Genomic DNA, 131,024 nt, shown 5'->3' with positions numbered 1-131,024 from the left:
TTACGTATTGCTCCAACCTGTCCTGGCATTATATTCAGCCTAATAACGGTGTCGCACCTCGCCCAATGCATCACGATGACTTTCAACTCTTCAGTACCTATTAGCTTCTGCAACTTTTCTTCCTTGATTCACAAAGTCTTCAGGATGAAGCTGCCAAAGAACACCACACATCTGCTGGATCTTGTTTAAAAGTCCTCCCGCACATGTTTTGCTAAAAATGCCTCGTTCTCTTGACATTCGACACTGCAAGGGATCGGCTTTTCGCCTAACTTTGGCAACAGTATCCCCTTCCATTTTCTGCCAAATTTTACTCCAGGCCTCAGAAATGATTTGTTTTGACGCGCGTAGCTGAAGGCTGTTATCCCATTTTTAAAATTGGTTCACACCCATTTCAATCCGTAGGATTTAATTGGATACGTCTTCAATAGTTGTTCTTTTCCAAGTCATCTAAGAATCCTCTGGAGATGAAGCCAATTGTAACGCTTCTGACAACTGTTTCATTCCAGACCATCCACGACTTTCCTAGAGTATGGGCCTAAAAATCAATACGCGCAACCAAACGTAAACTCGCAAAAATCGCCCCAACCCGCTTGATCCGTACTCTTATGTCGATCTTGGTTCACCATCCGACGCTTACTAACTGCTGAAAAATTTTCGACCTTTCCACCTGCTTCCTCAGCTACCGTAAAGTTGAGGGGTTGTTTGTGTTACATCCAACGATTTGGATGTGACTCGCGTCTAAGCAAATATACTATATTTGGTCTAAGGGCGCCCAAAGATTTTTGTGGTTCAGAGATCGAATGATTTTTCATAGTCAATGAATACCAAGTAGAGACTCTTGGAACTCGCTGACTTGGTCCATAATGATTCGCGAGCAGACAATATGGTGCACACATGATCTTCCGCGGAATCTGCCTGCTGCCGTCGGCGAGTCGAATCTTTTTCTCCTCTATCCGATTTAGAATAACTTACACAGAACTTTGAAAACAATGCACAGTAACATGATGCCCCGCCAATTGTCGCACATAGCCAGATTCCCTGTTTTGGGACCGACTTGCATCCAGTTAACCGGAAAATGCGGTTTCCAGATATGGCACAATAGTTGATGCAACAATCGCGCAAATAGCATGTGATCAGCTTTGAGCATCTCTTCTGGAATGCGATCAACCCCGGAGCTTTGTTGGATTTCATGCTTCGGATACTAAAACATATAATATCAAGATAAGGAACAATTAAAAATTAAAATGATTACAGCAAAAATATTGATTGAAAATACACTGGAGGATCGAACTCAGAACCTCAAGATCTGCTGGCTTCAACGCAGCATTTGTGCCAATTCAGATCCGTGAAGGTTGTGCACTATAAAGCTATGATATGACAAATAAATCACAGGTAACTTGCTCTTCATGCCATAAGTTACCTATTCACTCATTGAGCTTCGACCATCCTTTATGTATCCAGGAGGTCATCTCTGAAAAACATCGTTCTCGCCATCCATGGTAACGAGACGGGTTCATTCAGCGAAGAGTCTTTTCACATGGGCTGAGGTAACCAAACCAGAGACAAACAAATAATATTCCCGTCCTGACAACGCGGATTTGTAATGAAACGAGCCTATTGCGATTGAATGATCCTGCAAGTGAAACGTTGGTCACGGCGTGTGTATGGGGACTTTATGACAAAAAAATGAGCATCGCCAAAACTTCACTACGTGAAAATATAGTCAGGTCACTCGACGGAATCCAGTGTCAAAGTGCTCGGCGTAGACCACTGATACGGAAGAACCCACAACGTCATTTTTGTTGATTTAGTTTTGCTGCGTCGCAGCATGCGTGAAAAATAAAATGACAGTTGTGCGTGGCTTCCGTATCGAGTGACCCTGAAAACGCGAGCACTCTAACTGGATTTCAGAGTGGACCTTAAGCTTTCATTTCGTGACTATTTGAAAAAATCTACCGAGGGGTCTCAAACAACTTTTTCTTCTCCCTGAAACGGATCTTTGTATTTGGAAGACCAACGATTATTATTTATCGCGTCCTATAAAATGAGATTCCTGGATTTTTATTCCAATAATCGTATACAAACTCAGGGTACCGAAATTACCAAGTTATAGTCTAAATTAATAGTTTGTTGGAGCTCAATCGTCAAAGTGCATGAAAAGCCGAACTCGATATATTTATGTTATCCCTGCAAACAGCTAAGAAAGGCTTGGATGGAGATTATGCTCTCATCGTCATCTTATGCACATATACCCAATTCTTTCCAAATATATACCAAAATTGAAACTTTGTGGTAAATTTGATGGTAAAAAATGGTAACTTAGCTTAGAAACCTCGCAGTTAATAACTTGGAAGTGCTGATTGAACACTCAACTGTGAGGCGGCAATGTCTTAGTGGAATGTAATGCCAAAACGAAGAAGGAGTAATGTAGATACACATAATTCACTTTTTACACTTTTTTCTGTCGTATTTTGATTGTGTAATTTCAATTTATCACTAAAAACAAAAGATATTTAGTTAGATAAAGATTGTCGCTGTCATCGCTGTCGGAACATCTTTTGCTGGCGAGGATAGGGAGCTAAATGTCAAAGAAGGAAAATCCATACGATTTGACAGCTTGTACCAACATGTTCCGGACAGCAGAACAAAGGGAACGAAGCGACAATCTTATCTAGTATCAAAATATCTTTCTAAAAATCACAACATGCTCATGAAATCCTTAATACTCATTCAAATAGAAATCAGATTTCAATTGATACCATCGAAATTAGTCTATGAAAAAGTCATTAGAAAATAGGAATCGAATGTGAATAAAATGATTGTCATTGACACAGGCGCATGAAGGTTCTACTTTTGAAATGTTTCACATTTACTCATGAAAACTAAGACAAACATGATAAAAAATGAATCAAATCAACTACTCCTGACTCGAAATCAAACCGTGGACGGATTTCGAGTCAAGATCAAAATCCGTACAGCTATTTCTTAACTAAATATTTAAATTGAAACATCACTGATCTAACACTACCGTAAATAGTTCGATATGCACCTTGAGAAGCGATCCTCTGATTTGTATTCCGCATAAGTAATGATTTACAATAAGCAATTAAAACACAGTTACTTTGGTGCAATTATGCTCGACCCGCAAAAAAATTGCGGCAGGAACTCCGCGTTTGGTGGGTGGAGATTTGTTTTGAATTTTGTGGTTTTAATTTCAAAGCCTTCTTTCAATTCTATGCCCCAAAAGCTTACTGTCAAGTATCTGAACAGGTTAAGATTAATTATTCCTACATTAATTACCTTTAACCTTCTTTAATTTATTGATATCTCGAGGTGGACGGATTTCGGTGCTGTACGGATTTCGGTCCGCACGGTATACGTAAACAGATGAGCAAAATGAGTCACAATAAGGCAAAATGGAAGTAAATATCTAGCTTTTAGTTTAAAATAAAATCTTCTGATTTCAACAAAAGTGACGTGGGTATAAAAAAACTTAAAAATATCTGTATTTTGTGCTAGAGATCATATCGCTGCGATGCATAGTTGATGAGAACGAGTGATTCATCCAGGCAATCAAATTCATTTACTACAAATGTTGTGGCAAACATGCAACTTTCTATGATATTACTGCGTGAGCTTGAAGAAATACTCATTCGAAACGATTATTTTCAATCAAAATTCATTACCAATTTAAAAATTAGTCCACTTTTCATTGTGTTGTCGCATTATTGCTTATTTGCTTTTGGCAATCACTTTCAATAACGTTCAATTATTTGGTCAAGCCGAATACCACCAACATAAAACGCAAACACAAAACCTGGATCGAACCAGGTGGAGTTTTGAAGTTTTGAGAAGAGTTTGAATTTTAGACACAAAAATCGTGCTGAAGGATGACTCTAATAAAATCAATTGCCTAAGAGTTCAGAAAAGTTAACCAGTAAACGAAAATCAATCTCCTGGCCAATGCATCAAATGCATCTTCTTCTAAAAGACACTTATTTTCATGACTCTTGGTACAACCACGACTTTGAAGTAATGATGAGCTACACTTTTATTCATCTATCTAGTGGAAAAATCTAGCTCAACAATGATCAGAAGCGTAATTTAGAAAAGCTACTAATTATTAAGCCCCGTTAATATTTATAAAAACTCCATAGAATAAAATGTATTCCTTACTTTCAAAACAAAAATATCTTTATAAAACCATCCCAATAGAAATGCCGAGAAATGTCCAACCTAAACATTTCCTAGACTTAACCGGGAATACAACTCAGCCACCTGCAGCATGGTCTTGGCATGCTTATCTCGTAGGTTAAAATAGTTTTATATTATCTTGGAAATGTTATAAAAATCATTAGGTTTTCAGAAATCGTTATGTCTTGAATGTCGGAATCCTGTCGTTTTTGAGCTCAAACAATCAATTTGAAATTTCTCAATTATATGGAATAATTTCTACGAATTTCGCTAATTTTCATTTAAATCCAAAAGTATACAATTGAAACTAAACAAACACTGTTAAAAATATTAGTGGGTTCAACCCTTGCGAAGCAGTATGTTTGCTAGCCAAATGCTGAACTTAATAATTTTGGCTCCGTCATGCTTTTCCATATTTGAGCCTAATTAGGTTCAAAATAAAAGAATACAAGAATATTCATTCCTTGCATTTAATTCATGAAAAATAGGGTAGAATAGGCTTTGGAGTGCGAAGTTGTTGACCCTCAACAATATTGCGTTTTCCAGAAACATACACTATTTATTAACATAATTTTGATCCAATCACACAATTTCAAGTCTAAGCTTTCATTTTAAGTTGTTTGTGTAGAAGTAACAAGATTTGATTGTTAATCACCGAAACAAATTTGCACACGAAATCCTTGCCATTATTGTGCATTGAAAGAAAGCAGCGCATGAAAAGAAACTGTTACTTACTTTTTGGATCGCCTGTTTCTTCTCTTTATTCTGTATGACACGACAAATTAGGTACGTAAACTACTTTTTACACTTTATCACCACTTGATTGTCACACAAGAGCAAATTTTGCAATATTTCTATGTTTCACTAAATAAAATCGAGACTGTTCGTTTTTGGCAGCAGCACACTTCGAATAGATCGGGAGAATGTGTTTGAGCAAATCAAACACACGCTAAAAAAATACCACGCACAATTCTTTGTGATTTGATTTTAGGAAAATACGAACAAAAATCCAATGGCATTTATTTAAAAAAAGTGTTCACATACAAATGCTTCTATTCAGATTTTACGCAGACCATGAATTATACAAAAGTGAGAGCAACACCGTAGTATTTTTACCCTTATGTGGCTGACAGGACCGTTTTCCTTTGCAACTTCATACTTTCCAAGCTCATCAAAAATCATAACCATCCCCGTTCCTACATAGCGCATTTCAACCATAAATAATTGCCTACTTTTAGGGTATTATCTATTATTCAACTGTGAAACGTAGTGTAAGAATGGGTGGCTCCAGCGGCTGGATAGGACAGTGCTGCCCATTATTCAACATATGAAGACTCACGAGGTGGAATATATTGTTAATATACTATACTATTAGAACGACGAGTTCGTTTCACCTTCTTCTTCTTCTCTCCTTCTTCGTTGGCATTACATCCCCACTGGGACTGCTGCCTCGCAGCTAGTGTTCATTAAGCACTTCCACAGTTATTAACTGCGAGGTTTCTAAGTTACCATTTCTGCATTCGTATATCAGAGGCTAACACGGATACTTTTATGCCCAGGAAGTCGAGACAATTTCAATCGAAAATTGCCTAGACCGGCACCGGAATCGAACCCAGCCACCTTCAGCATGGTCTTTTGTAGCGCGCGTCTTACCGCACGGCTAAGGAGCCCCACCCCGTTCACCTAAAACTGATTAATTATATATTTGTTACATTATTTAAAGACGTTAAGTATTGAAATTCGCAAATTTGGATTCCATTTTTAGATTAATTTTCGATTAAAGCAGAAATTTGTACTTCATTTGTTGGGAGTCCCCTTCCAGAAGAGTAGGGTCTAATACCATCATAAGAATCTTCATCGTTTCCAAAACCTTTACATACAAATGTTCATGCCGTTTCCTGGTCTATAAGGGCAGACAGACAAAAATCTTCTTATGTGTATAGATTTGGTTTTTGTAGTTATGTCGAGCGGTCGTATCTTGTACACAACCACCATGATTTTTTTATGAAACAAACATATCATGTAAGGACCGCAAAGAGCAAGTTGTTTATTTGAAACTGGTTGATGACTTTAGCATTACAAAACTCTAAGACTCTAAGACTCTAAGGCATTACAAAAGACAAAAAATGTAAATCTTGGCAGCGAACAAAAGCATATAAGTTCTCTTCTCTAAAACAACATTATTCAAATAGGTTGAAAATGGTAAAAGTTATGAAACGGTCAATATCTGGTACACGGGTGCCCTATCTGCCATTCACGTCTGTTTTTGTTGGCCGCATCAGGGTTAAATTTGTTTTGCAATGTGTTTAAATGCTTTTGCCTATCTGTCTACATGACATAAAATTGATGCAAAGGCTAAAAATTCATGTTTTGCTTTAAACCAGTTTTGATAAACAATAAAGTTTGTTTCAAAATTGAGTGAAGAGATGAGCGTGCGCGATTAATATGAATGAATTTTACTACTGAGAATATAAACAACCAGCATTTGGCACCAATACATTACCAGTTTTCTACTTCCATGTCTAGTTGCAAAGGAGCAAACTCATTGCTGATAATAGAAATTGCTATGCCAATAGAAGAAACGTTGACCTGTTACTTATATTAAATTAACTGAGTTTGTGGTAAAAGCTGTTATATTTAGTGAACACCAACCATCAAAGAAAGAGCATACAAATGTATACCAGTTAAACTGGACCTGTGTTTAGTGCAATTATTCATTATTTTTATATTCAATTTGGAATGTCTTAGACTGCCAAGAATAGGTATTTTCCCTAGTTAAAAAATAAATGACGAAACAACTCGTGAGGGACTCGTGACTGGCAGCTGGTATTAGATTAGAATGCAGGTTCCATTTGGAAAGGAAAAAAAGTTGTTCAGGACCCCCGTAGATTTTTTAAAATACCCAGGGAATGGAGGATAAGAAGCTATATTTTCACGTAGTTGAAATTTTAGCATGCTCATTTTTTGTGATATTGTTCTACTGAACACGCGATGGTATTTATTGTTTGACTATGACTATGGAGTGATCAATCACAAGCTCCGTATCGTTGATGAGGCGTTGTTCAACTCTCCCTTCATCGGCCAGGAGTCCACCACGCTCGCTTGTCCGGTTTATGAAGTTTATGCTGATTGGGAACAATACAATTGAATTGGACGAAAGCTAAACATATTTTTCTTTCAGTACATTTAAAAATTCCTGAAATTAGCCCTCTTTTTAATAGTCCAAACCCTTTGTAATACGTAAAGCTAAACTGGATATATATTAATGTCTAAAAGGAGCAAACAGATCATTTGTATTTACGCGTATGTACCTAAACGCATGAACTCCAATTATTGAAATTCTTGGATTACTTGGAATGGAACACATGTTGAACAAGGAATTAAGTGGATATTCAGAAAGTATTCCCGTCGGAATCCAGAAGACATTTTCGTATTTTCTAGTGTACTTGAGAAATCTTTTATATAGATTTTGCAATAATCTAGGAGTATAATTCACAACACTTCTTTCATTTCATTAACACTTTATTCAGAATTCACACACTACGGCTGGCTGAAATCACTTATATCTGTTAAGTGATCTAAAATTTGGAAACCGCTTTATTTATTGTATGTTTGTTTCATTCAAAAATTTTGGAGCTCATGTTTGTTCTATTGTCACTTATTTCTCCTTGTTCACACCTTTCCACGCAGGAATCGCGACAACCATCGATCCAGAAGGTGGGTCGCATTATGCGCAAATCGTCCGTTCCGGCCCGTGTGACAGCCCTCCATCTGGCCAAGTCACATTCACGCTACCAAAATCTTCGCGCCACAAACCACGTCCAGTGGCAGTGGCATCCAGTAGACTCCATCAACCAAGAAGCGCTCAACTCCACGTTTTCATCTTTCCACGACGGAGTTACAATCAACGACACCGGATTGTACTTTATCTACGCCCAACAAGTTTACTAATGACCGTACGTCAATCTCTCCATAAAAGCAAATTTCTTTTCTCGCACCCACCCCGGCACAGGTCACCCTCTGACCAGCATCCGGTTAACGGATTCAGCATCTTGTGAACAACAAACGACACATCCTGCTCCGTCCACGGCCAGCATGGAAAGAAAACAAATACATGCTACACGGCGACGCTGGCAGATTTGGAAAACGGATCCCATATCGAAATACGAGACATGGACCAGGACCATGCATTTGCGTTCAGGAGAAGACCTTTTCGGACTGTACAAACTGGGCAGACGGCCTGTGCTGGCTCACAGTAACACTAAAAGAAAATTCCGGCGAGGAAATTTTTGTTTAGGTCCTTATTGATATCCGCCCTCCTGTGTACATATAGAAAGATTGGAACGTTAAACTCTTAAACTTGTAGATGTAAGGCCCGCACATTTTGTACCGTGATTAATCAATTTGAGAACCCTTCAACATCCTGTACCTTCCTGTTATCAATGTGTATGAAAATGTATTTTTGAATGTATTATTACCCTTCAATGTTGTCGTGATATATTTAAAAACTTAGTAAGATTTTGTGAAACTATTAAACTGAATTACATATGAGAAGTGTAAGCCAAGTATTTGTTTTATTCACATAATAATTCCAAATATACTTTTGTCTTTTAATATCTTCAGTAGCCTTCCTACGACATTTATGAAGGCCATAAAAATCACGGGAAAAGAAAATTCAGCTTTGGGAGATATAACGCCTTCATATCATCTGTTGCTGAGAAGCTACTGGCGAAAATCATCATGATGGTCATACCTACCGTAATGCAGCACCACGAAAATCGCGTCAGATCTTTATTTATTGCTATCCATTTCGTTCTCAAGAATATAGGGGAGCATGATGCAGAACGTACTATTTCATATCTGAATGCAGTGAAGTACAATCCAATTTCATGCCCTTTTTACAAGTGGTACAGAATCCAAGATATCTTAATAAGTGAAACATTTTTTTTTATTTTTGATGCTATGAAACAAATTTCATTTCCAACATAAAGCATAAAACAAAGACAATAATGCGTTCAATTTTATATGTAGCGAATATGGTTAAGTGCCTACACGGAAAAAATAATGAAACATAAACAGCGCGTAGAAACTTGACATGCGGAAATTTAAGCTATTATACGCTGAAATGGCCCTCTTCCTAATAATAATATTGCTTACAACTTTGTGAACTTTTGTTGTGAACTTTTCAAACAGCAGTTATTTGAATTTTTCAGAAGGAAAACTTATATCAACTATCAACCGTCAATTATAGCTATGATGGCTATGTCTAAATATCGGCAACTTATAAGTTTACTATTTTTTTATGTTTCAATTTGAATGTCGTTAAGAAATATATATATATATACTTTATGCAACAACTTCTAATGATATTGATTGGGATATAACTCAAACAAGAATAAGACGTTAAAATACATTTATTGTACATATATTAACAAAGCAACGATATGCTTATTACATTTACAGTGCTGTAAAAATGAATCGTTGAAATTGTCGAATTTGAACAGTCGGGTCCTCCATATTGCTTAGCAATTATTAGATGATGCAGTTTACACCATCCTCTTCTCGGTTGTTTCTTTAATAAATTTTGTCCATTGGTAAAATTCTTCGTGGTATAATGGCGTTTGGTATAAGATATTCTATGACCTTAAAAATTAACTTGATTTCACGGGTGTGTTTAGTAAACGATACTAAAGTGGGGTCACCCCATGGTCGTTTTCACATTACTTTAGGAATCTAGAGGAAAAGGTGACAAAGTGAACACGTTAAAGGCTTCTTGCGTTGAATTCAGTCTTAAAACGAGGATAATTTTTTAGTTTTATCACTTAGTCCAACAATTTAACTCATACAATTTTCTATAGTTTTTCTTTGAAATAAAATACATCCCAAACTTGTAAATTCAAAGATTTGATTTGCAAAGACAGTGGCGTAGCCAGAACACTGCTCCAGGGGAGGTGGTTAAATGAACATCACTTTAATAACCCTTTTGAATCATTCAATTTTCATTTTTTGTTAACTGCAGTACCGTAATTATGATCACTGAAGATTCCGAAAGCATTTAAAAATCCGGTATGGCTTTGTAAGTCCTTGATTATCAAGTTTCAAATAATGTTTTTGTCATATCCGTCTGCAGTGCCTATTCGTTATGGAACTAGGCGTGTGTATTCGAAAGTGATGAAAGAACATGATTGAAAGTTATTACAATAGATTGTGACAAGTATGAAATCAATTTGAAAAGACAGTGGCGTAGCCAGAAAATTGGTCCAGGGGGAGGTGGGTTTTCTGAATTTCGTTAGGTAGAGCAATTTCAATGTTTCATCTGTTGTACTGATTTTAAATTTTATTTAACTTTAATTCTGATGGACCTGAAGTTCAACTAATACATATGATGACAGAATCTTTGTGCTTAGCAAGTAAGTAAGGCTTCTGAGCTCTCTTGCTGAGGCTCCTGAGCCTTCTTGGAAGGAGATTCCGAGCCTCTTGGAAGGAGGCTTCTGAGTCTCTTGGAAGGAGGCCTGAGCCTCTTGGAAGGAGGCTCTTGAGCCTCTTGGAAGGAGGCTTCTGAGCCCTCTTGGAAGGAGGCTTCTGATTTCTTGGAAGGAGGCTTCTGAGCTCTTTTGGAAGGAGGCCTGAGCCTCTTGGAAGGAGGCCTGAGCCTCTTGGAAGGAGGCTTCTGAGCCTCTTGGAAGGAGGCTTGAGCCTCTCTGGAAGGAGGCTTCTGAGCTCTCTTGGAAGGAGGCTTCCTGAGCCTCTTGGAAGGAGGCTTCCTGAGCCTCTTGGAAGGAGGCTCTGAGCCTCTTTGGAAGGAGGCTTCTGAGCCTCTTGGAAGGAGGCCTGAGCCTCTTGGAAGGAGGCTTCCTGAGCCTCTTGGAAGGGAGGCCTGAGCCTCTGGAAGGAGGCTCTGAGCCTCTTGGTGAGACTCTTGAGCCTCTTGGAAGGAGACTTCGAGCCTCTTGGATGGAGGCTCTGAGCCTCTTGAAGGAGACTTCTGAGCCTCTTGGAAGGAGACTTCCGAGCCTCTTGGAAGGAGGCTTCTGAGCCTCTTGAAGGGAGGCTTCTGAGCCTCTTGGAAGGAGGCTCTGAGCCTCTTGGAAGGAGGCTTCTGAGCTTCTTGGGAAGGAGGCTCTGAGTTTCTTGGAAGGAGGCTTGAGCCTCTTGGAAGGGAGGCTCTGAGCCTCTTGGAAGAAGGCTTCTGAGCCTCTTCGAAGGAGGCTTCCTGAGCCTCTTCTGAAGGAGGCTTTTCAAGGATTTGAGCCTCTTGGAAGGAGAGCCCATTTTGAAGATATTTCCTGAGCCTCTTCGGGATGGAGGGGCTTCTGAGCCTCTTGGAAGGAGGCTTCCGAGTCTTCTTGGAAGGAGGGCTTCTGAGCCTCTTGGAAGGAGGCTTCCGAGCCTCTTGGAAGGAGGCTTCCATTCTTGGAAGGAGGCTCTGAGCCTCTTTGAAGGAGGCCTGAGCCTCTTGGAAGGAGGCTTCCCGGCTTCCTGGAAGGAGGCTTCTGGTGCCTCTTGGAAGGAGGCTTCCTGAGCCTGGTTGGAAGGAGGCTTCGAGCCTCTTGGAAGGAGGCTTCGAGCTTCCTGGAAGGAGGCTTCTGAGCCTCTTGCTGGAGGCTTCTGAGCCTTCTTGGAAGCGGAGGCCTGGAGCCTCTTGGGAAGGAGGCTTCTGAGCCTCTTGGAAGGAGGCTTCGAGCCTCTTGGAAGGAGGCTTCCTGAGCCTCTTGGAAGGAGGCCTGGAGCTTCTTGGAAGGAGGTCGAGCCTCTTGAAAGGAGGCTTCCTGAGCCTCTTGGAAGGAGGCTTCTGAGCCTCTTGGAAGGAGGCTTCCGAGCCTCTTGGAAGGAGGCTTCTGAGCCTCTTGAAGGAGGCCTCTGTTTCTCTTGAAGGGAGGCTTCTGAGCCTCTTGAAGGAGGCTTCCGAGCCCTTTTTGAAGGAGGCTTCCGATTCTTCTTCTCTGCCAATACATCTCCACATTGGGATAGAGACGCCTCGCAGCTTAGTGTCTATTAAGCACTTCCACGGTTATTTAATCATGAGGCTTCATTGCCAAGTTACCATTTTTGCATCTGCATATCAAGTGAGGCTAACACGATGATACTTTTATGCCCAGGGGAAGCCGAGACACTCTCTAATCTGAAAATTGCTCTAGACTGGCACTGGGAATCGAACCCAGCCACCCCAGCCAACCCAGCATGGTCTTGCTTTTGTAGCCGCGCGTCTTACCGCGTGATTGGATAAGGGCCAATTTTCACAGGAAACCATGGGAAAGGATTTCGCGTCGAATGCAATCTGTTACGAGAAAATCGGTTAAGAATAAATGCCAAAAAAATGAGTAAGAAGTTTTTACGTTTTTTCGTAGCTCTTTTTTGCATATCTTTTGAATATCTGTCGGATGCTTGATTTGTCCAATCTCAATTGTAATCCAGTTGTAAACCAGTTATGCAGATAAAGGAGCCTTATTTCGAGAAATCAAACCTTAGATGCCTTTCGCCTTATTGATACTAGAGAGTCAACTCTCAGTGTGCCGCTGAAAGCATGCTTAAAGTGGGTGATTCATTGACTGAAGAATTGCGGTTATGTAAAATGACTATATATGAAAATCACAAAGCTCCGTATCGCCACACCCGGAGTGAAAGTTACCCCCACTAACTATGAAGTGAGAAGGTGCTGAAGATTTCTATCATTTCTAGATGCCGCTCGGAAGCCACCGCGTGGACAGAGGGAGGTTACGAGTGTCAAGAACTTCATAAATATAGCGAAGGAATGAACCATTGGAATTCGCCACAAAAGACGAAGATGACGACTCCAGAAACGACGACGATAACGACGTCTTGGTGCGGATTATATCCCTTTGTTTTATATGTGGCACGTTCGATGCCTTCCTGCCCCATTTCGGGGTGTCTCCATCATCATCCGGTTGGTCGGCTGACATGAAAGAGAATGGAAAAGTGTTGAACTTTTCAGCACTTTTTTCCATCGCAGATAGTACATGGTTAGGCAAGTTTCATTGCCCAAGCGGTTCTGGAAGCCAGAACGTCACCGATACGTTGGTTGCTAAGGCTCGTACCCATCATCGATGGGACTTTATTCCGACTCATTTCACATCTCGTCGTGATAATAATGATGATGTAGCATAAATATAGGGAAACATGCGGAGCACCCGACAGGAACCTGACTAAAATGTGGAAGAGCTTATTGGGGATAACGAGCGGGTGAATGTGGGCGGATAAGATCCTCGAGAAATTGATTTTAATTCAGGGATTAATTCAAAGTGGGTTAGCGGTAAAATGATTAGAACATAGTTAGAGCGTTATTTTATAAACTACACAACAATATGAATGTATTATATATTCCGTAGCTCAACGGTCAAACAGAAAACAGCTGACCATGCGTTGAAAAATGTCTACATAGTATTTTATGCATCTTGGGAAATTCATGCGTAGCCAAAAGTAAACCTGTGGCTTTATAACAAGACTCGATGATTTTTCGCAAATTGTTGTTGAGTTTATGATTGGAAACACAATTTTGCTGACATTTGGCAAAAATATGTTTGTTGAAGATGAGTGGATTGCAGAAACAACTTGCACCGTTGTAAAAACTATATAGGTACAAACACTTCTGCGAAAACAGCATCGGGATTTTCGGTACACAACGCTAGATTGCATGAATGATCGAGAACCATGTGAGTGCCAGAAGGTTAACATGAAAATGGCCACTCTAAATGAATATTTTTCCTTGAAGCTATAAACATGATAAAGCAAAATCCTAATGTCTATATACCAACTGTCATTTGTTTTCTAACTTCTGTTTTCTAATTTCTGTCTTCCGTCTATAGTCAATTATACAGCAGATAACTTTTTTTCAACTAGGTTTGTAACAAATTTCGTTTTAACAATTTGTTCGTTCTATTTCATTTATGGCGTTTCAACATTTTCTGTCCATCTTGAGCTTCAATAATGGACGCGTGCAAGTTAGTCCCATCGAAGTCAGCATGACACATTCAACAGGTTCCTTCAATTTTGTTCCGGGTCAGCAAAGTATGCCGGTGCTGGTTGGTTTGTAAGTGGTTTGGGTTGATTGAAATTGTTGCTTTTCTTGGCCTTCGGTGACTGCGGTGTAGGTCTTGTGTTCAAGTCGATTGGTATTATTTTTTCTTAAAGTGGTTACGCTGTGTGAATAGAAGTGTGCTTAAGTGGAGAATAGGAGAGAATTGATTGGAAGCCGGAATGTCAATTCTAATTTTATTTTTATTTGTCTGTGTGGGAAAGGAACTTGAGGACGAATTGACCACCAGCAATCAGACGATAATGGCAGGCATATGTAGTGTGAATTGTGAGTTCATTCTTGAATCAAGTATACGGACTGACATGTCTGGTGGTGTGATATAAGAGTTTAGAATTTTGAATATATATATATTTGTATTGAAAAAATAAAACAAACTCGTTAAAATCCAATCTCATTGGACGGACATAGTGACAATTATACACTTTGTGTCTAGTTACAAAGTCTAGTGTAGTAGATACCATCAGGTCTCGAACATGCGATCGAAACAGTTTTCTCTGGAGTACCAAAGCACGGATTGGGGTAAATGTATTCAAAGTTTTAAACACTGTTAAGAAAATTACTTTACGACTTAAGCTCGAGTCAAGTACGAGACACTGAAAGACGACCTTACTGTTGAGGTCGAAATACGTATCTGTCAATGTACAACTAAGTGGTGGAATTAAATGGGATTGTACAAACTCGTCTTATGACAAGTTTTAAACACTGCTTCTCGAAATGGTGTCTTCGGGATTGTCGCTCCGCATATGTTTAGGCGGTCATACTTGACCATGAAACTGCAGTACGTATATGCGGGTTCAATTCCCGCTCTGGTAAAAAGAAAACTTTTTGTAAAACGAAAGTTCTCCACTGTTCAGCTGGGTACTATGGAAATGTCCTGTTCGTTATCTAATGCTAGGTGTTAAGCCCAAGTGCTCTGTCTGTACGACCTCTGGTAAGGACTGTTCAGTAAAGTTATTCAAATTTTGACTTATTCGCTCATCTATGCTTAAACGATGACATTTGCTGTTTTAGTAATACTCCAAAATTCTTAGCTTATTTGGTTGTAACTGGACTGAGCACGCGCTGTTTGAAGATTGTATGGAAATTACTATACAAATCGCAACTTAAGTGAAAAACTGTTCCGTGTTGCGACCTATTAACAATTCAATTGTAATCGTCACGATGACTTAATTGTATACTTCCTAAGCTAGAGGGCGCACTAGCCTAGACTTTTAACACGAAATAACGGACACTAATAGGAACATGGAACGTTTTAACCCTAGGGGCTGTACACTAATTATGTATGAAAATTTTCAACACCCCCTCCCCCCCATGCAAGATTTTTCCTTACAATTTTATTTATATGGAGCGTAAGAAAATGGCAGACCCCATCCCTCCATAAATGCCTACGTAATTAGTGTACGACCCCCTATCCCAGCAGGATAAAATTGCACAACTTGCCAAGTGAAATCCGTTGGCCAAACTTTGGAGAACACAGAAGGCCGTCGGGACAAATTATGCTACTCTGGTTTATGAGGTGAACACGCTTCCCAGCATCGCGGAGTTGACTTCCTATTAAGCGCCCAGGCACACTCAGCGCTTATGAAGTGGGAACCTATAAGTGAAAGGATAGTCGTTGCCAGATTAAGAAAACGGATCCGAAACCTTACCATAATCCAATGTTATGCACCAACCGATGCTACCGATCTGCAAAACAAAGAGAACTCAATGCCGTTGCAGATAGAATTCCGAAGTGTGATATCAAGATCTGTATGGGTGACTTCAATGCGAAGATCGGATCCGACAACTCGAACTATGAGCGCATTATGGGACGCCATGGTCTTAGAGAAATGAGCGAAAAACGGAGAGCTGTTGGCAGAATTTATGGTAATAATGACATGGTGATCGGGGGATCGCTCTTCCCCATAGATCGGTTCACAAGGTCAAGTCTCCCGTGACGGCTTTACAGGAAATCAAATGGACCACATGCAGTGCCGATATCGCGTCTGATCATCACCTCCTAATCGGCGAAATACCTCCTTCGAACTGAAGACGCGTGCTGCAGATATTCCGGAAGGTGGCAGCGTGGAAGACCAATAAAACGCCATCAAGAATGCCTTCATCTCCACCAGCGAGAATAATCTGGGCGAACTGCGCACCCAGAGAAAACATTGGAACACCGATAAAACCTGGTGGGAGGTAAAGGAGCCAATTGGATGCCAAGCCGCGATAGAGCGATCAAAAACCATACCCGGCTCTGGAAAAGGGAGTGAAACGCTCATGTCGACGGGAAAAGCGAGCGTAGGATGACTCTCTGCCGGACGAAGGAGTGAGCGCCGCAGCAACTGGAGACATTCGTCTCCTCTACGATATCTCACGACGCTTAAGCGGGGCGAAGACGAATGCAACGATGCCTATGAAAGACGGCAAGCCAGGACACCACTACCTCAGCATGATCTGTCAATACCGAAGCTCCATCACTGCTAGAGATTCAAAAAGCAATCCAAAGCATGAAATCGAATAAAACCCCAGCGGACGATCGCATATCAGCCGAGATGCTCAAAGCTAACTTCATGACATCCGCTCAACTACTGCATCGTTTATTTCGTAATATCTGGGACACCGCAACTTTCCCGGTCGACTGGTTGCAAGGTATCTTAGTGAAGGTACCAAAAAAGGGTGACCTGACTGTATGCGATAACTAACGAGGCATTATGTTGCAGTTACCGTTCTCAAAGTTCTAGGCAAAGTTATCCTAGCCCGGATTCAGGAGAAGATCGATGCGACTCTCCGGCGGCAGCAGCCCGGACTCCGTTCCGGAAGATCCTGTGTGGACCATTTGTCACGCTCCGTATCATTCTGGAGAAGGTCAACGAACTCCAAGAGTCCCTTTACTTGGTATTCATCGACTACGAAAAAGCTTTCGACCGTCTCAATCACGAGAATATGTGGGGCGCCCTGAGACGCAAGGGAGTTCCTGAGAAAATCATCGGCCTCATCAAGGCACAGTACGATGCCTTCTAGTGGAGAGTGCTGCACAATGGGGTCTTGTCCGACCCTATCCGGGTCGTAGCTGGTGTGAGGCAAGAATGTATTCTATCACCGTTACTGTTCCTCATTGTAATCGACGAGATTTTGGTAGGTTCGATTGACCGTGAACCAAACCGCAGGCTGCTATGGCAGCCTATAACGGCGCTCTGATATGCAGAGTAAGCTCAACAAACTTGCCGGACGCTCCTCTTCGACAGGCTTAGTCATCAACGTTAGCAAAACCAAATCGTTGGATATAAACACGGCGACCCCTTCTAGTAGCCGAACAATCAGTGGAGAATGTTGAAAGCTTTCAATATCTTGGTAGCCAAATGGCGTCAGACAGCGGTACCAAGATCGACATAGGCTCACGGATCAAGAAAGCAAGGGCTGCCTTTGCGAGTTTAAGAGATATCTGGAAAACAGGCAGATAAGTGAACGCACCAAAATACGAATTTTTAACTCTAACGTGAAATCTGTGCTGTTATACGCTAGCGAAACATAGTGTGCATCAGTGGAGAACACTCAACGACTGCAGGCAGGGCCTGATTTAGGGGGCCGGGGGCCATGGCCCTGGCCCCACAAATCTTATGTACTAAAACCAACCTATTTTGTACATTTTGGGGCCCCACATACTGTCGGCCCTGGGGCCCCTTCCGGCTAAATCCGGCCCTGACTGCAGGTGTTCATCAACAGATGCCTGCGGTATATAATTCGGGTCTGGTCTGGCCTGGTCTCAAACAATGAGCTCTATAGTCGTTGTCAACAGAGGCCGATAGGAACAGAAAGTGGGGATCGGAAGTGGAGCTGAGCCGACCATACTCTACGTAGGAGCGTAAACGAAATCTGTAAACAAGCATTAGACTGGAACCCAGCGGGACATTGCAGCAGAGGCAGACCCAGAGACTCATGGCGGCGAAGCTTCAATAAATATATAAAAGAAGGCGAAATCTAACCTGAATAGCTGGACATTGGTCAGGATGGTGATCTTTTAAGTCGGCCCTTCGCACCACCGGAGGTGTACAGGACCAATAAGTAAGTATGTACAGACGCACCGTACAGAACAATATATCCCGGATCTCGATTCCACGTCCAATACGAAAGATAAACAATCACGGACTTATTAATTTGATCAGGGGACCCAACAAACATTCACTAGTTGAACTAACATCAGTGTGATGATTTATTTCAGCGCTGTGTTGAATTATGTCTGTACTATTTCTTATCACAACTTCTGTTCAAGCTTTGTTCACACAAATTTGGCGAAGTTATACAACGACAACATCTTATTTTGAAAAACAAACTGTTTCGTTAAACCTTTAATAAGCATTTTAATTAAGCCTTAATTTAGCTACATGCGAATTCTTCGAAAATAATAACGCATAGAAGGTAACATCATCAAGATCTCCAATGGACGTATTTTGAAGCAATTGCTATTTTCATTTTAAAATTATCATTTTATAATCATTTTAAAATTTTCCTAAATCGGGTCTCGAACTGTTGTCATTTGATCATCCGCCGGTGCCATCCGCGCCATCCTTGATTTGTTAGATATGGCTCACTCATTGCATAACATATATAATCTTATTGCTGAATATGAATCATACTTGGACTATTATTCAATAAGTCGATCTGTCAAACTACAGTTTGTTAATAACTGTTTTATTTCAACCATTGTTCAGCCAGTCATAACCATCGCACACTAGGAAAAATACGTAAAAATAATGTCGATAAAATAAAATCCGTCCTTAATGCTATTTATGAATTTATGAAAATAAAATCAATGCTTATTCGACCTTCCTCAGAATCTCTTTATAAACGGTTGCGATATGATTGTCAAATGCGATGATTATTCCAATTTCGCCCCAATCAAGATCAACATCCATGCGATAATATTGGGATTCCACACACCAAAGATTTAATAATCTTCCGATGTTATTCAACGGCGTTAAGGCTGCCTTAAAGGTAGCCTCACACCTCGGGAATTTGGTCCGCGGATTTTTTCCCCATGCATTTTTGCATATGCGATGTTTTCGGAATTTGGACACGGAAAATCAAAATCCCGGCCCCATTTAAAATATACGGGGCTCAAAATCCGCTGGAAAATTTTCCCGAGGTGTGAGGCAGCCTTAAGGTAGCCTCACACCTCGGAAAATTTGGTCAGCGGGAATTTTCCCCATGTATTTTTACATATGCGATGTTTTCGGAATTTGGGCACGGAAAATCAAAATCCCGGCCCCATTTAAAATGCACGGGGACCAAAATCCGGCGGAAAATTTTCCCGAGGTGTAAGGTAGCCTTTACACTTCTTCTTCTTCTTATTGGCATTACGTCCCCACACTGGGACAGAGCCGCCTCACAGCTTAGTGTTCATTAAGCACTTTCACAGTTATTAACTGCGAGGTTTCGCCAAGTTACCATTTTTGCATCCGTATATCATGAGGCTAACACGATGGTACTTTTTATGCCCAGGGAAGTCGAGGACAATTTCCAATCCGAAAATTGCCTAGACCGGCACCGGGAATCGAACCCAGCAACCCTCAGCATAGGTTTGCTTTGTAGCCGCGCGTCTTACCGCACGGCTAAGGAGGGTTTTACACCTCGGGAAAATTTTCCGCCGGATTTTTAACCCGTGCATTTTAAATGGGGCCGGATTTTGATTTTCCGTGCCCAAATCCCGAAAACATCGCATATGTAAAAATGCATGGGAAAAAATCCGCAGATCAAATTCCCAAGGTGTGAGGCTACCCAGGTAACCATTAAGCATTTGAATAAGCCCTATCTAAACTTTATAACGGCATTTTAGTGCCTATAAGTTCTATATATGTTCTATGAAGTTAATCGGCACCGGAACGTTATATTTCATATGCTTCATGCTAAAAGTTTCGTGAATAGTTAATTGCGGAATCATGTTTCCCTTTCTATTTGTTTATCATTTGTTGCTCTTGATGTCGATTTAAATGAAATCTTTCTGTTTATCTCAGCAATACAAACACTCAGTTCGGAGATGGATCAAATGGTAAAGTCGAGTCAAGTACGAGACACTGAAGACGGCCTTACTGTTGAGGTCGAAATACGTATCTGTCAGGATACAATTAAGTGGTGGAATTCAATGGGATTGTTTAAACTCGTCTTATGACAGGTGAAACTCCTGCAACCAATATGAACCAAATCCTTCTACCCAACATAAGTTCAAGACCGAGGTTAGGAATAATTATCAAAAAAATCATCGAGTCCCCAACGGAAGAAAAGGAAAGAACGCATCAAAATGTAAATAAATATTTTTCATTTCACTTTTATTTTTTTCGTTTTCCACTCGTCTAAAAATTTTGACATTTCTGACATGGGCGCGGAAAATTGGTAGGGGCATGCAGTATATCAGCCAAATAATTCGCCAAAAGCGGCTTTTGAGCAGCACTAAAGCTTTATTCAGGTCTTAATAGCACTATTTACCATGCTGTAAATGCGACTATAAAACCGAATTGAAGTCGATTTTAACGGCTTAGTTGATACTTGGGTACCTTTAAGCCGGCTTTTAGTAAATTTAGTTCCGCATGAATGCATGATTTTTTTTTTCATTGCTCCAGAAGTTTTGTTCGTTATAATCTCCGACAGCTTAATAAATCACGAATATAAAAAGCATGTCTTGAAAACAAATAATTATTTTCCTATAAATCATATTTTCCAGATCTAGAATCCAGATTTTCTCTCAAACTGAAAAACATAATGTTTTTTCCCACTGTGCGATAGATCAGATAAATGTGAAATCCAATGGTTAAGAAGGACAAAGGTTAAGAAGGATATCTAATGCTTGCTTATTAACTTACTATTCAAACTCAATTCGACCACCCTTTCAGAGCATCACATCATAGTCGAATAGAGAACTTTAAAAATCATTAGTTCAGCACATTGTTAAACTTCCCTGAGCTTCCCCTAATGTGCTGAAATGTAATAGAACGAAAACGTAAGTTCGACTTCAAATAAAGGTAGTAAAACAAATAAATAGGCCATGTCGAATATTAGTTAGATTAAATGCTGAAATGAAATCTGTCTAGCAAATTATTCAGCATCCATTTTATTCAGCTACAAAGATCACAAATAAACAATAATTCAACCTAGATGCTTATTTGTAGCTTGTCGTTGTTTGTTGGGGAACTAGGTTTAAAATGCTAATACGAGCTATTGCATGTTCTGGGTTAATAGGCCCAATTAAGTTTCAAAACCGATGGCAGCTGACGTCTAAACATGTTTTATATCAACAAATTAAAAATATTGGCTAATCTACAAAAAAAAATTAAAAGAAAATTTCCCTTAATTTCCCTTAAAAAAATTTCACTAGATATAAATATGGAAAAACAAATGAGTAAAGTTTGTGCCAAGTTACTAAAAAGTTAACTTTATCACATTTTCATAGAAAACACACATTTTAATAAAAACTTTGCATGCGCCCAATAGATATACTTGACTATACTCTGATGAGGGCGTGTTCCATTAATAACTTATTTTTAAATGATTATAAATTGAAAAGTGAAAAAGTAGGACTTAAAAAGTGAGAAAATAAAAGTGAAAAGTTATGACTCCCATGTAACATTTCAAGTTTTATAACGCTCTTGAAGACCATAATTTACTCTACAAGAGTGTAATAAAACTAGTACACAACTAAAATGTTACTAGGGACTGACGGGAGGTGAGAAGTGAGAAACAACAATTGAGAAGTAGGAATTATGGAGATGCCACTGAAAAGCACCCAATAATTTTAAAATAAATCGGGAATTATAAAATGGGGTTTGGGATATAAGAAGTAAAAAGTGAGATGGGAGAAGCGATTATAAAAAATGAGAATTGATTAGCGCGAAGCGATACGCAAGCAATAAGAAGTGCGAAATGAGATGTGGTCAGTAAAAAGTAAAAGTGGATACTTTGTGTGAGAAATGAGCACCATGGGGAGGTAGGGATAGGAGTTGCTTGGTAAGAAGCTATGAACTGCAAAATGGGGTCTATTTTATTCCTTCTGTTTCGCGAAATATCAATGGTACGCTTTACCCAGCATTTAACACGCGATAATACTATACGAAATAGACAGAGTTTTTGATTATTGATGCATAATATGCTGTTGACTTTACTACGGTCACTTCACCGGGTTGTTGTTCGACGTTATTGTAACATGCTTGTCTACATGCCCGATTTGTAAAGCCAAAATGCGATATTTATTAATTTTGTAAGACGAAGAAAAATTTCGAAAATGTATCTAAGAGAGTTAAGAAGTTCGTTCTATTGTTTATGCATAAATAACATTACATGAGTACCTGTTGGCAAAAAATGGCAAAAGTTAATCATTATTTCCCACATTCCACAGCATAATAAGAAGAGTAGCAGCGATTCTCAACGGACTTGCGCAGTATCGACAATTGATAAACACCATACAGCATACACCTCCGGGCGCATCCAGTTGGAACGGTTTCCAGAAAGACAACCCCGAGAAGTTAAGGATATAATAAAATGCACGCCTCAGCTGGCTCGAAGCCTCAAGAAACCTGTTGCTTATCGAGATAGATTTGTTTGTAAAGGAGGTTTCGAACATTTCTTGCCAGGACTTCCTGAAAATTGTTGAGGAAACGTCCACATGGTATGAACAAAATTGTAGAAGAATAAAACAATGGTTTTAAAAATAATTTACCCAGAAATTCTAGAATCAACATATTACCAACAAATTATTCATTTCTTGGTTTTCTATACAATAAAAATATACATACTCGAAAAAGCCATAGATATTTCGAGTGACTTCACAACGTTTGCTATCAAAATCAAACATCACACCCTCGTTGATAAGCGGTTACTGTTGTAATTTATTTTGAACTTGGACTTGGCGAAACCGAAACGAATGAGGATGAGTAAGGATCCAACAGAGCGCAACGACAGGAGAGAATTTGTCGCCTTTTGTGTCTACTAATCGCAGGCGCCAGTATATCGATTTCCATTCATAACTCACGCACTATGAGTTATGCGAATGAAAAAGTGGACAAAGTGGAGTTGCAACTGGAATAAAATTGTGTAATCAATTTCTAAAGTTTAATTAAAAGGCAACAAAATTAAACTATATCTACAAATGGTTCATGCATATGTTGAAAACTAAAAACTGTATTGGAAAAACAAATTTTAATAAAAAGAAAATAACAAAAACCGAATGAGAGTGAGAGCCAATCTCGCCGAGAAATTTTCCCGACCGACAACTAGTGGAGTCATATAAAAGCTCATCTGCACGAGTTTCCATTCACAATCAGTTGGCAGTTGCTGTTTCGCGAAAAACAGATTGGAGCCCGGATCACATTGGATTCTGAAGGCTAGACAGTGTGGAGGTAGTGGTAATGGCCGTGCCCAGTGCCTAGTTTTTCCTTGCCTTGCATTACTGGGGGAGTGGTGATAAAATCGGAGTGCATTTCACGCGTAGGAGTTTCGGTGGCTAATTTGCTACTGCACCCGAAGATTTTCCTCTAACTTGGGTGGGTATTTCAGTTCGTTCGGGAGTGAGGTCCAAGCTCGAGGAATACGAACGAGCTTAGTGATAGAGTAGTGTTATGTGCAGGTGAAGCTCGCGACAATGATTAATCATTAATAGACTGAAGGAAAAATTCGTCAATCGAGTTTCGGTGAGTCGACGACAAAAAAGCTTCACTTCTCGGTGCCCACGCAGTCAGGAGTGGAGATAGCCACTTAACTAGTTGAGCAAACAACTGAAAAGACGAATCACCATTTCTAGGACCTGCTGTTGTGGAAATAAATTTTACTTACGGTAATTAATTTATTTGTTAAGTACTATCACCATCACTCTGGGGCACAAATTGCAATTTTCCACCATGTTTGATTCGTATGAGCTGTGTTGTGTGCGAAGCGGACATTCTGCTTCCCTTGCTGGAGATTGCCTTAATTTTTGCACATTCGTTGAAGTACCATTCGAGGGCTGCCAGTAAGATGGAAAGAAAAGAAAACATTCAACAGCGTCGAGTTGAGCACAAAGTGCTGAGGCGTAATGAGAAAAGCACGACAACTAAATGGGTTCACATTGCAGAGGAGGACCGTTTTAGATAAGGACTAGTGCGAGGCACATTCATCGCTGGGAAATTGCATTAAGAATTGTTGCAAGGAAAACAACGTTGTTGTAATTAAGGAATAATTGTAACTTTATTGCCTTGGTTCACTGTGCACTGAAAAAGAAGATCGGGGGACTACTACGCGTTAGATTATTTTTTTTTTTTAATTGGAGTGGCTTTTAGCCGATATAGTTTTCCTATGTAATTCCCAACATCAACAGTAAGGAATATTGGCATGTTTTTCTTTTTTCGAAATTAATTTACTATAATACAAAATTTGAAACTTCGTGAATACAGATAATAGAAAAAACCTATTCTTGTTTACTGCAATTATACATTCTAAAATTAATAAGACAGCGCCGTAGCGTGCGGTTGGCCGGGTTGGCCCAAGCCAAGGGCGCTAGCGCAGCCTTTAGGGGGCGTCAAAATCAGGAATTACCGTTTGAGAAATAGAACAATTGTATTAGTTAAGGGGCCGAAAAATAAGAAATCGACTTTAAAGTTCAAAGATCTATAGGAAAAATATTTTAAGAAATGCAGAGCAAACAAAAATATTTCCTTATTTCCATATCAACATGTCAGATAACGAAAATTAACTGGTGGAATTAAATGGACAGTACTTAATTCGTCTTAGACGGTTTAATTACATTCCACTAAACGAGCTTTATATATTTTTCTAAAATGTCATATGGATAGAACTTTGAAGTTTTAACATCTATTCTGGTTTCTCCGTTACAAGGGGAAATTTTGATAAAAAAAAATCCAAAATTTTGACTTCAATTTGTTATTTGAATAACCTGAAGTCTAATATAAGCACTGCGGGCTCAGATTAGTTCCATTTTGCCACTATCATCCAGGGGTCTCCGGAACAGGACAGTGAGGACAGTTTACTCTCAATTTAATTGATTTGAAATAACTAAGCTTTTCTCAGTACATTCCTTCAGAGGCTAACCCAAGATCAGCCGGTTAACCAAATTCTGAAGAACCATTTTGCTCTAAAACTGATACCAGAAAAAAGAAGTACGGGTTTTTGTAGATTTAAGATTATTCTTTTTCTTCATTGACATTACATCCCCCACTGGGACATTGTCGCCTCGCAGCTTAGTGTTCATTAAGCACTTCCACAGTTATTAAATGCAAGGTTTCTAAGTCATGTTACCATTTTTGCATTTGTATATCATGAGGCTGATACGATGATACTTTCATGCCCAGGGAAGTCGAGGTAATTTCCAATCCGAAAATTGTCTAGACCGGCACCGAAAACCGAACCCAACCACCCTCAGCATGGTCTTGCATTGTAGCCTCGCATTTTACCGCACAACTAAAGAGAGATTATTATTATTGTCTTTATTATAAAGACTTGCAGCCTAAGCTGGCTTAGCTCTAATTCGAGATAAATTTACTTGTTTTATTCAGAAAATGTTCATGTGATCCGAAAAAAGATTATTTCGGCCGCATTTGACCTAGTGACTTTTCGGATCCCAGCTAACCAGAAACTTGTACCTACTAACACATTAGTGGAAAAACAAAGCAAAGCCATTGTAGGTATATCAAATAATAAAATTTGACTTCTTCATTGGGACCTATGAAAGCCGAAAAGCTTAAACATATTTTGTAAAATTGTTTGTTGCTGTCCTCAGTGTTCATTACGGATTTTTCTTAAAATTACCAGATGTTGGTCCGGTATCGGGTACCTACATATCAGTCCCATATTGGTTTTTCGCATACTGAGACAAAAGCATACTGTCTTTCGCATACTGAAAATAATAGATTTTCATCCCGGTAATAAAGTTAATCAGTTTAGTGCGTATTTTTTCGGAGTAGCTATCGAGCAAGTATTGAGCAGTGCGTATTTTAGTCGTCGCGAAGAAGTTAAGATATCGAATCAGTCTTAGGGAAAATACGTGAGACATGTTGCTTTTCCGTTTTTGTATCATCATGAATATGGCGTCGTTCAAATGAAATAATTAGTCGCTTACCAATTCGATTTCTAATAAGAAAATTATTTTGAGCTTTTTAGTGGAATGTTTTCACCGGCTCCACCCCAGTTCCCTGAATGACAGTACCCGGAATACCATTACCCAGAAGGCCACTACCCTGAATGGTACAGTGCCCTGAAAGTCATTACCCTGAATGGGACACTACCCCTGAAATCCATTACCCCGAAAGGCAATTACCCTGAAAACATTTAGAATCTATAGTATTCTATTATTATGTTTAACACCAACAGATATCGATGAATCGCAACAGTTTTTAACCAACCAGTTAAACCAACGGTTTTGATTTTTCTTCTAATTAACTTTAACTGTCATTCCTGTCATTATGACCCAGAAAATTACTATACTACGAAATGGAGATTCTTTTTTCCAATAGAACGCGTTTTCCCGGTATAAGGCGAACAGAGGAGATGATGCTTTATTTAAATGAACATGTTTGCCCGGTATAAGGCACACAGAGGAAATATGATCTTTTTTAATAAACGCGTTTGCCCGGTATAAGGCAGAAAGGGGAGATGATGACTTCTTTAAATGGACGTGTTTGCCCGGTAGAAGGCAGACAGATGAGATGATGCGTTCTTTAAATGGATGGGTTTGCCCTGTATAAGGCACAACGAGTAAATAATGCCTAGTTTAAATGAACGCGTTTGCCTGGTATAAGACACACAGAGGAGTTGACGCCTTTTTTTAAATGGACGGGTTTGCCCGGTATAAGGCATACAGAGGAAATTATTCCTCGTTTAAATGAACGCGTTTGCCCGGTATAAAAGACAGAATCACCGTCTTCGACCAGAGGTCACACAGACTGAACACTTAACAACTAACAACTAACATGAGACAACGGACAGGACATTCACACAACACCCAGTCGACCAGTGGAGAACTTTTTGCTTTACGAAAAATTTTCTCCTAACCGAAGCGGGAATCGAACCCACACTCCACAGCACATGCGTCTAGACGATTGACGTCGCTAACCGCACGGCCACGAAGCCCACTATAAGGCAGACAGAGGAGATGATGCCTTCTTTAAATGGACGCGTTTGTCCGGTATAAGGCAGACTGAGGGATGATGCCTTCTTTAAATGGACGCGTTTGCCCGGTATAAGGCACACAGAAGAAATTATGCCTTTGTTTAAATGCATGCGTTTGCCCGGTATAAGGCAGACAGAGATGATACCACCTTTTAATGAACGTGATTATACCTCGATACTGCTTAGGATTTACTGCTTAGGAAATACTGCTTTTTTAAAAGGAACGTCTGCTCGATAGAAGGGAAACGAGATCATGCCTTCTTTAAGTCAACGCAACTTCCTGAAGACGAACAAGATCTCCTCTCTCACTCTCATACACAAACTCTCACTCACTCACTTCCTCTGTCTCACTAATTATTACTCATTCACCCACTCTCATTCATTCACCCACTTTTACTCACTTAACCACTCTTACTCACTCATCCACTTTAATTCATTTATTTACTTTCAATCATTCGCTCTCTTTCTCGCTCACTCTAACTCACTCACTCTTACTCGCTCACTCACACTCACTCTTACTCACTCACTCTTACTCGCTCACCACACACTCACTCTTACTCACCCACTCTTACTCACCCATTCACCCATTCACCCCTCGTCGATTTTGAGATTTAGACCACGCTTCATCCAGAATCCGTTGCTTTTACTACATCGATCAAAGAACAACTTCTACCTTGTTGCCCTAGTAGCCATGCTGACGTGGACCGCAATCGCCTCCAACTCTCTGCATAATCTCCCCCTGCCATTCAGGAATCCGGAAGAGTGCCATACGAAGTGGAACGGGATCTTACGGAGTAAGAATACTGCATTAAAACAGTTTCAGTTCCAATTATTATATTATATGAAATTTGAATAAACTTTTATTGAGTAACATTTTTTTCATTGAAATGAAGTATTAACTTGAAATAATGACTAATTCGGAGTACTGGCTCATTCGGGGTAGTGTCCCATTAGGGGTAATGGCATTCGGGGTAGTGACTCATTCGGGGTTGTGGCGTTCGGGGTAGTGGCCTTCGGGGTAATGGCATTATGGGTAATGGAATTATGGGTAGTGTCGTAGAGTCGTTTTCACCTGTCATAAGACGAGTTTATACAATCCCATTGAATTCCACCACTTAATTGTATCTTGACAGATACGTATTTCGACCTCAACTGTAAGGCCGTCTTCAGTGTCTCGTACTTGACTCGACTAAGTCGACTAAGTCGACTAAGACTAAGTAAGTCGAGTCAAGTACGAGACACTGAAGACGGCCTTACTGTTGAGGTCGAAATACGTATCTGTCAAGATACAATTAAGTGGTGGAATTCAATGGGATTGTATAAACTCGTCTTATGACAGGTCGATTTCCAATATATTTCCTTGCCAAATAACATACTATTCCTTTCCAGTGCAGAGGATTCCTCGGTCTCTTGTAGCAATGAGTGTCGAACTAATTTTCCTCCCCTTATCCTAATTGACTGTGAGGGCGTGGCCGGCATCGTTATTAGTCTTGAATTAAAGAAACTCCGAAGCATGTACAGCGAGAATAGCTAGTCCCGAGAAAACTATTCAATTGGTGAGCTGTGCATTATTTGTTGTTTCTCGGCTAATTCCGACTAGCAACTACGATGGGTACAGTTAACCAAGCTAAGCTAAGCTAAGCTACTGAAAATAATAGATTTTCGCATAATGAAGTTTCAAATCGCATTTTCCATACCGTTTTGACTCAAATTCTGTACATGACTCATATTTCAAACACTCGTTTTTGAAAGGCCATTTTTGCTTTATTCGTGTAATTCTTTCCATAGGATCTTGAATTAGTTTGTAATCCTGTTCCTCAGAACCGAAAACCGATTTTTGGTTTTAGGGTGCCAAAATTCCAGTGTTCGGAATATGAGTCATGTTCGGGATTTGAGCAAAACTTTTGCGATCTTGTTGAAATTTTGCAGAGATGTTCCTCGATCAATGAGCTAACGTAAAACATTTAATATCAATGGAAAAATGATTAAATTTTGAGCAATCAGCTTAAATAAATTCCTATTGGGTCTGGTATGCAGGCAGCAGGGACTATGTCCAAGGGCTTGACGATCCCCCAGGCCATCTGCGAGTTGTGGGGCTTGTTTAGGATGTGGCTCCACCACGGACCAGGTGTTCGCCGATCGTCAAGTACTGCCGAAATGCCGCGAATACAACGTGCCCACACATCATCTATTCATCGACTTCAAAGCCGCATATGATACAATCGATCGGGACCAGCTATGGCAGCTACTGCACGAACACGGATTTCCGGATAAACTGACACGGTTGATCAAAGCGACGATGGATCGGGTGATGTGCGTAATTCGAGTCCCTTCGAAACCCGCAAAGGGTTACGGCAAGGTGATGGTCTTTCGTGTCTGCTATTCAACATCGCTTTGGAAGGGGTAATACGAAGACCAGGGATTAACACGAGTGGTACAATTTTCAATAAGTTGGTCCAGCTTTTTGGCTTCGCCGGCGACATAGATATTATGGCACGTAACTTTGAGAAGATGGAGGAAGCCTACATCAGACTGAAGAGGGAAGCCAAGCGATCGGACTAGTCATCAACACGTCGAAGACGAAGTACATGATAGGAAGAGGTTCAAGAGAAGACAATGTGAGCCACCCACCGCGAGTTTGCATCGGTGGTGACGAAATCGAGGTGGTAGAAGAATTTGTGTACTTGGGCTCACTGGTGACTGCCGAAAATGACACCAGCAGAGAAATTCGGAGACGCATAGTGGCTGGAAATCGTACGTACTTTGGACTCCGCAAGACGCTCCGATCGAATAGAGTTCGCCGCCGTACCAAACTGACAATCTTCAAAACGCTCATTAGACCGGTAGTCCTCTACGGACACGAGACCTGGACGATGCTCGTGGAGGACCAACGCGCACTTGGAGTTTTCGAAAGGAAAGTGCTGCGTACCATCTATGGTGGGGTGCAGATGGCGGACGGTACGTGCAGGAGGCGAATGAACCACGAGTTGCATCAGCTGTTGGGAGAACCATCCATCGTTCATACCGCGAAAATCGGACGACTGTGGTGGGCCGGGCACGTAGCCAGAATGTCGGACAGTAACCCGGTGAAAATGGTTCTCGACAACGATCCGACGGGCACAAGAAGGTGAGGTGCGCAGCGGGCAAGGTGGATCGATCTGGTGGAAGATGACTTGCGGACCCTCCGTAGACTGCGTGGTTGGCGACGTGTACACGCAGAAGAATCTTGCAAGATTGAAACAACTATTTCGATTGTTGCACCAAACTACGTGCATATTGTTGTTTCAATCTTCAACATTGTTGTTTCAACGATGATTCATTGCTTCTTTCAATTGAACATTATTGTTGTTTCAATCCTGCATCGCATGATTGAAACAATAATAATATCGTTGTTCTGGCAACTATTTCGTAATATGAAAAATCTGTAGAAACTGATCAACATAAATCATTCTGTCTACAAGAAGTAAGTATGAAGCAGAGGTAAGGTGGATGACTGTTACTCCCCTTGTAACTAGTTCGATTCTGCTTCTGTCACATTTTCCTATTTTGTTGATGTCATCGTAGTGTCGATAAAGTAGTTTCGTAGCATTTTCGAAAGTGAAAACAACCATAAAAATAGTTGTTTTCTGATGTAATATTTGAAATTGACAGCTGAAAAGCATGGTTGAAACCTCGGTTGAAACAAATATATTCGATAGTTGAATCAATTTATGGTTGTATCAACCAAAAATATTGTTATTCATAATTCAATGCAAAATATTGTTGAATCAGGTTGATTCTACGACATTTTTTTCTCCGTGTAGCCATGGAGCGAGCCGAATGGAGAAGACTCTTATATACCGCACAGGCCACTTCGGCCTTAGTCTGAATAAATGAAAATGAATGGGTCTGGTATGCGGGTACATTCGATATGGGACAAGGTTGTTTTGGTATTTTTTTCACATTTCTCCCCAACAAAGTCTAATTTTTTATCATGTTATGTGAAAGTAAGATAAAATTGAATGCTATTCGCGGAGTTAACTCAAAAGTAACGAAAACCCAAATGGGACTGATATGCGAGTACCGGCAGCACTGCTTACGATAGCGACTCCGACCATCAACAAACTTACTTTGGAATTTTATTGACCCAATAATTTACAGAGTGGGGTCTCCTGTAGCCTTGCGAGCAAAGGCGTGGGATTGCCAATCCGGAGATGGTGAGTTCGATTCTCGGTCCGGTCTAGGATGTTTTCGGGTTGGAAACTTTCTCGACACCCTGGGCATAGTGTATCCATTATACTTGCCACACAAGATACATACTCATACGATAGCGGGCATAGGAAAGCTTTCAATTAATAACTGAGGAAATGCTAATAAAGTACTAAGTTGGAAAGCAGGCCAAGTTCCAGTTGTAATGTAGAATCATTGAAGAAGAAGAAGAATAATTTACAGAGCCTCCTATTGCCTCCAATTTACCGAAGGACTCCATAATTGGATTTTTCGTAATCCGAATAGGGTAGATGTACCAGTCGTGGTTATATCACCAGGTGTCGCACTAGTGCATTATACACCAAGTTGCACATCATATCACCACAAAACATGTTCTGATTAGTGAACCATATTCATATGACACGATAACACTTTTAATCTTCTCCAAAACAAACAAAACACAATTGTAAAAATTGATTTTGCTTAATTTTGGTCGTCCTTTACACCAGTTGTCGGTGAACACATTTTATGATCAATCCCATAAGAAAACAATAATATTTGCCATATTAGGAACCAAAAATAGGAATAATACCACAACTGGTACATTCATTACTATTATAGATTACGCAATTTTTATCGCTAATATATATCACTAATTTTAATGCGGTTTTCATACTTGTTCTAAGGAGCGGTCCCACAGGATTTTAATTTTTTTTAATAGTAATTCTTAAGTAAGGCGACGATTGGTACACCGACCCTAAGTCCGTCGATTTTGGTCACCAACCAATTCACTCAAGCGTTGGATTTTTCTTGATGCGACTAGATCCAATAGCGAATCCGATCATCTTAGCTGATTTTCATTGATCTAACTAGGTCTTTAACTAGGGTTATTAACTAATCCATTCCAGAGACGGGTAAGAAACAGGGTTATGGTGGTTCCTATTATCGTTCTACTTACGTCACTTTTGGGCTTTTTATGCAACTAAGTCCAGTAATATTCCTTCAATTCACCGGCTTTAGATTCTTATTTATCCTAATAAGTCCGATGGTGATTTGGGCCAGACGATTTTTCAGGATCCAACTAGGTCCGACTCTTACCATCGACCGTCTCACTTCAACGACGCTTCAGCTTGTATGCAATCATTCACAAGGACGCAGACCTCATTGTGCTCTTGTACTGTGCGATTGTCTTTTCTCTTTGAGGCTGAGGAAATTTTTAATACTTCCCGAAGCTATTTTAATTTCAACAGTGCTTCTCAGCGCTATTTGTACCCACTGATCCCGTTAAGAACTTTGCTAGGACCCGTGCCTTCATTTAACGTTGGACCCGTTTGCGGAAGTAAAATTCCGACAAGCGGTGCTAATCCTGCAAGGACACCGTTCTGGGAAAAACGTCTTAGAAGGTCACGTCTCCACACTCAACAATGAGCATTAATGAAAACAAGAGGAAGGGGAAATCTCTAAATTCTCCACTTCCTTCAAAGAAACAAAGTTGCAAGACTGTCCGCGGAAAAAAATAGAAGAAAGCTGGAGACTTCAGATATTTCTTCTAACTCTAACATTGAAAATAATTCTTCTCCTTTCGAACTGAGCAATAAGTTCGATTTGATTCTTGACGAAATTAAGAAATCGAATGTACATCTAGCCTGGTGATTCGATTTATGCAAAGAAACAAAAGATTCCGCCAATTGTGGTATCTGTTACCGAGTTTTCTGACTTTTGGAATGAGATTGTGAATAAACTTCATTTCAGATTGCAAAGAAGGGTGACTACCGTGTTTTGCTGGGATCCTTTGACGATCGCAAACGTCTTCTTCAGTATTTAACTGAGAAGCGGCATAAATTTTCCACGTACTACGACAAAACTGAGCGATTGTTCAAAGTCGTCTTGAAAGGTCTCCCAGTGCAGAGTGTATGTAATTTAGAGTGGCGACACTGTCAGAATTGGAACAAAATTCATCTGTCATTCCCATACAAAATCGTGTTCCAAACGAGCAGGAGACCTGTCAAACGCGGCACATGTCGCCACTCTTAATTACATACACTCTGTCCCAGTGATGATAAATCACTGGATGAGATTAAAATTGTCAATGGAAGCAACACTTCGAGACTTTGTTGAACAGTGGAAGTGACGGTGCATCGGTGAACAGAATAAATATTAGCGACGATGGGCAAGCTTTGGAGTCGCCTACATTAGATGAGGTTAAAAAATCTATCAAAGAACTGAAAAAACAATAAGGCTGCGGAGAAGGACCAGCTCCCGGCTGAACTTCTCAAACATAGCAGTGAGCAGCTTTATGATGTTCTGAATCATATTATGTCGAAAATATGGGAAGACGACGAATTGCCTGCCAGCTGGTTGGACGGTCTCATTTGCCCTCTCTCTAAGAAAGGACACAGACTGGAGTGCGTCAATTACCGAGAAATAACCCTCCTTAATTCGGCGTCCAAAATTATGTCCCGTATTCTGTTTAACAGAATGAGATCACTTGAAGAGTCCTTCGTCGGCGAATACCAGGCACGTTTTCGTAAGGGCTGATCAACGAAGGACCCTGTGACAATTCCTTGATTAATTCCGGGAGTACAACTTGCAGAAACATCATCTGTTTATTGATTTCAAGGCGGCGTACGATTAAGTGAAACGAAATGAATTATGCCAATTTAACCTAGAACAAGGTTTTCCGGCGAAACTGATACGGCTGATTCGTAGAACGCTGCCAAAATTTATTCTTTTTGATTATTCGTCTACATATATAGCTATGTAGACAAATAATCGGAAGGAATAAATTTTGGCTGTTACGCCCTTTTTAAATGCTGGTCTAGATTTTTTACCTTAGATGGATTGAAGCAGGGTGATGCACTGTCGAATCTACTGTTCAATATAGCGCTCGAGGGAGCGATTAGGAGAGCTAGTGTGCAAAGAAGCGGTACCATTATCACAAGATCGCATATGATCCTGGGATTTGCGGATGATATCGATAGAGGCTTTGCTCCTTTTAAGAGGGAGACAGCGACTCACGATCAATACCAGCATGGTGCTGGATGGTAGAAAACTTGAAGCGGTAGTAGAATTTGTGTATCTTGGAACATTAGTGACGTGCGATAATGATGTTACCCGCGAGGTAAAAAGGCGTATTGCAGCTGCAAATAAGACTTATTACGGACTTCGTAACCAGCTTAAGTCCCGTAGTCTGCAAACGAAAACAAAATTCGCGCTGTATACTACTCTGATTCTTCCGGTGGCTTTATACGGCCATGAAACATGGACGTTAAAGGAGGCTGACCGGAGAGCTTTCGGAGTGTTTGAGCGTAAAGTGCTGCGGACAATACTCGGCGGTAAACAGGAGAACGGTTTCTGGCAGCGTCGCATGAATCACTTGTTGTATAAAGGGCTGGATATTGTTAAGCTTATACAACACGGCAGACTACGATGGGCTGGACACGTTATTCGTATGTCGATAATATTTAGTAGAGAATCCGGAAGAGGTTGTGAGGCTCGTGAAAGGCCGCGTCACGATGGTTTTTTCCTGTTCAAGAGGACCTAAGGGCGCTCAACGTTCAGGGCGACTGGAAGCGATTGGCCCGGGATCGAGTCCAGTGGAGAAGAGTACTCCATTCAGCGTAGGTTCATCGGAGAGTTGTAGCTCATCAAGAGATTTAAATTGAAATTTCTCAATTACTTGGATTCGAAAATGAAACAGAAATCTCACTCTGGTACTTCACAGAGGATTATTTCTCAAGAATTTTATTTAGTTCACTTCAACAAAAATGAACAAAATAATATAAAAAGTTTGGAAAAGTATTCATTCCAAAGGTTTCCAGCAAGGATGTTAACGATCATTCAGTAATTTGTATTTTTTTTAAATGTTACAAGGCTCTAGTTGTTAATATTGGAATCGAGTTGTAATTAGGTACAAGCTTGAACAATAAATTTACCACTGTGTGGGGAAAAAATAATAAATAAAAGAAAATCTTCAAAGTTATATGTTGTTTAAAATTGGCCCATTCTCACCCCTCACAGGGGGTGACATTGGGCCACATACCTACAATAAAGTTCAGCGGTGACGATGGCACGAATCAATCGTTCATTAAAAATAATTGCCTACATTACGGCTTTTACCAACTATGTATGGCAAATCAAGCAAAGTCTTGGCCCTATCTCACCCCTTTTCAGCGTGCATTGCTCGTTGCTACGAAAAACCAGAACCGCTATATAAATATTCATAAAATTCGATAAAACAACAAACAGATTATTGTAACATGATCACCAGGTATCCATCGATCTAAAATTTAGTTATGTAATAGATTCGTGGGGCATTTCTGACACTATTTTAATACGGGTTCATCCGATCAATAGTTTAACATTCAAATTCCAAGCATTATGGTATGAGCACAATTAATCTTTGGAATTGGTTTTGTGATTTCCTAGACGTGAATTTTAATATAATTTCGAGCCGTTTGAAGTTTTCATCAAAATTCGTAACAGTTTCTGAGATATTAGAAGTTGAAACATTTTTCGTTTTTGGCCTAATCTTACCCCCTAGGCCCAATGTCACCCCGAACGACGGTACTTTGTCAATAACAAATTTCAGAAGCTGAATTCTACTAGTAACGGAGTTATAGCTATAGTTTCAGTAACTTAGATTAAATGATAACAAAATTCCAATCATTTAGTTTAAGTTACTGCAACTAGTGCTCTAACTCCGTTATTAGTTGAATTATAATAACGAACCATTAGGCAAAGTTGTAGAAAAACCTTCGCACTAGAAGTCCACCATACAACATAATTTGAAATTCAGCTTCTGGAATGTGTTATTGACGAACTACTAAATGATCAAACGCAAATTATGAAATTTCCCGGGATTCCCTATTCCCAGGTTATGTGCAGTAGTTTCCCAAATTTCCCGGGAATTGTTATTTAGGGTTTTTTTTTATGCAAATATTAGTCTTTTTATAACTAAGTCTTATATACCGATTAGTTATATTTTACTAATTTTTGCTCCCCATTCTCTTAATAAAGCTTCTAGCTAAAGGCATATAATTGTTTCGTTATCAAGGCAAACAAAAAACTGTTGAAATCTCTAAATTCTATGTTGAACAGAATATTCAACAATTACATGATTACACGAGGCTATATAAACTGAAAGTGAGCACGCTTTTTATTCTCAGCATTTATTTGCTGTATAAGCCGTTTAAGTCTAACTGAATGATTCATGATTTTGTCATAGGATCAATTCTCCGGTTGTTTGATTCATACCTTTCATGTTTATTAGACCAGGACAGGTCAGCTCAAAATCGCTTTTGCATAATGAGATATGATTGCTGCAAAATTTTCAGCTGAATTGGACAAAATTTCAAGTGGCTCAAATAGATTTTGTGTTTCTTTGACTTCTAACAGTTCTATTAAAGGAAAGGAATATTTTTGGAATAAACTTAATGCTTTAACATGAAGATGAGAGCATAAGACATGCTTTAGTAATTTTGTTATGCATCCTTTGAAAAACAAATCAATTTAGCAAAAATTGACAGCTTTCCCCAACCATTGAATGCTGGTAGAGCGCTTATTCAAACAAACATTGTATTTTGAAGCTCAAAAATTAACTTATTCGGGTTTTTCTTTTGTGGTGTTTTTTAGCTATGAGCATGTTAGCAGAAAGAAGTGACAAAACTGTTGGCGAAATAATCTAAGCTCCAAAATATATTTTTGATAATAACTTTGAATAAATTTCTCATGATTGAAGCATTCATATTCACTTCCCGGGAAATCCCGGTAATTTCAATTTTATTTCCCGTTTCCCGGGAAAGTGATTCCCGGGAAAATGGGAAGCCCTACTCAGGATTGGGATCAGAGCGACATTTTGGCACTTATATCTCAATAGAAAAGATAAAAACTAACACAGTGGAGGTGCATGGTGTTTCTTTCGTCTGTCTCAGTAATAACTTTACAGTGCAGTGTCTCGTAATCGAGCTCAGTACGAGACACTGAAAACTATTTGGCTGCTGCGATCAAACTACGTTACTAGAAAATTACAATCATGTAGATAGTAGAAATCAAAATAGAATAGTACTTACTCACCTTATCACAATTGTCAAACCAAGTGTCAGTAAGGATTTGTTAGCTCATTGATCTTTTTATTTATAATAACTGATTCCAATTTCAAAGCTTGCAAGATTTTAGGTCTTATACATTAGACGAGAATCTAGCAACTGATAGAAAAAGTGACATGTGCTGGTTGGATGAACTTTGGCAAAGATGTTCTAAAATAAAATCGGTTACATATCCCTACTCCCAAATAATAGCTGTGGAAGAACAGCAATTTAAGAGTCCTCTATAGGCTAATAACCATAAGCAAGATAGTTGCAAAGATCCTAAAAGACGATGAAAGTTGAGAACAGAAAATACAACTAACTAGCTAAATGCAAAAATAGTTGGCAATACAATAGTGCTGTTTTTTTTTTCATTCCATGTCAAAATATTATGTCGTCATCGTTGAACGGGTTTTTCTGCGATATTGTAAATTTCATACGATTTTTAACGACTATCCTAATTACATGCTTTCTTAAACATTTTCCGTTCAAATGAACCAAGCACACTCATTATTCACTTCGCACTGCTCGAATAACGTTTCTCGGAAAGGCAACATAACACAAAAACATTAAAGGTTCAGTTCGGTCTCAACCTTTATCCTGTATCATCATCCCACAGCATTGTTGTTGTTATTGCTGTATTGCTGAACGTGGCATTTTTTCGCAGAAATGAACTCTCCACCGGCAGGCCGCAAACAGAACAATACCAGCGCAGGAAATTGAAGCATCCTTCCTCATTAACACTGCCTCACACCCACACTGACATTGAGTGGAGCAATGGAGAATGGAGCATCGTCGTCACGTGGGTTCGGCTATATCGTGACACCGCTTCTATGTAGGTGACACAAAGGCGGAGAGGCGAACTGAAGGATGGGACAACGTTCTTCAAGACCCCTACAATCGACGCCCTACCTCCATCCTATTCAGTATCTAACTCGTTGTCTTGTACCGCATCAGCATCGTTATCAAAGTCACATTCATTCACAAGATATGACAGATTCGTGCCAGTATGCGCACCGGAGATAACCACCTCACCCGGGCCGGGCGGTGCCATTCCACGATGGTGATGGGCTGACTCGCTGGAGACGACGTTCTGTCGCGTATGAACATTTATCGTCTTCAGCATGGGTCCTCTATATCTGGATCGGTCATCATGTTTAACTTTTTTCTACAGTTTAGTTGTACTGAAGAGGTACATAATCGTTTTGAAATTGAAAAACAAGAATCGAAAAATAATGCAACTAAGACCAGGTTTTCTGAAGAAAAAAAGATAGTTTCTGCTTTCCAAATATACGGGCAAACTATTACCTCAGCTTAACGAATTTTAAAGTTCATATTTTGATATGTATTCTCTTTAAAGCTCAATTTTAAACTCAACGTTGGGATTAATGTTCAGTAAAGCCACATTCAAATTCTGTTCGAATTTCGATAAATGTAAAGCTTTATGGGACCCATGTATATTTTACTGATATAATCTTACATTTTCGGCTATACTCAGTTTTAAAATTCGCTTAGCTACGACGGTCCCAAATTTTGTCGTACAAAAAGCAATGGAACTTATTGTACCTGGGACATTATACCCCTACCATCATATAGACTGATTGAGTTTATCAGTTTATGTTCAATTATTTAAACAAAAGACCCATCTAGTTTTGGTGAATGACAACATATTTTAAGATGCTTTGAATAAATAATAACCCGGGTATAAACGTTGGTACTCAAACCAATCACATCCTCCATCCTCTATACAATTCAAGTGGACGTCAAGTGGCATCTATAGATACCGCAAAATTTAATTCATTATATCCGGAAGCAAGCCACTTAAGGTCAATCAGACAATCACTCAACGAGCCTCCCAGACCCAGTGAGAATAAACGTCGAATCAACGCCAATTTTCACTCCTGTCCTGGTCTCTATAATATATTCTGAAAGGAACGCTGAAGAGGGCGTTCTGTCGTCATTCTATCCATCAATAACAGTGACGCATGAGAGGCAGCAGCAGGTGAGGAAATTCGAAAAACTCATTGCTTCACGAAACCATTTTCGCTGTTTACTATCCCTCGGGGTCTCTGGAAAGAAGGCTATAGCGGATTCCAGTGCTAGCTGATTGGTGTTAGCACTTATCGGGATTAATCTTATTATTCACTATCCTTCTCCAGGAAGGAAAACAGATGACGGTGCTGTATAATTTATTGGCTTGCAAGCTGAACCCGGAGGCTGATTCGCTATATGTATTAAACTGTGATAATGTCCAAGCTACTTTCCGAGAAAGATAGGTTTAATTAATAAAAAGTTATTATTATTTTGAGATTTGATGTTCAACTCGTTATTTGTATTACTTCCAAAATGACTTAATACATAATTCATCAAATTAATTTGATCGAAGTGACAGCTCATATGTGTATTCAGGATGAATTCCTACTAATATCATTGCTCTTGGTGAAAGTATGAATCAAGTTCGTTATAAGACTAGCAAGATAAGAAATCGTGCTTCAAGTCACAATCTTTCTAATCGAATATAGATCAGGTTCCGCTCAAAGGCAACCATTCCTGCGGAAAATAAATGGAAACTGATTCGTCTCGATATCCTCTCGATAACTTCGAGTGGAAAGAGAAGTAGAGACATTATGCCCCACTTGAAGCAAATGTCGTTATTTAGACGAACGGGTATTCAACATTCGTAATTAAGAACCTATTCGTTAACTATGTTTTTAATGTTAACTATGTTTTCGATATGTTTTTTAATTGATCATCTTTGAATTTGTTTAATATTGGACTTTGTGTTCAAGAATACTATGGCATAAGGGAATCGATGAGAATTAATTTCATAAACATAAATACTTTCGCAGTAATTCGTAATAAATTAGGTCTGAAAGCATGCAATAAGTCGTTTTGGAGCATACTCCCCACTGCTGGAAATACTCTCTATAGTGTGCCAAGAAATCATGACCCAGGAATCGAATGACGATTGTTCTGGTTCGACGTGGTTTATCTGTCGCTGCATTTGACAACAATGTTCCAGCAGCTAAGTGGGAAGTCTGTTATGGAAATATGCGACCGTCGGTGCCATTGGCAAATGGACAGAGTTCAGTCTGGATGGTCCTCTTGTCAATCATCTCAAGTGTCTGAGACGCATAAGAATAGACTAGAGTGCGGAGTGCCGTTTTTTGTTCAAGCCACAATATTATCAAAACTCATTGATAAAATTGTGGTGTAAATTATAGCTTACATTGTTTTGAAAAAAAAAAAATAAATACTTTTCCTTTTTCGAAACAGCTGTAATGCATTAAAATGAATGTAAAGAAGATAATAAGACATATTTCCCAGGAATACTTCTCTACGAAACTGTACTCTAGGGTGGCTCAAATTAGTATGGGAAAAACTTTTTTCAATTTTTTTGATGGGCCGCGCTCTTATTCGCTTTTATTTGATGCCCTGATGCTCTGGACAAAATTTCAGCCTAATCGGTCAACGTTTGGGCGGTGCTAAACTCGTTGGAAGTTTATATGCAAAAATGTATGCAGAAACATCCAAAAACAGTGAATTGCAGTTTGACGGCACAACTTACGATGTAGAACTTTGATACTCATTCAGATCTTGAAGAATTTAATACAGAATGCTATGCAGAAAACCGCGAGAAGATTAGAGTTTGCCCGGCTAAGTTATTAGCATTTCTCTAAAGTGGGGTTTGAGCAAATTTCGTTTCTTTTACCTTTGAAAAAAAATAAATTCACCCTACAACACTCCAGTAAAATGCTAATATCTTTGCCTAATAAACTCTAATCTTCTCACGGTTTTCAGCAGAATATTCTGTATTTAATTCTACAAGAGCTGAATGAGTATCATTGTTCTTGATCGTAAATTGTGCCGTTTAACTGCAAATCACTGTTTTTGGATGTTTCTGCATACATTTTTCCATATAAACTTCCAACGAGTTGACCGATTTGGCTAAAATTTTGTCCAGAGCATCAGGGCATCAAATAGAACCAAATAAGAAGGCGGCCCATCAAAAAATTTGAAGAAGTGTTTTTTGAGCCAACCTACTGTACTCATTACATTTTATAATAAAAAAAAATGCTATCACCGCCAGGTGGATAAATTAGGGAATCCAACCCGAATCCAATCTAAATCCAATCTTAATCTAATCCAAATCAAAATTCTAATCCAAAACCAATCCAAACTTGTCATAAGACAAATTTTTTTTTATGTCTTTATTAAAGACAAAAAAATCGTGTTATGTCGAGTTTGGATTGGATTTGGAATTTGACGACAAATTTGTATTATTCCATTTAATTTCACTACCTTATTGAACGTTTGACAGATACGTATTTCGACCTCAAAAGAGTCTCGTACTTGACAAAGTAAATACATTCCACTTAAAGATTAAAATAATTTTCGTATCCAATCCAAATCCAATCCAAGTCCAATCCGAATCCAATCCAAATACAATCCAAATGCAATCCAAATACAATGCATATCCAATCCAAATCCAATCCAAATCCAATCCAAATCCAATCTTAATCCAATAAAAATCCAAAACTAAATCCAATCCAAATCCCATCCAAATTTAATCCACATCTAATCCAATCCAAATCTAATCCAAGTCCATTCTAAATCCAAATTCAATTTAAATCCAATCCAAATCCAATGCAATCTAAATCCAATACAAGTCCAATCCAAATTCAATCCGAATCCACTCCAAATCGCATCCCAGCCAAATCCAATCCAAACCCACTCCAAATCGAATCCAATCCAAATGCAATCCAAATCCAATCCAAATCCAATCTAAATCTAATCCAAATCCAATCCAAATCCAAATCCAATCCAAATCTAATCCAAACCAATCCAAACCAATCCAAACCAATCCAAACCAATCCAAACCAATCCAAATCAATCCAAACCAATCCAAACCAACCAAACCAATCCAAACCAATCAAAATCCAAACCAATCCAATCCAAACCAATCCAAACCAATTCCAAACCAATTCAAACCAATCCAAGCCCATTCCATATCCAATCCGAATCCAATCAAACCGAATCCAAATCCACCCAAATCCAATCCAATCTAATCCACATCAAACCAAACCAATTCAAACCCAATCCAAACCAATCCAAACCAATCCAAGTCCATTCCAAACCACATCCGATTTAAACCAATCCAAACCAAACCAATCCAAACCAATTCAAACCAAACCAAACCAATCCACATCCAATCCAAACCAATCCAAACCAATCAAAAACCAATCCAAACCCATCCAAACCAATCCAAACCAATCCAAACCAATCCAAACCAATCCAAACACAATCCAAACCAATCCAAAACCAATCCAAACCAACCAATCCAAATCCAATCCAAACCAATCCAAACCAATCCAACCAACCAAACCAATCCAAACCAATCCAAACCAATCCAAACCAATCCAAACCAATCCAAACCAACCAAACCAATCCAAACCAACCAAACCAATCCAAACCAATCCAAACCAATCCAAACCAATCCAAACCAACCAAACCAATCCAAACCAATCCAAACCAATCCAAACCAATCCAAACCAATCCAAACCAATCCAAACCAACCAAACCAACCAAACCAATCCAAACCAATCCAAACCAATCCAAACCAATCCAAACCAATCCAAACCAATCCAAACCAATCCAAACCAATCCAAACCAATCCAAACCAATCCAAACCAATCCAAACCAATCCAAACCAATCCAAACCAACCAAACCAATCCAAACCAATCCAAACCAATCCAAACCAATCCAAACCAACCAAACCAATCCAAACCAACCAAACCAATCCAAACCAATCCAAACCAATCCAAACCAACCAAACCAATCCAAACCAATCCAAACCAATCCAAACCAACCAAACCAATCCAAACCAATCCAAACCAATCCAAACCAATCCAAACCAACCAAACCAATCCAAACCAATCCAAACCAACCAAACCAATCCAAACCAACCAAACCAATCCAAACCAATCCAAACCAACCAAACCAATCCAAACCAACCAAACCAATCCAAACCATCCAAACCAACCAAACCAATCCAAACCAATCCAAACCAATCCAACCAACCAAACCAATCCAAACCAATCCAAACCAATCCAAACCAACCAAACCAATCCAAACCAATCCAAACCAATCCAAACCAATCCAAACCAATCCAAACCAACCAAACCAATCCAAACCAATCCAAACCAATCCAAACCAATCCAAACCAATCCAAACCAATCCAAACCAATCCAAACCAATCCAAACCAATCCAAACCAACCAAACCAATCCAAACCAATCCAAACCAATCCAAACCAATCCAACCCAAACCAACCAAACCAATCCAAACCAATCCAAACCAATCCAAACCAAACCAACCAAACCAATCCAAACCAAACCAATCCAAACCAATCCAAATTTAATCCAAACCAATCCAAACCAATCCAAACCAATCCAAACCAATCCAATCCAAACCAATCCGAATCCAATCCAAACCAATCCAAACCAATCGAACCAACCAAACCAAACCAATCCAAACCAATCCAATCCAAACCAATCCAAACCAATCCAAACCAATCCAAACCAATCCAAACCAATCCAAACCAATCCAAACCAATCCAAACCAATCCAAACCAATCTAAACCAATCCAAACCAATCCAAACCAATCCAAACCAGTCCAAACCAACCAAACCAATCCAAACCAATCCAAACCCATCCAAACCAATCCAAACCAACCAAACCAATCCAAACCAAACCAACCAAACCAATCCAACCAACCAAACCAATCCAAACCAATCCAAACCAACCAAACCAATCCAAACCAATCCAAACCAATCCAAACCAATCCAAACCAATCCAAACCAATCCAAACCAATCCAAACCAATCCAAACCAATCCAAACCAACCAAACCAATCCAAACCAATCCAAACCAACCAAACCAATCCAAACCAATCCAAACCAATCCAAACCAATCCAAACCAATCCAAACCAATCCAAACCAATCCAAACCAATCCAAACCAATCCAAACCAATCCAAACCAATCCAAACCAATCCAAACCAATCTAAACCAACCAAACCAACCAAACCAATCCAAATCCAATCCAAATCCAATTCAAATCCAATCCAAATCCAATCCAAGTCCAATCCAAATTCAATCCGAATCCGCTCCAAATCGCATCCCAGCCAAATCCAATACACACCCATTCCAAATCGCATCCCAGCCAAATCCAATCAAACCCGAATCGAATCCAATCCAAATGCAATGCAAATCCAATTCAAGTCCAATTTAAATCTAATCCAAATCCAATCCAAATCCAATCCAAATCCAATCCAAATCCAATCCAAATCCAATCCAAATCCAATCCAAATCCAATCCAAATCTTATCCAAATCCAATCGAAATCCAATCCAAATCCAATTCGAATCCAATCCAAATCCAAATCTAATCCAATTCAAATTCAATCGAAATCCAATCCAAATCCAATCCAAATTCCATCAAAATCCAATCAAAATCAAATCAAAATCCAATCCAAGCCCAATCCATATCCCATCCGAATCCAAACAAAATCCGAATCCAAATCCACTCCAAACCCCATCCAATCTAATCCACATCAAATCCAAATCCAATCCAAATCCAATCCACATCCAATCCAAATCCAATCCATAGCCATTCCAAATCCAAATCCAATTTATATCCAATCCAAATCCAATGCAATCCAAATCCAATCCGAATCCAATCCAAATCCAATCCAAATCCAATCCATATCCAATCCAAATCAAATCCAATTCCAATCCAAATCCAATCCAAATCCAATCCAAAACCAATACAATAAAAATCTTATTCAAAATGAATCAAAATTCAATCCAAATAAAATCCAAATCTAATCCAAATTCAATCCAAATCCAATCCAAATCCAATCCAAATCCAGTCCAAATCCAATCCAAATGCAATCCAAATCCAATCCAAATCCAATCCAAATCCAATCCAAATCCAATCCAAATTCAATCCAAATCCAATCCAAATCCAATCCAAATCCAATCCAAACCAATCCAAACCAATACAAATCAAATTCAAATCAAATTCAAACCAATCCAAACCAATCCAAACCAACAAAAACCAAATCCAAACCAAACCAATCCAATCCAAATCCAATCCAATCCAAACCCAATCCAAATCCAGTCTAAATCCGAATCAAATCCAATCCAAATCTAGTTCAATCTTAATCCAAATCCAATCCCATCAAAATCCAATCCAATCCAAATCCAAACCAAAACGAATACAATAAAAATCTTATTCAAAATCAATCAAAATTCAATCCAAAACAATCCAAATCTAATCCAAATACAATCCAAATCCAATCCAAATCCAATCCAAATCCAATCCAAATCCAATCCAAATCCAATCCAAATCCAATCCAAATCCAATCCAAATCCAATCCAAATCCAATCCAAATCCAACCAACCCAACCAAACCAATCCAAACCAATCCAAACCAATCCAAACCAATCCAAACCAATCCAAACCAATCCAAACCACATCCAATCCAAACCAATCCAAACCAATCCAAACCAATCCAAACCAATCCAAACCAATCCAAACCAATCCAAACCAATCCAAACCAATCCAAACCAATCCAAACCAATCCAAACCAATCCAAACCAATCCAAACCAATCCAAACCAATCCAAACCAACCAAACCAATCCAAACCAATCCAAACCAATCCAAACCAATCCAAACCAATCCAAACCAATCCAAACCAATCCAAACCAACCAAACCAATCCAAACCAATCCAAACCAACCAAACCAATCCAAACCAATCCAAACCAATCCAAACCAACCAAACCAATCCAAACCAATCCAAACCAATCCAAACCAATCCAAACCAATCCAAACCAATCCAAACCAACCAAACCAATCCAAACCAATCCAAACCAATCCAAACCAATCCAAACCAATCCAAACCAATCCAAACCAATCCAAACCAATCCAAACCAATCCAAACCAATCCAAACCAACCAAACCAACCAAACCAATCCAAACCAATCCAAACCAATCCAAACCAATCCAAACCAATCCAAACCAATCCAAACCAATCCAAACCAATCCAAACCAATCCAAACCAATCCAAACCAACCAAACCAATCCAAACCAATCCAAACCAATCCAAACCAACCAAACCAATCCAAACCAATCCAAACCAATCCAAACCAATCCAAACCAATCCAAATCCAATCCAAATCCAATCCAAATCCAATCCAAATCCAATCCAAATCCAATCCAAAACCAATCCAAATCCAATCCAAATCCAATCCAATCCAAATCCAAACCAAAACGAATACAATAAAAATCTTATTCAAAATCAATCAAAAGTAAATCCAATCCAAATCCAATCCAAATCCAATCCAAATGCAATCCAAATCCAATCCAAATCCAATCCAAATCCAATCCAAATCCAATCCAAATCCAATCCAAATCCAATCCAAATCCAATCCAAATCCAATCCAAATCCAATCCAAATCCAATCCAAATCCAATCCAAATCCAATCCAAATCCAATCCAAATCCAATCCAAATCCAATCCAAAACCAATCCAACTTCTCCTTCGTGCGCACAGTGTCCAGGATCTGGGGATTACCCTCGATGCTGGTCTTACATTCAAGCAGCACTATTCGGACATCATCGCTAGAGCAAATAGGCAGTTGGGATTTATGTTTAAAATTGCCGAAGAATTCCGTGATCCATTGTGTCTGAAAGCATTATATTGCGCGCTCGTTCGATCCATACTAGAATTTGGCATGATTGTATGGTGCCCATTTCATTCTGTTTGGATCACAAGACTGGAATCCGTCCAACGAAAATTCGTACGCTACGCCCTACGGTTTCTCCCATGGAATAACCCGGAAACTCTTCCTCCATATGCCGACCGGTGTCGACTGCTAGGCCTTGATACCCTCGAAAGCAGGCGCGTCATGGCACAGGCGACTTTCCCCGCCAAAGTTTTGATTGGAGATATCGATAGTCCTGCAATACTGGGTCAACTGGGAATCTATGCTCCAGCACGAACTCTGCGCTCTAGAAGCTTCCTTCACCTGGACTTTCGTTCCGTCAACTATGGGATACATGATCCGATCCGATCTATGTCCGCGCGTTTCAACGAATTTTACTCACTCTACGACTTCAATGGCATCACATCATCTACATTCAGGAATCGAATTCAACATGAATTACTGGATCGAGATCAACGACCTTGAATCTCACTGGCTTCCTCTTTGATGCTGTATTATGAATAGTTTTGTATCCAGTTCTAGATTTTACCTTATTCTATAAGTCAATTTGTAAACTTTATATGTCCTGTTATGTTTTTTAAAAGATGTGGGGTTTTTACGCCATCTCGAACTCGATAAAATGTGGCTGGTTCAAGTAGGCTTTTCCCCATCATATATCATATACCATATATTACTTCATTAAGACTATAAAAGTCAGATGAAAAAGATTAATAAATACAAATACAAATACAAATACAAATACGAATCCAATCCAAATCCAATCCAAATCCAATTCAAATCCAATCCAAATCCAATCCAAATCCACTCCAAATCCAATGCAATCCAAATCCAATACAATCCAAATCCAATCCAAGTCCAATCCAAATTCAATCCGAATCCGCTCGAAATCGCATCCCAGCCAAATCCAATCCAAACCCACTCCAAATCGCATCCCAGCCAAATCCAGTCCAAACCGAATCGAATCAAATCCAAATGCAATGCAAATCCAATCCAAATCCAATCTAAATCTAATCCAAATCCAATCCAAATCCAATCCAAATCCAATCCAAATCCAATTCGAATCCAAATCCAATCCAAATCCAATCCAAATCCAATCCAAATCCAATCCAAATCCAATCCAAATCCAATCCAAATCCAATCCAAATCCAATTCGAATCCAATCAAAATCCAAATCCAATCGAATTCAAATTCAATCGAAATCCAATCCAAATCCAATCCAAATTCCATCAAAATCCAATCAAAATCCAATCCAAGCCCATTCCATATCCAATCCGAATCCAATCAAAATCCGAATCCAAATCCACTCCAAATCCCATCCAATCTAATCCACATCAAATCCAAATCCAATCCAAATCCAATCCAAATCCAATCCAAATCCAATCCAAACCCAATCCAAATCCAATCCAAATCCAATCCAAGTCCATTCCAAATCCAAATCCAATTTAAATCAAATCCAAATCCAATGCAATCCAAATCCAATCCAAATCCAATCCAAATCCAATCCAAATCCAATCCAAATCCAATCCAAATCCAATCCAAATCCAATCCAAATCCAATCCAAATCCAATCCAAATCCAATCCAAAACCAATCCAAATCCAATCCAAAACCAATACAATAAAAATCTTATTCAAAATCAATCAAAATTCAATCCAAAAACAATCCAAATCTAATCCAAATTCAATCCAAATCCAATCCAAATCATATCCAAATCCAATCCATATCCAATTAATATCCAATCCAAATCCAAATCGAATCGAAATCCAAACCAAATCCAATTCAAACCCAATCCAAATCCAATCCATATCCAAACCCATTCCAAATCCGAATCAAATCCAATCCAAATCTAGTTCAATCCAAATCCAAATCCAATCCAGTCCAAATCCAATCCAATCCAATCTGAATCCAAACCAAAACGAATACAATAAAAATCTTATTGTGTTAATTATAAATCAATCAAAATTCAATCCAAAACAATTCAAATCTAATCCAAATACAATCCAAATCCAATCCAAATCCAATCCAAATCCAATCCAAATCCAATCCAAATCCAATCCAAATCCAATCCAAATCCAATCCAAATCCAATCCAAATCCAATCCAAATCCAATCCAAATCCAATCTAAATCATATCCACACCCAATCCAAATCCAATCCATATAAAATCCATATCCAATCCAAATCCGAATCCAAATCCGAATCCAAATCCAATCCAAATCCAATTCAAATCCAATCCAAATCCATTCCAAATCCAATCCAAATCCAGTCTAAATCCGATTCAAATCAAATCCAAATCCAGTTCAATCCAAATCCAATCCAAATCCAATCCAATCCAATCCAAACCAAAACCAATTCAATAAAAATCTTATTCAAAATCCATCAAAATTCAATCCAAAAACAATCCAAATCTAATCCAAATACAATCCAAATACAATCCCAAACCAATCCAATATATTATCCACACCCAATCCAAATCCATTCCAAATGCAACACAGAAAAAAATAATTAAAAATAAATAGCGCGTAAAACTTGATATGCGAAAATTTACGCCATTCTACGCTGAAATGCTTCTCTTACAACTTACAAGATTGCTTACAACTTGGATGGAATATTGACGATTCACGTCGAATATTGTATACATTTAGGCTATATCCCATATGAAATTACGCTAATAATGGCTTTCCATTTATGTGCATGATTTGTAGCGTAAATTTCAGTGGATTTTTCTATCTGTGAATGCAAATCAAATCAAAACATCATCCAAACCAAACTCAAATTCATTTCATATCCAATCCAAATCAAATGCAAACTAAATCCAATCCACTAGACTAGACTAGTACTAGATACCAAATCAAATCCCATCCAAAATTCAATGCATATCAAACCTAAATTTAATCCGAAATCACTCTAAATATAATCAAAACTCCGTTATTTCAATAAAGTTTAAAAAATCGAATCCAAATGCAATCTAAATCTAAATCTAAATCATATCTCAATCCAATATAAATCCAACCCAAAACAAATTCGTCCCAAATACATCCAAAATTCAATCCCAATTTGATCTAAATGAAAATCAAATCAAATCTCAATGTTATCCAAAATCAGTCCAAATCCATTCCACGGCTTCATCGATTGTATTATCAAGTGATCTAAAAATATGATTTAAATGTTACAGTACTAGATACCTAATTGATATTTTCTATTCTATTCCCGGAAATCTGTCAGCGTGGGCATCTTATTAAGGTTATTTCGCGAAAGAAAGATTATCTCATACAACACAATTTTCATTAATTGCAATGGTTTCCGTGAAATCATTCGGTTGCAGGCGTTTCCGAAAATGGGCGGCCGTTGGTAACAATCCGAAAAAATCACATTCATGATACCATTGAAATGGTGCTCACTGAAAAGGGGCACAATAGGGCTATTAGTGTCGAATTGATTTAGAACGCTGTTCAAAATGAACCCCACTCCAATGAAGATTGCAAATACATCTGGATCCACCTTCCGTGACCTTTTCCGCAGATGGCTATTATGTGATGTAATAGTCGGAGCGACGGGAAATGGAAATTTATAGAGTCCACTTTTATTGCGACATTGCGCGGCACTTTGATGCCGAAGCGACAGGTTGGCGCAACGTTTCCAATATCGTTGCAGGTACATTTCCGAAAAACCGTCTCTAGCTGGAGTGGGAAAATCAATATCGAAGGCTGCATAAATTTCTCTCCGCTGTATCCGTTTGTTGTTGGTCTTCCGTTGAATTTGTAGATAACAGCTGGCCATCCACAGCGGAAAATGGTTCGGTACCCAAGGCTAATTGCAGGACGTAATGAGTTAATGAAACGAGCGATACGTTCGAGCTGGTACCGGTCACGAGGGATATCTGACCTGGAGGACTTGTAGCGAGGTGATCAAAAGTCGAGAAAATCTAATTAATTTGGTTTCTGTTTGTTCGCTAATTTTGACAAAGCGATGCCTAAAGGGGTAGGGGAATCGATACTGGGGAGTTAGATATTACACAAATCAGACGATTGTTTGTCCCGAAGAAATCCGAAAACTAGAAACCGGATAATAATATTTTTCATGATAGCTACAGCTCGTTTTTCACAACATTTAGTTCGGTTTTATTTATACTTTAGATGACGCACGCTATGAACATATCGGCCTTATTGCAATAAAGCGAGTTATTACTATTGTTACTAAATATTAATTAGGCCCTACGCCTCAGATCATACCTAGGCACATAGAATAAAGCAATTATCAAGAGATAAATTATTGCCAATGATCTACCCCTGTCTGCTATTGCGATTAATTATACTTTTCTCCGCACCTACCAATTTTGCACAATAATGAGCTTTCGGAAAACCATTTTTCTTCGGAACATCATTATACCATTTGCTATGATGTTTCAATGTCACGTGCAAGCACTTTCGATCACACAAGCTACGATGTGGACGATCCTAGCAGATAACGCACATAAAATGCAAATCAATGGAGAAATTTTATTTCGCTTCTTGCGTGTATTCGCTCACAACATGCTGTTGGAGGTGGTGCCGGCAGTCTATGTCCATTAGACCAGTTCATCTTCTCAACAGATGTTCTCAGAAGTTTTCAAAAAAAAAGGTCTTCCAAATTTCTCTGTTGAATAAAGACTACATGTCATTTGCACTTTATTTACGTCCATCTTCCCATAGGATTTTGATTTTTTAATCTTCGCCCTCCGTTAGTGTAAGGGTGTTGAATCAGTATTCGGCCAGTATTCGGGATATGAATCAAAACGATCTACAATATCACGAATGATCTTCATCTATTTGGCTCAAATTTGAGCAAGTGTTTCCATAAAACACCCCTCAATATGAGAAGGAAGACCTTTGAATCCTGTTTTTGAAAAAACACGAGCAGGTCTAACGTCCATGTACATATCACTTCCAACAGGGCGATAAAATTATTTTCCCACATCCGACCACAACAACTGTTGGCCAAGAGTCTCCCTCCGGCTATATCAGCGTCAACCACCAACCGACCGACCGGCCGGATATGTCTGTCCATCAGTTGTCGTTCTCCCCGCTAATGCCGAGAGCCGATGGGAATAATGCGGGAGTGTCGTTGATAAAGTCATCGCCATACATCTTCAAAGACAGGGCATATAACGTGGGTGGGTGGTAGGAAGCCCCAACCAAGCTCCCATGGGCTTCTGGCACCGTATAAGAAAAACCATAAACTATCCACCCATAATGTTATTAGATTTCTCATACAAGGAAGCTGCTAAAGCAGTAGCTACTTTTATCAATTTGCGTGATGCATATTGATTGTTTGATGATATGGTTATTTAAACGAACCCTTAATAGTTAAACTCAAATGAATGTTACCGTTCACACAAAATGTCCCTAAGTAGACTACCGCTTAAAAAGTAACATTAAATATATCAGTTCAATCAAAATTAAATGCATATTTCCGGGTATTAGACCACCCGACTTGGACATTAATTTACAAGGTTCTGAAAACTCAGATGTGAATATGTACATTATGTGGAAAATTATGATTCGAAAAATGTATTGGAGCTTTAACCAACTAAGCTACGAAGGACCTCCGTCGGCCTTCGCAACTTAGTGGCTACTGAATGAAGCCAAGATTCCCAAATTGAACGCATGATATGTATTTTGCCCTCAACAGTAAGGCTGTCTCTATCGTCAAAGTATCAGTAAAGTTACAGTCAAGTGGTAGAACTAAATGGGACACATTTCCCTTTACTTCTACTAACTTTCTTCACAAGTCTTATTACAAGTGAAACTGAAAAAAAAATCTTCGGGTCATAAAATAATCTTATTTGCATCCAGATTCCACGCCAACTCGTTCCAGTGCTAAGCACCTAACAGAATGAAGCAATATGAAGAGGTTTTATTTAGACAAAATATTTCTTATTGAATGGCAGATTCTAGGTTTTCTAAATAGGAGTACGTCTGTGTTTTCTATACACTCTACAATTCCTAAAAACGTCCCGCAAATCTGCTCTCTGGTTGGAAACATTCTCGACACCTTGGGCATAGTGTATCCATTGTACTTGCACACAAGATACATACTCATGCAATGGCGGGCATAGAAAAGCTTTCAATTAATAACTGAGAAAATGCTAATAGAATACTACGTTGAAAAGCAGGCCAAATTCCAGTTGGAAGTAGAGCCATTGAAGAAGAAGAAGAAGAAGAAGATTCAACTAACACATCTATTCCATGCACTTATGTTGAATAACAGTTTAGCCATCGGTTTCGGTAAATGAATTTATAAAGTGATATAAGCGTTGAGCGTTGTAAACATGCCCGGACCATCCGCAAGAGCATCCCGGATGCTGGTTGGTATCCCATAAGCTTCGCTGGGGACCTGGTGCTTGGGATAACGACTCAAGAAATGTGCGACGGTGATGAGGACGTTACCGAAATCGTAAATAGTGTGAAAAGGACTCCCCCGAAAAATTCGGTAGAGCCGATTATGCCCAGTACGTAATCTGGAGATAACCTGTTGGTTCTTAAAGTTAGGCAAACCGGTCCAAACCTCGGTGGAACAGAAGAACCAAAACGTGGCAGCTTCAGCGGTAAAGATATTGTAAATGCTGGTAAGGCTGTCCGAGATGGACCGGTGACCACGATTCCAACTCCACGGAAACCGACCCAACCGTATACCTGTGGTCATGGTTTCTGTATTCGTAATTCAAGAGTTCTGTCACCGAACTTCAAAGTGCCTTTCTCATGTGAAAACGCTATGAAGCAGTTTCTGATAGCTGAAAAGACATGTCAGCTTCTCGTTCCATACCTATAAACCCGAACCACCATTTATTTATTTTATCATCAGACTAAGGCCGGAGTGGCCTGTGCTGCACATAAAAGACTTCTCCATTCAGGATAATCAGGATAATCTACCCGAACCACCATACAGGAGGGATATTGTGAATTTTGGACAATATGAACTGAAATGGCTATGGCGATCAAGATGAGTGTGACCGCCAGGACCGACCTGCTTCCTTCTGGTAGATTCCCGAAGACTGACCAGAGGGCCAACATATAACATTCGCTTAGCTGCTGCAACAAACGGCGTCCACGTGCAATTAAACGCCTTCGAGATGTCGAGGGATACTAAGTTTGCGTGTTTGCTTACCCTGCTTGAAGGCTCCTGGAGGCCATCTTCTAATCCGGAGTTGGAGCCGGTGCCGTTCCCGTCCACTTCAAGCTTCTCACGCAGACGGTGGTTGCCCAGCATCTCGGCGAGCTTGGATACGCAAGAGTTCCGCGAGATATGCCAGTATTTGGAAGCATTCCGGAAGGAATCACTGTTTTACGCGATAGGAATGACGCGACTGAGTCACCACTCGTCGTTCCATTTTCTGTGAAATGTCGTCATTTCGGATTTTAGGGAAATATTATTTTAAATTGTCATTTTTAGGCAAAGTTTATTTTCGGAAAATGTTGTTTTCAGGAAAATTATAATTTATAATTCAGGGAAATGTTTTTTTTAGTAAGTGTCATTTTTGGGGAAACATACAATTCCAAAGAATGGAATTTTTATATTCCTTTTTTTGATTTTTCAATATAACTCAATTAAATGAGATTAATGCAAAAAAATGTAACAAGAACTATTTTAAGACCTCCAAGCATTCACATTTGCATGCACCTAAGGGACTTAAATTGACTGGCTGGGTTGTTATCGGCTTGATACTATGCGTAGTTGTACTTGTAATCAAATTGAACTAAACTCCTGGATAATTTGGAGAACCTAGAACATCTGCGTTGGACTCATTTGAATGGTGAAGCATTCGCAAGGTATCTAGGAACAAACATGGATGCACAGGGTTGTTAGGGTTCTTTCTAAAATTGCGTAACCCTAAATTTGGTGATTTTGGACCCCCACCCTCCCTCTCGTAATACTTATTGTCTGAAAGGTTTAATTCTTATGTATGGATCGTAACGCTCGGGTTGACCCCTCCCTCCCCCTTCAGCGTGACGTAATTTGTGAAAGGCCCCTTATCGGTTTGATACCACGCGTAGTTTACCTAGTAGACCAATTGAACTCAACTCCCGGACAATTTGGAGAATCTAAAACATCTGCGTTAGACTTATCGGAATGGTAAAGAGTTTGTATGAGCTCTAGGGACATAAATGGATATACTGGGTTTGCTATCGCTTTGATACCATGCGTACCCAAGCAGCACAACTTGTTTCACTACTGAATATTTCACTGTGTTGCAACTATCCAGAAAAAAAAACTTTGATTAAGCGTCATATAACTCTCTTGCAATTTAAAAAGCGCAAGGGGTCGAGCCTATGGAAACATCCTTTGAGCTCAGGGGGTACCTCGGACAAAAATGCGTAATGGCGGATGAATTACAATTTTAATCAAAAATTATTGATAAAGTTTTGATAATTGCGTATTTTTTATTTCAAAACTTTGTCCTGTACATAATATGCATCAAAAGATCAAAAGGACGAAACGTCGCATGAGCAAATTTAAAAACTCTTCTATGCAATATACCTGATCGAAACAAAATTTTAAATAATACCCAACAAGCATTGGAGGCTGATAAAGAGCTTATTTCGCCACAATTTGGCTTGTTCGGTTAAAAAACTAGCTTATTCAACATAAATTGTTTGTTGGGTATGTTAAGAATATGCTTCTGCACTAAAATTTTGAGTCTACAAGTTCGAAAGCCTCCATTTTAGAAACATGAGCGTTTTTTTTTCGAAAAACTTAGATGTTTCGTTGCAAGAGGATTGGAAACATCCTTTAGTAGCTCGGAGGACTCTTTTCAAGAGGCTCGGCGAACTTCTTTCAAGAGGTTAGGAAGCCTCCTTTAAAGAAACCCGAAAGCCATCTTTCAAGTGGCCCGGAAGCCTTTCAAGATGCTACGAAGCCTTATTTTAAGATGTTTGGAAACTATCTTTCAAGAGGCCCGGAAGCCTTTTAGGTTTTTTTTCTTTAAACTTTCTTGCTGTTTTCTTTTCTCTTTCTTTTAAAAGGCTCGGGAGGCCATTTTCAAGAAATATGGAAGGCTTCTTTCAAGAGGCTCGGAAGTCTTCTTTCAAGAGGCTCGGAAGCCTTCTTTCAAGAGGCTCGGAAGCCTTCTTTCAAGAGGCTCGGAAGCCTTCTTTCAAGAGGCTCGGGAGCCTTCTTTCCAGGGGCTCGGAAGCCTTCTTTCAAGAGGCTCGGAAGCCTTCTTTCAAGAGGCCCAAAAACCTTATTTCAAGAGACCCGGATGTCTTCTTTCAAGAAGCCCGTAAGCTTTCTTTCAAGCTTTTCTCTTTAAATGTTCACCTTTTTGCTTCTTTTAAAAGGCTTGGAATTCTTTTTTCAATAGGCTTGGAAGCCTACTTTCAAGAGGCTCACAAGCCTCCTTTCAAGAGGCTCGGAAGGTTTGTTTTAAGAGGCGCGGGATCCTATTTTTAAGAGGCTCGGAAGCCTTCAATAGTCATAAAAGACCTGTAGGAAGCTCGATGCATAAACTTGATTTGAATTGGGAAGTTTCTCCGATTAATGAAAATTTCAGCTAATTTTATGGAGAGCCATTCATCAGATTCATTTTTAACATATCCTATGAGTTACGCTTATTTTCATTTACAGCAAAAAAAAACTTAGGGGTACCTCAATTGATGCAAAAGTTGGAGAGGGTACCTCCTAAGAAAAAGGTTGAGAACCGCTGCTATAGCGGAATAAAATAAAACAAAAATATACAACTGGATTTGACACACGGATCTTGTTATTGATAGTCCTCCACCACGGCATCCTTCAACACTTCGAAAGGATTGCATGTTAACTCATCATAAAACTCTTATAATTATAAAGTTTCATACACGGGTTTCCTGTTACTTAATTGTACCATCACTGAAATCAATTATGTGTTGTCGAAACGTTAAACGATGCTAAGTGAAATATAAAGATTGTCTCAACTTTTCTGTAGCGCAATTTAAAAAAAAACAATTTATTTTTGAAAGGCGCATTAATGTTGAATGGTAAATAAGGTGCAACTGAATGTGTTTGCTCAGTGTTCAACATGCAGTGCAGCATTCTTTAGTACCTTGTTTCCAATTGCCAAACACGTGTTGTTAATAAAACATTGTTCACAATTCTAATATTTTCTATATCTGAAACTGAGTGAAAACAAAGTGCTTTTTAAAAGATGTTACGCTTGCTACTTGGGTACCCGAGCAGCACAAGTCAGACAAAAATGGTTGCAGCAACTTTATTTTGATTGAATTCGGTCACATATGAGTTACAGTAACCTATTTGGAACTTTTGTTTTGCTAGGCTAAGTGACCTGGTAGACAAATTGAACTCAGCTCCCGGACAATTTGAAGCACCTAGAATATCTTAGACTTATTTGAAAAGTGAAGCATTCAAAAGAGCTCTAGAGACTAATATTGTCATACTGGATTGCTATGGCTCCACCCCAGTACCCCGAATGCCATTACCCCGGAGGGACACTACCCCGAAATCCATTATCCCGAAAGGCCAGTACCCCTAAAACATTTCGATACTCGAAAGCTAGAGTATCATTTTTCACACTCACAGATATCGAATCCAAAAAGACAATCTTTGCAAAGAATAAAAAAGAGTTAGAGTTACTTGGAAAAACGCATTAAAGATTTAACCAACAATGTTGTTTTCATCAAATTAACTTAAATTGTCATTCCTCCTTATTATTATCAAGAAAACTATTAGTCTACGAAATATAGTAAGGGGTGGAAATGTCTCTTTCAATAGGACGTGTTTGCAGAGGAGATAATGTTTTTTTTTTCAAATGAAAGCGTTTGCTCGGTATAAGGCGAACAGAGGAGATGACGCCTTCTTTGAATGAACGCGTCTGCCCTGCATAAGGCGGATAGAGGAGATAATGCCTTATTCAAATGAATGCGTTTGCCCGGTATATGGCGATCAGAGGAGATCATGCCTCGTTTAAATGTACGCGTTTGCCCGGCACCAGGCACACAGAGGATCAGAGGGGATAATGCCTTCTTTAAATTAATCCTTCTTCCCTATACAAGGTACATAGAGGAGATAATGACTTTTTAAAAGAACACGTTTGCCAGGTACAAGGCACACAGAGGAGATTATGCCTTCTTTATTCGTTTGCGTTGTATGAGGCGAACGGAAGAGAGGATGCCTTCTTCAAATCAACGCTTCATTCCGAAGACAAACAAAGCTCTCTCTCTCACCTACACACAATATATTACTCACTCACTACCTCTACCTCACTACCTCTTCCCCACTAATTATTACTCACTCACCTACTCTTACTCACTCACTTACTCTCCAACTCTCAATTATTCCTACTGACCCACTTACTCTTAATCAGTACTGCAAAAGAGAGCAAAGCGCTTTTTTCTATATCTGGCGACCAAATGAAAAAAATCGTGGGTTCTTTCATCAATTTTGCATGAGAAGCAGTCATGAAAGGTTGTTGTGCATTGCTTTAAAATTAAAATTTCTAAATTATTTTAATAGATATATACAGAGAACAATAACTGGACGATAAATCAATCATATTCCTTGAATCCAACGAGTTGAAAGCGATGATAAATAAAATAATGAAGCAGATATTGCAAACTTTCACTCACTTGTGCTCACAAGCTCATTCTTACTTTCTCACTCGCTCTTACTCATCCATTCACTTACTTACTCACTCATTCTCACTCACTCCTACTCATTCACTCACTCTCGCTCACTTACTCGCACTGACTTATTCACTCACTCTTACTCACTCACATAATCTTACTCACTAATTCACTTTTGCTCACTCACTCGCTCTTACTCAATCAGTCACTCTTACCAATGCGCTCAGTTACTCTTACTTACTCACGCTCTATTACTCACTCACTCTTACTCATTCATTCATTCAGTCTTATTCACTCACTCACTCACTCTAACTCACTCTTACTCATTCGTTTACTCACTCCTAATCCCTCATTCACTCTAACTCTCTCACTCACTCTCACTCACTCACTCACTCACTCTTACTCAAACACTCACTCTTACTCAGTTCCTCACCCACTCTCTATTACTCACTCGCTCCACTCATTCACTCACTCTTACTCATTCGCTCACTCACCCACTCTGAATTACTCACTCACTCTTACTCACTCTTACCCATTCACTCACTATTGCTCACTGCTAACTCACTCTTACTCACTCAATCAGACTAACTCACTCACTCATTTAATCGTAGATTCTTAGAATTGGATCACGCTTCATCCGCAAACCGGTGCTTTTACTATTAGCGACCAAAGAGCAACTTCAACCATGTTGCGCACGTAGCCTTGCTGACGTGGACCGCAGTTAACCGCATTGGGTGCAGTTGACCTACTCAATCGTCAAATCTGAAACACATGCAAGTTGGCGGCCATTACCGCTCGCGGAAAATTGGATACTTAGTTCTATACTGCGTTGAAACAGTTCCAGGTGAAGGGCAAACTATTGTTGATTCATATGAATTCTGAATAAACTTTTATTGAGTAACATTTTTTCACCGAAATGAAGTATAAACTTGAAATAAGGACCTATTCGGGGTACTGGCTCATTCAGGGTAGTGTGCCATTCGGGGTAGTGACTCATTAGGGGTAATAGCATTCGGGGTAGTCAGAGATGGCATTTCACCACAGTGTTTGCACTGTAGCGCATGAGAAATGCAAAAAATTGAGCCTACAAACAATACTCACCACACTTTATGCGACCCACTCTTTCTTTCGCTGGTGAGTTTACCGAACGCCGGTGAGTGTAGGTGCCTGCATGCTACAGTGCATGTGTACCAAACTTGTGCTTAGAAAAACGCTCGCACGCGCTCGGCTGCGTATTCACTGCCGTGTACACGCCAGTGTGCGCTCTTTCAGGATCGCAGCAGTAAATTGGTGCGATGTGGTAGAGATCGAATGATTTATTTTAACCGTTAAGACGTTCTCGATCCTGAAACGCTCATACAGGCTCGCTCGTGCTGTGTACCACGAGCGATGATATTTTAATAAATGTTGTACAAATTACATCATCACGCGTGCTCGAGTGTTAATTTCATTATAATGAATATTTAAGCTTTACTCCATAGATGGTCAGACGCTGGATGAATAGAAGCATAATGTTAAAATGGATACATTCAGTCAAACTATCGTTTTCATCAAATAAATGTAGCTGTTACTTATCTTATTCTTCTTCAATGGTTCTGCATTTCAACCAGAACTTGGTATGCTTTTCAACTTAGTGTTTTATTAGCATTTCCACAGTTATTAATTAAATGCTTTTCTTTGCCCGCCAACTGCATGAATATTGTGTGGCAAGTACAATGGAAATACTGTGCCCAAGGAGCCGAGAATGTTTCACGCTATCCAGTGACGAGTCAGCCAAGGCCTAAGGGCTGCAAGTTTCTTTAATAAAGACATATTGTTGTCAAGTCTTCTGAAAACATCCTAGGCCGGACCGAGAATCGGCCTTGTCATTTCAAGATTGGCAATCCTACGCCTTTTCTCGCAAAGCTAACTGGATACCCCAAAAAATGAAATGTAGATATTATTCAATTCATCAGAGATTACAAGTTAATTGAACCAATGCATTATAAAGATAAGAACACTCTCCATCATCATGCGGATACAGTGGACAACTTTACTATTGGTTATCCTCTTATGGCATGTTCAATGCATACACTAGGCCCAGGGAGTCGCGAATGTTTCCCACCCGAAAACATCCTAGACCGGACCGAGAATCGAGCTCGTTATCTCCGGATTGGCAATCCTATACCTTTGCTCGCGGCTAACTGGAGACCCCTCACTCCATTCCTATTGACAAGAAATGAAGCACTCCTTTTATGCAGATACATATTTCTTATAGTCGAGGCTACTTTAGATTAAAGTTTCGCTATGTATATTCCTGGTTTACGCCATCTCCCAAAGGCACACGCCTTTTATTCAGTATCGGCTTCAATATTTTTTTTCGGGTTACAGTAATTTCTACAACTTTTTAATACCACCTAATTTTTCTTCGAATTGTGTATTGTTTCGTGCGGTCAACAAAAAGTATTATTAAATTCAAAGTGTTCGTAATTTTTATTACCTGAGAGATTATCTGGACCCTTCTTCTTCTTCTTCTTCAATGGCTCTACATTCCAACTGGAACTTGGCCTACTTTTCAAATTAGTATTTTATTAGCATTTCCTCAGTTATTAATTGAAAGCTTTCTATGCCCGCCATTGCATGAGTATGTATCTTGTGTGGCAAGTATAAGGATACACTATGCCCAGGGTGTCGAGAATGTTTCCAATCTGAAAACATCCTAGACCGGACCGAGAATCGAACTCGCCATCTCCGGATTGCCAATCCTACGCCTTTGCTCGCAATGCTACAGGAGACCCTGAACCCTAGAAAATTAGTAAGCTCTGGCCTATCATGAAGTATAGTATTTATGACGAATTATAACTTATCTAGCCTAGACTGAGCAACTGTTTTGCTTTCTCTAATACCAAGAAGTAGCGAAAAGCCAATATCATCTTCTTCTTATTGGCATTAGGGCCGTACACTTATTACATAAGCACTTAAAGGGGAGGGGATCTGTCATTTTCTTACGCTCCGTATAAACGAAAAATCATTTAAGTGGGAAAAATCTTATATGAAGGGAGGAGGGGTTCGAAAAACCCAGAAAAAATGTTTATGTAATTAGTGTACGACTCCTTACTGCCACTGGGATTACCAAATTACAATTTTAGCATTCGTTTGCATGAGGCTAACACGATGATACTTTTATGCCCGATACCCAAAATTTTCCTAGACCGGACCGGAAATCAAACCCAGCCACCTTCAGCATGGTCTTGCTTTGTACCCGCGCATCTCAGTGCACGGCTAAGGAAGCCCCGAAAAACCAATACAGACCCCATTCGATTTTGGCAACAACCATTCGATTTTGGCAAGACAATTTTTTTTTAGTTTTCGTATTGCTTATAAACCACGTAAATATCGTAACCCTCTTAAAACAAATTGTAAAATGTAAAAAAAGGTGAAAAAATCGCTTAAGTTTTTTTTTAAGATAATCGCCTAAATGTCGAAATTTTCGTAAAAGAAATTGATTAGACCCCGAAACCGACAAAAAATTTAAAAATTAAATTAAAATTTAATTTAATTAAATTTTAATTTTAATTTAAAATTAAAATTTAATTTAACAATTTAAGAAAAAAAAAGCGTGATTTTTTTTTTTGTTTAAACGTTAAGATTTCTAAATTAGCGTTAAGAAGGGTCACAATGTGTGTAGCGTCACAAAAAGTGAAGAAATGTTGAAGTATCATGAGAAAACAAAAATCATTCGATTTTGGCAACATAAATTTTCCGAACGTGTTGCCAAAATCGAATGGGTTTTTTTATTCAATCCAAATATAGACTATGGGTTCAAAAGTTATGGCCGAAATACTATTATTATAATATACGAGAAAGGCACCATTACCCCTAGGTGGATTTATCAGGGTTTAAATTTAATTGCACCCATTTGTTTTTGGAATAAAAACGCAGTCGGTACTTACATGGTCGGGATTGGTGGTCATATGGCTACCACTTAGCCATTTTCTTACGTTCCATATAAATAAAAAAAATATTTGTATGGGAAAAATCTTACATGGGGGGAGGGGGTTGAAAAACTCAGAAAAATGCTTACTTAATTTGTGTACGGCCTCCAATGCGTAAATGGAACCTTACCTTAAAAATACCTTCAAAAATATCACTAGAAGTAATTTCTGGGTTTTTCGACCCCCCCCTCCCCCCATGTAAGATTTTTTCCATACAAAAGATTTTTCATTTATAAGGCGCGTAAGATATTGACAGACCCCCCTCCCCCCATAAGTGCTTACGTAATATGTGTACGGCCCCTATGTTGTGATTATCAAACACAATTCCACCCTGTAGGTATTCGAGGCCACTGTACATATATGGAAATTCCGTAAGCTTCGATGAGATTTGAAAAAAAATATGTAGTTGCGGGTGGTATTCCTGGCACCGGCTGAAAAACTAAAAATAGTCGTTGTGCCCACTCGAGAATTTATGTTACAGCTACTTGCATTGGAACTTAAATATGTAGCGCAATACCATGTTGGGAATACCGGCCGATACCCTACATTGCCATTTTTGGCTTTTTTATTGGGTGACTTGATGTGATTTCTCAAGCGAGTTTTTAGTTTCCATTATAAATTCAATATCATAAGTTACAGAAGGATTGTTATTCAAATGCAGTGAAGTTTGTTGCATACATAATTTAACATGGACAATGATTTTTTTTTTTTGAAGTATTCCAAAATTAAAATAATTTACCCAAAATGTAACACCGAACCAATTTACCCCATATTTATTAGCTAAATTCGAGAAAACTTGGTCGTGATACGAAAGGCACTATGACCCTTGCTCAGATGCTTGGGATTCACCAAAGATGTTGTGCGTGGCCTGAAAACTGGAAAAATCGAGTATGGAGTCGCTGTATGTCAGTCGCAAGAATCGTAAAATAGCTTAATTTTCTATGTGGTTGGTGATACTAATGATATTTACGTGAATTTTACTATTCTTTGTAATTTCCAAATTCTTAATATGTATGTGGGAAAATTATTAATATTCTCGGCAGGCCTTTGCGCTTTAGTACACTCCTCTAAGGTTTGATGTCCACTAATTGTCCAGTCAACATAGCGTGCATGCTCTCTGCAGTACCGTGCATCGAAGGGGATCATGAATACATTTGTTTAGACTCGGTTTTTATTCCACGATGCTCCACGATGCTTTTCGTTCAAGTGAAGTGAATGGAGGTGTTTAGACGTTCAATTCAAGCGTCTTGTCCAACCCACTTGCCTTGCATTATACGGCAGTTATAGAATTTGTAAATTTTCAGTAAAATTAGATTTTTCGTATGACCGAAAAAGTGCCGTGTGAGAAAATAATTCATTAGGGCAATCATAATGCTTTACATGCAAATGGATTAAGCTGAAAAACAAAAGACTTAAGAACATTCAATATTATTTCCTAAAAAAATTAGCTACGAACTGCTCGGTTAATTCTATTAGCTCAGCAGCCTCAGCAGTAATATTCACACAGAAATGCCACTGGCGCGTATACACGGCCGTGCGCGCGGCTGCGTATTTATCAGCGCTCACTGCAGTGCGTTTTAGGGCCCTTTTTCCACACTGCACTGTTCTGCTGTTGATTGTGCGCTCGGTTCATTTTGTTCGATCTTCTTTTATCACACACTTCTCCAAAGCTGTGGTGAATTCAAACGTAAGAGGCGCGCTCCCGTTCAAATGCAACGGTGCGTGTGAGTGTATTAAAATTTCTTTTCACCACACTGAGGAGATGGACATCTCGGGTAGTGGCCTTCGGGGTAATGGCATTATGGGTAATGGAATTATGGGTAGTGTCATAGAGTCGATTGCTATAGGTTTGATGCCAGAATAACCTGGTAGAAAATTGAACTCAATTTGACAATTTGAAAAAACTTAACAGTTGATTAACCTAACAATTTGAATTGTTATGACATTCAATAGTGATCAACTACGCTTTATTCTCTGTAGAATGTAACTTGTTGTGAGAGAATCGGCTTAGAATTGCTATGTGAAAAATTGGCTAATGTTGCACGCACACACACATACACACGGACAGACAGACATTTACTCAGTTTGTCGAGCTGAGTTGATTGGTATATAACACTATGGGTCTCTGAGCCACATTCAAAATTAATGTTCGTCCTGGTAATTTACGGGTTAAATGGAATAGTACTAAACTCGTCTTATGACAGGTGAATTCATTCCGCTAAAAGATCTCAATAATTTTCTCTTACCCAAATGATGGATTAAAATGGATTTTATGCAACTCATCTGCCTTACAAAATGGTCATTAACGCAAGGGCCTGCCTTAGCCGTGTGGTAAGATGCGCAGCTACAGAGCAAGACCATGCTGCGTCCATGTTGGATGGCTGTGTTCGATTTCCGATGCGGTGTAGGAAATTTTTGAGTTGGAAATATTGATATTTAAATTAAAGCACACCAATTTACTAGATTACTACTTATACAGTTCAATACACACCTTAAGAAGAGATCCGTTTGATTTCTATTCTGCTGACATTACTTTATACATTGCAAATTGCAATTCAAACACAGGCACTTTTAGAACAATCATGGTAACTACGCGAAAAATGGCGCCTGTTTGCAGGGTGAAGATTTGTTTTTGATTTTTGTTAATTTTATTTAAAGGCCTACTTTTTATTTGAATGGCCAAAATTCTCAACGACAAGCGTATGAACAGGATAAGATAAACTATCAATCAATTACTCTTCAATTTGTTGATATCTCATAAGATGGACGCACTTCGGTGCTGTACGGATTTCGGTCCCTCACGGTATAATGCGAAATTGCCAAAACATTGTTTTCTGTTTCTTCGTTGTAGCATGCACGAAAACACTTGTCATAAGACTTAAGTGGTGGAATTCAATGGGATTGTATAAACTCGTCTTATGACAAGTGAAGACATTCCACTAAAAAGCTCAAAATAATTTTCTTATCATGCACGAAAAAATTTAGCAACTAGGAAATCTTAAATTCTATGACAGTAGAGCTACGTGTATCGCCGAAAATTGTTATAACATGAATTCAGAGTGATCAATTTTACATCGCTCCTAATATTTTTCCCGAGCAACGATACTTCTCTGTGGTAGCAAACTCAATCCGACAGGAAGTACCCACTGAAATCTCCAAGCAACTCGGGTTGTTTGAATTCCATTTGTTTTCCTAATTTCCTTCGTACGGCGTTCGAGAAGAGGCGTAGCATGTTCCCATTTGTTTGAAAACACAAACCTCCCCGGGGCTCTGGATGAATTTGTCTCGAGTTGTGAGTGCATTGCTTGTGTCGATTATAATTTGCCTTGTTGAGGCTGGAGATGTTCCTTCGTGCCACTCAAGGAAGGCTCTGTCGACCATGGTATCGCCGTTATTCCCCGTGGTTCTGAGAAATCATAAAAGTTGAAATGGCAAAAGCTTGCTTTGGTTGACTGTCAATGTCATGCGCGTGTACCGTGCCGGGTATTGTTCAACAGGTTCCACTCTTGAGAGTTCAACCAGGATAAAATTTCAAAGTGCATGTTTCCGTGGCATCAGAGGATGAACTGAAGCAGCAATGATTTATATAAAGTCAATCGGAAGGATTAGTGCTTAAATGATTAGTTCAATGAGTTAAAGTCTTTCCAAACTCAAGGTCAGAAACAATTACAAAACTTGAAAAAAGATTCATTTTTTATTAGAGTTATCCAAGTTGAGGCCAAAATATAAAAAAAAATCGTATTGAGAAAACTTGAAGAACTCTTTGCAAAGTAATTGGCAGATGATTTATTATAAGCAATCATGAGATCGAATATAGAGGGTGATTGTGGGAATGATAAATGCTGGCTGAAAGCATGAATTGGTGCGAAATAAAAGCGTATCTAATGGGATTGTGCCAGGCTGCAGGCTGTCATGATTAAAGCCTAAAGTGCTTGGGGTGGGTGGTGGAACGACTTTTCTCCAGTAAGTCTTGCTTCGTAAGCATTACGCTCAACAGCTTTAGATTGACGTGAAAAATATGGGTCTTGGTTGGACGATGCGGATATAATAGCATGATCTTGTTGAAAAATGTACAGCGTACAGAATGACGGTATGAATTTCGATAAAATAGTTTCTAATAATCGTTTGAGAGCAATATCATCTTTCTAGTATTATATCGGATACTTAATACATGGAATATCGGATAATACACGGAAAAGCTCATATCAATTTTCATCTGACTTTTAATTATTTGTTCAATCCAATTCCATATTTCTTTAGAATATGAATATTCTCTGATCCTATGCAGATTCGTATCAATTTTGTTACATATGTCACAAATGTGTTCCGTTTGACCCCTGACTTTATATTTTGCTTTGTTAACATAGATATCATTCGAAATTATATATATCATTGATTAAGCGTATGAGCTAAGGAAGTTTTCACTAAAATTTTCCCAAACAGCAAGCCAATCGTAATTTGGAAATTTCAATATGTACAATCTTTGGAACATACATATTTCTCTCTGAATAACAATGAATCGTATATAAAGGCAACCGTATTCCAATAATCGATGGATTTGTATTGTATAGCGATGTTGATCCAAGATTGATTTTGAACCGTACAAAATTTGTTTTATAAACAAGGCTTTTAAATTTTCTTCTACATTTACTAATGTTATGCTATTTTTAAGACTGTATCAAATTTTAAATCTGATCGTTTAATAATTGTAACTTTATCTGTGTATGCAATAATTTTAATGAATTCACTATCAATAAGAATTCCAGTTATAGACTGATAGACTTGTCTGATGAACGGTTCTAGATATAAAACAATTTGAGCATTTCTTCCATTTACGATGAAACCGGAAAAAGTTGAAAATTTAAATCCAATCACTTCGTAAAATGGTTTTTCGTACATTTTTTATGAGAATTTCAAATCTTGATCATCTGTATATAAAATACTAAGTTAGCATTATCATTTGTGCTAATGTTTGATGGTTTACTCAATTAATAGAAAAAATGGTATGATGAAACTGTAAAAAAGTACAAAATCATTCTAAAGAACCTATTTGTTTTCTTGATAAATTTTGTTTGCAAAACATATAACAAAATTTGATCAATTTAAGGCGACGCAAAGTTCGCCGGGTCAGCTAGCATATTCATACAAAATTGCTATTTAGTCGATTACCTCTCATCTGACCAACTATCCCTTTCCCGTGGTTCTCACGGAGATGCAGAAGATTCTTCGGTATCTTGTAACAATGAGCGTCGAACTAATTTTCCACTCCAAAATCTTAAATTTGACTGTGGCAACGTGGCTGCCATCGTTATTGGTCTGGAATTAATGAAACCCCATAGCATGTACATAGAAAATAGTTTTCTAATCCCAAGAACGCTATGTGCATATTTGTTGTTTCTCGGCCAACCATGACTAGCAACTACGAAGTGTACACTGTACAGTCAATCAAGCTAATCTTTTCGCGGTCTTTTACGCCGAATTTGAATTTTTTTCAAATAAGCCGTTTTTAAGTGGTTTTTAGGATTTACCTACGTGATTTTCTACGTGGATTTAGGTTACGTGGAACGTACCCCTACCGTAAAAACCGACTTCAATGTTTAAAGAAGTTCGGGCAATAAATCATATGGTGACCAGATCTCACAAACGTTCTGCTTGCTGAACGAAAACCTGATCAAACGCGCACTCGAGCAACTTCAGAAGGATCAGAGAAACGACTGGTATGAAAGCAAATGTGAGCTGTTAGTGGAGGATAAGAATGCCGCGTGGGCAAGATTGCAGCAACACCACACAAGGGCGCACGAGGCACGATATAAACGGGCACGGAATAGACTCGACGAGGTTGTAGCAATTACGTGTAATTGGGCTGTGATTGTTTATTCTGTGTGCACTTATTTGAGAACTGCGTTTGTTTGTTTTCGTTAAACTCACATTATTTACAAGGGGAAGGGTCATTTGGCCGAATGCCACTTGGGCGAAAGTCATTTGGCCGAAAGAGTCGTTTGGCCGAAATGGTTATTTGGCCGAAAAGGGTCATTACGCCGAAAGGCTCGTTTAGTCGAAAAGGTCATTTGGCCGAAAGGGTCGTATGGCCGAAAGGGTCGTTTGGCCGCAAGGATCATTTCGCCGAAAGGATCGTTTGGCCGAAAAAATCCTTTGGCCGAAAGGGTCGTTTGGTTGAAAAGATCATTTGGCTGAATAGGTCATTTGGCCGATTAGGTCATTTAGCTCATTTGAAAAGTGAGAGATTAGGATAAGAAGAGAGACGTCTCACTTCTCACCCTTTATTTTTCTCTTCTCACTTTTTACAAAGAGAAGAGAAAAACTATGAGTGAGAAGTGAGACGTCTCACTTCTCAATCCTCATTTATCACTTCTCGCTGTAAAAAGTGAGTAGTGAGACGTCTCACTACTCATTTCGCGCTTCTTACTATTTACAGTTAGAAGAGAAAAATGAAGAGGGAGAAGTGAGACGTCTCTCTATTTGGCCAAATGTACTATTCGGCCAAATGTCCCTTTCGGCTGAATGACACTTTCGGCCAAATAACCCTTTCGGCCTAATAACCTTTTCGGCCAAATAACCCTTTCGGCCGAGTGACACTTTGGCCTTTCGGCTATATCTAGGAACTTTTTTCAAATAGGCGTAACTGTATTTGACCTTAACATTTGAAACGACTCATATATTGCGTTCAACTGACGTTACTAGATCGCAAGCCAATCCTTCTGCTCAGTACGTTAGTTGACTAAAACAGTTGTAAAAGTTCCTAGAAATGACCCTTTCGCCTAAATGACCCATTCGGCCAAACGACCCTTTCGGTCAAACGAGACTTTCAAAAACCTTCGGTAGACAGCTCAAAATAGAGATTCTACGGTAATTTTCGACGTTGTGCAAACTGCCAGTTTTATGTACGGGAGTGAAGTCAGCAGATTTCCATGCACTAGGAAATATACCTTCCGCCAAAGAACGATTAAAGAGAATAGTCGCAGGTAAAGTCAGTGAATCGGCACAGTTCTTGATGAAAAGCGGGGGTAGACGATCGGGTCCAGCACCTTTGGAGTCATTTATACCTCGGACGTACCTCGGACGTCTTCCGGAGAAAAGGTGATCGGTTTTTACTTAGCACGCTTCGAAAGAAAGACGAGAACAAATTAGCTGATTCGCGCATTGTTTCGGCAATAACTTCGTGGTAACTAATTCGTTGAGGGATTCCGCTCGTTTGTTTACGACTTCTTAAGAACGACCAGAATGATGTTGGATCTCATTTGAAGTTTTCTTCCGTGCGATGAAAATAGCCGCTGAAGCATTGCGCGTGCAAAGAATTGAATTTTTTCTCTATGTCTCGCAGCTCAAGGCTGTCCAAGGCTGTCTTTTCCTCATAGGTAGGCATCGTTGTTTCATCGGGACTACATCTCGGACAATGGAATACACTCGTTAGTAGAAATTGGTTACGGCCTCGATAATATTGCACCCATAGAGACATTCGTCCCAGCTAGCAACCCTATAACCAGAGACCGGCGGAGTGAAAAACTGTCGAAATGGCAACGTATGAAAATGCATGATATCTTAAAAATAAGACTGGCAGCACTCGAACTTTTTGCTTGCTTCTTATGGATGCAAAATGTAAACAACTCGAATTGGAACCGCTTTTGACGGTTCGATTGGAAACAAGATGGCGTCTTCGCCGATCTCTTATTGTAGTATTTCTAGTGCCAGCGAACGGCAGAAATTAATGCATTCAGCATTAAGTCACATTAACGAAAATCAAAACCTAAAGGGCCTACTGAATTCCAATCATCGTTTCAAATGTCACCACAAAAGGCTTGTGATGATTATCGATACGGAGCAATGGCTACGGTAGCTCGGGTAGCTCGAAAAAATTTTCTCGTTGACAAATTTTTAGGCACTTATCCTTAACCGATTTGCTTGCAAGTCGCATTCGCCGCAGAATAGTCTACCCAAGATTTTTTTATGTACATAAAAAAATCTTGAGTCTACCATTGTTTTCTATCGAAGATTGGACAAATGGAACTATGGGCTCAAAAGTAATGGCCAAAATACTATTTTTTCAATGCACGAGAAAGGCATAACCACCGCCAGGTGGATTAAACAGGGCAGCAACATAATATTTCCATTAAGAATTAGAATTTTTTTATAAAAAATTAGGAAATTGCCAATAAAGAAATCAGGGTATGAGCAACAAATAAATATAAAATTTCCACAAATAATGCAAAATTTCCATAAATATTTTAAAAAATTTCACAAAACCAAAATAAATTAGTACTTTTAAACCCAAAAATTGCAATTATTAAAGAATATTTTTCTAGAATAAATCACAATGTTCCACGAAAAAAAATACAAAATTTCCATTAATAAATCAATATTAGCAATAAACAATTACAAAATGTTCAATCAAAAATTTTTTCCATCAAAAATTAAGAACTTTCCACAAAATCTTTCTTCTTTCTACATATGTATGTATTTATGTATGTATGTATGTATGTATGTATGTTTGTATGTATGTTCGCTAACTACTTCTGAACCACTTGGCGGATTTCAACCAAATTTGGTACACACATTCTCTATCTTCAGGGGAAGTTAACAAACGGAATGGTCATATGGATAAGGGGGAAGGAGGGTGGTAAGGGTTTTGTTTAAAAAACGAACAATTCTATGTAGCTTTCAACTCCCATCACCGATTTTAACCAAATTTTGTACACATATTCACTATGAGGAGACGATCGTATGGGAGGGTAATTTGGGAAAGGGGGAGGGGTCTGGAGGGAGGGGTATTGTTCAGAAAACGGGCAATTCAGAATAAATTATGAACCCCTGTACCGATTTCAACCAAATTTGGTACACATATTCTCTATACTAAGGAGAAAATAACAAAGCGGTGGAATGATCATTGGTAGAAGAGGGAGCCGATTTCAACCAAATTTGGAAAACACATTCTTTATCTTAAGGAGACGACGACAGGTGTGTTTGGAATGTTCTTTGGAAAAGAGGGAGGGAGGGTATGTGGGAAGACGAAGATATGGGTTAGGGATGATATTTTGAAAACGGGAAGGTTGTGGAGGGACCAGCGTTGGTAAAAACTCAAAATCTCAAAACTCATGGATGATTCAAATCAAGCGTGAGTTAAAACGCACCCAACTCAGCACCTAAAACTCATGGATGAGTTGAATCATCCATTTGAATCATCGTAGGATTTCTTTTGTTCTCCTTCGTTAAAAACAGTGAATTAACGTTTGTCGCATAAAATGTTAGACACTCTTTTATGTATAAGCAATAAATTGCCCCCAAATTAATTTCAAATGCGTTTTTAAACCAAAATGATTTTTTGGCAAGTGAGTGAAATGGTGCGTTTTAGCATGAAAAAATCAAGCGTGATGCATTCCTTTAAAAACGCAGACGATTTCGATCGCACGGGAGCGCTCATTGATTGAGATTTATGAGTGATTTTACCAACACTGGGAGGGACTGGCATTGTTCAGCTCTCAATCGCCTCAGAGTAACTTCTGATCTCCCCTTAGCCGATTTTAGCCAAATTTGGAACACACATTCTTCATATTAAGGAGACGACAATAGTTAAGGATGGAAAAGAGGAGGGTGTGGGGGTGGTATTGTTTAGTTATCGATCAACTCAACCCTTCATCGATATCATGGTTTGCCCAGTGAAAGGCAATGATTTGTGTTTCCTTCTGGATGGTGAATGTGACACCTTCTTTAAAAAAAAGACGTTTGCCCGGAATAAGACATCGGTAATTGTTTTTCCTTCTTTAGAATTAGACGTTTGCTCGGAATAAGGCGATTTTTGGTTTGATCCCTTTTTCAAAATCAGTCAATATTTTCAAATGAAATCTGCCTTCTTTTAATCAATTGACCAATTGATTTATTTATTTTCCAATTGTGAATAAACTGCGAATCAAACTGGCAACTCCAAGCAAGGCCGGGTACATACAGCTAGTAATCAATAAAGAGCAAAAAAACATAAGAATATTTCCATAAAAAAAATACTAAAAAGCAATAAAGTTGATAAAACGAAGGGGACATCTATGGAAAAAAATATCAGTTTTATTGCTTTTTGCCTTTCGCGTATACTAAGTATACGTATAGGCTATAGGGTCCCTTGGAAAAAAAATTTCAAGGTCAATTTTTTTTTTTTCAAAGCTGCTGCAATGCATTTAAATGAACGCAAATGAATGTGAATTGATGAAAATAACTGAATCTATCTCCCCAAAGTGCAGTTTTAACCTCTCTCATATTTTGCAATACACGAGAAAGGCACCATCACCGCTAGGTGGATTATTCTGGGATTTTATATTTCTTTTTGAAAATTTTCATATTTTTTAATTGCTCTTTATAAATTTTTTGGTGGAAAGTTTTTAATGTTTTGTGGAAAAAAAAATATTTTTTTTGTGAAAATTTAGAATTGTTTATTGCTAATATTGATTTATTTATGGAAATTATGTATTTTTTTCTGTGGAAAATTTTGATTTCTTTAAGAAAAATTCTTATTTTACAAATGCAAGTTTTGCTTTTAAAAGTGCTGATTTATTTTTGTTTTGTAGAAAATTCTCAACTGTTTGTGGAAATTTTATATTTATTTATTGCCCATACCCTGATTCCTGAATAATCAATCTTCGATGCGTTCTAACTTTTTGTGAACGTTCTTGCAACGTACCTTCCTTAGCAAAGTTTCTCGGTATCCTTTGGGTTATACTTTAACGCAATATGTCACTACGAACCAAGTGACGTCTGAAACGTCTAGAAGCAAAAATGCCAAAATATACGTTTTCCCATACTAATTTCCATTCAAACTTCAATTGCGATGCAAAAAGCGAGGGAGAAACTAATCGGGCCAAAATTCTGCAGTTATATTGAACCCCAAAATGTTTCAAAAAACCATTGATTTAAAAAAATGACTAATACACACATACAGACATCATCTCAGTTCGTCAATCTGAGTCGATCGGTATATAACACTATGGGTCTCCGGGCCTCCTATCAAAAATTCTATTTTGGAGTAATTCTACAGTATTTCGGTGAAACTTTGTTGCAGGAGAAAAGCAAAAAGTTATTCATTCGTAAAAGGCAAATAATCGCCTATAAATAATTCCCAATTAAGTGATACTAGTTCAGTATCAATTTTCCAACTCCACTTGATTCAACACGAAAAATAATGCTAAGCAATAAATCCATAAGTAATAGGTAAATTTTCCGCTAAAGAAATAGTCCCATGGGAGAAAGACTTTGCGACCTACTTTAGTCGGACTGTGAAAGGATGTAGGAAGCCGAAAGACACAAATTCCTGACGTCGAATCGTAAATATCCACCTACTTGTGATACTGAATATCTCCACTTCTCTCCATCCACTCACAGGAATCGCTGCAGCATGGCACTGCTGATCTACATCTCGGTGGTTCTATGTTTAGGGGTGGCGTTGGCCACCCAGCACTCTCCCTACTCGCTTCAGGTGCGTATCCTTCATACGAATTCCAAACGATTCGCTGTTTAGGAGCAAACATTCCTGTGGTTTTTCAACTCATTTGCATTTCGAACTTTGCCGGCATCCATTCTTTCCATTCTAGGCCGCCGTGGATGCTCTTCATCGGCGTGAAGCCCAGCTAGCCCTGCAGGAAGAAGGCAACGGCGAATCATTGGACGATGAAGGATATTGGCCCGAACGTGAGTATCCCTCACCACTGCACTGGTGACTGCTCAACGCAATTAAATACCGAAAGCATTAACATTCTATTACGTGGGCAGCTTCCGATGAACAACCCGCATACCGGCCGAATCGGCAGCAATGGAACAAGATTCTGGCCAGCTATTTGCGACGAGATGACGACCTGGACGAGGCTCCGTACGATCCGTATGAGCTGGAGGCACGCAAACGGTCCGTTTTCCGCGAAAGGGATGGTAAGTGATTGCTTTCGTATCAGATATGATTTACAGCTGTCTGCAGTTTGCAATTAAATCGTTCATCAATCATATTACACCTGGAAATAGAATATTATGCTATGGGCATGTGAGCAATGATTTGATACTTGATTTTTTGGTTGCCTTTGCAAACCCATGGTATGAAAGGATTGTTGTGTCAATTAAATATTGGGGTCTGAAGAGTTTTCACAGACATTTAATAATTCCCGCTTAACTTTTCAATAGGACCTTAGTAAAAGTTTTTTCATAAAATTATTTGAATATTGCAATCAACAGACCATTATGAAAGCTTTTAATTGTAGTACTTAATTTAATTCATTAAAAAATGTTATTTAGGTCCTTTTGAAAAGTTAAATGAGAATTTTCGAAATTATTTTTATTCTAACTGTGTGCGCATTCCTCGAGGAAACGATCCCTTTCTTTCTAATGAACACCAATACAAGGATTCCATTTAAATTCCCATTTGTATACGAAAATGCTACTCTATTTTAAATTTTAATTCCAATCGATGCACATAGAGTAAATGTTTCGTTTCCTCCTCGCATCCTACCTATCCTAACGAAGGAACGAAAAACAAATCGACTACTTTTTCAGAAATGAATGGAATAGTATCCCTTCTACTCACATTCGGTACGATTACTGCCTACATATGAAAGAGCAACTTCAAACAATAAACGCCTATCGAGATTCATTATCAAGCCGATAAATAGCACAAGCATTCATTATCACATCCTCGTCATTATTCCGTGAACGGTCGGTCCTTTTCGAGGAAACCACTCAAATTCCATCCGCACCGTCTGTCGTCATCCCGAATCATCTGCGTAAAACACGTGACGGCGGAGGAAGGAGTCGAACAATCGAATTCAAACGCACTTTGCGAAACCATGCGAGAAGCCCCGCCAGGCGTTCGGTGCTTTTGATTTCCATAACCAATCTCTTTGAAAGCTATTCACAGTTATAATGAAGTCTATTTATCTCACTTGTTCGCAGCCCTTTCCGAACTGCCCCCGTACCCAACCGTGTTTCGGGAGCGCGAAATGGAAAAATCATTCCAACCTCGACCGGATTTGTCTAATGATTTCCTAAAAGAAATCGACCGCCAGGCCAACATCGAACGAGAGGCCAAATATTTAGATCAACTGAGACAGCTGTGGGAAAAGTACCAGCAACAGGAAAATGAAATCGAGCAGGAGCTGTTCGACGAAGATCGAGCAGCGGCGGAGGAAGCTGCCCTCGGTGGTCAGTACTATGATAAGCGACAAGGCTACCCAACGATTTCGCAATCGGAAGCCGCAGCCATGTACTACGGTCCACCGATGGAAGAAAGAAAACGGACGCTTCCATTACTTCCGTGGCTACCGGCGACACGGAAGAAGCGCTTTCCGGTGGCAAAGCGATCGCCCAAACCGGAAGCTGGAACTTCGGGGACCAACGAAAAGGTAGCCAAAGACTTGCAAGCCTTGTTCGAAGAGCCAGAAGATAGCAAGAAGAAACGATCCGCAGAACCGGCGATAGATAAGAAGCAAGAGAAGACAAATGAAACAAAGTCGCATGGAAAACGAGACGCTAGTGGTGAACATGGTGACCACGAAGAGCGTAGCTCCGAGGAAGACCACGAAGGCGATGATCACGATCACGAGCATGATCATGAGCACGATCATGATCACGACCATGACCACGATCATGATCACGAACACGAATCTAGTGAAGAATTCGAAGGCGAAGAAGACGACAAAAAGAAGAAGCGATCGGTTAAGAAACGATCCAATCTAGAAGTAGTTAAAGAAGACCAGATAATTCCGGGTGATATTGGAGAATTCAAAGCGAAGAAATCGATTCAGTGGAATAAGTACTTCGGTATTGATCGTAGGAAAAAGGATGGCCGAAGCAGTGGTGGATATCCGCTAAGTTTCTACAAGACTTACGATGAAGAACGTAAGAAGAAAAGTCTCAGCCAGGACAAGTTGGACAACATGGACCGTAAGTTAAAGACGATCGAGGATTTAATTCTGGATCAGACCGTGAAATACACAGGGGACCACGAGGGTAAGTTTCCGTTGGTTCGGGTCGGGGGAAAAATAATAACTGAATTTTATGTTAGGTGGATTGACTGAACCGGCTGAGCTGCAAAAGCTGAAGGACAAAGTGGTCTCAAGGCTCGCCACTGCTTACAGCATCGAAAAAATGCGGCGGACTTTGGACAAACTTAAGGAATCAGTTGGCGACGATATCAATCCACTGAAGGACAATGAAATCGATACCGACAAACGGGATGACAAGAAAGAAAAGGCTAAACGTGTCGCGATCAAAAAGGAGAAGGCTGAATACGATCATGCCGAGTAAGTTACTGTCTAATTGTTTAAGATGAAGATGCTTGAAAGCAGCTTCTTATTATTTCATGATTACGGAAGAGAGTCGGTAATGAAACAAATCCATTTGTAGCTCGAACTGAAACAAATTGTGACACTGACGTAACTATTCATCTTTTATAGACACTCGATGGAACCACCGGAAAAGGTCAGTAAAGACGAGTTCGATACAAACCCGGAAGAGATGGACGATGACAAGAAAAAGAAAAAGAAGAAACGCATGAGCAAACGTTATCAGGAAGTATTTCGCAATGATTTCCCAGACTTTGAAGAGGATCCCGGACACTACACTTCCATTGGTGACAACTATGGTAGAAGCTTAGCAGTTGGTAGGTTGATGAAACTTTAAAACACCACAGCACAGTAAAAATTCTGAAATTTACGCGCCATGTAATTATTTGAAGCCATATCTTTGTGTTCCCTTCAATTTTACATCTAACTTTTTCTTGTATACAATCTTGAATACAAGCTTCATAATAACGACGAGCTGTGTAATTTTAAAATGTAATGGACAGATACACATCTTAGAATGGAATGGAGCCTTTTTGTTACATTATTTCAATACAGTATCTGTATTGAAATCTTTCAAAATTGTATATGGCTAGATATATACAATAATTGTAAGATTTGTTTTTTGGGTGCATAAATTATGCAGTAACATTTTTATAGTAGACATCCAGGACTAGGTGGTGTCCTGGATGTAAACTGCACCTTCTTCACTTCACTTTTCAAAATTTTTGCACACTTTTTAAAACTTAAAAAAAAACTTTCATTTCGCTGTTTGAACTATTCCAATCAATAGCTTTTTGATGGATGGCTGCTGAGACTGATGATGAAGCTCAATTTAGAGCCTAGTCTATTAAAGCAAGCAAGAAAGACGCTACCTTGAGTCACAAGTATTTAGCAACATTTATTTCACGAAATACATTCACGGTAACACTCAAAGAAACTTTATTAACAATTTAAGCGAAAATTTCCAGGAAGACCGTTCCGGTAGCCATCCATTCTATGGCCCAATTACTTGGAAAAACATGTTTCCGAAGCAATTCCTTGAATTTTGGTACCCATATTGCCACAGTTTCCTCTGATTGAGTTTGTGGGCACATTATGCCCCACAGGAATCTGGAGTTGTCGTAGAGTGGGAGCGCAATGCTCAATAGTTACCAATTTTGAAGCAAATACTCTATGGATTATGAAGGATATCCCAACAGATTCCCAAGATACCGAACAGAATCCAATGTGAATTCTTCTGGATACCGGCCCAAGTAACCAGAAGTTCCTTTAAGAGTACGTTTTTCGCTTAAGCAGCTCGGAGAAGCTGATTAAGCGGAAATCATACTCTTAAAGGAACTTTTTGTTACTGGGGGGTGGAATATTTCGATGATTCTGAAAGGAATTCTTTAGAGATTCCAATGAAAATTTTTCTCGGATTCTGATGGATATTCCTGTCGGATTCTGATGAAAATCCTTCTCAGATCCTGATGGGAATCTTGCTCAGAAATGAAGAACAAGTAAATGGACTGCCACTCACTTCATTATGATCGGGCGAATATGGGAGATAACACTTTTATCTTCAAACTTTTTCAGTAATTCATTATGCTTTATGCTTTATGATTATAAAATTTGATATCACTGCTAACTAACTTTTCAAATCCTAGAGGGGCTAATTTGTTTCTAGGGAGGGCTAAGACCGGAGTGGTCTGTACAGTACATAAAAGTCTTCGGTTCATGGCTGCACGTCACCAAACGGTTCGGCACTTCATCTCATAGCTCGCATTTCCATCCCATAAAAAAAGCAATGAAAAGATATTTGATTTGTTATTTTTTTTTCAACGCTGAGCACGCATGTTAGCAAAACGAAGCGACAAGATTGGTGCTGTATTTCTCTGTGTTGCGATGAGATGATTATATGTTCAGTAAGATGGAAAACGGAACAGTTTCCCTATCACAGCGATTCTCGACCTTTTTCTTGAGAGGTACTCCTTCGTACTTGTGCATTCATTGGGGTACCCCCTTTTTTTCTTTGAAAACTTTTGGAATCTTCCGATCCTCTTGAAAGGAAGCCTCTTGAAAGGAGGCTTCCGAGCCTCTTGAAAGGAGGCTTCCGAGCCTCTTGAAAGGAGGCTTCCGAGGCTCTTGAAAGGAGGCTTCCGAGCCTCTTGGAAGGAGGCTTCCGAGCCTCTTGGAAGGAGGCTTCCGAGCCTCTTGGAAGGAGGCTTCCGAGCCTCTTGAAAGGAGGCTTCCGAGCCTCTTGAAAGGAGGCTTCCGAGCCTCTTGAAGGGAGGCTTCCGAGCCTCTTGAAAGGAGGCTTCCGAGCCTCTTGAAAGGAGGCTTGAGGCCTCTTGAAAGGAGGCTTCTGAGCCTCTTGAAAGGAGGCTTCTGAGCCTCTTGAAAGGAGGCTTCTGAGCCTCTTGAAAGGAGGCTTCTGAGCCTCTTGAAAGGAGGCCTGAGCCTCTTGAAAGGAGGCTTGAGCCTCTTGAAAGGAGGCTTCTGAGCCTCTTGAAAGGAGGCTCTGAGCCTCTTGAAAGGAGGCTTCTGAGCCTCTTGAAAGGAGGCTTGAGCCTCTTGAAAGGAGGCTTCTGAGCCTCTTGAAAGGAGGCTTCTGAGCCTCTTGAAAGGAGGCCTGAGCCTCTTGAAAGGAGGCTTCTGAGCCTCTTGAAAGGAGGCTTCTGAGCCTCTTGAAAGGAGGCTTGAGCCTCTTGAAAGGAGGCTTCTGAGCCTCTTGAAAGGAGGCTTCAAGCCTCTTGAAAGGAGGCTTCCAAGCCTCTTGAAAGGAGGCCTGAGCCTCTTGAAAGGAGGCTTCTGAGCCTCTTGAAAGGAGGCTTGAGCCTCTTGAAAGGAGGCCTGAGCCTCTTGAAAGGAGGCTTCTGAGCCTCTTGAAAGGAGGCTTCTGAGCCTCTTGAAAGGAGGCTTCTGAGCTCTTGAAAGGAGGCCTGAGCCTCTTGAAAGGAGGCTTCTGAGCCTCTTGAAAGGAGGCTCTGAGCCTCTTGAAAGGAGGCTTCTGAGCCTCTTGAAAGGAGGCTTCTGAGCCTCTTGAAAGGAGGCTTCTGAGGCCTCTTGAAAGGAGGCTTGAGCCTCTTGAAAGGAGGCTTCTGAGCCTCTTGAAAGGAGGCTTCTGAGCCTCTTGAAAGGAGGCTCTGAGCCTCTTGAAAGGAGGCTCTGAGCCTCTTGAAAGGAGGCTTCTGAGCCTCTTGAAAGGAGGCTTGAGCCTCTTGAAAGGAGGCTTCTGAGCCTCTTGAAAGGAGGCTTCTGAGCCTCTTGAAAGGAGGCTTCTGAGCCTCTTGAAAGGAGGCCTGAGCCTCTTGAAAGGAGGCTTCTGAGCCTCTTGAAAGGAGGCTCTGAGCCTCTTGAAAGGAGGCTTCCTGAGCCTCTTGAAAGGAGGCCTGAGCCTCTTGAAAGGAGGCTTCTGAGCCTCTTGAAAGGAGGCTCTGAGCCTCTTGAAAGGAGGCCTGAGCCTCTTGAAAGGAGGCTTCTGAGCCTCTTGAAAGGAGGCTTCTGAGCTCTTGAAAGGAGGCTCTGAGCCTCTTGAAAGGAGGCTTGAGCCTCTTGAAAGGAGGCTTCTGAGCCTCTTGAAAGGAGGCTTCTGAGCCTCTTGAAAGGAGGCTTCTGAGCCTCTTGAAAGGAGGCCTGAGCCTCTTGAAAGGAGGCTCTGAGCTCTTGAAAGGAGGCTTCTGAGCCTCTTGAAAGGAGGCTCTGAGCCTCTTGAAAGGAGGCTTCTGAGCCTCTTGAAAGGAGGCTTCTGAGCCTCTTGAAAGGAGGCTTCTGAGCCTCTTGAAAGGAGGCTTCTGAGGCCTCTTGAAAGGAGGCTTCTGAGCCTCTTGAAAGGAGGCTCTGAGCCTCTTGAAAGGAGGCTTCTGAGCTCTTGAAAGGAGGCCTGAGCCTCTTGAAAGGAGGCTTCTGAGCCTCTTGAAAGGAGGCTCTGAGCCTCTTGAAAGGAGGCTTCTGAGCCTCTTGAAAGGAGGCTTCTGAGCCTCTTGAAAGGAGGCTTCTGAGCCTCTTGAAAGGAGGCTTCTGAGCCTCTTGAAAGGAGGCTCTGAGCCTCTTGAAAGGAGGCTCTGAGCCTCTTGAAAGGAGGCTCTGAGCCTCTTGAAAGGAGGCTCTGAGCCTCTTGAAAGGAGGCTTCTGAGCCTCTTGAAAGGAGGCTTCTGAGCTCTTGAAAGGAGGCTCTGAGCCTCTTGAAAGGAGGCTCTGAGCCTCTTGAAAGGAGGCTTCTGAGCCTCTTGAAAGGAGGCTCTGAGCCTCTTGAAAGGAGGCTTCTGAGCCTCTTGAAAGGAGGCTTCTGAGCCTCTTGAAAGGAGGCTTCTGAGCCTCTTGAAAGGAGGCTTCTGAGCTCTTGAAAGGAGGCTTCTGAGCCTCTTGAAAGGAGGCTTCCTGAGCCTCTTGAAAGGAGGCTCTGAGCCTCTTGAAAGGAGGCTTCTGAGCCTCTTGAAAGGAGGCTTCCTGAGCCTCTTGAAAGGAGGCTTCTGAGCCTCTTGAAAGGAGGCTTCTGAGCCTCTTGAAAGGAGGCTTCCGAGCCTCTTGAAAGGAGGCTTCCGAGCCTCTTGAAAGGAGGCTTCCGAGCCTCTTGAAAGGAGGCTTCCAGCCACCCTCAATCGAACCCAGCCACCCTCAGCATGGTCTTGTTTTGTAGCCGCGCTCAAGATTTTTTTATATACAGGTTATCCGACTTGTCAATATCCCCAACTCAGCCATCTTGGATTTTTGTATGGAATTTATGCTCGTTTGTTTACGTTTTGCACTGAAAATGTATGTTTCCCCCCCGCGCTGGTTATTCCCATCTATTGACGAAGTCGGATAACCTGTACATAAAAAAAATCTTGGCCGCGCTCTTACCGCACGGCAAAGGAGGGCCCCATTGTAAGAATATTTTTAGGAAAAAGACCCCATGGTCTAAAATGGTTTAAGGTCAATCAAGTTTTATCGTGTCCCTATTTCCTATTATTTTTATATCCAGAAACAAATGAATGCCCACTTTTGGACGCATTGGAGCGTAGATGCAGAGGAGTAGATGTGCTTAGTGGAGACATCTATCAGGAACTGCTGCCCGCCTGTGGAGCACATCAACTATGTTACCTATGCGTAAGTCTCATTCAAAGTTTAATAAAAGAAAACAGTTGCCATTAATAATTGCTAACTCATCAACAGGGAACTCAGCAAAACATTTGCGACATCCAATATCTAACCGAGGCAGACACCATCTGCGAGGGTCAGTCCAGCTGCCTTTCGACGGCACGTTCAGCATTGATGATCCTGCGAGGTTTCCCCGGTCCCCAGTTAGGGCCGCGTGAGTGCTCCAAAAATCCTTGTCTCTACCGAGCCATGATCGAGCTCGGTGTCAGTGGATTGTAAACGCTTTCGACGATTCTTTGAATTGAATGAATCCAACCAACAAACTTTCACACAACGGTAGTGCTGAGCGGAGGTATTTTTGTTTTGACTCTTTGTCGTCTACGTTAGATATCTGCTATAATTGAAACGGAAAAATGCAGGCCCCCAGTCCGGCTTTATTCCGAAGTCGCATATCCAGCTCTACAGCAGCTCTTTCTATTCTATCCCTTACTGAATGTGTGTCTGTACAAGCAAGTTAATCTACCATCAAATAAAGATGTTAATACAATAAGCGTCTTTGGGAATGGAATTTACTAGACTACTAATTTCACTTTTGTGAAGCTTTTCAACGAATACGAGGTAAATTAAGTTTGAGGATTATTTGCTATTTTTTGGCCAACATGAAACCACTGTTAAAAATGAGATTATTTCTAATTATGTACTAAAGAAATCTTGCAAATATTCATAGTTTGGTATATTTTTGTAATAAAAAGTGTTATTCATATATGTATTAGAACTCGAAGATGGAAACTATGCTATAAAACCTATTGTAAACACTTTAACAATTTTAAAATATAAATAAGTGTAATAGTGTGTAATAACATAAAAATCAATGAAGTGTAACCAAAGAAACCCAATAAACAAATGCATTCAACACAGATTTCTCATTAGGTTGGTCCTTATTACCCAGACGAATCCTCATTCGACAGAGAAACTAAACGAAATAAGTCAGACAATAAATTTCGAAACAAACCCAGACGACAGAACCAGCATTATATGCAAGCCGAAGAAGGAGAACAAAAACTAAAAATATGAAATGTGAGCAGCTATAGTCTTTGAATTGCACTTTGAAAACCAAATGAGAGAAAAACGTATGAGATTGAAAATAACTACCTAATTATGTAAGCTTCAGTTTCACTTTCCAAGTATTATAGAAGAAACTGAAATATTTAAAACATTCCCAAATATTGGAACGCATTGAAAATGTACTGTGGCAACACTTTGAAAGTATTGATGTTTGGGTAAATATTTAAACAAAAAATCTACCATGTTAGTTATAAATAATACATGAAACACTTATGGGTCATAGGTATTTAAATCATTGAATATAAATCCTGATACGGAAGACAAGTGAATCGAATATTTGATTATACAAAAGTAAAAAATCACAAACATACACTCTCACAAAGCAAACAAAGATAAATCGAATAAAAGTCTAAAGTATAAATGAAATGTAGTCATCATTTGTTGAGCCATTGAAATGAATTCCAACTCGATAGGAACGTATAATAATGTCCGCTGTTCTCGAGTTTGGAGCTCTTTTTGATGAACCACTGACTGATCGAAATCGATTGAGGGAGGATGAATGATGACAGAGCTCCAATTGCCTCCCCACTGCACTGCTATAACAGCCAATGTTGTCGCACATCGAATGGAATCAAACATGGAATGGGCGATAACGCGTGTTGATGATAAGATAAATTATTGTTGGAGGGTTTATGGGCAATGGATTTGCCTTGATGAATTTCGAAAGATTATGCTTTTTTCTTATCAATTATTGATTTTCTAAAACTTTATTTTCAATCAAATTTAAAATCTCCAAAAACAAACTAATTTGAAAAAATGTATAAAATTCATGTTATCATAGTATAGCCAAATCTTTTCCTAATTATTTTACACCTAAAGTTTGGAAAACATTCAATTCCAAAAGTAGGTACCTTTCAGTACCTGTTTGATAAGACTGCTCGCAACATCTCCACTTTCCTTCCTAAACAACGAATGACTCATCTACAAAGCGTATCGTAACATGTCCAACAGAAACCCCAATCAGCACCTCCAGGAACACGACAACCCCACGTTTGACCTTAGTTGGGATTATGGATACGTTGGCGAAGTGCGCGTTGCACCACAAACTAATGTAACTCCCGTGGGTGAGATTGAGCTCTGTGGCATTTTGTAATACATCCATTATTATCACCCCTTATCGTTCGGTCAATTTTAGTTCACCCAGGGGACAATCGAATCATCACTGCACAACCACAGAATCACGATAACAGTTGTAAGTGTTGGCCACATATCACTTGACATCGTTTTTGCATTAATCGATCGCCCTTCAATAAGTTGCAGTTCGTTCAACAGTGCCTATTTTCGATCCGGAAAACACTATTCGGTCAGTGAATAGTCCATTTCTGACTCCATTCAACCCACGTTCAGGTCTAGATTTCCTATACGGATTGGCGTCAATCTTCATTGAGCAGACTTATGAACTCAACGACTGTGAGACTTACCTTCTTTCACATGATTTTCATTTTAAAAAAACTTATCAATTTTAAACCATAGTCCTGTCCGCGGTATCATCGGAAAACCGTTACACCATCCGAGGGCCTTCAAGTGAAGCACTCTACGGAGTGTCGGAAAGTTCGGACCCAAAAGATCGCTTCTGGGGCTCCCTTCGGCCATTTCAGCTATCGCTCGTCGACCGAAGCCACCAGGAAGTTCTGCTGCTCAAGAAAAACCTCGGATGTGGAATCTTCTGCTGTTTCTGCAAGAACCAATTCCTGGAGATCTGGGCCACTCCAGGAAACTTGATTGGATGCATTCAGCAGGACTATGGCTTATCTTCGCGAGAGATCATTCTCATGAATGGTGATTTGGACATCATGTTTCGAATACCGATTCCGTTTGTGGACGCCATCAGGATGCCCAAGGAAACTCATTTTCGAGTGTTGGACCGTGATCTCCGGGCACAGAAGGGGACTATCACGAGAGCGTGGAATGTGGCGAGTTCTTCGTACACAAACAATATCTACTTTAACGAACCGGAATTGGACGTTCGACTGAAGGCTTTGTTTATTGGGGCTGCTTTTATGCTGGTATGGAAGATAATGCTTTATTGTGTTTTAAATTGTTCAGCTTCTTTTTCTTTTCACAGGAATATTTATACTTCCAATCGAAGTGTTGTTAAAATCTGGAGAAATGTTAATCAACTCATTTTATACACTTTTGTACATAATATTTAACCCTAAGAAATCAAGAAAAAATGTCAAGAAGAATGCAATATTCAACAACACAAGGACTTTTGAGGAAAACATCAATAACCTACTAAGAAAATATATTCTGAATTTAACACAGAGTGCTCATCATTATCACATGTTCAAGTTACTATCACGTTGAAATCTTGGGTAATGTTTTACCCCAATTCATAACTTCTTCAATACATTATAATGAATAAATTCTTTGAACAGTGCTAATCACATAAACCAATGTGGTAGGATGATGCATAGCACACGTTTTTGTTTCTGTTTTTGTTCTTAACCCTTAAAAGGCCGACACGACAGTCACCTCCTTTAAAGTGCTTGTTCTCAGTAAAGCGTAGACCAAATTTTATGACCCCGGACTTTTCTCAAAGGGGATTAGTAGGGTTTTCTTTTGACTTAGGTGCCGCCCCGTTAGACCCCTCCCCGCATTCAAGAGTCTTGAAAATGTCTGTGTTTTTTCCTTATTTTTGGCTACGAAGGCCAAATTTCTTCAGTAATCAAGTGCAATAAAGTTCTGGCGTCCTAAAATAAGGTAGATACATGAAATATATCAATTCGAAGTGAGTTTGAACGTTTCCAAGTTATCTGATTACTGTAATTACCGATATTGAAAGTCATATTCTGATCTTAGAGTTATAGTCATATTTATTAAAATCTGATCACGAAATTAACCAAATTGTGCCAGATAAGAGGGAAAAGTATCACAAAAAACTGTAGACATATATGTTATCAATTTTATGCGTTGAAGATACTATTTTGGAGCATTCCAGTTCATCCATAATATCCATAAGTTCAGGTCTTGAATTCTACCATAGAAGCAAAAGGTTTTTTTTATTGTCTTTATTAATGAGGTTTTCGGCCCTAGACCGGTTCACCTCAAAGAGAAGCGAAAGGTTTTTTTTTTATTTATTATCAGACTAAGGCCGGAGTGGCCTGTGCTGCACATAAAAGTCTTCTCCATTCAGCTCGGTCCATGGCTGCACTTCGCCAACCACGCAGTCTGCGGAGGGTCCGCAAATCGTCCTCCACCTGATCGATCCACCTTGCCCGCTGTGCACCTCGCCTTCTTGTTCCCGTCGGATCGTTGTCGAGAACCATTTTCACCGAATTACTGTCCGACATTCTGGCTACGTGCCCGGCCCACCGCAGTCTTCCAATTTTCGAGGTGTGAACGATGGATGGTTCTCCCAACAGCTGATGCAACTCGTGGTTCATTCGCCTCCTCCACGTACCGTCCGCCATCTGCATCCCACCATAGATGGTACGTAACACTTTCCTTTCAAAAACTCCCAGTGCGCGTAGGTCCTCCACGATCGTCGTCCAGGTCTCGTGCCCGTAGAGAACTACACACTTAAAATTCTAAGTTTACCGATTGCCGAGAATCCAACAGCCGAGATATTGGTAATCTTTTTGACGAATGTCGGTAAAAATTTTACCGAGATTTCGGTAAACTTTACCGAGTCATCGGTAATCGTTACCGAGATCTCGGCAAAAAATCAACTTTGCTGAATTTCGGCAAAATATTGACGAAATTTCGGTAAAGGAATTACCGAATTTCAGTAAAAAATATTACCGAGATCTCGGCTGTTGGAATCTCGGCAAAAATTTTGCCGAGATCTAAAAAATAATTTAAGTGTGTACTGGTCTTATAAGCGTTTTGTAGATAGTCAGTTTGGTACGGCGGCGAACTCTATTCGATCGGAGCGTCTTACGGAGTCCAAAGTACGTACGATTTCCAGCCACTATGCGCCTCCGAATTTCTCTGCTGGTATCGTTATCGGCGGTCACCAGTGAGCCCAAGTACACGAATTCTTCAACCACCTCGATTTCGTCACCAACGATAGAAACTCGTGGTGGGTGGCTTACATTGACCTCTCTTGAGCCTCTTCCTATCATGTACTTCGTCTTCGACGTATTGATGACTAGTCCAATCCGTTTAGCTTCGCTTTTCAGTCTGATGTAGGCTTCCTCCATCCTCTCAAAGTTACGTGCCATGATATCTATGTCGTCGGCGAAACCAAATAACTGGACAGACTTCGTGAAAATCGTACCACTCGTGTCAATCCCTGCCCTTCGTATTACTCCCTCCAAAGCGATGTTAAATAGCAGACACGAAAGACAATCACCTTGCCGTAACCCTCTACGCGTTTCGAAGGGACTCGAGAATGCCCCTGAAACTCGAACTACGCACATCACCCGATGCATCGTCGCCTTGATCAACCGTATCAGTTTATCCGGAAATCCGTTTTCGTGCATTAGCTGCCATAGCTGGTCCCGATCGATTGTATCATATGCGGCTTTGAAGTCGATAAATAGATGATGTGTGGGCACGTTGTATTCGCGGCATTTTTGCAATACCTGACGTATGGCGAATACCTGATCTATGGTAGAGCGTTCACCCATAAATCCCGCCTGGTACTGCCCCACGTACTCTCTTGCAATTGGTGTTAGTCGGTGGCATAAAATTTGGGAGAGTACCTTGTAGGTAGCGTTCAGCAATGTGATTGCGCGGTAGTTGCTACAATCCAGCTTATCGCCCTTTTTGTAGATGGGACATACGACACCTTCCATCCACTCCTGCGGCAGAACCTCATCCTCCCAAACCTTGGTAATCACCCAGTGCAGCGCTCTAGCTAGTGCCTCACCACCGTGTTTAAACAGCTTTCCTGGTAGTTGGTCAACTCCAGGGGCTTTGTTGTTTTTCAGCCGGCCGATCTCCTCCTGGATTTCCTGAAGATTCGGAGCCGGAAGTCGCATGTCCTGCGCGCGTGCTCCTAGGTTCATTACCATACCGCCACCGTTGTCTGCCATATCGCCATTCAGGTGCTCTTCGTAGTGCTGCCGCCACCTTTGAATCACCACACGCTCGTTCGTAAGAAGGTTCCCGTTTATGTCCTTACACATATCGGGCTGTGGCACGTGGCCCTTACGTGAACGGTTCAACTTCTCATAGAACTTTCGTGCGTTATTAGCGAAAGGTAATGTTATTAGAAGCGAAAGGTAATGTGCACATAAAAATATTCAGAGTACATCCTACTCAGTTCAAAGATATCAAATGCCTCATGGAAAAATTTTCTGCGTGCCCCATTGTGACATTCTAGAATAGAATAGACGATTCTCAACTGTTTCCTTGAGTGTTTCACCTAAATCCCTGGTAGAATCTTCTGAGCGCAATAAAAGTGTTTGCAATTTACGGATTTATAATCTTATTTTTAAAGAGATTTTCCTATCGGAAATAAAACACGTATTCATAACAGTTCAATATTAAGCTGTCCGGCTTTTCTAGAATACTTATCCAAGAGAAAAAGTACTCGTAAAACAAAATCATTCGGAATACTTTTTGATGGATACCAATATTTTTACACAAAAAGGTGCTGGTTGCATCTGACAATTCGTGACAGCGCTTGCTGGTTGCAGATGAAGTTACATTTTTTCCTCTTTGCAAGTCCCGTCCCAGCTCTTTAATTGTTGAAATTTTTTAGGTAATTTTTTCAATAAAATTCGTTGGCACGAGGAAAAAAAAATTTGATCATTTCAAACCACCTTCAAAATAGCATTTTTTACGAGGAAACTTTCCATAAAAAAATATTGAAAAAAATTTATATGTGGGCTGATTTATTGATGAAGCAAGATTTTGGGCAAAAATTGAGCTTTTACAGCAAGAAACCCATCAAATCCAATATTAATAGTTCTGGTAATAACACATAGACAATATTTTTGATTACCACACAAATAAACTTCTTGGTTAAAAAAGTAATACATATATGGTAATGCGATTTATTCATTATAAGTTCATTCAGGTTTTATAATTTCAGTGGTTTTGCTTTTTTATGAGTTATCATGTAAATATTTGCGAACTGACGCCTTCGAAGAGTTCCGCTGGTCCTTCCTGTTCTTCAATACAGCTAGCAGCATCTCATTTTTACCTGTTTCATCTTTGGGACCAAATCCGTCAAATTGTCCATATATCTATAGATATTCTGGAATACAGAAACGCATTTTTTCATGAAATCTTGCTTCACCAAAACATCAATAACTCAGCCCACATATAACATTTTGCAAATATTATTTTATGAAAAGTTTCCTCGTAAATAATGCTATTTGAATGATGGTTTGAAATGATCGAAGAAAAATCTTCGTGCCATCGAGTTTTATTGAAGAATAGATCTAAAAAATGCACATTTCTTCAAATATTAAATAGGTATGTACACGCTTAGAAAAAAGTACCTAATATTAGGTACTTTTCACTCAAATCGGGGGTTCAGTGTGGGAACCCAAAATTAAGTAAGTTTTTCTTGAAATTAAGTAAATTTCACTTAATATTAAGTAAAATAAACTTAATTTTAAATAGAAACTATCCAAAAGTTAGGTAAATTTCACTCAACTTTTGTAAACATGAGATTACTCAACGTTGGGTTCCCACACTTTAATGCTCTTGTTGAGTGGTTTTACTCTTCAGTTTATGACAACAAAGGGAAGCGGGAGGGAGATGCAAGAGAAAAAAAGTACCTAAAATTAGGTACTTTTTTCTAACCGTGTAGGTCCCGTAAACGCAATTTTCGAATCAACTTTGGTCACAGTATGTAGAAAAATGAAAAAAATCTAAAAGAATGAAAAACTCACAAGAAGTATTTGATAATAGCCAATATTTGACAATTTATTAAAAAAAAGCTTATTTTTCAAAAAATGGTCTGTCGGAGCCGGTCGGAGCCTCTAAACTATTTTTTAGGATTTTGGAATGTTCTAGAGAAATGCTCCGCATGCGATTTCCTGTCATTTGAGCCTTGAGCACTACAACTTTTTGAACATCGTGTTTTTTTGGGACACCCTATTCAGGACGATCAGTTACCCTGACCACTCTGTAGTAGGTTCCAGGTGCCCCGGGGGAAGTGGCCAATTTGAAAAACGTCCAGAACCATATCAATATGGGTATCAAACTTCAAAATTTTTCGAGGTGATACTGCATTTTAGAGCATCCGACAGACATTACATTACATTACATAACATTACATTACAGAGCATGTAAGACTTAATGATGAGGATGATGACGGTTCCGTTTCTTTGCACACCAGATATTCGAATTTATTGGAATGTCATCCTTTGGCGGATGAAGATCATTGAGCTAAGCTGGGGCACGTAACCCACCAAATCGAATATTTTCCCTGAAATTCAATTATATACGCCAAAATTGTTTTGAAAAAACTGATTTTCTTTTATTTTTCCAGGGTTGGAAAGAATTTTTGGATAAATCTTGGAATTTATTTAGAAATCCTTTTATTCTTCTTTGCAAAATCATTCATAAATCTTTAAGGTTTTGCTTAGGAAATTTGTTTGAGGATTCTGAAATTTCTCCACGAGTTTCTTCAATAATTGGGTCCTAAAGCCCTACCTCGTTTATGGTTGCAAACGATAGTGAATCGGCCAAGAATACAGGAACCGATGTTAGAAAAATTCAGGTAAAAGTCTAAATCAGTAAAAATATATTTTTTTGTGTTTGAGACATTAAAAGCAAATTTTGAGCTGTGCAACATTTCAGAACGAATGAACCATCATCTCAAAACGTCAGGCCCATATAGAGATCAGAGTCTATTATATAGAGTTGCGCAAAGAGGATCTTCTTACTCTTATTCTGAATGATGCTCTTGTTATTATGTTGAAAACTTTCATTTTTGTTCAACCCTTCAAGTGACTTCACGGGAGTGAACACTTCTAAAGCTTTTTAATTCGATAACCAAAGTCACCTACAGAGTGCAAACACGTGAGTTTCTTGTTGCAACTTTATTGGAGGGTGTATTAAAGTTTTTTGAAGCTGTTTCTAGAACAAATATAATACATTTCAATTCATGAGTTTTAATTCGCCATAATAATCATCAGGCGATAACAATACTTCCGCCTTACCAACAAGCATTTGTTTACTTTGCTCGATAGGTAGACGGTTTGACAGTTCAATAGGTAGATTTGGCTTCACTCTTTGCGTAACTCTATATATAATAGACTCTGATAGAGATGTGTGACGTTTATCGCTCGCACACTAATGTGCAATTCGGCATGTGTAAATACATGTTTGCTACCTCGAAGGAGTATCGGCTGAGTACCGCCAGTAGCTCGACGAACGGATAAGTGCAATCAACGTTAGCGACAACATCAACGATCTATGGGAGTCGATCCATGGAGCGGTGAGCACAACAGCACGAGAAGTGGTAGGCACTGCACAGAGGCGACCCAGGACGGGTTGGTTCGATGTTGAGTGTTAGAGAGTGACAGACGAAAAGAACGTTGCCAGAAGCCGGATGTTGGTGTCGGGTACCCGATCGAATAGAGATCGGTACAAGGAAGCAAGAGCAGCCGAAAAACGAAACCACCGCAGGAAGAAAAAAGAGTACGAAGAACAAGGTATAAGAGCACCTCCACGGGAGTCCCCATCTGGGGCCCTATCGCTATTTCCGGGCCCTTTATAGGGACCCACTTCTACACCGGAGGTATCTAAACGGGAATGTAAAATAAGAACGCAACTCAAAATTAGCCGTGAGTTTCCAAATTTAGCGCCCCATACTGCGGGTTGCTAAATTTCCATACAGGGTTGCTATTTTGTGAAACGTCACTTTGGTATCGATCAAAATTGCAGAAAATCTGTTTTTCTGTTTTCAGAACAATTTCGATGGAATTAAATAGTTATTAAATAGCAAGGGAAATATCCATTTTTTTATCTAGTGCCCCAGTTCAACTCCGCGAAGAAGTAATTAAAGTAATAGAGCTATAATAAGCAGCGATGTTTTCGGAGATGAGCCAGCCTCGGGCTGAAAGTCTCCTAAATAAAGACAAAAAAAAAGGAGCGATGCGCACCGGCTCCCGCTAGAGCCCGAAATATTCATGGATTGTTCGCGAAAGGAAATTCTACTGTTTTTATTTTGCAAGGTCTTCCAGGAATCTCTCAGAATGTTCCTTTAGTAATTATTTAGTATGTTCTTCAACTAGTTCCTCCAGAAAATCTTCCGCAAGTTTCTCTTTTCTGTCGTTCGTTCATTTATGACTTGTTTTGGAAATTCATGTAGGATCCCTGGCAGATTTTTCCGGGAGTTCCCCAGCAGTTCTCCCAGAATAGTTTTAGGATTTCTTCCAGAATCTTTCGGGATACTTTTATTGGAATTGCCCAATAATATCTTTGATAATTTCAATTGAAAACCTAGTTTTTTCAAGGGAATTCTTTACTTTCGGATGTTGCTACAATTTTTTTTCCGGGACATCCTTCAGAGAAAAAATTGTTGAGGCATTCCTGCAGGATGTTGTCAAGAGATTCCTGTAGGAAAACTGGTATGAATTTCAGGAGGATTTATTTTGACTGCAAGTATAAATCCACGAAAAAAAATTCCAGGAGAAAGGAAGTCCAGAAGGTATAACGGTTAAAAAATTTACTACGACGGATCTCCAGCTACCCTTGCGAGCAAAAGCGTAGAATTGCTCTCCGGAGATAGCGAGTTCTATTCCTGATTCGGTTAAGGATGTTTTCGAGTGGGCTTTTTGGGCATAGTTGTCACACAAAATACATACTCTTGCAATGGCGGGCCCGAAAATCTTTCAATTAATAACTGAGGAAATGCTAATAGAACTAAGTTAAGCAGCTAGCCTAATTCCAGTTGGAATGTGGAGCCATTGAAGAAGATGACTACTTTTAGCAATGCCCGGTGAGAACTCAATATGTTTACAAAGTCGCTATTCCTAAAACAGAAACCACCGGTGGGAAGATGGGGTGCTATCCTAAAATAGCACTCGGAATGGAGCGCTATAATAAGAATAGCGATGAGGACTCCCGTGGAGGTGCTCTTAGTGAGGTGCAGGAAAAAATGGAGCAGAACGATATGCGGAGGTTTTATGAGTCTGTCAATGGCGTGCGGAGAAAGACAGCGCCATCTCCCTTCATGTGCAACGACCAACAAGGGAATTTGCTGACAGATAAAAATGAAGTGGCTGCCAGGTGTTGAATGGAGGAAGTGACGGTGCATCGGTGAACAGAATAGATATTAGCGATGATGGACAAGCTGTGGAGTCACCTACACTAGATGAGGTTATAAAAGCTGTTAAAGAGCTGAAAAACAATAAGGCTGCGGGGAAGAACCAGCTCCCGGCTGAACTTCTCAAACACGGCAGTGAGCAGCTTTATGAAGTTCTGCACCATATTATGTCGAAAATATGGGAAGACGAGGAAATGCCTGCTAGCTGGTTGGACGGCCACATTTGCCCTCTATTTAAGAAAGGGCACAGACTGGAGTGCGCCAATTATCGAGGAAGAACACTCCTTAATTCAGCGTACAAAATTATGTCCCGTATTCTGTTCAACAGATTGAGACCGCTTGAAGAATCCTTCGTCGGTGAATACCAAGCAGGTTTTCGTGAGAGCCGATCAACGACGGATCAAATGTTTACCCTGAGACAAATCCTTGATAAACTCCGGGAGTACAACTTGCAGACACATCATCTGTTTATTGATTTCAAGGCGGCGTACGATTCAGTGAAAAGGAATGAATTATGGCAAATTATGCTAGAACATGGTTTTCCGGCGAAACTAATACGGCTAATTCGTATAACGTTAGACGGATCAAATCAAGTGTAAAGAGACCCGCACATAGGATACGTTTACGTTGCGTTTGACACATTTCCCATGGGAAAACTGTCAAACGCAACGCAAACGTATGCTATGTGCGGGGCTCTTAAGGGTTGCGGATGAAATATCGACGTCATTTGTTACCTTAGATGGATTAAAGCAGGATGATGCACTCTCGAATCTACTGTTCAATATAGCGCTCGAGGGAGCGATTAGGAGAGCTGGTGTGCAAAGAAGCGGTACCATTATCACAAAATCGCATATGCTCCTGGGATTTGCGGACGATATCGATATTATCGGAATTGATCGCCGTCCAGTGGAAGAAGCTTTTGTGCAGCTTTTGTGGAAGAGGCTCCCGATCAATACCAGCAAAACGAAGTACATGGTCGCTGGCAATCAACGTGGGTTTATTAGTGGTGGTGGTAGCGAAATGGTGCTGGATGGTGAAAAATTTGAAATGGTGGAAGAATTTGTGTATCTTGGAACATTAGTGACGTGCGATAATGATGTTACCCGCGAGGTGAAAAGGCGTATTGCAGCTGCAAATAGGGCTTATTACGGACTTTGTAACCAGCTGAAGTCCCGTAGTCTGCAAACGAAAACAAAACTCGCGCTGTATACTACTCTGATTCTTCCGGTGGCTTTATACGGCCATGAGACATGGAAACGTTAAACGTTAAAGGAGGCTGATCGGAGAGCTTTCGGAGTGTTCGAGCGTAAGGGCCTGCGGATAATACTCGGCCACAGACAAACAGACATAACACTCGTCAAATTCCCATCGTTCACTGATTTACTGGATAATTCAAATAATCATTAGTTGGTCAATCGATCGCTCGAGGCGCGCGCATCGTTTTTGCTTTAGTTTGACATTTGCTCACTACCGCCATCTGGTTCGTGATTTGCCCAACTAACTGAAATCAGCAGATGTCGTTAGTGTTTCAACGACGATGAATTTGATGAGTAAATGTTCAATGAGTTATGTCTGTTTGTCTGTGACTCGGCGATAAACAGGAGAACGGTATCTGGCGGCGTCGCATGAATCCCGAATTGTACCAGGTGTATAAAGGGCTGGATATTATTAAGCTTATACAACACGGCAGACTACGGTGGGCTGGTCACGTTGTTCCTATGCCGAAAGTACGTCAAGCGAAGATAATATTTAGTAGAGAACTCGGAAGAGGACACAGGCTTCGTGGAAGGCCGCGTACACGATGGCTTTTTGCAGTTGAAGAGGACCTGAGGGCGCTCAATGTTCAGGGCCACTGGAAGCGATTGGCCCAGGATCGAGTCCAGTGGAGAAGGATACTCCATTCGGCGTAGGTTCATCGAAGAGCTATAGCCCATCAAGTATCAAGTAAATACATGTTTGTTTTCCTTCTGCGCATAACCTCAAAATGAATTGGGTCATCACAATGATTGCAAAAGAGTCAAAAAATATATGGAAATTACACTCACGTATGATATGGAAACAATATAATTTAATGTTCGTCAATGAAATGTCTGGGTAGGGCTTTAGAAGGACCCATAATTCATTTATCTTCACTGAGCGTGTTGTCAGAGGCGTTACACCGTTCCGTGGTGCGTATACTTGCGTTACACCGTCTATTTTTGTTGTGGCATGACAACCATCAGTGTGTAATATTTTTATCTATAGATAGTAGAATCTATAGATAGTAGAATCTATAGATGAGCGAAAGCATGGCTGAGTCGATTTTTTTGCCCGTGCACTCGGGCATATGACGTCAGAGCCCTTAAAGTTTTCATTGAAATCGTGACGTCATGCTCGTTTGGAGACACGTTTGACAGTTCGTTTGGAGACAGTGGATTTATCTTCGCTCATCTATATATTCCACTATCTATAGTAGAATCTATAGATGAGCGAAAGCATGGCTGAGTCGATTTTTTTGCCCGTGCACTCGCGCATATGACGTCAGAGCCCTTAACGTTTTCATTGAAATCGTGACGTCATGCTCGTTTGGAGACACGTTTGACAGTTCGTTTGGAGACAGTGGATTTATCTTCGCTCATCTATATATTCCACTATCTATATTTTTATCGTATTTCCGATTGTAAACAAAAGTAAATGGAGGCAAATAATCCCAAAAAACGTGAAAAGATACAGTACTGGTGTTGTGTTCCGAGTTGCAAATGCAGATACAAGAGGCTTAACAGTCAGCTCGAGAAAAATTTGAGCTTTTTCGTCGTCCCCGATCCTTCAAAGCAGAAAACCATCTTCTTCAGAAACCTGGCAAAAAAACGTTTGAAGCTATGGAGGGAAGCAATCGGTTGCAAAGTTCGACCTGGGGCGCGCATTTGCGAATGGCACTTTTTGTACGGTAAATATGTTGAAGCAATCAATGTTGTTTCTCAACTCTGTAACATTCAAAATTCCATTTGAAGGGAAACCATCTAACATGACGAGCACTGGGGAGGTAGACTGGGTACCCACCAGGGTTGCCATTATGCCAGATATATCTGGCACTGCCAGACTTTTTGGCATCAAAAAGAGAAAAAGAGAAACCATCCACAATGCCAGACTTTTCAAATATCAGACAGATTTTTGGTGACCAGAATCGGTAGTATAAGAGTTACAGAAAATCGTCTAATAAAAGTGTGCTGCTCGGGATGCGAGTGCATTAGCAATTCAAAAACGACCGTCACTTCAACTAGCTTCAATAAACTAATGTTTGAATCATTTTCAATATTTTGTAATCAAAGTGAAGGTGTGGTTTCTGTGGATGTTGGTCCGGACAGTTGGCAGGTTCCCCGAAATCGGTTTTAAAGGAAGAAAGATGTTAAAACCAATTATTGGCGTAATTTCTTGCGTAGCCTTGCGAGCAAAGGCGTAGGATTGCTAATCCGAAGATGACGAGTTCGTTTCTCGGTCCGGTCTAGGATGCTTTCGGGTTGGAAACATTCTCGACTTCCTGGGCATAGTGAACCAATTGTACTTGCCACATCTGATACATACTCATTCAAAGGCGGGCATAGAAGAGCTTTCAATCAATATCTGAGGAAATGCTAATTGAATAACAAGTTGGAAACCAGGCCAAGTTCCAGTTGGAATGTAGAGCCATTGAAGAAGAAGCTCTTGCGTTTCGTGTTCTGGAGATGCTTACAACGTTATGTAATAAGAATCCCAATATAATGTAATCACATTGTCTATTTTCATGGCTTATCACATTTCCTGGTTATTAAACAATCCTATGTCGTTCTGGAAGATCCGAAACAATATGAAACTCATTTTGATGGACCTGAGTGACAGCCAGAGATCCTTCGGAAGATTCGAGGCATCCGAAAAAGAGGACAGTTCATAAAACTCATCCCTCTCTAAATAACGAATTATTGATGTGCCCCATTCTCATGAACATTAGTGGCCTTCGGAGGTTCTCGGAAAGATTCGGAACCTAAGTAAAAGTGGTAAAATCATTATTGACTTAACTCCCTTCTCATGGGCTTGTTACGCTCCAGAAGATCAAAGACCTCTGTTGTTATGGACAATTCATAAAAATTAAATTGGCACAATTTTGTTTGTTACAAAAATTAAATTATTTACTATATTTACCTATCAATATTCTTTTTGAAGTCAATTTTTTTCAATAATTACAGTAATATCCCGATTTTATCACCCCCCGGGTGAATTTTGGGGTGATAAAACAGAGTATGTGACAAAATTGGAAAAAAATTATTTTCAATTTTTTAATTCATTCCACAACTATGAATCATTTTATGCCTTGGAAAGGCCAAATGCGTGAACGGTATCCGTTATTTCTTGTTGAAATTGCTTATAGAATATTTTCCAGGTACTTAGAAGTAGTTCGTAATCAACTACAAACGGTGAAAGTTACGAAAATAAAAAAAAAGACAAATTTTTTTGGGGTGATAAAACCGGGTCGAAAACGTGATAAAATCGGGGGTAGACAAAATCGGGGAGTGACAAAATCGGGTCAATACTGTATTTATATTGTATTTATAATTTATAGAACTTTTACAGCTTAGATATCATTCAACTCGATCTGAATTTTCTGAAATACTCAAATTGTTATGAACACCAAAAATCTCATTTTTACCGATATAGAATTGATTTGACGAATATCTCAGGCGGACCTTCTTTAAGAAGTATAATTTTGATAAACATAGATCAAAAGCAAACAGATGGTCAAAACAAACAAAAATTTAACAGAGGTCGACATAATTAGATCATATTTTTAGTTCGAATCACTTAATTTTAAAAATTATAAAGACAAATTTCTTCGCCAGATTTTGCCAGATTTTTAAGATGTAGCATGCCAGACTTTCCCCAAAAAGTAGTGGCAACCCTGGTACCCACTCGTTATTTACATAGATCAGACGGGCAAGATTCTATTGTCGAGCAGATATCATCAGAATCGGAAAGCAGTGCAACTGATATTGAACAAGCTGACACAGGTTAATACTATGGATTTTAATTTTATTAATAGTTTCATATTTCTGATTCGCATAACATCCCTCAATGGGACATAGCCGCCTCGTTATAGTTTTAGTAACTTGGACTAAATGATAACAAAATTCCCATCATTTAGTTTAATTTACTGCAACTAGCGCTATAACCCTGTTATTAATCGAATTCAAACAAAGAACCATCAGGCAAAGTTGTAGAAAAACCTTCGCATTAGAAGTCCTCACATTTTGAAATTCAACTTTTATGGAACGAGTTATTGACAAACTGCTAAATGATCGATAACATCCTTGTACAATCAATAACTGGAAGAGCCTAATGAACACTTTCTAAATAAGGTACTTTTCTCTATCGCGTTCATAAACGAATTCTGGGTCGTTAGGCTCTCGCCGATATTTCTCATAAACACAAACGTTTTAATGGTTGAAAATTATTCCAATTATTTTGCCATGAAAATGTGAGTGAAATGTGCGTGTACGTACAGAAAGCCTAATGCTAAGCTTACACACGTAACTCATTTTACAGTATTCGGTAAATTTTACCGAAATCTCAACATCAGATCTGTTCGGTAATTATGTTACAAATTTTCTGTAATTTTTTCCATTGTTCAACTGTCAAAATCACCGAAAATCAGTAGAATTATTTACCGAACAGTTCTGCTGTTGAGATTTCGGTCAAATTTTACCGAAGTTCGCGATTTATTTTAAGTGTGTAGACCTCAGTATTAGGGTCTCGCCGACGTTTCTCACCAACACGAACGCAGGTTCATGGTTGCAAACAATCCCATTTGATTTTGCCGTGACAGCTGCTCGTGGTTGCAAACAAACCGAGTAAAAGTGTGAGTGAAACGTGTGTGTACGTATACGATCGCTGAAAGCCTAATTGCGGACGGAGCTGCTTTTTTGTTCTCAAGCAAGTGAAGGAACATTTTTTGATCAATTCCGCACAACAAAAAAAACAGCTTGTTATATTAAGAAAATTATTTTGAGTTTTTTAGTGGAATGTCTTCACTTGTCATAAGACGAGTTTGAACAATCCCATTTAATTTCACCACTTAATTGTACCTTGACACCTTGGCACTTTTTTTTTATCTTGCATCTCCCTTTCTCTTCCCTTTGTTGTCATAAAATGAAAAGCAAAACCACTCAACAAGGGCAGTAAAGTGTGGGAACCCAACGTTAAGTAATCTCATGTTTACAAAAGTTGAGTGAAATTTACTTAACTTTTGATTAGTTTCTATTTTATTAAAATTGAGTATATTTTACTCAATATTGAGTGAATTCTACCTAAATTTAAAAAAAAAATACCTTATTTTAGGTTTTCACTCTAAACTCCAGATTTGAGTGAAAAGAACCTAATATTAGGTACTTTTTTCTAACCGTGCATGCTCCGGAGCAGGATCATTTTGATCCACAGAGAAATAACAATCGAATTGTAAAATTTTAACTAAAAGTTAAACGAATCGATGGAATGGTTCTCACCTCAGTCGATTCTTTGGCTTATTTAAGGTAAACTTTCCCGAAGAACTCATATTTTGGAGGCTTACAACTATTTTGAAAATTAAAAACAAAAACCGAGAAAGTGCTGCACGTTTGCGTTTAAAATTTTAAAAATACTTAGAGGCGTCAAAAAATACGTTCTTTGGAAAATTTAACCTTATATTATTAAAGCAAAATAATCTATTGAGCGAGTAAATGTTTTGACGGGATTTGATAAAAGATATTTTAGTTACCAGATAAAGATTGTCGCTTCGGTACCCTTTGTTCTGCTGTCCGAAACATGTGTGGTACATAACTGTCAAATCGTATATATTTTTCCTTCATTGACATTTAGATCCCCTATCCTCGCCAGCAAAAGATGTTCCGGAGAGCGACAATCTTTATCTACACGCCCGTTTCAAATCACTCAGAGACTGAGTGAAATTGTATTGCCGTCTCTTTTTTTCCCACGGAAAAGGTACTCAATTTTCGTAAAAAGTGGAACTACTCAAATTTTGAGTAGTTCCACTTTTTACGAAAATTGAGTAACTTTTCAGTGAGAAAAAAAGAGACGGCAATACAATTTCACTCAGTCTCTGAGTGATTTGAAACGGGTGTGTAGTAACTAAAATATCTTTTGATTGATCAACGAAAACTAGAGGATTTTTTACAGTGTATTATTTAAACGCGGTGTATTTTATTATTTACTATCGCCCCTTTTCCCGACCCTTTGTGACAGTTCTCTTATTTCCATCAAAGCAACGAAAACAAAATTGTTTTCGAGAGTTTCAAAAAATAATTTGTGTTATTTTTGCTATTTTTATCGAATTTATCAGATCGAGAAAATAATTTCAAAATTCAAATTTTAGCCAAGCAAAGAATCGTTCAATCAGAAGCAAAAATGGATTCCGCGGACGAAATGGAACCGTTTGTTGTGGAACCGGATGAAGAGCCCACGGAGGATGTAACAGAAACATTTGAAGGTAAGTACCAGAGAGCAAGTACCAAATTACTTTTGATTTTATTCATTACACAACGATACCTCATGCCGGTTTCAATTATAAACTTTGAGCAGACCTCATCGATTCGGTTTTGATCAGGTTGGACACGATTCGTCTAAGGCATTTCCTATTATTTAAAAAAAAAAGTAGTTTTCTTATTCTGTAGTTCGATTATTTGTATATCAAATGATTGCACATAAACTATTACTTATTTACTGATTTGGAGTTTGACCGTTTGACCTAATCAAAGATTACGACGAAAAAATTATTAGACAAATGAAAACTGAATATTAATTTATATTTTCAGAAGAGCACCTGGATGAAGAAATGTCAAACATAGATGGTAGGTACTTGATTAGCAGTACCCTAATTACTTAATTAAAAGTGAACCTTCCCTAATTCACACAGCTGAACAACCAGATAAAGTACCCGATGCAGCAGTACTCGAAACTGTATCTGGGCTGGAAGCGGAAAAGGAATCTGCAGAAGCTACGGAACGTGAAGAACATACTGAGCTAGAAGTGCGTACGGAACATACAGAGGAAGTAAATTCAGAACATAATCAGCAAAATACTGTAGAAGAACATTTGGACGATGCTGACAGCACAGTATGTGAAGAAATGTTTGAGGAAATCGAACAGAACGATGCGATCGACGTCGACGATGAATTGATTGGAATCGATCGAGAGGACAGTGGTGATATGTTTCTTGGGAACTTTTGCGGTGAAGTCGAAATTAAGGAAGAAGAGGTTGAAATTGAACCAGAAGACGATCAAAATCTGCTGGATGATGATCCAATTATGGAAATGCCTGCTCCCATTAAAGATGAAGAACTGGAAGACAACGTCGTGGGACCGACAGCTGAAATTGGCGAGAACGCGAGCCGGAAGAAAAAGAAAGGACGGTCATCGTCTGAAACGGACACCGCAGACGAAGGAGAAGAGCGCGAAGCGAATCGAATTGGTGAACACGCTTACCATGCACCTCCTTCAGTTGTCAAACAACAACCGAAAAAGCAAATCGTCAAAAAGAAGCTTCGACCGATAGCTTCTTTGCCTAATATAGCGCAAAATGTGCGAAACTTCTTGCATACAAAAAACTCCACGCATACATGTCTGGAGTGTCATGGTCAATTCTTCTCGATAGTTGAATACCTTAAACACCGCAAAAGGCACCCTAAGGTGGGAAATCTTCCCTATCAGTGCCGGTACTGCCCATCTCGTTTTCGGCTCTACCGTGATATGTTGCCCCATTTGCTAACACACTCTAAACTGGAGAAGTTTTCCTGTCCCATGTGCCCGGCACAAGTGTATTCGGCTCACAAACTGGTCAGCCATCTGCAAGTGCACCGAACGAGTCCAAAGGAAAACTACTATTTCAAATGTGTGACGTGCTCGGTTCGATTCTCCAAATGCAAACAGTTGGAGGAACACAACTTGATTTCTCATCCCAAGTTCGTCAACGGAGTTCAGGTGCAGCCAACAAACAGGGCAAACATAGAGCAGAGGAATGCCACGCGAACGGTGCACGTTTGCTTTCACTGCGGGAAAGTGGAAGGTACGTGGCCGGAATTATTGGTAAGTTGCGATTACAGTTTCTGTGTTCAAATTTTCTAGGGACATTTTTTCAAATTGGGGATTATTTTGTGGTATCCAGTAAACTACCGAAATCTCAAAACAACTGTTCGTTCGATAATTTTACATATTTTCAGTTGGTTTAAAAGTTGAACAAAGGAAAAAAAAGTCACAGAAAATCTATAAAATAATTACCGAACAATTCTGATGTTGAGATTTCGGTGAATTTCAACGAAATCTGTTAAATGATTTAAGTATGTAGATTATTTTCAACAAACATCGTATAATTTTTAAATAAGACAGGTTTAAAAGTACGACGTATTATAGGAACAGATGTTTATGAAATTTAGAATGTCATTTATAAATATAACTAGTTGACTCCAATAGTTGAAACACATTCATTTAGAGGAAATCAACTACCTAAAGTTTGAAGTACCAATTAATTGCTTAATCTTGTTTCAGATCCACATGCGTGTTCACAAAGGCCCATTAGCATGCACAATTTGCCTGGTATCATTGAAAACCAGTGATGCCTTTGCCGAGCACGTCGTGAAAGTCCACAAAGACATGGGTGAATTGTCTTACCATCAATGCAGAAACCCCGCATGTCCGAGGGAGTTTATATCTTTGAAAGACTTGAAAAAGCACGAAACCACCTGTTTGCCCATGGGCGGTGAATACCGCTGTGAAATATGCGATCAGCTGTACCGAGAGGTGGACCATTTCGTCACCCACATGGAGCTGCACTCGATGCTGTCGAATGAACTCGGCCACAAGATGTGCTCTCACTGTATTTTCCCCACCACGGATCCGGCTTCGTATGCAGCACATTTAGTCAATCATCATGGTTATCGGGATCGAGTGGAAACCCTGGAAGCCATTTACGCAGACCAACTAAGACAGGGAGAGGGAGATGAGAACTCGGAAGAACTGAGTGATGAAGATGATGTTGATACTGATTACGATGTAGAGATACCGAGTACAGCTGAACGGGAAAGGATGGATCATCACATAGCCGATGATCTTATTCTGGAGTGTGAATAGAAATGTTATAATATTCGTTATGTTTTGAATTCATTTGTGAAAGAAACTCCAAATCATGGCAATTTTTTATAATTTCTTTATTTTGCTAGACATTTTGCCATTCTGTGTTACTTAACAGCTATTGTGACGAGATCTACTGTGGTGTTCTGCTCTACAGAATCTATTTTGAATTTCCATTATTCATTGCTGTTGTCGTTGCCAGTCCATCTAATCGTGTGTCCATTTGTCCATGTTGTGAATTCAATGAGCGTTGCATTGTTCGGTTGCTATTTATCCGGGTACGATGAAGGAATGCCTCCGAGGAAAACAATTTGTCATTCGTCACCAGGCAGCCGTGACGGTAAGGCGCGTTCCCCAAAACGTATGAGCTGCGCATTCGGCGACTAACGAGGGTTTGGAGAAAAGGCTAGGAATCGAACTCATGACCATTCACTTATGAGGCGAATGTGTAATCAACTACGCTACGGGACCCCAAAATCATGGCGCTAATGGGCTTGATATTTAATGATATTCAAATAGGAATTGTGATTGAGAATACATTTGCAGTAGGATATCCTCAGTTATGAGGTTGAAGGATATCCGATACGATTTGCGATCAATTCAATCTGCTAAACGAAAGTTTGAGCAGAAAAATCGGAAATTTTCCGTTGGCGCTTGGTGTGATTTGGTGTGACCCCAACCATGTGATCCATTATCAAAGCATGGACTCCCTACGCTTTTTTTAGTAGTAGTAAAATTCTTCTTTATTTAAACATTTTTTTTTGTTCTACAATTATTTTTAACCTTTTGTCTGTGCTCTGGGGTCAATATGACCCCAGGCCACTTTGAGTGGCTGCCATTTTTTTAATTTCCAACCGATTCTCCTAATTTTTGGTAGTTTGGTAAAACTCGCCGAGATCTGTCTCCTAGGTGCAAATTCACTTCAAAAATCTTGAAAGTATGAGCTACAGTGCACTTTTTTCAAAAAACTTACGTTGTCTGTGCTCTGGGGTCAAATTGACCCCAAATTGAAATTGCTATAACTTTTTTAATGCTTGGCCAATTTTAGATTTTTGGGGCTGTTTCGAAAGATAATTTAATCATCTTTCAGGTCGTTACCAAAGATTGACTATAGGTGGGCGGGTACATCGCGGGGAGGGGTTTTCGTAAAAAGGGTACAAAAACAGTGATTTTTCATGCTTATTTTACTTATATCTGAAAATCCTACCCATTTTGAACTGCACCTTTTCAAAATGGTTATGCAGGAAGGCGTGTGCTTTGATATGAGGCATTGATTAGTTTAGAGCATGGTCGCTAGGTGGCGGTATATTTGAATTCATTAATTTAGACTACTCAAGTGATTCCGATATATGGAATTTTCCTCATTGTACATATTCTTATCGCACATATTTGAAATTTTTGAAGATGACGTCTTTAATAAAGTTCGTCTGGTGGGAATGGACTGTCATGTAACGGAATAAATAATAAGGAAATTTACAAATAAGCGGCGCTAGCGTACTTGCAATATTCTTGCATATATGAAATATTATTTTAGCTTGAGATCCCTCATACCTACACTCAAGTTGTATTCGGCAATATTATTCAGGATGTCTAGCACTACAAAGCGGTGCTCAATATAATGAGTACGTCTTCCAATTTTTAAATTTGTGCGATAAGAATATTTAGACTGAGGAGAATTCTGATGGGATATGCAGAGTGGACCGTCGGACAGAACCGACACACAACAGGCCAGTGGATTCACCGGAACGATTCCGGACAATTGCGCTATGTGACACGGATAAAGCAAAAGGACGCTTAACACACGCGAGACTCGTTTCAATACGTCTTTATTATACAGATTTGGGTACATAACTAAATGGATATATTCACTGCCTTCTCGTTCTTCTCTTAGGGTTGCCAGTACGGCTGGTGTGTAGTGACGGCGTAACAATATACGCTGCCCCTACTTTATTATAGCTGACACTCCTCCTCGACGTCACGGAACCGGTGCAGTTCTGCAATCGGCACTGACCAGCCCCATTGCTAAAGAAAATCGTTTCTGTTTTACCGACCCTAATGGCTTTGTTAAAATATCGGCAGCCATTTCCTCAGTAGGGCAGTAGTTTAAAACCACCACTCTGTTATCGATTAGATCCTTGGTGTAGTGCATCCTTGTATCTATGTGCTTTGACCCGAGAAACGTTGCCAACATTATCGTGCTTTTTCTTGTACACCCACTTGCAGCTGATTGGTGCACGTCCTGCGGGTAATTCAACAAGCTTCCACGTTCGGTTTTCCATCAACGATCGGTATTCCTCCACCATCGCATCCTTCCACAGTTCCTGCTCAGCACCTGATATTGCTTCTTCGTATGTAGCTGGCTCCTCCTGCGCTAGCATTGCAGCATTGACGACGTAATCATCCAACCGCTTCGGCAATACGCCTCGAGTGCTCCGTTTTTGACTGTCCCGTGCTGTCGCTTCCGCTTGGTCGGGCTGGTGCTGTTCATCATCCCAGCCGAAGAAATCATCTTCATCGGACTCGTCCTGCGCTCGTGGCTGTTCACGATCTTTATCGGCCATTCTCTTCTTTCTCCGGCTACTTGTAACTTCTACCTCAACTAGATTCTCCTCTGTTGAAGGCAGACTACCTGGTGCTGATATCTCCTCCTGAATCTCGACAAACCGAGCATCACGACTGATAGTGATCTCGTCTGTATTTGTATCTAAAAATCTGTAGGCCTTCCTATCACTACAGTAACCCACGAACAAAAGTTTCTTTGCCTTGCTATCAAGCTTCGATCGCTTTACTTCTGGGATGTGAACGAATGCAGGACAACCGAACACCTTCAAGTGTGATAGTGACGGTTTTCTGCCGAACCACCTTTCGAAAGGTGTCGTATCAACGGCGCGGGATGGTAATCTGTTCTGCAAGTACGCTGAGGTGGCAATCGCCTCTCCCCAGTACTTTTTATCAAGACCTGCATCCAGCAGCAAACAGGTGGCCATTTCCTGGAGTGAGCGATTCTTACGCTCAGCCACCCCATTCTGCTGAGGAGAATAGGCCGCAGTGAGTTGAGCCTGAATGCCCTCTTCCTCATAATACCGCTTTAGCTCATGACCGGTATATTCACCCCCGCCATCTGATCTCACAGCACATGGAGCCCGACCAAACATGTTCTTGACGTGCGCGACATATTTTTTGATACAATCAGCAACATCGCTCTTACGCTTTAGTAAACACACAACAGTGTATCTACTGTAATCATCAATGATTGTCATTAAATAGCGAGCACCCCCGGGCGTCACATTCGCCATCGGACCACACACGTCGGTGTGCACGACGTCGAGAACACGTTGGGTCCGATTGCTCGCAATTTTAGGAAATGGAATTCGAGAAGATTTACCTTCAAGGCAAGGTTGACAAACCTGCCGGATCCCGCAATCCTGTAGCTTGAAGTCTTCAGACAGCTTTTCCTTCTGGATCTTCTCCAACACCGCTGGGTCCCGATGGCCGAAACGGCGGTGCCATGTATGCTGGCAATTCTGCAAGTGTCGGGCCTCCGTACCCAAACGAGCTTCTTCTGCCAATTTCAAAGCAAACAAATTTCCACGGGGTTCTGCCACCGCAACCACTTTGCCTTGTGCAGATAAAATATCACATCGCGAACCACTAAATTCCACTTTCAATCCTCTCTTCACAAGTTTCCTCACTGATATGAGTCCGCAGTCTAGTGAAGGAACGTACAGCACGTCTTTGAACGGAATGTCAACCAAACGGTTCTGCCCGTTTACACATTTCACTGTTCCATCTCCGATTCCACCGGACATCATTTCAGACCCGTCGGCCAGTAACACCTTCACTTTAAAGCTCGTGTAAAAATCGTTAAAAAACGATCAATCGCTCGTCATATGGCTAGAACACCCACTATCAACGATCCATGGTCCACTACATTTCATTCCAACCCCAAAACATATCGCCGAATTACGTTCTTCGGCCTGCTTGGCCTTCGCACTACCGGACATTGATTTGGCATCGCGCCTCACATCACTACCGATCGGGCCGCTTTTCGGCTGTTGTGGACAATTTCGTCGAAAATGTCCGGGCTTACCGCACTGATAACACACCCTTTCACTCTTCTTCTTCTTGCTATGCATCTTCATTGCCTTTTCGCCGGAATTGCCAGATCGCTCCCGCCGCCGCTGGTGCTCATCGATCAATTTTTGCTTCACCAGCTCCAATGTCTGATCGGCATCTGGTCTACCTTCCAAAGCGGTAACCAAATTGCCGTAAGATTCTGGCAAGCTCCTGTAGATCATGGCTATTTTGAGCGGCATCTCCATTTTCTGGCCAGCACAGTCCAACTTGTCGAAAAGCTCTTCGAGCTCATATAGGTGCCGGTCGATATCACCCCCTTCGTCCATATTCAAACTACATATGCGACGAAGCAGTGAAACTCTCGATGTCATCGTCGCTTTCTCGTGGAAGTCTTTAAGTTTGTTCCACGCATCTACTGCCGACACAGCACCACGCACTAGATTCAGCTGGCTGTCCTCAATACACAGGACAATCATGGCCAGCGCTTTTTCGTCACTAACCGTCCAGTCATCGTCGACCGGCTGCGGTGCTGGGTCTCTAATCACGTACCACAGCTCCTCGCGCTTCAAGTACATTTCCATGCGCGTTTTCCACACGGGGAAATTTTGGTTGTTGAGACGAGCGAACAGAAATTTCTCACTCATTTTCTTCTCCGATCGACACTCGTACCGCGAACGAAAATCAAACTTGCCGTCGGGCTCTTTCACCCGTCGTTCCCGAAATTTCTTTCTCCCTCAAACACACCAACGACCGAAAACGCGCACTGCTCGAGTTTACTCCCAACAATCACACGCACACTATCACGATCGCATGATGCCTTGCAGCTCGAGCCGAATGCAAATGCTGAACGAACTGTACCGACTGTACCCACGCCGAAAAAACTTTTTCGTTCTTTAATGGCTTCCTTAAAGCCGTTTTCTTCGTCCCGAAACACCTTTTCCATGCACTGCACTGGGTCCAAAACCTGATGGGATATGCAGAGTGGACCGTCGGACAGAACCGACACACAACAGGCCAGTGGATTCACCGGAACGATTCCGGACAATTGCGCTATGTGACACGGATAAAGCAAAAGGACGCTTAACACACGCGAGACTCGTTTCAATACGTCTTTATTATACAGATTTGGGTACATAACTAAATGGATATATTCACTGCCTTCTCGTTCTTCTCTTAGGGTTGCCAGTACGGCTGGTGTGTAGTGACGGCGTAACAATATACGCTGCCCCTACTTTATTATAGCTGACAAATTCTATATATCGCAATATCTTAAGTAGTCCAAAATAATGAATTCAAATATACCACCACCTGGCGGCCGAGTTCTAAACTTATCAACGCCTCATGCCAGAGCCTTCCTGCATAACCTTTTTAAAAAGGTGCAGTTCAAAAAGGGTAGGATTTTCGGATATAAGTAAAATAGCATGAAAAATCACTGTTTTTGCACCCTTTTTACGAAAACCCCTCCCCGCGATGTACCCGCCCACCTATAGTCAATCTTTGGTAACGACCTGAAAGATGATTAAATTATCTTTCGAAACAGCCCCAAAAATCTAAAATTGGTCAAGCATTAAAAAAGTTATAGCAATTTCAATTTGGGGTCAATTTGACCCCAGAGCACAGACAACGTAAGTTTTTTTGAGCACAGACAGAAGGTTAACATGTACATACAGTGATCGGCCGGCTTGGCCTCCAACTTCAATTTTGATTATTGTTATTATTATTATTATTTTATGTTTTGACTTAATTTTTAAAATATAATGTATCATGACGGCCTTCAGGAGGCGCTAGAGTGTGTTTTTTTTATTTGATAACCTAACTACAATGTACACTAATATTTACAATAAAAATTTGATAACCTAGATTGGAACTAGCGCCCTAAGCGCCTCTTAGTTTTCTTTACACTCACCAAAGCGTTCATGTAAGGTCTTTATCCCTGCCAGACGGTTGACCTCGGATGTTCTTGTCCTGGGAGGGGTGTTGAAGATCATCCTCAGGAATTTGTTTTGGACCCGTTGAAGTTTGAGGTGGTGGGTTTTAGCGCAGCTCTCCCAGACCGGCATGCCATATTCGATCACAGGGAGGATGATTTGCTTGTAGACAGCAAGCTTATTTTTCAGGGCCAATGACGACCGGCGGTTGATCAAAGGGTACAGTAGTTTCAACAAAACGTTACACTTTGTCACCGTTTTGTCAACCTGTTGCCTGCAAATAAGCTTGCTGTCGAGGGTCAAGCCACGGTAGTCGGCCTCATTGGCTCATTCCTCAATCGTGCCATTGGGGATTATTTTACAGTCCCCAGGCGGAACATGTTTAGGGAATAGTGGGGGAAAATGATGACCTGGGTCTTCGCCGCGTTGATACAGATCTTCCAGCTGGTGAGGTACTCTGTCAGGGCATCCAGGCCTCGTTGGAGTTTTGCCACTAGCGCTCTGATCACTCTACCGTTGTAGACGATGGAGGTGTCATCTGCGAACAGAGACAGAATGCCGCCTTCTGGAGGTTCTGGCATGTCGGAGGTGAACAGATTGAAAAGCAGGGGCCCGAGGATACTGCCCTGGGGGACGCCTGCGATTATGTTGTGCGCATTGGAACTCGCTCCGCTGATTGAGATCCGGAATGTCCTTGCCGACAGGAAATTGTTGATGATTTTCATCAGACAGCTGGGAAGATTTTAACGTTGAAGTTTATACACCAGGCCATCATGCCATACATTGTCAAATGCCTTCTCGACATCGAGTAAGGCCATGGCGGATGTTTTTGAGACAAACTTGTTCCGTCTGAGGACGTTGGTAACTCGAGTCAGTTGGTGTACAGTTGACCGACCGCGTCGGAAACCAAACTGTTCCTCGAGCAAGATGTTAAGATTTTCGGCAGACTCAAGTAACCGGTGATGAATAGCTTTTTCGAATAGCTTGGATAACCCTGAGAGAAGGCTGATGGGACGATAACTTCTGGGGGAGGAAGGATCCTTCCCAGGCTTCCGGATGGGGATGACTTTCGCTGACTTCCAGGACGATGGGAAGTAGTTGAGCCGGAGACACTGATTAAAGATCAGCGAGAGGTGCTCAAAGAACGGAGCACTCATGTGTTTGGGCTCGAGATTCAGGATGCTATCGAAGCCTGGGATGTTGTTAGCATGCTCGTTGACGCCTGCTTCGTGTGGACTGACGATGTTCTGCCCAAGATTGTGTGAGCTGACGAAATGACGACCTCCCAGCAAACCAGCAATCGTATAAGAATGTACAAATTAAATTATATATATTCACAGATCAGATCGTAATCATATATAGATCCAGCAGAAGTTGTGAAAAATTGTAGAAAGGTTACATATAATGCAAATGTACAATCTAATTACAATCTATGTCATAAGTTGTAAATATGTAAATTTTAACTCAAAACGGAATCATATATCGCAAATATTTGAAAAATTGCATATATGTGTTTCGTTAAGATTTGATTGTAAAGTTCTCTGTTAAAATGATTTCAAATATACATTCAACAACTCTGATGATCCTTGAATGTTCAATAAAATATTCTTTTTCAAGAATATTAAAAAGAATGCATTTATCATCATCATTAAATACAATTAGAAAATAAATTTCAAAAGCGGTAGCTGTTTTATACAAATACATTCCTCAACATTAAACAATCGGTAATCACCCAGTCAATGTCTGTGAAATAGAACTACATGAAAATGATCATCCAGTTATTTTTGTACTATTGGTCAGAATTCTAAGGGAACCTTTTCGCACCCATTCTTCATGAACTGTGTTTTTCCGTACATCTGTACTAGCTATGTATAACTAAACCTTCAAAGGTTGATTACTAATAGAATACTTACTGTTATTTGTCATTAGACATAGTAAACAGCCTGGTGTTGTTTTTTAAGTACTCACTAAATGGGTAGAAACAGATTTGCAAAAATTCCATTATTTAGTACTTATTGGAAACATGAAATTCAATTCTAAAAATTAGCAACCAGAAAAAGAGAGTATGTACTATTAGTCGTTTTATTCCATATTTTGTTTTTCTTAACAATCAATTCACAACATCACTGGGATCTATAGAACAATTTAGAAATACAATAAACACGATTTTAGGGAAAACAAACTTTGAGGGCAATTTTGTTATATTGACAACGTTGTATTTCTCCTCTTAGAGATGATAATATCATGATGATATTATACACGTCAATATTAAATTATATATGTGTTCAATTAAATCGCATATACTGGTTAATGCAATCATTGTCGACAATGTTGTATAAGATGTAATGGAATGTCTTTTCCAGATTGTATTCGCAGATGCAATATTATCATTAGGTATAAATGATTGCTTAACAACTGCGTACACATGGAGGAACCAGGTAGCTTCTGGACTATGAACTATAAGGTCAAAAGATCGAAACTGGAAGCTGGAGGCTAAATTTATAACTTAAATATATACATTAACTAATAATTAACTAACAGCATGTCACATAATGATTATGTTTCTACCTAAGAAATATTTTTGTTGCAAATACAATAACACGTATGTTTTTTTTATGATAATATAATGTGTAATGTAAATTATGATGTATGTTTGAACTGTTTTTTTACTATTCTAGATTTAAAGTTGTAACAGTCTAATTATGCAACTTTATAACTGAATCGTTATTATTGAGGGCCACCATTCTGGCCTGGATAATTTTTGTGATTCTATTGCAGCGTGCCTTTAGTTCAGGCAGTCCAATACGCTGGAACTGACTGCGAGTGTCATTCCGCAATCGTATCAAATCTTTGGTGAGTGCATCGATGTTTAAGGAGTTGCTTACCTGTCGAGCCGTCGAAACGTGTTGCTCCCGGGCTGCCGTGATCGCCTCCTCGATAGCGCAAAGCTAGCGGTCGATACTTTCCGGCGTCTCCGGACGCACCTCGTAATCGACGGTGTTATCGACGCACTGCTTGAACTGCTGCCAGTTCACTCGGTGGTAGTTTCGCCGTAACTGTTGGTGCCGATTAACCGAGGAGCCCAGTTCCGCCACCACCGAATAGTGATCCGAACTGAGCTCCTGGTAGACGACCGGCTGCGAGACGTGGTCACTCAGGTTTGTTATGTAGAGGTCGAGGGTTGCGGGGACACCGGACCGACTCAGCCGAGTAGGGGAATCCGGGCTCAAGATCGTGAAGTGGCCTTCTTCCATGGCGTTGCTTCAGATGGTGCCGTTCCGATTGCCGCGACTGTTGCCCCAGGCTTGATGTTTGGCATTGAGGTCGCCAGCAATGATAAACTGACCTGACCGCGTAAGCTTGACGATGTCCCTCCGAAGGGCAGCCGATGATCCATCGCCGGCTTTGGCTTGCGTTGGACAGTATGCCGCAATGAGCGCGATTGTGCCGACTGAAGTGGTGATTTCGACACCGATCGCCTCGATGACACTGAGCTGGAAGCTTGGAAGCAGACGACAGTTGATGTTGTAGCGAAGAGCGATGGCCACACCGCCTCCCCTGGTCGGCCGGTCGAGTCGTACGATGCGGAAGTCCGGGGTGTTGACGTTTACCTCCGGTTTTAGGTGCGTTTCGGTGATGAACGCCAAGAGTGAAGACCTGGTCAAAAGGGTTTTGCAGCCGCGCAGTCGAGTGGCGAGCTGCGCGAAGATCGGCATCAGTTGCTCCGGAGTGTACAGCGGGGCAGATTCTTCCGGTGGGACAGTTTCGTTCTCCGGCTGCCGACGGAACCCAGGAGTAGGGAGCGGGGGCCATTCGCTGGTGGATGGTGCCGACGATGCTGGAGCTTGGACGAATGCAGCTGCCGCTGCCAGTCGCTTGTGCGGCTGTAGCGGTGGGAGTATTGGAATCACACGACGGGGAGCCGGGATGGCTGGAACGTTCACCTCGTTGATTACAGGAACACGGTTCTTCTTCGGAATGGTCCTGGTGGAAGCCTTCTTCCAGATTTCCAGGAACTCGGCTCGCTTTGGGCAGCCCTTTGTGGTGGCCCGATGTTTGTCACCACAGTTGGCGCACTTGGGATCGGCCACCTCCATTTTGTCGCACTCGTCAGTCGGATGGGGTTCGCCACACTCGTTGCAGCGCGGCTTCATGCGGCAGTTCCTGGTGCCGTGCGAGGTGCCGTGCCCGAAATTGAAGCAGTTGGTGCATTGCGTGACATCACGGTGCACTGGCCAATATCGCTCCGAGTCAACGACGGTGTAATTTATGACGTAAACAAGCTTCAGGTCCTTCCAGATACTGGAGCCTGGCTCCAGATGGATCAGGTAAAGCTGGTCGCGATATCTCCTCGCCTTGTCGTGACAAGCGATCTTGTGGACGGCTACTGGCTTCAGTCCGCAACTTTCAAGCTCTACTTGGAGCTCTTCCTCCTTCATGTCGTGAAGTCCTCGCAGCAAAGCCTTGAGCGGCTTCGTGCCGGGGTAGTCATGAGTGTAGTACTCATACTTGTGGACCTCGAGGAACTCCACGACGGATTGATGATGGTCCCTGTTTGCCGGCATCACTTTCACGCCCTCGCTGCAGAGCCGAAAAGTACATTTCAGGCCCTTAGCGATCAGCTGGCGAATTTTTGGGCGTAAATCCGGCGGATCGCCCTTCACAAACACGGGCGGGCATTTCTCCTTCCGCTCTGGTTGCACCTGCTTCTTCCTCTTTTTCGGCGGATTGCCGGCGTCATCAAGCGGCAACGGCGAGAACACGTTGCTCTGCAAAAGCTGCTTGGAGGGGTTACCCACGCCTCCAAGAGCAGTGCGCTTAGGCACTTTTCCAGCGACCGAATCGGCCACCGAGTCTCCCATGACGGGTCCGGGAGAAAATAACGCCAACGCGACGAAGCGAAAACGTAAACAGCGAACGAACGAGAAAAACACTTGGAAAAAATGCGCGAGCAAAAAACACGTCCGTACGTGCTGCTGTCTCGAACTGGAATTGACGTCCGTACGTGCTGGCGATTGACGACCCCCTACGCTTTTTTTACAAGAGAGTATGCATTTACGCACAACCTATTGCACACGTGCTTAGTAGTTGTCAAACTACCACACGGGGTTTGTGCCAGAGTGTGGGACTCCTCCTACCCACTAAACTCTCCTTTGGCTTCCATAATTTTCCCCCGGAACTGCCCTTCAGGCTTCAGCATTACATACTTCACCACGCTCACACAGGCACTCAAACCATGTGAGGCTTACTTGGGTGCTCGCTCTGACACTCCACTGCCATGCCTCGAGGTGTCAATAATAGTAAGTACCAACAATTCTATGCTACGACCCTGCTGCCTCGGTATGAGCAGTCCATACTGAATCTTCCGCACTCCGCAAGTGGCAGAACTTTACACCCGCCTAAAACGTGAAGCAACAAAAGTTAGACTGGTGGTGGATGCATCGCAGTCGATGAATTCGTCTACCTTGGATCCTTGCTAACGGCTGATGATAATGTTAGTCGTGAAATAGGAAGACGTGTCAGAAGAAACTGCGGTAAAAAAAGGTTCACCACCGCACCAAATGTGTCATGTACAAAACGCTCATAAGACTGGTTGGGAAAAATACAATTTTCAAAAAATCGAGGGTGATCAAAACTCACCCACGTTCTTACTTTTAGACACCCGCGTTTTTACGTTCTTTATCAAGTGATAAAAACTCGCCAGCGATTAAGAATCGTTTGAAAATCATATCTTGATTTCAAGCATTTACCGTTACATTTTGAACTCTTTTTCCTTACTACCATGGAACCATAAAGCCAAATACAAGATATAACGAGACAGTTGACAATTAACTGATATTTAGTAAAGATTAATGTTTGAATGAAAATTCTGTGTTTATTATCATTTGAGTACAAAATTTCACCAGTGACAACTCGCCTACTGTTTTCACATGAAAACTGCAATCATTATCGTCTGATAATGATTCAGCACAACACTGCTGGTAGTCCTCTATGGACATGAAACTTGAACCATACTCGAAGTGGACCTGCAAGCACTCGAAGTATTCGGGAGACGGGTGCTTAGGACCATCTTTGACGGTGTGCAAGAAGACGGTGAAGAATGAAGCTCTACGGCGAACCCAGGATGCAGAAGGTAGCTAAAACCGAAAGGATGCGCTGGGAGGGGCATGTTGCAAGAATGCCTGCAAAGGTGATGTTCGGGCTAACCTGGTGAAGAACGACTTAGCGAGCGTGAAGCGCATTCGAGGATGGAGAGATGCGGCCTTGAACCGTGTATTGTGGCGTCTCTTTAGATGGCGGTTCCCCGGCCTTGGTGTGTCTGACGTTTCGCACGTCTTCTCCCCCGGTGCAAGATGCGTTCGGGATCCCCTACTAAACTGCCGTCAGAGAATATTGGTCCCTCGTGCCGAAATCAATCGTCTCTTGGATCGTAGTAGCTTCTTCTTCTTCTTCTTCTTTTTTTTTTCTTCTTCTTCTTCTTATTGGCATTGCATCCCCTCACTGGGACAGAGCTTGTTGCTTAGTGTCGGAGTCCAAGTTTAAAAGTGCTCGCGTTTTCGGGGGCACACCACTCGAAACGGAAGCAACGCACAACTGTCATTTTTATTATTTCACGCATGCTGCGACGCAGCAAAGCTAAATAAACAAAAATGACAGTTGTGCGCCGCCTCTGAATCGAGTGGTGTGCCCCCGAAAACGCGAGCACTTTTAAACTTGGATTCCGTCAGGAGTGACCTTAAGCACTTCCACAGTTATTAACTGCGAGGTTTCTACACCAGGTTACCATTTTTGCATTCATATATCATGAGGCTAGCACTGTGATACTTTTATGCCCAGGGAAGTCGAGACAACTTCCAATCCGAATATTGCCTAGACCGGCACCGGGAATCAAACCCAGCCACCCTCAGCATGGTCTTGCTTTGTAGCCGCGCGTCTTACCGCACGGCTAAGGAAGGCCCCCATAGTAGCACCATAGATAGTAGGACCATAGTAGCACCTCCAACCAAACTTACCATACACAAGCTGGGAACAGCTTTCATAGTGATAGGTGTTATGCAAAAACGTGTGATCGGGTTGTGGCCGATCAACGAAAGAATGTGTAGGTTGAGGATCAAAGGCCGGTTCTTCAACTTCAGCATAATAACCCAAGGAACCAAAAGTTCCTTTAAGAGTACGTTTTTCGCTTAAGCAGCTCGGTGAAGCTGATTAAGCGAGAAACGTACTCTTAAAGGAAATTTTGGTTACTTGGACAACGTCCATAGCCCACACTCCGGAAGCACTGATGATGATGATAACGTGAGTACGACAGCTGCCCAAGCCAATGTGGGACGAAATCGATTAAACAATTGGTTCGACGAAGAGTGCAGACAGATTCCGGAGGAGAAGGACGCAGCACGAGCGGTCGCGCTGCAGCAAGGTACCCGGCAGAACGTGGAACGTTATAGACGGAAGCGGAGACAACAGACCCGCCTTTTCCAGGAGAAGAAGCGCCGCCTGGAATAAGCGTAGTGCGAGGAGATGGAACAGCTGTGCCGTTCTCAAGAAACACGCAAGTTCTATCAGAAGCTCAACGCATCCCGCAAAGGCTTCGTGCCGCGAGCCGAAATGTGCCGGGATAAGGATGGGAGCATCTTGACGGACGAACGTGTGGTGATCGAAAGGTGGAAGCAGCACGGAACATTTGAATGGCGCTGAGAGTACAGGCAGTGAAAGTCAAGGCAGTGGAGGAGATGACTACGTCAGTTCAGCGGACTATGGAAGCCAACCAGCTCCCACCTTGAGGGAAGCTAAGGATGCCATCCAACAGCTAAAGACCAATAAAGCAGCTGGTAAGGATGGTATCGGAGCTGAGCTCATCAAGATGGGCCCGGAAAAGCTAGCCACTTGCCTGCACAAATTGATAGTCAGAATCTGGGAAACTGAACAGCTACCGGAGGAGTGGAAGGCAGGGGTTATACGCCCCATCTACAAGAAAGACGACAAGCTGGAGTGTGAGAACTTTCGAGCGATCACCATCCTAAAATCCGCCTACAAAGTGATATCCCAAATCATCTTCCGTCGTCTGTCACCATTAGTGAATGAGTTCGTGGGAAGTTATCAAGCCGGTTTCGTTGACGGTCGCTCGACAACGGACCAGATCTTTACTGTACGGCAAATCCTTCAAAAATTCCGTGAATACCAGGTTCCAACGCATCATCTGTTCGTTGATTTCAAGGCGGCATACGACAGTATAGACCGCGTAGAGCTATGGAAAAATATGGACGAGAACAGCTTCCCTGGGAAGCTTACCAGACTGATCAAAGCAACGGTGGATGGTGACCAAAACTGTGTGAAAATTTCGGGCGAACACTCCAGTTCGTTCGAATCGCGCCGGGGGCTAAGACAAGGTAATGGACTTTCGTGCCTGTTGTTCAACATTGCGCTAGAACAGCGGTTCTCAACCTGGGGTACATGTACCCCTGGGGGTACCTTCGCCGGGCCCAGGGGGTACCTCGGACAAAAATGCATGATGGCGGATTTCATGCAGTTTTAATCAAAATTTATTGATTAAGTTCTGATACATTGATATGGAAATGCTAATATCATCTTCCAAACTTGGACGTACATGTTCATGATAGAATTAGAGGCGAAAGTATAGAATTGATAGTTCCGTTAGAATACGGCAGGCATGAAGAATGTTTTTTTGTAGAAGTCGATTTGAAAGCGAGCGGAGGGCAATATTTGTGATGGCACATATTACACGACCTTCCTTCTGCCAAGCTCCTGTATGAAGGGGGAGGGAAGAATATCAGTGTGGAAGCTGATATATCTCCACTGGCTGATACATGTACTATATGTTCTGATCAGACATCATGCACGCGTACAAAAAAGGATGAGATTGAGCAACGACTGCTACGCGCACATAAAATTTAGCGCACGCGAGTCTCACGAAGCTTGTGTACCTCACATTAACATTGGTGAGTCGCATTGAGACATCTCAATGCGATCAGCTCATGCGCTGTTTGCCATGGCAAACCTTTGCAAACAACAGCGGAGGTGCGTAAAACAGCTTGGGCGGGAAATTTTCATTCAATAATATCGTCGCCTAAGTAACGCCAGCTATGCATTCCTAGCGCATGAGATGAGTCTCATGAGACGTACTTTGAGACACGCTCACTCAGTTATTTTATGTGCGCGCTAGCTTCTCTCGTCGCACGGAATCGATGCTACGTGAGCTTTCGTAGCTCATGGCACACTGTCTCATCCATGTATACACGAGAATTAAGAGACTCTGTGCTCGAGCGCTACTTTTAATCAGCCCGGAAGACTTCTTTCAATAGGATCGGAGGATTCCTTTCAAGAGGATTGAAAGCCTCCTTTCAAAAGATCCGGAAACCTACTTTCAAGAGATTCAGAGGCCTCCTTTCAAGAGGCCGGGAAGCCCCCTTTTAAGAAGCCCAGAAGCCTCTTTCAAAAGTCTCGAAAGCCTCTTTTTAAGAGGCTCGGAATCCGTCTTTCAAGAGGTCCGAAAGCCTCCTTTCAAGAGGCCCGGAAGCCTCCTTTCAAGAGGCCCGGAAGCCTCCTTTCAAGAGGCCCGGAAGCCTCCTTTCAAGAGGCCCGGAAGCCTCCTTTCAAGAGGCCCGGAAGCCTCCTTTCAAGAGGCCGGAAGCCTCCTTTCAAGAGGCCCGGAAGCCTCCTTTCAAGAGGCCCGGAAGCCTCCTTTTAAGAGGCCCGGAAGCCTCCTTTCAAGAGGCCCGGAAGTCTCCTTTCAAGAGGCCCGGAAGCCTCCTTTCAAGAGGCCCGGAAGCCTCCTTTCAAGAGGCCCGGAAGCCTCCTTTCAAGAGGCCCGGAAGCCTCCTTTCAAGAGGCCCGGAAGCCTCCTTTCAAGAGGCCCGGAAGCCTCCTTTCAAGAGGCCCGGAAGTCTCCTTTCAAGAGGCCCGGAAGTCTCCTTTCAAGAGGCCCGGAAGCCTCCTTTCAAGGGGCACGAAAGCCGTATTTCAAGAGGCCCGGAATCTTCTTTTCAAGAGGCTCGGAAACTTTCTTACCAGATGCTCTGAAGCTTACTTTCGAGAGGCTCGGAAGCCTACTTACAAGAGGCTCGGAAACCTCTCTTCAATGCGCTCGGAGTTCATCTTTCTAGAGACGTGGAAGTCAACATTCAAGGGGCTCAGAGGCGACCTTTCAAGATGTCCAGAAGCCTTCTTTTCAGTGGCACGAAAGCCGTATTCCAAGAGGCTCGGAAGCCTTTCTCCAAGAGCTAGGAATAATGAAAATTTCAGCCAACTTTATGGAGAGTCATATATCCCGTTAATTTTTAGTTGCTTTTTTTCATATAGCTTATGAGTTACACTTATTTTCATTTAACAGCCAAAAAATAAATAGGGGGTACCTCAATTTATGCAAAGGTGCGAAGGGGTACCTCTCAAGAAAAAGGTTGAGAACCGCTGCGCTAGAAGGTGTCATGCGGAGCGCCGGGTGTAACAGCCGGGGTACGATTTTCAACAAATCCAGTCAATTTATTTGTTTCGCGGATGACATGGACATTGTCAGCCGAACATTTGCAAAGGTGGCAGAACTGTACATCCGCCTGAAACGTGAAGCAGCAAAAGTTGGACTGGAGGTGAATGCGTCAAAGACAAAGTACATGCTTGTGGGCGGAACCGAGCGCGACAGGGCCCGCCTGGGAAGCAGTGTTACGATAGACGGGGATACCTTCTAGGTGGTCGAGAAGTTCGTCTACCTCGGATCCTTACTAACGGCTGATAACAATGTTAGTCGTGAAATACGAAGGCGCATCATCTGCGGTCAAAAAAGATTCGCCACCGCACCAAATGTGTCATGTACAAGACGCTAATAAGACCGGTAGTCCTCTACGGACATGAAACATGGGCAATACTCGAGAAAAATTTGCAAGCACTCGGAGTATTCGAGAGACGGGTGCTTAGGACCATCTTTGGCGGTGTGCAAGAAGACGGTGTATGGCGGCGAAGAATGAACCACGAGCTCGCCCAACTCTACGGCCAACCCAGTATCCAGAAGCCGGAAGCTAAAGCCGAAAGGGTACGATGGGCAGGACATGTTGCAAGAATGCCGGACAGCAACCCTGCTAAGATGGTGTTCGCTTCCGATCCGGCAGGTACGAGACGGCGTGGAGCGCAGCGAGCGAGATGGGCAGACCAGGTGCAAAACGAGTTGGCGAGCGTGGGGCGTATTCGAGGATGGATAGATGCGGCCTCGAACCGTGTATTGTGGCGTCAAATTGTTGATTCAGTGTTATCTGTTTAGATGTAGACTAAATAAATGAAATGAATAGTTCGACAGTGCTGTTTAGAATAAATGATGTTTTGCATATGGTTTGACCAATCGATCTTCGAAGCGTTATAACTTTTTCCGTGGACGTTCCAACAACGTACCTATTTTAGCAAAGTTTTTCGGCATCCTTTGAGTTATACTTTAACGCATGGTACCATTTGGTTTACGATTAACTGAAACCTCTACTCTGAAAGTAAAAATGCAAAAATATTCGTTTTCTCATACTAATTTCCATACAAACTTCAAACACGATGCGGAAAATGATAAAGCAACCAATCGGTCCCAAATTCTGCACAGTTGTTTGGGACCCAGAATAGTTTCGAAAAACCATTCTAGGTCCTAAACGACCATGACGCCCCGCTATAATGTCCCACTAACTGTTAATAATAAGATGATATCTATTGTAAATATCTTAAACCTAAACTGCAGCTCAATTGGATGTCATACCTACACGTCTGAGCCTACCAATCAAACATATTGAAAAAACATATTTTTCTAACTCAAAACAAAAATATTAATTTTTTTTCAAGATCGTCGACTGTTGGTTAATCATCTTCCACTAGATAAAAAAAAACAAGTAGTCCCAATTTTATAAAAATTTATTAAGTAACGACGAGCCCCAATTCACATTTGACGGACGCCTCAACATTGGCCTCAACTGGCTAAAAATCACGTCCTGGATTGTGATCGCACTACACTCTCCGCTGAAGGTTGCCATTTTGCACTCGCCTCCCATTCCGCCACCAAACTGCGACATCAACCGCAGTATTGGGTTCCCGGCAACGTATGCTTCCGCTTCGCAGATCACTTCCCGACGACAATCCTCCGAAGTCCTCGGGGCCACCAGCTGTACGATCGAGTCAATCCATTGGTACTCACTCGCTCTGCCATGGTCACGTTTTGTGAATCCTGCTTCTGAGTATGCCCAAACCACAAAAGAAGTAAATAAGAAAACCGCTTTGAACACTATGAACACATAGGCCGCAATGCCCCAACCGTAACCGAAAGGATATGCAACTGTAATTAAATTAGGAAAAAGTACGTGTTACTAAAAGCTGTCACCGAAATAAGTGATGATATGTATGATCTTACCTTACCGGAATGAAAGTACGGATTATCGGGATACGACTGACGGGCTTCTGAGTTTTCTTGGATGATAGTTTCATCGGCTCGACTGACTGCAAATAAACTACCGAGCATGACAAAAAATAAAATTTGAATCATTTTGCTCCAGTTAATAGTTCGGACTCACGAAAAGCTGACTGCGCCTTATGATTCAGTTATTTATACTAAACAGCAACTCACTGGAGAAGGGTGAGGTGCTAATTGTACGATAATGAAGTTACATTTGAGGCTTTGGATCGCCGTTTTAAATTTTATTGATTTGATGGATATCATGGAACAGGTCGGTATACCATCTGGTTGCGTAGCCTAATGATTTCATTTCCGGTATATGTTCCATTATTAACCTTCCGGGAATCGCATGGTCCTGGATCACCTACGCAGCCCCGCCGCTCTTGAAAATGACATCGTGCTTTTCTCGAAGGTGTTGTACTTTTTACAAGGGTGCGAGTTCAGGAAGGTTGATAACATGCTCCTATGTTATTAATATGCGCTAATGGGACGGTTTCGGCTCACTCTGAATAGCACGGCAGTACATATGTACATCATTCTTCAGAAGCTTAATTTAAGGTGTGGATGGAAGGCGACGAAATTATGTACTTGGAAACATGCCTCAGAGACGTTTACTTAGGAGTATCAAATTTCCTGTCGGAATAAGGTGAAAAAAGTAGATCATGTTTCGTGATTTATTTAGTAGGCAGAACGATCGGCTGGTCACGACATAATTTGTTCTGCTTTGTGCGGTTAGCAGAACGATCGCCCGATCGTCGAAATGTTGTTCTGCTTTGGCTTTGTGCGGGTGAGTAAATTAATTAGAAAGTGAAGATGCAGTTCGCGTCAGTAAGCAGAACGATCGGCCGGTCATCGAAAATATTGTTCTGCTTTGTGCGGTTAGCAGAGAGATCGGCTGGTCATCGACAATTTTGTTCTGCTTAGTGCGGTCAGTAATTAAAATAATTAATGTTCGTTCGATTATAATTTGAATTGATCAAACTACACGCTATATACGGCATACCGTTTACCAAAACGAACCCTGCCACAATACCTACCCCATATATCCAACATCCCAGTGATTTCTCGTGGAAGTGCAGATGACTCGTCGGCTTCTATCAAAGCGAGTATCATGTCAACATTTTCCTACCCATTCCTCAATTGATCTGCATTCGGACACGGCCGGCGCTGGTATTGCTTATTTTTTGGTCACCAGGTCTTACACATTGAAGATGATGTTAGTCCCAAACTTCATCTGTTGGTTCTCTGTGTAAATACAGCTGACCTGGCAATAACAGAGTAGCAACCGTGGGCGGTCAATCATGCTCATGCTCAAGGCGACGAAATTATGATCAAAATAGAGGCAACGTTTGTAGAATCATGTAGAAGTATTCAAAACCTCCACATGAGGCCGCATTTCATCCTTTTCTGGTTATTAGCTGTACCCCGCTTTGGTTACGCGTTGCTGATTTCTGTACTTATTTCAGTTGATTGAATGTGATTGTTTCAGAATCTCCACTTTTCTTGTGCAATAACAGTCACATTCTGAAACCCTTAACTAGAGCCGTACGCCACCGCCACCGACAATGTTTAGCATTACGCCGCCTCAAACATTTTTGTACCGGCGCGCCAGTGTTCAAAATCTGTCACGCCGCCAGGGAAAAACTGGGAATTGGACCCGACCGGGATAATTTGATTAGGTGGATTATATTGCTCTAACATCTACTTTATTACCTTTTAAGAGTTTCTAATGGAACTTATCTATGACTAGGTATCTTCAAACGTTTCAAATTAGAATAAAATAATTTGATGTTTTTTTCATGAAATAATCTAAGAGGAATTACAGTGAACTCTCCCAAACTCGATGTTCTGTAACTCGATATTTTCCCTCACTCGATGAAATTCAAATTCCCTGAATCTAGAATACTGCGCTCCCTCCGTAAGTCTATATTCTCTAAGTCGAAGTAATTTTCCAAAGCATTTTTACGTCGCTAACTCGATGTCGTCAAAAACAGTATTTGCATGAGTTATATGTAAAAAGTGATAAGCGAGAAGTGAGAAATGAGAAGTGTCAAATAAGTGGATAGAAGTGAGAAATGAAAAGTTAGATATGAGAAGTGAAAAGTGAGAAATTCTAAGAGAGAAGTGCAAAGTAAGAAGTGAGTAGTGGGAAGTGAGAAATGAGAAGTGACAAATTCGAAGTACGAAGTGAGTAGCGAGAAGTGAAAAGTATGAAGGGAGAAGTGAAAAGTGAAAAGTTTGAAGTGAAACGTGAGAAGTGAGAAATGAGAAGTCAGAAGTGAGATATAAGAAGTTATAAGTGAGAAGTGAAAAGTTAAAAATGAGAAGTGGGAAGTGAGGAGTGAGAAGTGAAAAGATAAAAAAGAGAAGTAAGAAATTCGAAATGAGAAGTGAAAAGTGAGAAATAAGATTTTTACTTGAGAGAAATGAGATGTTAGTCATAGGAACTTAGGAAGTGAGAAATGAGAGGTAAGGAGTGAAAAAATCAAAGTGAATAGTGAGCAGTAAAAGTAAAGAAGAGAGAAGTGAGAAGTGGAAACTTAGAAGTAAAAAGTGATAAGTGAGAAATGAGAAGTCAGAAGTGAGATATAAGAAGTTATAAGTGAGAAGTGAAAAGTGCGAAGTGAGAAGTAAGAAGATAGTAGTAAAAAATGACTAGTGAGTTGTGAGAAGGAAGTAGTAAGAAGTGAGGACCGAGCAACGAGGAGTGAGAAACGAGATTCTTTCTCTTTCCTTCTTTATTTATATATATATATATATATATATATATATATATATATATATTTATATTATATATTATCAACTCACTTCTCACTACTCAACATCTCGTTTCTCGCTTCCCAATTATCATCTCTCACTTCTTACCTCTTGCTTCTGTTTTTCTCACTACTCACATCCTACTTCTCATCTATCACATCTCACTTCCCATCACTTTTTTCTCTTCTCATTTCTCACTTTCCACTACTGTTACTGAACACATCTCACTACTCAATATTCACTACCATTTCTCAGTACTCACTTCTCACTACTCTGTACTTGTTTCGATCATCTCATTTCTCACTTCTCAGTTCTCACTGTTCCCTATTTACTTCGAACATCTCACTTCAATTAATAAGGAAACAAATTTTAACTATTCGGCTAAACGGCATGCGGCCAAATATGAATGTGTTCCCTATCTCGATACTGAGAGAGTTGATATGATGTAGATCTCATCATACTCTCTAGATGTACATAGAAGTAACAGAGTTAATAAAGCTGAGTTTGGATTGACCCTCGCAAGAGTAAAGATCGACTATTTCCTTAGAATCTATCCGAAACATCCAACAGGCGATCTTCGGTCGTAACAATTCTGGCGACGAGGACAAACGGCGCGGAATTGCGTGTAGTGTAACGGGAAGCGTGATTATAAGGATCTGTAAGGATCAAAGAAGATCTAATACCTCGCGGATTTTCGAATTAGTGATTGACTTGGTACGGTAAAATGCCAAACGTGTCGAAAGAAGAGGATAATAAGCCTTTAGCAGTGATGATGGACAAAAGAACCAAAGGAAGATTTCCATTGTATTCACCCGGTCTGAATGTGAATTCTTACCTGCAGATGGTAGATATTTACTTCGCGTTAAACAAGACCCTGATGACGAGAAAGCCTTGGAGTTCATAACAAGTGTTGGGCAAGAAACAGCCAATAGAATCATTGGCAGTTTCAAACCAGATAAAATCGTCGATAAGTCCTATGAAGAAATTTTGAAAAAATTCAAATTACTGCATGAAGAGAATAAAAATGTGTTCGCCGAGCGTCATCGTTTAATAACGCGGCGGCAAGAAGATGGCGAATCGTTGGACGACTTCGCAATTGATCTACAGAATATTGTAGAACACTGTAGTGTTAGTGTAGAAACGGAAACTACGCTGGTGCAATCAATATTCGTGGCCGGTCTACGAAATGATAAGACTCGGGAGACAATGTTACGTGATGCTGATCACAAGCTGAATTTGGCTCAGCTATTAGAGAAGGCCAAAACAATAGAAATTGCTGCCCTGGAGGCGCGGAAAATGGCTAAACAGGACATAAATAAAGTCAATTATGTTGGGAATAGTAATTGGGCGCAGAGTAAGGGGGTTATCAAAGCCGGAAGGTTGAACGAGCAAGCTGGCGTAAAACCGGTACACAGCGATGTATCAAGCCACCGAGGAAATGCTAGGGTCAGTGAGGAAACGGTGTGCTACAATTGTTATAGGAAGGGGCATTTATCATACCATTGTACGTGGAGGGGGCGCGGCAGGGGGCGCAATCAGCAAAAGGCAGCTTTAACAGGAAGAGAGTTTACGAAGACAGGATAAACCAAGGGATAAATCAATTATTGGCAGCTATGGAAGACCTTAAAATGAGTATAGAAGAAGACAACGACATCGATGACGACGAGTCCGCGACTGAGATAGACGTCGTAGGGGATACTCCGAACTGGATCAACAATGTGATGCTAGGTAAGTCCAATAATGTAACACCTGCTTTTGTGGAGCTGCTGGTAAATGATAGCAAACTATTGATGGAATGCGATACGGGTGCTTGTGTAACCATTTGCTCTCTGGACACATACAACGAGCGATTCAGTTAGCAGGTCATAATACCGGATAAGAGAAAGTTCTTTGTTATTTCGCGAGAATCTGTTAGTGTTCTAGGTAAAATTAATGTAGAAGTGAGGGTAAATGAAAAACTTTTGACTCTCGGGTTACTTATAGTGGAATCTCCTAAAAGCTTCGTACCTCTATTAGGTCGAGACTGGCTCAATTTTATATGGCCAAGAAAGAGAATTGTGGATTAAAAATACAGTAAACAAACTGAAGAAAGAGTTTGCTGTATCATTCGATGATGATTTAACAGAACCAATCAAAGATGTGATAGTGGACATAAAGATGAACCCAAACGCGATTCCTATTGTACATAGACCCTACACAGTAGCATTTAAACACAGAGATACGGTAGCTAAACACTTAGAAGATCTTGAACACAAGGGTATGCTGGAAAAAGTTGAATACGCCGAATGGGCCTCGCCAATCGTAGTGGTGGTGAAACCGAATAGAAAAGATATTAGAGTTTGTATGGGCGGGTCTAAAACAGTAAATCCATTTATAACAACACATCATTACCCGCTCCCGGTAATTGAAGAGCTGATAACAAACAAGAGCGGAGCAAAAACTTTTGCTCTTATAGATTTAAAAGGAGCATATCAGCAGTTAGTGGTCTCAGAGGCTACCAAAAAGCTTTTAGTTATAAATACACATAAAGGTTTGTTTACTTATAAAAGATTACCGTTCGGAGTGAAGCCGGCGGCTACTATCTTCCAATCTGTAATGGATAGAATACTACAGGGTATAACAAACGTTCAGACGTACATAGATGACATTCTTATTTGGGCAGAATCAGACGCAGAGCTTCTAGTGAAAATTAAAACTGTACTAAAAAGATTAGCGCAACACAACGTAAAGATCAATGCTGAAAAGTACCAGTGGTTCGTTCCCAAGTGAAATATTTGTGCCACATTTTTTCGGAGGCAGGAGTATCGCCTAATCCGGAGAAAGTGAAGGCAATCACGGCCGTGTCAGTGCCTGAGTCAAGAACGCAACTTAAAGCATTTCTTGGTATGATCACGTTTCACACCAAATTTGTTCCTAAACTGAATATAGTTCTTTCCCCTCTTTACAAACTTTTAACTAAAGATAGTCAGTGGTCATGGGACTCCAGTTGTAATGATGCTTTTGAAAGAAGTAAAAATGCAATCTGTAGCGCGAAAATTCTTACTCATTATAACCCATCCAAACCAATTACAGTAACTTGCGATGCTAGTGATGAGGGGATCTCTGGAATATTAAGTCACACAATAAATGGAAATGAAATGCCCGTTTTCTTCGTCTCGCGTCGTCTAACTAACGCTGAACAAAAATATCCGATTTTACACAGGGAAGCTCTAGCCATCGTCTTCGCCATGGAAAAATTTTATAAGTATGTGCTTGGACAAAAAGTGTCAATTATTACCGACCACAAACCTTTACTAGGTATTTTTAATAGTAAAAAAGGTGGACCACCTATAATAGCCACAAGGTTACAACGATATTTTTTGCGGGTCTCTATATTCGATTTCACCATCACTCATACATCTGGTAAGGAAAATTTAGTAGCAGATTGCTTATCTAGAATGCCCGTGTATCAGGAACTAAATACCGCAGATTTATTAGAGAATCAATATAGTTCATTCAATAAGCTGAACTATTTGGTGGACGATCGAAAAGTAACTCTAAATTCGAAAATTATAAGCGAAGAGTCCGCAAAAGATACCCTATTATCAACCGTACTAAAATATGTTCGAAGAGGTTGGCCAAGTCACGTAAAGGATCAAAAATTAAAGAACTACTATGCTAAAAGACATGAGTTAGACGTAGAATCTGGATGCTTAATATTTGGTGAACGCATAGTCGTGCCGGTATCCTTAAAGCTTCCTTCTCTTCAGTTGTTGCATTCAAACCACCGCGGCATTCAAAAAATGAAGCAAATAGCTAGACGGTTTATGTATTGGGATGGTTTCGGCTCAGATATAGAGAAATTCGTTAATTCTTGTAAAAAATGCCAAGTTTTAGGTATAGATAGGACGCCTAGGGTATACGGAAATTGGCCCTCGGCTATCAAACCCTTCGAACGAATCCATATAGATTTTTTTCAAAAGTTTAATCGAACGTTTTTAATATTAGTTGACGCATATTCACGATGGATAGACATTAGACTGGCCCAGGAAACAAAAAGTTGTCTAATTTCACGGGGCACCCTCCAGGATTGTGTCTTTGGGTGAGAAAATCAATCTCTGAAAATTTCAGCTCAATCGCTTGTTGCATAAGCTGGCGCATTTGATTTGAAGTTTGTATGGGGATTTCAGCCAAAATGTATAGGAAAATACACCTCTGTCACTCATTCGATCTGGAAATTGGTTCTGATTGCTCGATTGACCTCATAATTGCAAAAACGGCAGTTGGTATGCTACAGAACAATTTCACAGAACATTGTATGATGATTAAATGAGCTTTTATATTGGTTTCGGCGGATGCGATTCGATCAAAAAACCCAAAACTACACAAAGCAGCTCCTACTAAACCAGCCGAACATTATATAAAAGTTCATTTAATCATCATGCAATGTTCTGTGAAATTGTTCTTTAACATACCAACTGCCATTTTGCAATTCTGAGGTCAATCGAGCAATCAGAACCAATTTCCAGATCGAATGAGTGACGGAGGTGTATTTTCCTATACATTTTGGCTGAAATCCCCATACAAACTTCAAATCAAAAGCGCCAGCTTAAGCAACAAGCGATTGAGCTGAAATTTTCAGAGATTGATTTTCTCACCCAAAGACACAATTCTGGGGGGTGCCATTTGGAATTCGACAACATTTTTTTTTCCCCATAGTAATCTGGGCCAGTCTAATAGAGATACATAGAATGATCAAAACGACCGCAGATGCTGTTGCACGAGTACTCGATAATATTTTCGCAGTGTTTGGATTCGCAACAGTGATTGTTAGCGATAACGGGCCTCCATTCAATAGTTTCTATTTCAAAAAGTTTTGTGAATTGAGAAACATTGAGCATATCTTTTCTCCGCCATACCACCCTGCCAGTAACGGTCTGGCGGAAAGGGCAGTACAAACCACAAAAGCGGTGTTAATAAAACTTCATCGTTACAGATCGAGAATGAAGTAAACAAATTTTTACACCACCATCGACAAACTCCTACTACAGAGGACAAAATAATTCCAAATGAAAGAATCTTTTCTTTTCTCCCTCGCACAGAATTATCGAGCCTGAAAAATAATAAAAGTCTTTTCAACGATGACGGTAAAAATCAAACAGAAAAGAAACATTTCACTCCTAACGAAAAGTAATTTATACATTTAAAGCAAATGGGCGAGCATTCAGTTCCGAAGCGACTATCGTTAAAAAAATGTCTAACCTAACGTACATAATTTGCATCAATGGGGATACACGCACAGCGCATAAAAATCAGTTGAAATGTATTCCACAGAAACCATTTATATTGAAAAATTCCATAGATACTGATAATGTACAGAACAAAAACAATGAAGAAGATTCAAAATTAGGCACTACTAGAAGCAATTCTAAATTAGGAACAAAACCTAAGCAAAAATTAAACGAAACATTACGCCGCTCAACAAGAATTCAAAATTCAAAATACAGAAATATGAACATAAAATCTATCATTAAGAAGAAGAAAATTTAAAAAAAATTAAATAAATGGATTTGATTAGTATAGTTTATTTTCTAAGGAAAATGAAACATAGTAAATAAGAGGATTTATATTGGATTAAGTTTTGATAGAATTACGATAAGTGAATTTGATTAAAATAAGTGATGAACATTATATTGAAACAAAAGTGAATTAGAATTTTAAAGGGGGGAGATGAGAGAGTTGATATGATGTAGATCTCATCATACTCTCTAGATGTACATAGAAGTAACAGAGTTAATAAAGCTCAGTTTGGATTGACCCTCGCAAGAGTAAAGATCGACTATTTCCTTAGAATCTATCCGAAACATCCAACAGGCGATCTTCGGTCGTAACAGATACCTCCCTATCTCGATGGTCCCTTCAATATCGAGTAAGGGAGGGTTCACTGTAGAAAGATTCATAAGAAGACTGTGGGTGAACTTGAACAAGATTCGAACTATTTTTCAACCCTTTCAGACCCAAATTCTTCCAAGCGGTATTACGCAGTAA

At 40.4% G+C, this 131,024-nt stretch overlaps 4 protein-coding genes across 6 annotated transcripts; 3 read left to right on the top strand and 1 right to left on the bottom strand.

Annotated features, from left to right (window-relative positions):
* Positions 1-23,523: 23,523 nt before the first annotated feature.
* Positions 23,524-83,875, top strand: LOC134218323 (probable serine/threonine-protein kinase kinX). Its single transcript, XM_062697265.1, has 9 exons — positions 23,524-24,047; positions 74,379-74,472; positions 74,588-74,684; positions 74,766-74,918; positions 75,930-76,985; positions 77,041-77,278; positions 77,432-77,637; positions 82,263-82,387; positions 82,454-83,875. Exons 2-9 carry the CDS (start codon positions 74,392-74,394, stop codon positions 82,655-82,657), a joined length of 2,160 nt encoding a protein of 719 aa, XP_062553249.1. The 5' UTR covers positions 23,524-24,047; positions 74,379-74,391; the 3' UTR covers positions 82,658-83,875.
* Positions 83,876-84,378: 503 nt separating this feature from the next.
* On the top strand, positions 84,379-85,924 carry LOC134214167 (phospholipid scramblase 1). 2 transcript variants are annotated; one of them, XM_062693586.1, is made up of 5 exons: positions 84,379-84,567; positions 84,639-84,695; positions 84,764-84,913; positions 84,977-85,509; positions 85,569-85,924. In XM_062693586.1, exons 1-5 carry the CDS (start codon positions 84,444-84,446, stop codon positions 85,599-85,601), a joined length of 897 nt encoding a protein of 298 aa, XP_062549570.1. In that variant the 5' UTR covers positions 84,379-84,443; the 3' UTR covers positions 85,602-85,924. The 2 variants fall into 2 exon arrangements, with proteins under 2 accessions (XP_062549570.1, XP_062549569.1); XM_062693585.1 differs by having other exon boundaries at positions 84,758-84,913.
* Positions 85,925-96,305: 10,381 nt separating this feature from the next.
* On the top strand, positions 96,306-103,824 carry LOC134218317 (zinc finger Y-chromosomal protein-like). 2 transcript variants are annotated; one of them, XM_062697259.1, is made up of 5 exons: positions 96,306-96,609; positions 101,059-101,172; positions 101,498-101,533; positions 101,599-102,767; positions 103,227-103,824. In XM_062697259.1, exons 1-5 carry the CDS (start codon positions 96,357-96,359, stop codon positions 103,806-103,808), a joined length of 2,154 nt encoding a protein of 717 aa, XP_062553243.1. In that variant the 5' UTR covers positions 96,306-96,356; the 3' UTR covers positions 103,809-103,824. The 2 variants fall into 2 exon arrangements, with proteins under 2 accessions (XP_062553243.1, XP_062553244.1); XM_062697260.1 differs by lacking the exon at positions 96,306-96,609 and adding an exon at positions 98,545-98,701.
* Positions 103,825-121,695: 17,871 nt separating this feature from the next.
* Positions 121,696-122,369, bottom strand: LOC134208878 (uncharacterized). Its single transcript, XM_062684825.1, has 2 exons — positions 122,204-122,369; positions 121,696-122,123 (listed from the first exon to the last, which is right to left on the bottom strand). Exons 1-2 carry the CDS (start codon positions 122,328-122,330, stop codon positions 121,696-121,698), a joined length of 555 nt encoding a protein of 184 aa, XP_062540809.1. The 5' UTR covers positions 122,331-122,369.
* Positions 122,370-131,024: the final 8,655 nt, after the last annotated feature.

This window comes from Armigeres subalbatus, chromosome 2 (assembly GCF_024139115.2).
Source record: "Armigeres subalbatus isolate Guangzhou_Male chromosome 2, GZ_Asu_2, whole genome shotgun sequence".
In the NCBI taxonomy this organism is placed as follows: Eukaryota; Metazoa; Arthropoda; class Insecta; order Diptera; family Culicidae; genus Armigeres; species Armigeres subalbatus.
The sequence above is the reverse complement of the archived record's forward strand: the minus strand, read 5'-3'. Positions and strand labels throughout refer to the sequence as shown.

Excerpts from the sequence above, each read along its gene's own strand:
- LOC134218323 (XM_062697265.1), top strand. The coding sequence starts at position 74,392 with ATGGCACTGCTGATCTACATCTCGGTGGTTCTATGTTTAGGGGTGGCG. Across the intron at positions 74,919-75,929 it reads CGTTTTCCGCGAAAGGGATG|CCCTTTCCGAACTGCCCCCG; the intron begins GTAAGTGATTGC and ends ACTTGTTCGCAG. Across the intron at positions 77,279-77,431 it reads GCTGAATACGATCATGCCGA|ACACTCGATGGAACCACCGG; the intron begins GTAAGTTACTGT and ends CATCTTTTATAG.
- LOC134214167 (XM_062693585.1), top strand. The coding sequence starts at position 84,444 with ATGTCCAACAGAAACCCCAATCAGCACCTCCAGGAACACGACAACCCC. Across the intron at positions 84,696-84,757 it reads ACAGAATCACGATAACAGTT|TTGCAGTTCGTTCAACAGTG; the intron begins GTAAGTGTTGGC and ends CCCTTCAATAAG. Across the intron at positions 85,510-85,568 it reads TTGGGGCTGCTTTTATGCTG|GAATATTTATACTTCCAATC; the intron begins GTATGGAAGATA and ends TTCTTTTCACAG.
- LOC134218317 (XM_062697259.1), top strand. The coding sequence starts at position 96,357 with ATGGAGGCAAATAATCCCAAAAAACGTGAAAAGATACAGTACTGGTGT. Across the intron at positions 101,173-101,497 it reads TGTAACAGAAACATTTGAAG|AAGAGCACCTGGATGAAGAA; the intron begins GTAAGTACCAGA and ends TTATATTTTCAG. Across the intron at positions 101,534-101,598 it reads AGAAATGTCAAACATAGATG|CTGAACAACCAGATAAAGTA; the intron begins GTAGGTACTTGA and ends TAATTCACACAG.
- LOC134208878 (XM_062684825.1), bottom strand. The coding sequence starts at position 122,330 with ATGATTCAAATTTTATTTTTTGTCATGCTCGGTAGTTTATTTGCAGTC. Across the intron at positions 122,124-122,203 it reads TAATCCGTACTTTCATTCCG|TTGCATATCCTTTCGGTTAC; the intron begins GTAAGGTAAGAT and ends ATTTAATTACAG.